This window comes from Heliconius melpomene, chromosome 2, assembly GCF_056956725.1.
Source record: "Heliconius melpomene rosina isolate 202511_hmr_F chromosome 2, ASM5695672v1, whole genome shotgun sequence".
NCBI classification, from domain to species: domain Eukaryota; kingdom Metazoa; phylum Arthropoda; class Insecta; order Lepidoptera; family Nymphalidae; genus Heliconius; species Heliconius melpomene.
The window spans coordinates 6,597,040-6,741,218 of NC_140390.1; the positions used below are offsets into that span (position 1 = coordinate 6,597,040).

Below are 144,179 nucleotides of genomic sequence, written 5' to 3' on the forward strand. Positions count from 1 at the left end.
CTGCGCTCGGTCACTTTTAAAAACTTGTGACAGTTTGAAGGAAAATATTTAAAAAAAAATACTTTTCTAACAATATAAAAGAAATATTTACAAGCACAATAAACCATAATAAAATGATAATAAAACATCAATTTACAACAGTTAGTACAAACGCCCGTACCGTTGCGCCCGCTGTCTCACCTGATTGCGCGCGCGCAGCCGTGACATGACGCCGCGCCGATCGACACCACGCCCGCCACATGTCATGGGAATCGATTACGTTAGTTAATGTATCCACATACGAATTACCATATCGATATTTATTTTATTGTTATGATTATTTATTCGATTAAGAATAGGCTTATAGACCAAAGTGTATATTCGCGTGTTAATACTTGTCTTATGTTATATACGGAAAACGGAAGCAGTTAAAAGGCTATATGTTTCCAACGTACTCGCACAGAGGTTCCACGTAATTACAATAAGTGACGTATCACTCAATAACAACACTACACACTAGATACCTTCCAATCAGGGCTTCCGCCTATAAGCAACTGTTCCCGTTTGACACAATTCCACTGCTTTTATTGTCTTTTTCACTTAAATCTACCCACATTTACACTTGTACGCAAATAATAGTATTGAGACCCCCCCCCCTCTCTCTTTCTGCCGAATATTGAGGGTATTGCGCGTTGGGTGGCGGAATTTAACCCCGCGCTTTGCTTTGACACCAGAGCGAAGAAATGAAAATAAATATGTAACTAAATATTTCATTTCCTCGAGTGGAGATCGAACCCACTACCAGTCGGTATTACATTCACACTTTGTGCCTCTAAGCCACGACTGGCCTCATATACATATTGTTGCTTAATAAAAAAAACAGTCGAATTGATAACATCCTTTTCTTACAGAAGTCGGTTAAATATAACTGGAAATAGAAGGTTGTCAAGCAAATGAACAGCACCGTCCCATCAGAGTGTGACGGAGTCAGGTGTTACAATGGCGGTAGTGTGATTTTATGTAATTATGTTATTATGTTATGCAAATTATGTTAGATACTTTGTGTAGGTCATTCATTCTGCTTGGTGCGTAACGGCAAAAAATATTTCTCTATTTAAGTAGATTTTGATAAGGAATAATTTAGATTTTGACGCAGTGTCTAAACAATAGGTTCCTTCTGCCTATCCTCCTGTATGGACGTTGAAGTTAAAAAAGGTGACTGGAGAATATCTCTCCACTTAACAGGTTGTGGTATCTGTTTTTAAGATTCTATTAATAATTTTCTAATAAACGTAAAAACTAGAAGGAAATCCAAATCATTAAAATTTTAAATAGCTATTGGCACACTATTTAATAACATATATATTTTGAAGATTCTATCTATCTATTTGACACGTTAACCTTTCTGTAGAATATCTATCTAAATATACCTATCTTGGTTTTAACAAGCCAATAAAATAAAAAAAAAAAGAAAAATTAAATATTATAGAAAATTGTTAACAAATCCACAAGAAGTTCACATTTATAATGTCTACAATTCCTCTCAACACCCGTAACAATAAATCTTCTCATGGCTAACAATTAATAACAATTAACAAACAAACTGTAAAACAGCTATTTATGTAGAAGTGTAGAGATTCACTTTTTTACTATAGCTAATACATTTCCTGTTAAACGTATTGTTGTTCTAATATGGCAAATTGCAAGGTACATCGATCTATTTCACACAAACAGACATATTAGGTGTTATTTCATTATTATTGTTGGTGCTGCCACCTTTTCATTGAAGTGTCTCTCTATTTTTTTCTATTTTATATATTCATGTGAACGATTCTTGATGTTTTTTTCATTATTTTGTCTGTCTGTCCACACTTAGGAAGGTATAATCTTAGAAGACGTATAAAAATTTTAAGTAGACCATTGTTAAAAGAGACACCAGCAAATTTGGATACGTATAAAAAAAATTAAAACTTTTTACTAGCAAAGTCCAACCTGGTCTCAATTACCGTCCGCGTTCCGTAGAAATGGTCTGTAATCCCTTAAGAGATAAACTCACACACTATTAATTAAAAAAAAAGTATTTCAATGGATGGATACGGCCGTTAATTGTTTTTGGGAGAGGTGCATTTCATTCACACATTAAAACAATTTTTAGGGTTCCGTACATCGAAAGAAAAAAACGGAACCCTTATAGATTTATTATAGAAATAAGAGAAAATGCGAGAAGTGAAAATTTATACGTAGGTATTTCATAGAGAAAAAAAACACTACAAACTTATATTTATAGTTCATATCATCCAAAAAGAGTGCATATGCCTGCAAACTTAAGTTTGTCAACTTTTAAAAGGTCCTTCCCGTATACTTCCCGTTGACTTATAGGTCAGGATAGGTCAACGGTTCTGTAGTGTCCTATCCTAAATTAGTAGGGAACCGTCGGTGGGCGAGTCAGACTCGCACTTAACCAGTTTTTTATACATATTATTTACAACGATGGTTTAAGAAGTTAGTATAATTGCGAAACTTTACTTTGTAGCCGAGTGGTGAGAAGTATTTGAAATTACGTGGAATTGCCTGGAATATGGCTGTGGAATTGGAAGGCTTTAATTGAGAAAAACTTTTTATGGGTGATTTCGTATTTCGTAAGTCTTTTCCAAATCGCCGGAGACATTATAATGGCTTCTGATCTAAATATATACATATATTTACAAAAAAAAAGTTTTAATAGTGTTTTGTTTTACGATTGCATCAAAAAGTTTTTGTTCTCTTTTTCTCTATTTATTTTTACTTTTTAGCGGCTGTCGTGGTGCAGAGGCACAAGCGTTTAACTGTAAAGATTGTGGGTTCGTTACCCACTTGGGGAAAACAATTATTATTTGTTCGCTCTGCTAATAAGGCAAAGGGTGGCATAAAGTTCTGCCACTCAACACCCAGTGCCTCGAAAATTAGTCATTCGTATTTCGATAAAAGGCGTAAGTATAATTGACAATAGAAGAATTGACATTATGTGCTTAAAAATTACATCATTATTACTCAAAAAGTTTATTTTATTATATAATTACAGCGAGCGAGAAGGGTCACTTCTGTTTTCCAAATACAATATTCCCACATATTCTACAGTACGATTAGAACTCATAAATGTCGAGTGCAATCAACCAGGTATAAACTGTGCTGTAATGGCGTCAGAATTATATTAAAAACTAGAGGCAACCGTGCGGCTTCGCCCGCTTTTACGACACAATTATTGATTTCCTCATATAAATTGATAGCTAAAGTTTTAGCCAATTTAATAAAATACTTATTTTTAGTAATATTTTCGTATGCAATTCTTTATACTGACATTTTATTTGTGAAACGATTGAAATAAAACAAATACTAAATGTTAAAGGTTGCCAAAAACAGATAAAAAATAAAAATAAATGTTTTTTTTGGTTTTTTTTTAAATTACTTTTATATTTTCCATATACAGACAACGATCCATTACTATTTTATTATAAGTACAAATATAGATGTAGTCTTTGTATAGAGACAGAGAGCCGCTGTAATTACTTATGTCAATTATACTTTTATCAATTACAACACAATTAAAGGGTAATTTGGGTTCCGCCGCTCGGACTCACAAAAAACTGCGGATGGGCAGCAAGTGTGAGGTAATGTCAGTGTATTTATTTTTATTATTATTTGTTTACTAATACGGTATTATTGCTTATTGCTTCACCTGTATTAAGTAGAAATATATATTGTTAGAAAACGGAAGAGGTTAACGTTTTAAAAATAAACACGTTAAAAACACATACCGTCTATATGTTTTTAATGTACTCGGACAGAGGTTCCACGTAATTACAATAAGTGAGATGTATCACTCAATAACAACACTACACACTACATACCTTCCAATCAGGGCTTCCGCCTACAAGCAACTGTTCCCGTTTGACACAATTCTATTGCTTTTATTGTATTTTTCACCTAAATCTACCCACATTCACACTTGTACGCTAACAATATATATAGATTTTACAAAATATGTCTTAAAATATTATGAACGTAAAGACAAGTAATGAAGATAAAATGACGTTTGGCGTGAACTATGTTATTATTAATTTCTGTCTCCATGGCTACGTCCTAGTGATGTCTATGCAAAATTTGAGACTCCTAGCACTTGAAGTAACGAAGTTTCATACAAACTGTCGACCCCAGAAACTACCCCTTAGAAGTCGAATATTGCAAATTACCGACTTAGCGAGCACCTATGTCCTATAAATAACTCATATGCAACATTTGAGATTCCTAGCACTTGTAGTTTCTGAGATTTCGTGATGTATATGAGTCATAATCAGAAAAGTGGACATTTTCGAATTCGTAACGTAACTGATAAGTAACAACACTGATAATGTTTGTTACGAAACTGATGATATAAGGCATTATACACAACAAAGTAAGGATATTATACGAATAAAACTACTGTTGTTCTTATTTAATGAGACATAAATTAAAATTTTAAAGATTCAATCGTTGAATTAACAGATTATAAATGTAAGAAAACATAACAAAGTGACAATATTAACAATATAATAATGCTAGTTCGTAACGTAATAAACTTCTATTTCTAGTTAGAGATCACAAAGTTAATGATAAAATTAAATCCACTTTAAAATATATCAAAATTTGAGTCGTTATCACGGGAATTAAGTTTAATTCTTTGTAAGTGTTTATTCCGCATATCTTCATATTTAATAGGATTGGTCTTTTTAAGACGTTCTCTATATCTTTTATGTGTTTCAGCATTTGACATAGGAGCCATGACGCTTACTGAAAATAAAAAAATATTTATCAATAGATATTTAATAATATTTTATGTTTATTGTTTAGATCTTTAACAACGCTAGTACAGAACGTATTTGTTTTTAAATAAAAGCTTCACCCACTTGAACTACATATTTATTAATTCACTATCTCCAGAGAAAAAAATAGTAATTACAAAATCACAACTAATTTCAGGAAGAATAAAAAAATGTTTTTAACTAAATCGGTTAAGCCGTTTCTGAGATAAGCGTGCACAAACACATTAGACAAACAAGCAAACAGGCAAAAAACTTAAAAATCATTATTTTTGGTTACTTTACGTTATCAAAAGTCACCAATTATTTTTTTCATATGCCAGCAATTTTTTTTTATATACATATCTTCCGATGGTAACGTAATTATGAACTAGGCTTCATATTTTCTCAGTTTCGTTACGTAACGAAATATAACGCAATTGAGAATAAAGTCTGAGAAATTCTAACCTTTTTAAATATTTGCTCATAAGCCACGTGTTGCATGTGTAAGCACTGAAGTTCTTTTTTGAGATTTTGTAAAAAGAAGCAAATAACATAAACAAGAAAACGAAATTATAGAATACTTACCAAAATAAAAGCCGTTTATAACCCTGAGATGTAATTTTACATATTCCCTCTAAAACATTTGAACCCCTCTACTGCTGCGAGAACACTACTTGTTGTAGCTACGACAGCATTGACTTTTACAATAATGGTGCCACAATAAAAACTAATATTAAATACCATCCAAAATAATTGCATTCATAATTTAATTGTACGTTACTAGCCCTGAGTAACAAAAAAGACAATATTTTGGGACAAATTTACTTAATTCATATATATTATGTATTAAATAATATATCAATAAAAGTACTTTTGTTTAATATTTTGCATAAAGTAAAGTAATATAAACATATCTGAAATCAAATAAAACCATAAACATTCGTAACAAATCAATTTTTAAAAAGTAAAGTGGTGAATGGGACACGAAAAATTGTATGGAAGCATTTTGAAAAGTTTTTTGCAACTAACAAAAAATACTATTAATAGCCATAATACATTTAAAATATTACAAAAATCTTTAAGTTAATAAGTAAATTTATCGTAAATGGCAAAATATTTAAATTATTTTTAAAATTGTATTTTTAAAACGCATTCAAAGTAGCGGGACAAGAAAAGACACAAAATGTACACTTTTTCTGATTATGACCCATATATATAGATAGATGTACATGTATTATAAATAATACCAGACAATTTACTTTTTTTTAATTTAATTTTTCTTATAATTAACTATTAGAGGCCAGTCATAGCGTAGGGGCGCAAAGTGTGACTGTAAACCCAACTGGTTGTAGGTTCGAACACCACTCGATGATCTGAAATATTTGTCTAAATTTATATTTCCATTTTTTCGCTCTAGTATCGCGACAAAACGCGGCGTTAAGTACCGCCACCCAGAAGGCTACTGTTGTGTGGAATTTAATTAACTATTAAGCATACCTATAATATAAAAACGATAACTACAGGTATCATTACCAAGAGACACCAAAAACCTTTATACAAACGTACTAGCGTGACCAAACACTTTAGTCCACAATCAAATTGTATTAAAATACAATAAGATATTGTGACGGCAATTATAGTCCATTTTAAATTTCGGTCTTGCTTTGTTCACAAAATAAATGATAGCGGCGCGTCCACACTCGTCCGTGGAGCGGCGACAGATCGCACCAATTTGAATATTAATAGCTGCAGCGGTGCGTGAAAACTGGCTCTGTGGGCACTCTAGGTGCAAATCTAGAAGTGGTATTGTGAAATTAAATGAAAAATATAGGTAATTAATAAGTAAATATATGTAATAATGAATTTATCCAATTTTGTATTGTCTTATTTAAGTATTTTAATAGGTAAATGTTTCAATTTATAAGTCAATCTTTATATTTCAATTATAAATAATAAAAAAAATATCAGCTTCGTTACTCTATAGCAAAGTATACACATAATCGTTAGGTTCTTGTTGTTATTGTTGTTGAATACTCCACTCTCATCTTTCTGCTCAATTTTTGAGGCATTGTGTGTGTGTTTCTTTTTCTTGTTTCTTTTCGTTTCACGCTGTATCTCGCACCTAGCTTTTAGTTTAACGCTAGAAGGCCTAGGCCAACTGGGAACCTAGTACTAAGATACTCAATTTCCATTAAGACACTTCCATTCCTCATGTTTCGCATAATTAAGGAGGCATTACGTGTAGAGTGGCACAACTTAACGCCGCTCTTTCATTTCCCCATGTGCCCCTGCGCCATGGTACACAATTTTTAAAGTCACTTCCAGTGACGCTGTACACCGGGTCGCAATCGCCGAAGCGCGACACGGCATGACCGCACCCTTAGCAATTGACAGCCGATGCATAAATCAGGCCAATAAATAAATATCGCTTCGAATCGCTTCCTGTCGCTAATGCTGTGTAATTTAAACGACCCCCGGCTTCACCCTAAACCTGTCATGGTATTTTGTTCGGATGTTCGTAATGCATGTAATGCATCTACTAGCTCGAATACTTCCCATGCGAAGAAATTTGGATTTATAAATAAAGTTTGGGAAACTAAAAGTTAATTTTATACACCGCTCTCAAGTCTGGGATCGATCTTGATATACCATTTTCATTCATTAATTATATGTCTATCAATATCTATGGGAGTCTTATAATTTTAGCAACTTTCGTTCCTTCGTTTTCGTTAAACTTCTCTAAATTAGATTAGGGAGTACCTATATCAGATTTTAGGACAGGATGTCTATTTAATCTATGTCTAATAAGACATATAGCTTCGGCAGTATTTGGACTCATCAACATTTTTGTGCACAATAAAATTAAAAAAATCAGCTTCACGCTGTATCCCGCACATAGCAGAGTAGGCTGAGGGAACCCAATATTAAGTGGCTGAGGGAACCTGGAGGAGGAGAACCTGAATTCTGGAGGTAGGTAAATGAATTTTAGTAGGTATGACAAGCACCAATGAGCAAGTACATACATCATGCATCATAAAACGTCGATTTGATCATTGCAGGGCGGGAAGTCACTCATTTACTATGCATCTACTTACCACAGAAGTTGGTACGACTATAAAACTAAAGTTTTTGATATAAAAAAAATATATCCTATACTTGCAATATATCCTATCAAATATCCTAAAAAACTTTGAAACTAATTGATGCAACATAATAAACTGACATATTTTGGATTACATATATAGTAAATTTCAAGATTTTTACAAGGCCAGTAGACGTAACGAAGTTCTAAAACTAGAAGGGTAACAAACGTTGTTATGCCAATACTTATATCTCTTTCTATCATTCTCTTCTCTCATTTCATTATCTTCTCTCCAGTAAATATTAGAAAATATAAAAAAATGATTTAGTACGTAGTTTTACTGTAACAATCATACATACATACGTAATCCATTGTAAAGAGATGAATGAAGCTGACCAAAAGGTCACAGTCACACAGTGAAGTGACAATACGTGAGTCACCTAGCAAGCTTGCTAACTCGATATGTAGAGTCTCATTATAAAATGTAGGTAGATAGAGAAGATCGAGGGGTAAGATATATTTCCAATTTTTTTAAAGTAAAATGTAGTCTTCTGTAAAAGTAGTAGAAAAATAAAAACACCAGTTCAAACACGTTAGGAGCATCTCTCTCTATCTAAAACATTGTTTATTGATGTCATCACAAAACTGTTTATATACTGTCGACAGAATGTTGTGTTTCTAGGAATTTCCATCAAAAATATTGGCGTTAAAGTGAGACATTGCAAGAAAAATGGTGAACAGATATATCAAAATGTAAAAAAAATATTTCAATATCCTATGCTTTTAAATATTTGGTGGAAAGTGGGGAATGGAGTGTGGTAGGTAACATTAGGTTCCCTCTGCCTATCCTGTTGTGTACGGGATACAGAGTGAAGCTAAAAAAAATACATCCCCAGGTGAAGTCAATTTAAATTTCAAAATAACTTTCAAATTCCATTCCAAATACAAAATCCCATATCCCAATCGTGCCAACACTACGAGTATAAAGAGTTAGATAAATCTCATTGCGTTTAGTTGAAAGCAAACAGATAAAACATAGCTAGTTTGTTGTTTGCACGAATTCTCTCCCTCCCACAGATATTTAATTTTGATATGAAAACCGTGACAGAGCCGCAGCTCGCCAACCCAATATATTATACTGTATCTGCTAGACAATATTACCGCAAAATATTAGCCATGGCGAATGTAGCAATAGGTTTTGTCCACTTTACCAACTATTCACCATAGAACTGATAAAAGAACTCTATTCCTGTCGAAAAGAAGTCCAAAATCCTGTGTTGATTGATGGAGAATCAGAGAAATATGATAACGTGAATTATATCATAAGACCACAGGCTTTGAGTACCAAATACGATCACAAATATCTGACGTCTTAAGTAGGAAGTGCTTATTGCTATACAAATCAAATAGGACTTGCTCACCAATAAAATAAGGTTGAAAATGGATTGGAGACGAGCCCAGCACTTGACCAGTCACTAGGGACGCTAGGGCCTTTAGTCACGGTTTTATTTGAATCCACCGAAATGCATTGCAACAAATATTTGGACATTTATTGCGATTGGGACCGGTGTCGAATATTAAATGTTGATTTTGTACGCTTGACGTTGATTCGTCATGGCTGATCTAGGGTTAGGGCTCCAAACGACTTGGGCGACTGTCTTGGAGATAAGCATCTATTACCATTCTATATTAGCGTGCAGATAGGAATCTTTGTTATTGGTTGGGAATTTGTGTAATGGCCACGTAACTGCCTTATTATTTTAGCCTTTGTCACAGCTAGCATTTTATGCTTATATCTTGGTAGCAAACAATCTACATGAACTATTGATGTTATTTGGGATATATCGTAAATATCCTGTAAGAGAAGTAGCCGATTCAGCAATAGTAAATCAATATTAATTTGAATTTATAGCTTAAAAATTTGCAATTGTTTTAAGTAAATTCAGCCTTTTCAAATTTTTCAGTTTACTTAAATAAATCCTTGCAAATTTTTAAGTTATAAATCCAATGTAATTTTGATTTATTATTCATACAAAACCTCACTATTTTTTATTTGGTTCCATTATCCGTATCTTCACAAAAATAAAATTAAAGGCTATTAATAAATAAAAAAGTTTATATGTTTAGATATAGGTATTTATAGTTAATTTTGACTAAAAGACATACTATTAAGTATTTACAATATTCACTAAACTACAATATTCACTAAATTCATAATGTAAAGTTTTAGGCAATTATTATTTTTTGGTTCACCCTGTTCATAATATAAAATATATCATTTCTTCAAGTGAAAATCGATCGCGTTTACTCGATACTCGCATTCGCTTCGCTTCTGCCTCTGCAACACGTCTGGCCTGACAACACTCATCAATTAGTTAAATAAAAATATTCTCGACTAAGACGAATAAGTTATACTAATCTGATGTAGGCAATAGCGCCTGGTGACAGTAACATTTAGACAAGAACTTCGAATCTTTGATGGTGACAATTTTATAGTCCTGGCTCGAGCTCGCGCCAAATCGTCCACGTCGCCGAACGCCACTTAAAAATCGAGCAAAACAGTGACAATTGGTGCATATCCCCAACGAATTATCCTTCTTCGGCGCCTTTGTCCAATTGAAGCTTCCTTTATTTCAGCAGTTTTTGCCGTTTTTCCATTCTCATTTGGTTATTTATCTTTTCTTTTTGGATTGGACAATGAGCGCGCCGCTCATTATATCGTCTCTGGTTTAGCACGCGACCAGCTACTAAATCTCAACTGGAATTCTAGCGAATTATCCGACGAACGAGGCCCGTTTTTTCTGGTGATTGATCGGAGCAAAAATTACTTTCTGCTTTTTCTCGACACCGACGATTCGCTATCGTGGGGTGGGATCTGTTGGACTGTTTTAGCTAGCAAAGATAAATCTGGATTGGTATTAACATACGAGTATACTGAAAGACGTACGAGTATATCGGGGTCGCGAGAGTCATTAATTTGGAGTATCGTGGCAGGTAATCTCAGTGCAGCTCGCTCCTGTAGCTGTCGGAAATAGATCAGCCCACCCGACAAGTGCTTTCGAGACGGGTGCATACTAAAAACTGAAGCTGACGTGATTGCATTTGCGTGAACCATTCGCAGGGAGTGCAGGTTCATTTAAAATAAACCCTATCTTGGGTATAATAGAATTTATTATTCCAGTTTCGATAGTAGTACTCGTTGAGATATCTTGCAGTTTTAAGAGTTTCAAGGTGCACAATTTTAGATGGTCTTCGCATATTCATATTCCCGAAAACGGCAGTGGGATGCATAATGCATGCCGGTCGCCCGCTGCTATTGTCTCCGGCAGGATGTATGTCTGTCTGTCTAAATTACCCGTCGATTAGTTTCTGAGTAAAGTCGTTTTGTATTCGTCGACGTGCATATTTTGGAAATTGTGTAAAAAATAGGATGTAATCAGTCGATAAAATATTTATTATTCAATTGCTTTGATGGATTCTAGTTGAATATTTATTGTAAAAACAATTATTTTCGATCTAAAGGTATTGTAAAAATTTTGTTACATTAAACCATTTACCAGGCTATGCAGAGGGAACCTAGTGTTAAGTCACTCCGTACCCCACTTTCGGCCAAATTATTATATAATTAAAGAATAATAATTCATTGCCCAAGAATTTGAACCGTCGCGTTTAGAGTCACGCACTTGTGCCACTGCACTACGACGATCTAAATTTGGGCTATTAATATTCTTCACTTGTTTTTATTACTAAAAGTCTTTAAAAGTTCATTCTTTATTAAGTCAAAAGTGATCATGGAAACATGTTATGTGAAAATCTTTGTCAATCTCTCATGTTAAGGCGGTTGAAATAAAAGGAATATTAACTTTAATAGCATGTAATTGTCCACATCGTGGGTACAGAAAGGTTCCCCGTGTGTCTGTCGTGACAATATCTTTCTATTAGGTATGCCGTCCCCAAATAAAACAGATCTTAGACGATCTTTCTTTTTATATAAGGAATATATGAATTCGTGAAGTAAATTCATCACGAAAACCGACCTGAACGTGATCTGGATGATATAAACTAAACATTTTGGTTGCTAAAACAATTTCGACCAATCTCTAATTTTACGAGTCATTACCTCGTTCCACCGCACAAGAACTCGCAACCCCGGGGTGACAACGACGTCGAAGCGAGGGTCCCATCTCATAAATATCCCGAAAATAATAAAAAACCCGACACCGACACTAAAAGATGTTGTCAAATGAACATTCGTTAAAATTCTGCGGCGCCTAACCGCGCCACCGGCGGTGGAAATGTCGAAAAATTCATAATTTTTTTGTCCGGCCGCAATTCGTCGTCGTGAAAATGGCCGAATAAATGTCGCTTTTTGTTTCCGAACAATTGCCGGTTGAGGGAAAAAATTGTGACGTACGAGAGAGTTCTCGATATATACCGACGGGAAACTTTTGTCACTTTACCATTTCGCATTCCGTTATTTTTTTCCCCGTTCCCGTTTACGTTTTCGGCAAATTGGTTCCGTTCGGTGAAATAATCTTTTTTATTTGTGAACCGTTGGAACTACTCTCATGCTGTACAGCGGGGCCATATGGTATATCATTTTAAGGCATATTATACTTATTATGTAGATTTATACAGAAGATATCCGTCCATGTATTTTCAAATTTCGTAAAAGTGAAATCATATCTTTGATAGGCCTTCGTGGCTCAGCGGCACAAGGGTGTGACTGTAACGCGACGGTTGTGTGTTCGATCCCCACTCGAGGAAGTGAAATATTTATTTACGTTTATATTTCCATTTCGTTCTGGTGTCGAGGCAAAGCGCGGCGTTGAGTTCTTCTACTTAACACGCAATGCTTTCAGAATTCGGCAGAAAGTGGGGAACGGAGTGTCTTAACACTAGGTTCCCTCTGCATGCCCTTTTGTGCGCCGGATACAGCGTGACACGAGTGTGTGAAATATTTAAGATTATCATTTCTTCGCTTTGGCACCAAGGCAAAAGCCCGGCGTTCAGTTCCGCCACTCAACACGCAATGCTTGAAACATTCGACGGAAAGTGAGGTACGAAATGTGTTAACATTAGGTTCCCTTTGCCTTCCCTGTTACATGCGAGAAACAGCGTGAAGCTGAAAAAATACTATAACAATAACCGTCTAAAATTATTATAAGAGAATATTATTCTTCTCAAAATTTTTTTGGCCAATGCTTTTTTTACTTTGCGGTGAAGAATTCTGGCACTAGATGGTCTAGATTTTAAAATTGGTTTATTTGATATTTTCAATTTGTTACCAAATGACTATTGTTTCTCAACTGTAGTAGAATTTCTTACTAAATCAGTTTTATTACGTCTTAAATAAACTTAGAATATATTTTTGTCACGTGCTGTCAAAGTTAAGGTCGCGTCGGATGCTATTATTTAAATATGTAAAAAATATAAATATAATATAAAAATATTTTTTTCAGTTAGCAGATTTTACTGCCGATATAACTACGTTCTACTTTTGTAATTGTCAATTAATAAAAAAATATATAGGAAAATTTTACATTACCAATTCTTAATTCAAATCAAAATAACTACGAATTGGTAAGTGAGACAGAAGGTTAGCCTTCTGTAAACAAGGTAAAGTTGGTACATTTATCAAATTCTACATAATAAGCTATTATGTTTTTAATTTTAGTTGAAATTTTAAGCCTCTTCGTGTTTTTACATAGTCCAGTAAGTAAATCTAAATCTTTAAGTGCTAACACACCCCGATCCCCACTTTCCACCGAATTCTGGAACAGATCGTGTTGAGTGGTGGAACTCAACACCGCGCTTTGCCGCGATACCAGAGCGAAGAAATGACAATATAAACATAAATAAATATTTCACTTCCTCGAGTGGGGATCGAACCCACAACCGCCACGTTAACAGTCACACTCTAGCGCCCCTACGCCACTACTCGCCTGAAATTGATATAAAAACTAAAATAACTCCGTCTACATCTACATGAGACATATTACAACTAACATAAATTATACACAATCCATTAAAAAAAACTCTCAATATGCATTCTCTCTAGTTATAGATCTTTAAATAACCATAGCACTTCCAGTACATATACGGGCCCCAGTTTCAACACCCCTGGAGTAGATTGCCACCGCATCTTCTCCATTGTCTCGAGTGATTTGTGACGTTGTGCGCTTCAACGAGAGAGATAAAAATATAAGATCAGTCTTAAGAGAAAAGAGAAGAAATAGAGTTCAACCATTAATTATAATGGTCATTCGCCTATAGGGCTATAGGTGCGTTGTTAGCTGGTTCTTTCAATTTTCATTCTCACGGATCGCAAATTCTTGAAATAACTCTTCACGCCGCCAGCTTCGGTATTTGTTTTGTCGTTTTTTGCAATAAAACGTTAAATATTTTAATGAATGTGTGGATTAATTGTGTTTTTAAGTACTATTTCTAAGCAATCTTAAAGATTATTAACATTTAATGTATGTGATGAAAGCGGTATCTTATACGTAGATTAGGGATAGAATAAAAACATGAAAAGTAACGAACGTATAAGTAAGAAGTAAACGGAGTCTAAAACTAATTAGGTTCCTTAATTATACGGCAGTGGATTTTTTATATTTTAATTTTTTTTATTGTACGTTGTAGATAAAAAATGTAATATTATGAGACCAGCCGTGAAAACAGCGATAGTATGTAATAACTATCTTTCGAATTTTGTTTGACATCATCATAGGCGAGATCTTATTTCTTTATTTATGTAGGTAAACTACAAGATGAGACAATCTCATGGCGAATCTGGTGATCTCAGTATGCCATTCATCACTGCGAAACGTGTGTTGAGATGTAACTATATAAATACAATTATACTTGGCAATCTCTTTCAACATGTTCAAATTAGACTCCCTATCAAAATTATGAGGCCCGAGGTCGTCATGGCGCAACAGAAGCGAGAGACTGTAAACTTGATGGGTTGTGGGTTCGATTCCCATTTGAAGAAATGAAATGTTTAATATTTTCATTTCTTTCGCTCTGGTGTCGAGGCCAATGCCACCAGTAATCGGCGGAGAGTGGATAGCAAAGTGCCTTATTACTAGGCTCTCTGTGACTACTCTACTATTGTGCCGTTACTCAACACACAATGGCTTCAAAAACAGCGGAAAGTGAGAAGCGGAGTGCTTTAACACTAAGCTCCCTCTATATGGAATACAGTATGAAGCTTAAAATCAAAAACATACAATTTACTTAGCATTTAAAGACAACCTTTCATTTCTCATTAAACACCCAAATCTCGTTGTACATGAATGAAAATAAACCAACACCACAATCTCAGTACTTCATCACCACCACGATAGCTGGCGGTGCTTACTTACCCATATCTGCCATCTTCGCGTTGCACCTTCAAGTTATAGCTTAAAGAAAAACTAGTTTAGCATACAAACACTGTGGGCGAACGAAGATCTGATAGTATACGCAATTACCTTCGTACGTGACACCTCGAGGGATTTTTATCGTCAGGTCCTCTTGCTTGGGAGTGCCCACAATTATATGGGTTTTTTTTACTAAAAAAAACGTTTTATGACGACTGTCACGTTAGATTAGAAATCTTTGTTTTGTTTCCTTCAAATTGTAGTGGAACTGTTGCTGTGCTTATTTTGATTAAATTCTAGTGTTTATCATTGTTAGTAAGTCATTGTAAGTCTTTATCGTGATAGTCTTTTTTCTTGTTTACGTCAAGTGTTAAGACACTTTGTAATCATAAAGTCACTTCCGTTCCTCACTTTCCGTCGAATTCTGGCATTTTGAGTAACGGAACTCAACGCCGCATTTTACCTTATTATCAGACGAGGAAATGAAAATATGAAATATTTCATTTGTTTGAGTGGGAATCGAACCCACAACCTGTCTCGTTTACGTCGCACGCTCGTGCTTTAGCGATATATGTATTCCACATAGTTTTTAATATAGGACTGTTAAAAAAAACAATATTATTGATTTTATCAATAGATTTATCTATATATTTTAATGAATAGTTCTCAATACAGCTGTCAAATAGTCACAGTCTCATTCGATTTTACAAAGCAATATTTTTTTAATTATTTCTGTAGAAAAAACTGCAAATCGACTCTTACCACGGTATTTACTCAAATCACTGGTTTATTAATTAATAATGATATAATAATAATAATTATAAAGACAGAAAAAAAAACAATTTTCATGTACTTTAGCTATATAATAAATGTGTGTATGTATTTTCAATGAAAGTTTCGTAATGCTTAAATTTAATGAATTCCATGGAAAATTATATTCATTTATAATTATATATTTTGTATTTTAACTAAATATTTATCAACTATATATTACAAAATTTAACTTACAGTTAAGATTTTTTTTTATCAATCGTTTCACGTGCATTTAGAGGTTGCTTGCGGAAATAATATACAAATAGTAAGAATATTAAAATTATCATAATTATTATATATTTTTACATACAAAATTCCAATGAAATGTATAATAAATATAAATACTCTTTTGAATATTATAACTTTTTTTTATATTATTATTATTATTCCTTTTTTTTAATTTTTGAAAGCAACGACCAAATGCACTATTCTCACAGCACAATTGACAAAACATATTTTCAAAATATGTTAATATAGTAAACACGTAAACATACCTTACAAATTGTATTTACAAAATAAAGCGATATTATTTCATTACTCTATTCTATTTGGGAAATTAAAAAAAAAAATGAAAAAAAAAAATTACGATGAAAGGGGCCGGTGACGTTTCACTTAAATTAGATACGTGTTAAGAAAAAGTAATAATCGACATTAATATGAGTGAACGTAAACTAATTAAACATTTATTTTTAAAAATTATTTATTAATAATTATAATTTGTATAAAATAAGTAATTTTATTTTTAAAACAATTGCCCGTTTCATCGAATTATCTATCCCTATTGCTATTGCAGTGGAGAATCTAATGTGAAAACTATTGTGTTTGAATTCTACGTGTTCTGTGACGTCATGCGTGTTACCCTTGCAGCCTTTGTAAGAAGATATTGGAAAAATCGCATCTAAAATTATTTAAAAATGATTTTTTAAGATAATTTTATATTAAAATAATAAAAAAAATATTATCTTTGATTTCTCCTAGTGTGGTATATCAATATTTTTAAGTATAATAACTACAATATTCAAGAAAAATTAAAATAATGAAATATTTTTTAAATTGTAAATTTTTGTATTTTTAGATGCGACATTTTTCTAAAGAAATGATAACATTCATCAAGTCCTGGCATTGACCTTTTGATTAATTAAATATAACTGCAATGTACGGTTCGTTTGGAAGGCTTCCGCAATAATTGTAGAGCAAATTTACAAAATAAATAGACTTGCGTTTCACTATTGTAGGCTGTTGAGAAAATTGAAGAAATTGTATCAAAAATATATCATTTGTACGCGAGAATAGAAAACAAACAATATCCGACTGTCGTTCACCACGGCTCTACTACTTCGGAAGCCTCCCAACCACCACCAGCACCACCACGCCGCGCACGCGCACGACCGTCCACCGAACATTAATGACTAAACAACCATCTAGTGTAAGCTTAACTATTTACAAACACCACGTCCGACCCGAATAGAACTCGACAGAAAAACAAAATAGGAACAATACAAAACGACGGCCGAGCCGGTATAAATACACTCTATGTACACTCTGGTCAGTCCTGCGTTTCCACGTCCAGCCCGTTCACCATACGCTCGATGCTCTTGAGGTCGGAGGCGGGCGGCGTGCCCGCGGGCGGCTCGGCGGACGCGGCGCGTGCTGCCGGGGACGCCCCGCGCGCGGCCGGTGATGCCCCGCGCGCAGTTGGAGACGCCCCGCGCGGGCCCGTGCCGCCTCGCGCCGGCGACGAGCTAAGGCTGCGCGCGCGCGGCGCCACCTGCTCGAAGGCGGAGCCCAGGCCAGGCAGCGCGTAGGGCGCGTAACGGTGTGCCTTGCCGAGCGCGGGAGCGGCAGGCGCGGGCGCCAGCGCGGGCGGCGGCGGCAGCGAATACTGCTGCAGCAGCGGGTGCAGGTTGAACAGCAGGCCGGGCGGCATCTGGTGCGGCGGGAAGAAGTGCGGCGGGTACAACGAGGGCGGGTACAGGTAGGGCAGCAGCGGGGGCTGCACGGGGGGGCCCAGCGACACGTCGGGCGCGGGCGAGGGCCTCGAGGGACCCGCGGGGGGTGAGGGGGCCCGGGCGCCACCCGAGCACGACGAGTCCGAGCCAGCCTCCTCTGCGCCCGAATCTCCTCCGCCACCACTTGAACTGAACCAGGCTGCAACAAATTTGATATGTTACCTCAAATTGAACATGCTGTCGTTTTAATATACCAACCAGCCTATATAAAATAATATAAATATAATGTAATTTGGGTTCATTGATTATAAAATAACATTAGATTTTAATATACTTACAGCTACTGGTGTGCTGCGGCGGAGGCGGCGGGGGGCTGGAGGGCCCGCCGACATCGAGGGGCCTCTCGTCGTCGTCCTCCCGCGTGTCGGACCGCGCCGTCAGCAGCGCCTGCCTGCGGTACACGGACAGACTACTCGTGTTATCATTGTGAATTAATTTCTTTGATTTATGATAATAAAAAAAAAACAAGTGATATGTTTAAATTACATTTCATTTCTTACAGTTGTAACTAGTGGTAAAAACTTCATTTCTTTCGTTCCAGACAATTTCTATTATAATAAATCCTACTTTTAACACGTGTTAGACATATTAGCGAAAAGATATAGGAAATCCATTTTTAGATTTTTTTATATTCCAATCTCCTTACTTATTCAAACCATCAATAACCCGAGTAAATCAATTAAAACTCAACTTGCATTATCTTAATATATTGACAAAAGGTGTAGATTAAAAGGCAAATTAATATTTACATACTTAAAAGACCAAAAATTTAATCCATTCTGAATACCAACCCCGAGCAGGGGGTGTCAAGTGGTTGACATTTCGGCTAATAGCTCCCGACCCTCGACCGCTAAAGGTTAATCATATCCTAATGATAGTGCCGAAACTTCGCCCTTTCAATGTCGAACGTGTCACCAAAAGGTACCTATTGGAAGTTTTTTAGGAACCCAATGATCCGTTTATTACGTAGTACGGCTGGGAAGTAAATTGTTGCTCGTTTACGATCTATTCTTATCCGGATCGAGACGATTCCTTGCGTTTTTTTAATAATTATATGACATTGATCTTTTTGTGTGAATAAAAAACGAATTCTTCTTCTTTTTGTCTCATATATATTGGATATTTCAAAGATAGATGACTTGCGGTTTTTAGGTATTATCAGAATATTTCATATAAGCTCTTCTCAAGAGGTGGTATAGAAGCCTAATCCTACATATGTTTACACGAGGAACGAGGACCAGTATGCAATCTAATCGGATCGAAGCATAAATCTAGGTATCCTAACACAGTAAATACCTAAACTGGTTTAAATGGAAAAAATCTTTTTGAATAACTAAGAATTCCATTTCTGGAAGATATTAAGAATTCCATTTCTACAGGCTTTAATACATGTTAAGCGTTTCCATACGATTCTTAAAATGTTTCATAACTCCTGGTTACTTTCACTTGACCACAAAGACCAGGCCACAGGTATTTGTTTTCAGCGTACGGGATACATCACATACATACACATACATACATGTAGAAGGATAGCCAGAGGGAATCTAGTGTTAAGACACTCCGTTCCCTACGTTTCGCCGAATTTTCAAACCGCATAAAAATTGCTTACAAATACCAATTCCTCAAACGGAAAAACCGCACATTAATTCGGACATTCACCAATCGAACCACAATACCTTAATCGTCGTTTACGAAATAAAAGACCAAAATCGTCCTAACCCCATCGCCCAATTACGTTGTCTGCAAAACAAACGTTTTGTCCATTGTCTCGTTGATCCCTAAATTCGTCCCTACTTCCCTAGTCGGTTGGTATCCGCGACCGCTCGCCCCTGATTACCGGGGTTCCGTACTAAATTCATTTTATTAACTCATCTCATCGCCAACTGATAGAATTTAATTTGTGCCACCCTATAGATGTTAGGGTTGACATAACGTTATCTGTTACACAGTAATTTATTGCTATTGTTGGAATGTTTTTATTTATACTTTTGGCTTTTAATTCACAAACATATGTCTTATTGTAATTTGTAATTTTTTTCTAAGGTGTTATAATATCTTTATAATAATTAAATTTCAAATAATTGTCATGGAAAAGTAATATTCCCGTTAGAACAGTTAATAGCTGTTGAGTTTTTTTAGAAGCAAAACGAAAAATAGAGTTCTCTTATTTACTTATCTAGTTATTTTTAATCAAATATATTTAAAATTACAAACCTTTTAATAAGAAACATATGTCAAATAAAAAACATAAAACCCCCATTTTGCAGTGAATTCTTACGATTTATATTTATTTTAATTCTTTCTATACAATTTTTTTTTAGAAAACTAACTTATATCTACTCCAAATCAGCATTAACTCAGTTTATTTTTATTAGACATAATTAAGTTAAAAAATTACACAAAATAATCGAGTTTTCTACAACCCTAACTTAAACCGCGCATTAGGGTGTTCACGTTACAATGTAAACTGTACGGGGGTGGCTCGCTCTGTAATTTTACCAAAATTTTTTATCCCCAAAAAAAAACGATGCATTTTGTAACCCCTCTTTTATTGAATATTCTAAGACACGGGTTTACTCGGGCATTATGATTGAGTGAATTGTCACTCAGTTAATATCCTATAAATGTAATACTTTTTCTTATAGGTGTTATCCTTTTAATTGAGTTAAGATTTTAGGACCTATTTTCTAGCTTCACGCTGTATCCCGCATACAGCGGGGTAGACAAGGCAGGAAGTGTTAAGTCCGTTTCTCATTTTCCACCGATTTCTGGAGGCATTGTGTGTTGAGTGGACTCCATTCTTTGCTTCGACACGAAAAGAAAATGGAAATATTAAATATTACATTTCCTCGAGCGGAAATCGAACTCACAGCCTGTCGTGTTTACAATTACACTTTGTACCCACCACGTTTGGCCTCATAAATAACTATTTAATTCATAAATAAATTTAAAAAATATATAACCTTCAATTACATTTACAAAAAAAAGCGATTTAAAAAGTTTAAACACAGACAATAAACATACAAGACACTGTTCACGTCATGCGTGACATTTGACGTGTTAGAACATGAGTAAAACGAGCTAAGTTGCCAGCACTAATTAGTCCAGTCGATTAATGGACATCAAAGCTGACCTTTTCCACAAGAATGCAGATAACATAAAGAATAATTATACTCTACGCTGTAGTTTGAATGGTGAGAATAGTTTTAACTTTTAAATATATGACTATTAATGTTGTCTAAATAGTAGAATCATCCTTATTCTTATTGCATTGCAATACATTGTAGGAGGAAATTAATGTTAAGAGACTCCGTTTCCTTGATTTTTTTCTTAATCAATTCTAGAGGCTTTGCGTCATGAATAGCGGAATTCAACGCCGCGCTTTACCTCGACAGAGCGAAGAAATCGAAATATCAAAAACCTCATTTCCTCGAGTGGCAATCGAAGCCATAATCTGTCACGTTTATAATTATACGCCCGCGTTTAACTGGCCTCAGATACATTTAGGTACATTACCTATCTATATATATAAAATCGAAAGGTCACTCACTCATCACGAAATCTAAAACTACAAGTGCTAGGAGTCTCAAATTTTGCATGGACGTCACTTATAGGACGTAGGTACTCATGGAGACAGAAATAATAATTAACAATAAAGTAGTCCACGCAGGCGAAGCCGTGAGCGGGCCGCTAGTATATTATATATTTAGAAATTAACTAAAAAATTACAATAAAAATAGTACAATTTGGACAGAACGACCGCCTCAATTCATATTTCTTCATGCAAGAACATCTCTATAGCTGTAACATTCTCGTTCTCGGGCCTTTCACGAAATGTTTGTCAAAACGTCCACGTTTCTAGCCATTTCCGCTCGGCGGCCATTTTGAAAAGATGAGTTTCCGGCATACGCCCTGTAATTCGGACGCTGCGACTGTTCCGGTGCAAAATGTTGGTTAAGCGAATTAAAGATGCCTTCCTGCCTCCCTTTAAAACACTGATGTTACTTCCGGAATGGACAAAAGTTGGCCTTTCACGCTTTTCCACACCGTTTTGTTTATGTTAAACTGACCAAATGTATACGAAACAATGTTTCTTGAATTAATTATCCGATAACAAAAGATACGCATAAGGTCTTAGATGTGCCTTGAAGCTTACTTAGTCCAAGTAGATTAAAATAAATATTATAATTTTAAATAGAATTATTTACTTGCCTACACAAGCAGCGACTATTTGGCATTCTGTCAATATAAAAGGTGGGAGCGAGTTGGCGTTGTCTAATAGAATTTTATATATGGCATAATAAACTAAGCCAGTCGTGACGCAGGGGCACAAGCATGCGACTATGTTTGGATTCGATTCCCACTCGAGGAAACGAAATATTTAATACTTTCATTTCCTCTTTTTCGATTACTTCTAGAATTAGGAAGTCGAAAAGCGCTTCATTGAGTTCCGCCACTTAATGCCTCCAGAATACAGCGGAGAGCGGGGAAAAGCCAACTCTAGGTTCCTCAGTTCCCTCTGCCTACTATGAAGCTAAAAAAACGAGATCCAAATCGTATACAAGCGTAAAGAAACACGTAGGCGTTGGTTTTCCTTTATTCAAATACCTAGTGCTTTATACACGCTCGCTTAGCAAATAGGCACCTTTAACTTTCCAAGTTCTTTGCGTGTTATTCTTATCTCATGCTATCATAAACCCAGTTCAATTAAAGCAAACACAAATGTTTAAAACTAACATTGTTTAAGAAGCTCAAATAAAAACATATTTAAATTTAAAACTTCGTAATAAAATCTTTAAATAATCTTAAATTTTGTTTTGTATAATAACAGTAATAATATAAGGAAACAATACTGCATATCGAAATACGAAGCTGACGATCCAGACGGCACTTACTGGTACAGACAGACATAATGCCCCGCATTCGCTGTCCACTAATTGAGTTCTCTTTGAATTTCAAATAAGTTAGCGGAATCACAAGCCATCCCCGCTATCAAATTATACGGCGAAAGAAAAAAAACTAAAGCTGATTTTATCGCGGAAACCCAATTTTCTCCCTTGCACGCTAAAGACGTTGGAAAAAGCGCCAAGTCGTATGACTCCACCATTTTGAGCCGTTACCCGCCATGTTTGAGCGCGTAACACGAATAAGGAGGCGCCAGATTGGTTTAATTTAAATTTGGAACGGCGTCGGGTGCGTTCCGAAACTCGTACTAATTAATTTGGAGATCCACAGATAGCTAATTTCATTTGATGTTAAGTTTATTTAAACTGTGAAGTGTTTTTTTGGTGTGATTTATTTCGCTCTTTTTTTGTGTTTACTTTTGCCACCTACGTTGTATTTTCTTGTTTCAAAATTTACACTCTATGTAGAGTTAAATTTGCCTAATTTGAATCGTTTACATAAAAATTACAACTTTTATTTTAAATACGTATATCTATACTCATAATAAAATCGTAAGAGGGTCGGTGTCTGTACTTGGAAGATATAAAAACCCAAAACTGTCTGTTTGTCTGTTTGTCCGTTAGTTTGTGCGTTTGTTGTCGCTAATCACAGAAGCGGCTTAACCGATTTAGATGAGTTTGCACTATTGATTTCTGGAAAGCTTCCGAAAACGTATAGGTTTTATTTTATTACAATCGGTTCAGAAATAAAAAAGTTATGTCAGTTTAAAGTAACTTAGTTCGACAAATTGCCGTAACAATTATTTTATACAACTGTTTTACTGAATTGACTGAATTTTTAGTTTTCAATACCTTTATTAATATTTCTATTTCAAGCGGGCGTAGCCGCGCACGGGCCCACTAGTATAATAATAAAAATAGAGAAAAAACATGAATGTACGCCGCATATAAGCATTAAAAATCATATAATTCAATATGATCGATAGACACTTATGTTTACTAGATAAAAAGTGATAAATTTAGTGTTAATATTTCATAAGTTACCTTAGATACCTTAGAAGGGAAAATTGTACTTAACGAGTGCGAATCAACTTGTAATTACCCACTACGTAAGATTACTTGTTAATTCTAAAATGGATCTACGTCGAAAAAAGGTAAAAGTAGGCAATATCGGATAAATTCATTAGATTTTCTTTCATAAATTTATTTTTAATCGATAGTTAATGCGGCATCATTGCAGGTTTAACGCAACGGTTGTGTGTTCGATTCCTTTTCGGGGAAATGCAATATTTAATATTTTCATTTTCCTCGCCCTGATATTAGAGTCAATCCACCTAACACGCAATGCCAGTAGAATTCGATGGAAAGTGGGGAGCGTAAGTGTCTTAGAAACACAGTGTTTTAGAAACACCCTGTTATCTGCGGAATAAAACATATAGCATGAATCGTGAATTTGTGTGTTGTGCGTGATAAAGCGTGAAGCAAAAACTAGAAAAACAAGATTCCATGGGAAAAAAGTACCATACTAAGGAAGTATGTAGGTACCTCACATATACCTATATATAAACAAACATTGTGCCCACAATGTATTATATTATAATACGAGGCAACCAACTAGAACAAACTAATAGTGTGAAGATAGTAATTAAACGCAATTACCATACTAATTAGGCAATAACAGAAACTAATATCAATTATATATATGTAAATACATAGAGTCGATGTTATGGATATAATTTCATATTGCAGAACAAATTAATTACTTCCTTAAATGAATAACTGATTTCTATTTATGAAGACTGAATGTGTTTATTACAGTTCATTTTTATTTTAGTTTCACACTGTAGCCTGCATATAGCAGGGTGGGCAGAGGGAACCTGGGAACCTATTGTTAAGATACTCCGTTCAAATTAAGACAGTTCCGTTCCCCACTTTCCGCCTAACTCTGGAGGCATTGCGCGTTGAGTGGCAGCAGGCATTCGACATCGCACTGTGCCTCTATATTCGCTCTGGCGAGGAAATGAAAATACTTGTTAAACATTTAATTTCCTCAAGCGGAAATCGAATCTACAACCAGTAGCGTTTATAGTCGCACGCTTGTGCCCCTGCACCACAACTGGCCTCACCTAAGAATCAAATCATTAATTTTCAACGATTTTTACATTTAATATAGGAAATAATTTTCAATAGGTATATACTTTATTTTATCTAGAACGAAGAAGTGAAATTACGAATTAATAACTTAACTTATTAATAACTTAGTCTAGGTGTAAATACTTACTTCTTCTCCCGTTTCCCCGCTCCCGTATCCCGGAAGCCTTTCGCAAACGGGTTGTTGTCAATCTTGAGTTGGGTTATCTGAAAATAATTATTTTTTAATATATGGTGTCTTTGACAATCTGTACGTTTCAAATTATTATTTATTTTTAATTTTAAAAATACTGTTTTTATCATTGTTCTACTGTACTAGTAATAGTGAAGTGTAAGTAGTGTGTTAAATGTATCGATAATTGTTTTTTTTAATTACATTTCTGTCAGTTAAATAGAAATTAATTGGTACCCAAATATTAGAATAATATTTTAACATAAAGTATGACAGCTTACCCAGTAAGTAAGATATATGACAAACAATTGTACTAATATCAATAAGTATTTTTGTTCAATATTAGATTGTATATGATGGCATTTAAAATTTGGAGGATATATACCTACAGTATATATTTTACATTTATAATATATTAGCCACATACAAGTGGCTTCGCCCGCTTAAATTTATTCATATATAATAGCTAAATTCTACAAAATCTTTACATAAATTGTAGTCTTAGTGTTATTCTGGTGTATAAGTGATATAACTGTACAGTTTCATCGAAATGCGTTCTGTAGTTTTTGCAAGTGGACCAAACATCTATCCTTACAATTTTTACAATTTATAATATTAGTAAGATAATAAAACTAGTAAGATTCTTCAAAAGATAAGACATTATAAAATTTTTACCTTTTCATTCTGATATGCAGTGACTGCTATGAACTCCGTCTCTTTGAAGACGTAAGTCCTGAAGGTGGAGTAGGGCAGCTTCAGTATATCGTTGGCACGCACCAGGTGAAACCTTGGCTGGTACTTGTGCATCGAGTTCAGGATCGTCTGCGTAACACACTTCAAACAGCTTAGGAACTTGATCGAAATACTCTTTATTTCGTGTTAATCTATATGAATTTTCATTATGTAACGCCATTGAGTTTAAAAAAGAAATATTTTTAATTATTAATTTGCCTAAAGTAGAGAGAGATTAGAGAATTAAGGTCGGTTAAGAAGAATTCCATAAAATTTAAAGATTTATTTTGTATAATTTATAACAGAAGTTTATTTCTTAACATTTTAAAGTAAGTTAGAAAAGTTTAAAATGTTAACAAGTTTTTCATTGTAAAATGTAACGACCTTACTTTAGATATCTGTTACGAATTAGGGTCAAGTGCAACCCTCTTGAATATCCAATAATGGGCAGCTTTAAGCCTAAAGCTATTTCATATTTAATCTACTTAATATCAAATATAATATCTGTATTTTTATTCTTCTGTACTTTTTACTCGCTTTAGGGCTAAAAAGCTATATTTCATCGAACACCATAGACCATTCACCATGGATGTATCTACATATATAATAAATATTCCCTGTATATTATTTAAACTAACAACCACATTGAATACTAAATATTTCTACTGAACCATAGAAGCTTTTATAAAGCGTGTGATTATCTAATAAGGCAGTTCAGTATTTGCGTCATCAATAATAACTTAGTTCTATAAAAGTTGGTTGGTTCAAAGTTTTGCGCCATTAGACCTTATTATTTCTTTGTCCACTGCATGAGTCATGAGGTGATCGCGATCTGGCAAAGGTGGTGCTTAGGTACACCTAATCGGTCGTTATTTCTCTAATTGTTATATAATTTTTATTTCCAACGAGGCTTTTGAATTGCTATTAATTTATGGGTGCGGCTTTTTTTCTTGTTAACTAAGCATAAGTTATCGATTTATTGGTTTTTTAAGTAAGTAACTAGGCTAGATAAAAATATAGGTATTTTAGTTCAAAATAATTTGAACAATAGGTATATATGAATTTTACTTTTCTTGTTTTTAGTATAAAGATATGTAATACATGAATTGTATTAAATCAGGTTGGTAAAATAACCTAGTCCTACAATATTGAATCTAATGTTTTAAAAATAAGCTTAGAAAGCTATCGTTTAGTTAAAAAGAAATTTGATCGCATTTTTTTATGACTTCCCAAGAAGTTTTTGAAGCGAGTTAAATATTAGTGAATTGGGGTTGTATCCGATTTGGGTATTTTCATTGCGTAATGACAGTACTGACCCCTCGCAGTTACTAAATTAAGGGGTATTACGTGCCCCTTAAACTTGGATGATAATAAGCGGTGTCGCGGAGCGTCATTGTTCAAAAATTGTTTGAGAACTTCTATATAAAAAAATACTGTTAAATTCTAAGTTATTACCTATTAGTAAGACTGTTAAATAATAATTGTAGGAACATCTATATTTTGATAAAGTTTAGAAACCACCCAATGCCGTCGAAATATTAAATATTTTCATTTCTTCGCTCTGGTAGCGAGAAAAATCACGGCGTTGAGTCTGGCACACAACACGCAATGACTCAAGAATTCCATGAAAAATAGCAAACGGAAGTTTCTTAATGGAGAACGGAATGTCTTAACACTAGGTTTCCAGGTTCCCTCTGCGTACTATGTGCGGGATACGGCGTGAATTAAAACACGTTTAGTTTAATAGTTTAACACGTTAGAAACGATCTTAATATATTTATTTTTAATGCTTAAAACAATTTTGTATCATGTTCAGAACAGCTGATAGTACAGACATCGTATGTAGATGACAACAAATGTTTACAATAGGTAGACATAGTGTGTATGTCGGTATTTTTTCTCACATCCTCTCCCATAAATAATACAATAGAAGTAGCCATTATAAAAAAAAACTTGAACCAGTTAACGTTCAAAGGACAGATAACAAAGTGTATGAGACATCAATACAACCAATAAATAATGTATAAACTAAGTATTTACTAAAGGAATGCACCGACTCGTTCGCACCAAGGAGGCGGTAAATCACTATGATATTTAGTATTTAAAAGATTCCACGCAGCCATAATCTAGATATCTACATCTATTGTTGTGCCGTCATAGAATCTTTGTATTGCAATCATATTGTATTTGTATGCTAAACATATATTAAAATTCTAGAGAGACGCGCGCTGTGTTCCCCTTATACATCAATATTCAAGGTTTTTGTTCTACTATAGCTACTATTTTATTTCTAGTACTAGTTTTACTGGTAATTCCATCCTTTAGGAGTTCATTAAAGCCGACTACGAATGCTGCTGTGACTATTGTTTGGTTTTCTGTATAATGAAGGCGGTCAGCCATCGCAGAAACATAAATTAGTGGTTATTGTATATTAAAACTAACTAGTATGACTTTGGAAGTCATACTGGTTAGTATGGTCAGTATGTTTATATATAGGTATTTGAAAACTACTTGAGCTACTTAAACTTTTAATTAAATAATAAAAACATTTTACATTTCTCTCTTAAATTACATTTAATTAATAATAGTAACCCAAGTAAGATTTATTACATCAAAAGAAATTTTAAAATACATATATGTATTATACAATCGTAAATTGTCGACAATTATGGGTCCAATTTTCAATCGAGGAAATATTTAATATTATGTTATAATGGAAAAATAACTGTATTAACACTAGGTTCCAAGATTCCCTCTGCCTACCCTACAAAAATCTACACTCTACCGTGGGAGACCGTTATGAAACAAATGTTATTGACTTATTGCTTCCCCCGACTCGTATTAGTTGAAATTGCTTTTAATTCGATTAAATCATTTGATGAGGCGGGCTTCCGTTCAGATTTAATGTGGAAGATTGAGTTTCGGCGGCGACTTTTTTCATAAAACAATTAAGTACCTATTCGCTTAGTTGTCGTTCATTTAAACAACTTAAATTACACGATTTTTTTGTTTAGTTTCACACTGTATCCCGCACACAGCAAGGTAGGGAGAGGAAACCTAGAGTTAAGGCACTCCGTTCCTATTAATACCACTTGTCGTTCCCAATTTCCGTCTATTTCTGGAGGCTTATTAATAAATAATTGCTTTAAGAACTTTTTTAAATTGTTTTTGTCTCTAACACGTGATCTACATCCACACTTTGCAGTGAAAAATAATTTATTTCTTTAAAAAAATATCTGTTAAAGCATGTCTAGATAAAATAAAACTAAAAAAAACAAATCACACACCATTGTCGTAAATTAGACGAAAGCAAAAGAGGCATTATATTTTAAGCTAACGAAGCGGTACTACTAAGACGTGTTCATTTCGAAACCGATAACATTAAAATAAAATTATAGTTGTACCGTGAGCCTGCCTTAATTACGGATCTTTTATTCATCCGTCCAATTTCTTTATTTTACGGCTGGACAACAAATTAATATGTAAATAAGGATGCACGGTGGTCTGTCGATGATTTTGCTTGTCGATTAAATGTAATCGACAAGAGTTTGATAACAATGTATATTAAAAGCGGTGGTTTTTTTTATAGCTATACTCTAAAATTATAGATCTCAATTATGCTTAAAATTGTTTTGTAACAGTACTTTAAAATGTGAAAACAATTGCGCAATTTAAATTTTTGGATAAAACATTTAATTTGAAGTGAATATTTTTAATTGATACAAATAATTATAACTAATCAATTTTAGTATCGACATTCGGCAATTTCGTTAATGGGTCGTCCCTAATGGCGAAGGTTCGCCTAACAAGCCAGAGATGGCGCCAGAGGTCGGCGCGCTTTTGTTTCGACACGGAAACAGTTAATAAAATAATTGCTAAACGCTACACAGATTAAAATATAATTGTTGTCTATAATAGAGACGTTACGTTAAACGGAATCTAGAAACAATTTACGATTCGTGACGTATCCACGAGATCGACTATCACGTGTTAAACGACCAATTAAAAGTTTGTAATATTTTTTTATAATTGTTGTTAACAATTGCTCGAGCGCCATTCAATGTAACGGTTTGGAGAACGTGAATTTTTTTGGAAATATTTTGTTTGTGTTTTGATTGTCTTTATTTTATTATATTTAATAATATATACGAAACAGAAATACTAAACATTAATTTAAGACCTAATAAATTATTGAAGTTTAAGCTATTCGGCTCTAGATGGCGCTACCAGTTAACCGTTTGTAGACAGACTATAAGAGACACCAGAGACTGCATTCTTCTTCAAATTTAGAACTCATCTATGACAATAATTTTCGTTCTACAATGATTATATTATTTACATATTAATTTAAAATATATTTAAATTAAATATATAAAATTCAAATTAAATCTAATTAAGTTTATATCGTTTATTCGAATGCACTCTCGCGTCTGACGGGCGTCGCCCTTCGTTCGCGCCAAACGGCTAATTCGCGCGGCAAACACACACCATAAGTCATATTAACCGCGGGCGGGGCCGACGTACCGCACTCATCTCACTCTAACAAACTAGAGAAACGCGCGCGGCAGTTTGTTTTTCCTTTTACTTACTTCCTTTTGAAATCTTATTTTGAATTTTATACCTATAGGGGCGTGGATGCTATTGCATGGTACGCCAGCTCTCACCGTCAAGACCTGGGCCGTCTCTCTCTAGCTTTTTGTGATTTTAATTCGCGGAACGGCATCGGGACGTGATTCGAGTCTATAGAAGTTTTTTATTGCGAATGTTCGGAATTCGATGGAAGGAAATGGATTTTATTTCGGCTGTCGCTTATGCAGGTATCGATTGATTCGAATATCGGTTTTAGTCGGATGTTCCCCTCCCTTTATGGTGCATAGATGTTTCAATGGAACGGATATAAAATGGTGGGTATCTCTTAGATCTTTCTGCTTTATGAAATGTTATATGTGTATATAGCGGGGTAGGCAGACCGAGCCTAATGTTAAGACACTCCGCTCGTAATTTTCCGCCGAATTCTGGAGGCATTGCGTATTGAATGGCAGATCTCAACACCGCGCTTTGCCTCGAGACCAGAAGGAAGAAATGAAAATATTCAATTTTTCAATTCCCGTGAGTAGGAATCGAACACACAACCTGTAAGTATTTACAGTCATACGCTTGTGCCTCCAGTTTCGCCACGACTGGCCGACAAGGGTATATTTTTTGAAATATTCTGTTTATTGATGGTAATTATAAAAAAAAACTTATTCTAAACGGGTCTTTCTTATTACGAGATCTTCGAAGATGTTAACAAAATTCAAAACAAGCAATCCTTAGAAGAAATGGATCATATAGCCCCCATAAAAATTTAAAATGCATCATTAAACCTTCCCATGGAAGTCATACGCCATAGCCTACTTCATTTAGAGGAACACAAAAAAAGTAAGTATACGTATATTTTTTATTTTTTAAACCAGATTACCGCCATAGGAGCCGCCGATGTATCAATATTTGCCTTCTCTGTTGACACGCGAACCGTCTTAGCATCGCAAACAAAAGGGTTCACTAATGCCCTTTTTTCCACAAAAAGCTTGGACAAACATTGGGGCCAATACGACAGTGAGCGACAGCGAGAAATAATAGTTATAAATGATAAACTCATATTTGTATACGTAAAATTGAGAATTAAATAATAATTTTGAAGAAAAAACGATAATTCGATTATAATTTCCTTTTTAGCTTCCCGTTGTATTCCGAACACAACAGAGAAGGCACGGAACCTAGTGTTAAGACACTCCATTCCTTAACACTAGGTTCCCAGGCATTGAAAAGCGATTTTTTTATATAAAATAAATATTTCCTCAATATTAAACATTTCCTCGTTTTAATCGAACCTACAACCTTGTGTCCACCGCCACGACTGGCTCAATAATATTAAAATTAACATTCTTTACAAAGACAGTTTCATCTTTATGTTAATTAAAAATTATTGTTAATGAATCATACCCAGAATAATCCAATAAAATTCTATAACCTATATCTAAGTAGGTACATAAAATTCTAAATCATCTTAAAATTAAGCTAATTGATATAAAAAAGGGGAACCTTTTATAAGGTATTTAAAGTTCAAACAATCGATTCGCGTCCGAGTTGCGCGGGCGCAGGAGCAAATCCATTAGCGATTAACGACCGATCGGGCGGGTACTAAATTAAAATAAATATTTGCCGGCAGCGCCTGTACAAAGCGAGTTCTCTTTTATGTAAGCCGACACAGGTGCCGCGGTACTGTCGTGCACTTGAATGGAGATATAGTAGGACGGACGAGTCGTGGCCTCCCCGAAGTAAATGCCTGGAGATATATTTCTGAAGTTTGCAAATTGGCACAAAATTAATTTTAAGTGAGAGAAATCCTTTAACAACATCTGCGCTGTATTGTATAGCTAAGGGGCCACGACTGTTACACTGTACTATAGCTGTCCTATATCAGTTCGAGTTCTTACTATTTAGATATTTATACTATCTTAGTAGACTTCTGAGATGCTGGAGCAATTTGCTCTCAGATTTCTATATCGATTTATTTACATTTTAAATATTTCAAGTCTTACGATAACTTAGTGTTATCTTCATTTGTTGGATAGTGTAATCGTGTGGATAATGTTTAATATGGCTTTTCTATAGGAGTTGGTATGTTCTTTTTATTATAGAAAACTAGCATTTTGTAAAGATTTAGTATGTGGTCGACAGCTAGTATAATTACTTATAGGTATATACAATTTTTCCAAAAAAATAAATATAATATTAGTTAAAATAGATTTGCCAGCTTCACCGTATTCCGCACAGAGCAGAATTGGCAGAGGGAACCTAGTAAAACACTTCGTTCCCCACTAAAATAGATTTAGATACTTATACATTCTATTGGTCTATTAAGAAAATACTAAATTCACATAGACGACAGCGTTAATTCATATAAATAAATAAATATATATTTACCTTATTTGTTTTTTTTTAAATATATTATTAAATCGCTAACACTTTTCTTTACACCTGTACATTTTCGTCCAGTTATCGAATGTGATATTGACGATACAAGCAATGCCATAAATCATATTTCGTTTTACATCTGTCACTTTATTTTATGATGGCGCCGTTATATTTTTTAATTAAACAGGATTAACTGTTTAAGTTATAATGGAGGTGCAAAAGTACTTAATATCGATTCGATTCGTATAAATTTTGTATCTTTATCGATAATAATCTCAAAAATAAGGATGTTAATATTTTTGGAAGAATATAATTAAATATTGAATTGAAAATGTTATAACCAGAATTCATTAATTATTATAATTCAATGTATTAAGTTATTTTTTTAGCATTTTGATTTGAGTGGCGGAATTTAACGCCGCGAAGAAATGATAATATTAATAAATAGATAATAATCCATTACCTAAAATGGGAATCGAACTCACACCCTGACGCGTTTACAGTCCACACTCAGCACCTACTCCTTCATCGATCTTCAATATTGATAGATTGATAATCTGAGATCACAAACAGCAGGAAGCTTAAAGTAGTCACCGATACTAAACACGCGGGGCAAATAGACCGCCATTAAAACCTTTTTTTGTTTTTTTTTTCTGAAACACGATATCTTTAGGCTGTATAATATAGAATCTTCGTCTCCATTTGAATAATAGACAAGTAGATGATTAATGATTGGAGGGAAAATGAATGTAACAAATGTCTTAATGATATCATTATTAGCAATTGAATAGTGTATGTAAATATTAAATTAATATAATAAATAAATGTTGTTAAATATTGCTGTTATTGTCAACAATTTAAAGTTTGTATTTAATGTTTTCATTTCTTCGCTCTGGTGTCGAGCTGCATTGAGTTACGCCACCCAACACGAATTCCAGAATTCGGCGGAAAATAGAGAGAAGAGTGGTTTAACATCAGGTTCCCTATCCTATCCTTTTGTGTGTGGATTTACTTAAGTCCCTTTTACTTAAGAGCAATTCGTTTTTTTTATTTTGTAGATAGTGAAAGCAGTTCCACAGATAGCTTTTTAATTTATTTCCTTTTAATCCCACTATAGCGTGCAGTTTAAGTTTAAAAATGAAAAATTACAGTAATTATAGAATAAATGATAACGAGAAACTTCAATAACTGGAATTTGTTATTTACTTATATAACTTAATGATCATTTTGTCCAATTAATGTAATACAGTTTTAATGGATTTTAAATAAAAATTAAACGAATATAGAGATATTATTCATATATTTTAATTTTATTGAAGAAATATAAAATGAATTTATACTTATTTTAAATATAAAATTTAAAATAGATACCGTTGTTCTAATAATTCTATCCCTAGTGACAAAACATAATTTAAAACTTAAAAAAACTACTTTTAACTATTTTTAAAGACCCAAAAATACTATGTTTTGGAAAAATGCTTATTATAGCTCTTAAGACGCTAATCCAATTTCCATAAACATGACCACCGAGATGTACAAGACTTTCAATAAAAAAAAAACTCCTACGTTGAGATACCGTTTTCATTTATAGACATATCATTAATTAATGACAAAAAAGACCTTAAGATCGATCTCAGACTTGAAAGTGGCATTTAAATACAGGTCCACGTGTCTCAACACTAGAAACTCAACACACAGATGTGCTAGAAGTTATAAAATAACAGCCATAGAACTAATATTATTTAAATCTGTTTTTTACTATAATATAAGTTAAATGTAAATATCTGTAAATAAATATTCATAAAAGGCGCTATGCGTATATTAATTTGATTGAAGGTGTAATGGAATATTGCAGTGCTATCTAGTGGGTAGTGTTTTTTTAAATTATAGTGTATATATATGGCCAGTCCTGGCGGAGGGGTACGTGTGTGTAGTAGTGGGTTCGATCTCCACTCGAGGTAATTAAATATTTAGTATTTTCATTTCTTCGCTCTGGTATCAAGGCAAAGAGCGTAGAGTTCAGCCACTGAATGCGCAATGCCTATGTATATGTGCGGAATAAATAAAGGCAACTTTTCATGGTTTTTGTATGCTTTTCGACAAATTACTAGATAAAATCTATCTTATAGGTATTTGACGTAAATAAAGTATTAAACGAGATTGTGAAATAATATTTGTTTTTACAATACTGGCATGTCTTTGCTTTAGTTGATAAATAAATAAATTAACTGTGAGCGAAAAATGGCGAGAGAGCTAAATCAATTCTTGTAATTAAAAAATCTTTTTTCGTATAACATACGTATGTAGAATAATACATTTATTATTATATCGTTTAATTTAAACAACCAAAATCATTTAAATCTTAATGAAAGTAATCTATTATAATTTTTTTCTACAGAAATAAAATCGATTTTATTGTCTTTTTAGTACTGTTTTTTATCTTTAAGGAAGAATATAAATAAAAAAATGCTTAAAAATAATTTAATTTAGTATAAAAAACCTATTTCCTCAGTATTTTTAGCGTAATGTCAACGTATACACAAATACAGAATAAAGTGCGGGGCAAAGTTTTCAATTCGAGTGAAGCCTTTTAGCCGTACACAAGTGTTAAATGTTTATTCGCGAGTCAAACACCGGATTGGCCGTTGCGGAAAATGGACGAAGCAATTTGGCTTTTTAAAACTCAAATTTTGGTTAAACTAGTATTTGTATGTGTTTTTTAATTATCTGGATATTTTATGGAGAAATATTATGGAGAAAACTGTTGTATAATAATGTATGGGACATAAGTTATTTGAGATATTAAGGAACTGTTTGGCGCTATTAAATTGACTTGTTTTTATTAATGGAATGTCTTTTTTTAATTGCGTTGAAATTATTTAAACCACAAACTTTATATATGTCTTTTAAATTTACTGTTATTTGGAAATTTCTATCTCTATTAATGTTTACTACACGGTGTAACCCGCATAACCAGGCTAGGCAGAGGAATCTCAATGTCAAGACATTCCGTTCTCCACTTTCCGCCCGATTTTCGAGACATTGTATTAAGTATTGGAGCTAAACGCGCTTCACCTGCGTGGTAACCGAACTCACAACCATCACACTGCTGTACAAAAGCCTCTCCATTACTTAAGATATTCTTATTATAAGATTTTCCTTACATTTTCATTATTTCCACTATATAAATAAGCAAAACCAGAATTCAAATCTAGTATAGCACCGTCCGTACCACGAACCAGTATTTATTTAGTGAAGTTTTGGCCAACGGTATCTGTTGTATGGAGAAAGATGAATTCGGAATACAGCTTTTCATCTGAACTCAAGTGTTAATGTTTGCTCGCTGCAAACAAGTTGAGTACATTCACTCGCCACGTACTGGAGAGCGGAGAAAATAATATTAAATTATTATTTTATTTGTGATGAATAAAAAATTTTAAGTATGTATTACTGAATTTCGTCAGTTATATAAATTGACTAATAATAAATGTATAGATTATTTGGGTTAGCGATGAGGTAATTGCACATTTTAAAATAATCTAGTTAAATATTTCGACGTTTGATAAAGACTATATAAAAAAGAGAAATCACTATGTTCTTTACTTTAGGTCTATTTAGAGATAATAAACGCTCAGTGATAGAACCTAACATCGTCATATAAAATATCTAGAACTAATTTTAATACTTTATTAAAATTAGTTCTAGATATTTGATCAGTGCTCGCAAATAGCAGGGAGGCAGAGGGAAATTTAATAAAAACGAAGCGAATTAATCCTGGTGTTACATCACTCTGTTTTCATTAACACATTCCCGTTTCCCACTTTTCGTCTTTCCGCTACTTTCTAGTAAGAAGAGGCTGCTTTACGTATTATAGATTTAGTAAATCTAACCTCAAAATGAAAATAAACATAATAATTAAACACTACAAATCTAAATATAACTAAAACAATACGAGCAAAACCACGAGCTCGGACCAGTATTCAATAAAGAGGTCAAAATGATGAACCAGCACGGTGTGCCTTTTAGCTGAACAGAAGTGTTAATGTTTGCCCGCGGAGCAAACACGCCGAGCACACAGCCTTTGCGGCGTGAAACTGATATGCCGACAAAAGTGGATTATTTTTATATTTTTATATATTCTATTTACTCGGTTTTCACTTTTGTTTGCGTGCTACGATTTGTGGTGGTAATTGGGTGTGTGTTTTTTGAATATTAAAATTAAATCAGAATCACGCTGTGTCCCGTACACAGCAGAATAGACAGAGGGAATATAGAGTTAAGACACTTCTTTCCCCACTTTCTGATGAATTCTGGAGGCATTGCGTGCTGAGTGCACTTTCTGATGAATTCTGGAGGCATTGCGTGCTGAGTGCACTTTCTGATGAATTCTGGAGGCATTGCCTCGATGCCAGAGCGAAGAAATGAAAATATAAATTTCGATAATTAATTCATTTCCTCGAGTGGGGATCGAACCCACCACCACGCGCGTTTACAGTGGCACTTTGTGGCCCTGCGCCACGACTGGCCTCGACTTTTTGAGTATTGCGAAGCATAATTGTATTTTAGATATTATATTTTATTATAATATCTATATTGATATCAATATAATTTTATTTTTCGAATAATTACATAACAAGCATCGTATTTAGTCTAGTTGTTCCCGTTCACCGCTAGATGGCAGTAGTTACTTAATATATGCTAATTCAATTGGCTAATTAAACCATTGTTTAATACATAAATAAGTATATATATAAAATTACTGAGAAGGCATTTTAATTAGTTAAAATTATAACTTAGTACTAATTATTATATAGAACTGAAGTCAATGAGTGGACTATAATAAAAACAATAAAAAAAATTGTAATAAAATTGTAATTTATTACATTATTAATTTCACAACTCCAAGCTTAGAATACAGGGTGTTTAGCTATTTTTATAGGGAGAACGTTAGCACTGAGAAATAAAAGATAAATTATCACCTCAAACGATTCTAAGAGCTTTTCCCCGTTAAGTTTACTTGAAGAACCTAAGATGTAGCATTACTTCTCTGCACCTATAAGTGTCGGCAGCATCCCTCTCACAAATCGGTTAAAAACAAATGTTCGCGTCACATTTCAACCTTACAAAGCGATGTACTTAAATACCCTTACAGTTTCTATTAATACCGGCAAAAAGAAAAGGGGACAAAAGCCTTCAAAACTATTAAAACAAACTTACACTCGAGTACAATTACGAAATATAGACAAACCGACAGAGACTTTGCTTGAGCTCTCCGTTTTAATCTACCAATTTTCAATGCATTAAAAGACATTAAAATGTGGCACAGCTCTCTCATAAAGACAGTGGCGCCGCTCAGCAATTATAACTAACATCGTGCTATGGTGGACCAATTATACTGATCCCTCTTGAAGAACAAAGAGTTCCGTCCTCCAGGTCCTCTTTAGATCTGTTATAATAATGCAGCGGTGATTTTATACTTGAACGATGATGCTTTAAGCGGCTCCGGTAAAAGGATTTTTTATAGTTTTATACCTTCGTTCTCTATAAAACTGTATTGCAGCTAGGAGCTGTCTCTATTAATATATCTGGTTGGAGCTGTCGTTTGTCCGTTTGAAATGGATGAACTGGTTTGTTCTGAACGTAACCAGAATTAGGACAAGGTATTTAAGTTTTTATATTCCAATTAAGATATCTTTTAATATGAAGAAAGGTGTTTTAAGTAATAGTAATTGCTGCTTTTAAGAAATGTGACTAGGCGGTCCTAGGTTCCTTGGCAAAAGCGATCTTAGGTTTGTTGACATATACCTATAGCAATTCTTTAGTGTTTTTTTTATATCTAAGTAAGCAAGTATAGTGATTGACACTACACTCTCTTTTGTTCTGTAAAAGCGTTTGGTAGAAAATATTGACAGGTCTTTTATTATATATAACAAATGTAAATAAAGATATATATCGATATTAAATATTCCCAACTCATTATTCAGTACCGATTTTGCAAATGGATATTACTAAAAAAAAATAGATATTTTTCTTCTAATATCCAATTTCTAAAAAAATAACAGTTACTTACAGTAAATAGTTAATTAATACGAATTAAAAACCAAAATAATGAAAATGAGGCCAGTCGTGACGCAGGGACAGAAGCGTGTGACGAAAGTACCTTAAGGGTAACGAAGTGTCTCAACACTAGGTTCCCAGGTTCCATCTGCCTGCCTTGCTAAGTGCGGAATGCAACGTGAAGCTGAATGAATATAGAAAAAAAAACTTAAATAGATTACTTAAATATACCTACAAAGTTTTTTTCTACGGATATCTTACTATACAAACAAAGTAATAATCTAGTTGTAAAAAAAAAATCAATTGTAGAAGTACGTAGAAGTCACGCCAACATTAACGTTAATTGTTGAACAGGTAATTATAGTATCAGAGATTTCATAACAGATGAAATTATAGGCTAAGGTTTGTTCTTTAGCTGATAGGGTAAAATCTGTTTAAGTATGAATTAAATAGGTATATTTCATTGGTTTATAGCAGGGAGGACTTGGGAACTTAGTGTTAAAACTCTCCGTTTCAATTAAGACACTTCCGTTGCCTACTTTCCGCTGAATTCTTGAGGCATTGAGCTTTAAGCCCAGCCTCGTGCTTTACTTAAATAAATAGTGCCTTTAAGCTGCGCTAAAACGGCCTTGACAAATGACGGCAGTTATATTTCATAAGGTTAAACTATAGAGAAAATAGAATCGAAAAATTTCATTAAATAGATTTTAAATATTTAAAACTTAAAATAATTATAAACTTAACAGAATTGATTTGATATGGGCCAGAGTCCCGGCAGAATATCGGTTAAATATTTCTGTTTATGTTTCTCTCAAACGTAAAATATAGATTAACAAAAAATGAATCAAAAACTAATTTTAAATTTATATTTTTCATTTCTTTGCTCTGGTGTCGAGGCAAAGGGCAGAGTTAATTTCCGCCACCCAACACGCAATGTCTCCAGAATTCGGCGAAAAGTGGGGAACAGAGTGTTCTAACACTAGGCTCCTTTAGCCTACCCCACTATACAGCGTGAAGTTGATTTGATTTATACTATTAAAATCTAAAAGAAAGCCTTCAATGATCGCGCCATCTCAACACCAATTACTATTCTACAGACGATGTCTATTTAACGTCCTAGGCATAAACAGCCATTTCCATGAAATAAAAAAGTAACTCGTCAGTTCATATCTCAGCAATGGCGTCCAGTTTTTACCAATATCTTCAACAATTCCTAAGATATTTTTGCTGTCGTCTATACTATTGTAATACAATTTAACGAACTCTATTAAGTAAATGTGTATAATTAATTGTTGAGGCGAGAACTTTGGTTTTTTAGTAAGAAATGTGTGTTGAATATTGTATGGGTTTTCACGTGCTTGGTATATTTTTCTAGTAACCTAATATATGTATTTTTGCTCTTTTATATTATTATTTTATATATAAAAGATATCGTAATAAAAAATCTTTCTTTAAAAAGTTCACTAGAAAAAGATATAGTAAATTTTTAAATGTGAAAAAATATAGGTACATATAATGATATTATGAATAGAAAAATATTTTTAGAAAACATATAAAAATCACGGACCTCAAACCTGCGACTCTTAAAAACGACCGAAAGGCGCAAGTACCGTCAAAATATATCGTTATAAAATATTTTTATAATATAGAGAATCATCATCATCATCATCATCATCAACAACCATCCTTTGTCCACTGCTGGACCCAATTCTCGCCACCACACCCGATCAGCTCTTCGGACCCACCCGAATATAGAGAATACAAATTATTATTCATACATTAGGCTTAACTGAATTATGCAGGTAAAATGGTATTACGACGACATCCTATTAAATTAATTTTTAATGGGACCACCGCCGAGATCCCATGCGATTTATATTTATGTCATAGACTCAACGCCATAGAAAATGAAATAAATAATGTTTTTTATCTATAAAAATATACATATATAGACAGACTTTTTTATAGGAATCTCGATTAATTATTGTATGAAAGATTTTTCATTAAATACAAATATGTATTTTATCTTCACTATAACTCATAACATTTTTAGTTTTTTACAATCTAGTTATACAATGTATCGCCTTTATAAATAACTAGAGACTCTAACGCGGCTTCGCTCGTTTAAATTTATTTTTATATTATAGCCAAATGATAATTATAATTCTTTTTAATAGATATATCAAAATCAAAAATGTGATCGAGGAAATAGTTTTTTTTTAATTTCATTTTTTCGCTTCGATTTATTAGATTTTTTTTAAATCAATTAAAAATACTTTCCTAGTTTATTACTAATCACACCTACAAAACTCTTTTCTTTTATATAGAACTGCGTTATTTACGCAACTTACAAAAAATATGTACAAAACTAGATTTTCTATAGTAAACAACGTAAGCTACTTGTTCTACGGGTGTAGCGGCCATGCTCGAGATGCCTCGCCATTTGAGACACATTCACGGAATAGGCTCGAGTTTCCGTGAAAACATAACTTTCGATTGTAGCTATGCGGTGACATTTTTGAGGGATTGAGAGAGGAGTTTTTAGCTTCACGCTGTATCCCGCATATAGCAGGAAAGACAGAAGTCATTATTTACCATTAAGCCTCTACCACTTTCCGCGGAATTCTGGAGGCAATGCGTGTTGAGTGGTGAGATACGCCACGTGTTGCCTCCTAAAGTGAGGAAATGAAAACATTACATATTTTAATTCCTCGAGTGGGAATGAACCCATAACCTATCAGCTTTACAGTCGCAATCGTCGTCGTCGTCGTCGTCTGTTTTAATAATAAGATTCCCAAGAAATATAGATCTCAGGTATTATATTTTATACTAGCATATATATAAATATTTAGTTTATATATTTAAATAACATATTTTTCTATTCACAGCTTCAATTTACCCTTTCTAGAATTTACAAAATATTTAAGCAGTAGCCTTAGTTCCTTTTGACCTATCAATATCTGTTATTCTTTTGATCAACTTAAAAAAATGGAAACGCATCCCCTAAAGGATATAAGACACTATACATCAAACGCAAGTCCCATGGGGTGGGGTGGGATGGGGGTAGTAATTGATTGGCCTCGATATCGATGCGCTTATGATATGGGGGTTATGGAGATCACGTCAAGTTCGATTAGGTATATGACCTTCTCATGGGGTCTTATACTTTTTTATTGTAAAAATATACTAGAAATATATTTCATTATTTTTTTGTGTACTTTTAGCTCTAGATTCTATTTTTATGTATTAAACAAAAATGTATAAAAAATTAATTGAATTTAATGAAATTTAATACTAAATTATCAACATAAATAACATAAATGCACATAGGTATATCTAAAAAACAAACTACTATATAAATATTTCTTTTTTGTAACAATAAACAATTTATTATTCAATGGCTGGCTAGATATAAAAGTCGAGTCAATAAAATATTATAGGCATCCACTTTTTATTTCTTTTACTTTTTATTTTAGATATCTCCAGGACCTACAGCAGTTAACGTCATATCTCATCATATACTATAGAACGACGTCTCTGTAGTCTGTACACTCGTTTGTCGCAGTTTTTACTTTCTGGTATGCGTTTACGTGTGACGCTTAGTATAAGTAATACGGCATCAGGTATATCTTCATACAAGCGGCCCGCTCGCGGTTGCACCCGCGTGAACTATGTTATTATTTATTTCTGTCTCCATGAGTACCTACATCCTATAAGTGACGTCCATGCAAAATTTGAGACTCCTAGCATTTGTAGTAACGAAGTTTCATACAAACTTTCGACCCCAAAAACAACCCCTTAGAAATTGAATATTGCAAATTCCCGTCTTAGCGAGCACCTACGTCCTATAAGTAACTCCTATGCAAAATTTGAGATTCCTAGCACATGTAGTTTCTGAGATTTCGTGATGAGTGAGTGACCTTTCGATTTTATATATAAAAATAAGTATAGATATAGATATATATTGAGAAATATCTTAGTAATTTGTCATTCGAGGCTGTTAAGGCGCAGGGATACAAGGGTGTGTTTGTAACGCGGTTGTGTGTTCGATCCTCACTTGTGGGAATGAATTTTTTAATTAATATTTTCTTCGTTCTGGTACCAAGGCAAAAACCTGGCGTTGAGTTACGCCACTCAAGACGCAATGCCTCGAATTTGCGGGAAGTGGGGAACGAAGTGTCTTAACACTAGATTCCCTCTGCCTGCTGTGTGCGGGATACAGCGTGAAGCTGATGTATAATAATTTATACATCAGCTTCAATTAATTTATGGATTCAATTTTGAAATAAATTAGAACTACGCCTCTCATTAGACACCATAAACAACTCACAATTATAAAGAAGTAGTTAACTATAATAACCATATGCTTATCCATTAATATATAGAGAATTTAAAAAAAAAACCCCAAATTATAAATTAAAAAGTCAAAAAACTATACTTCAAAATAGTGGCAATAAACAAACAGACGGAAACATCGACAGCTGCCTAACGACATGTGATTATTTATTAGTAGATAATAATTATGCTGCTTGTTAGTTTTGTCAAGAAACCCCCAATCATATAGTAATTACTTTTTACGCCAATTTTGAGAGATTTTATTATAGTGTGTTGTTAGATAATATTATACTTTAAGGTGAAGGTAATTAGGTATATTTTTGTTTGATTTTAAGTTAAGATATCTAAGTTCTGTAGTATATAATTAGCTTACGAACACCTCTAAATGATGAGCGATGGCGCCTACGGCTGTCTAAGGTTGGAGTTGATGTGGTCTAAGACAATTTTTATGTAAATTGGGATTTTTTTGAAGATTTTTGTTTGTTTTTATTCTTCTATTTGTTAATACAAATGTTTAAAATAGAGTATTTTTTTATATATTTATCTAAATATATATTGTGTAGATCTGTGTTTAAAAAATAGAAGCAATAATATTGGATTTAAACATTCTAAAAACACCTGTGTTTCGTTAGTTTATTAGTTAGCTAGTTTGCCTTATGTAAGTAAGTCATAAAAATATATTTTATCTATACTTTAATAAAATTATTATTTCTCCTTTGTTCCGGATATACCTACTTCACTTGTCTATTGTTATAATTTAAATAAAAAAACGTGGTTACGCCAGTTTTACAAGATGATTATTTAAAATGTTTGTTAAAATTAATTTGTGAATAATTTAGAATTTACATACGAAATTTAAAATTGTTAATCGGTGTGTCTGTACTTGTATATGTATGTATTTTATTGTACCTCCGTAACGTCTAAGCCATAATAATTTAAATATTGTAATATTTTTCATCAACAAAATTATGTTGAAATATTAAAAAAAAATAGTCTTCTAATAAAAATAGTCTAAATCTTATATAAAAAAACAATTAAAGACTAAATACCCCACGAGAGTGTAATCTTTAAATGGATTGTTTGTATAAAACACTTTGACATTTGCAATACAGATTAAATATCAACAGATAGCCACAGATAACATCTCGTCGGTGATTTATAACTTATTTATTTATCTGTGATATAATTATGAGATCGTTTACACCATATACGGTCGAGATAAGTTGGTGCATTCAGTGAGTGCTGATATTATCTTATTCATAAATAAATATATTAAAGATTTAATTGTACTTTATTAGTTCTAGGAAATACTTGCAATATTTTTTTTATGGAAAAAGGACAAGGCAAACGAGCGTTCGGATCACCTTATGGTGATCACCGCCGCCCACGACCCCGTGCAGCACCAGAGGAGCTACAGGTGCCTTGCCGGCCTTATGTATTTCGTATGAGACCCAAAGTTTTGTTTTTTGTTTTCTAGTTAATTATTCTATTATATATAATGTTTTTAATTTAAAAGATGATTTTCTTCGTGTTTAGAATTTAAAAATATATATATTCTACGATAAAAGACAAACGTACTAACAGATTAGGCCTAATAATAGGTTTCGTTTGGCTTTGAGTGTAGTTTATTGGTTAAAGAAGCCTGTGAACGGGTTGGGTTGCTCCACTTAAAGTATTAAATGTTTCAAAATAGACCGGATAAGGACGTCAGCACTTTATTGTAACTGTATTCCAGTCACTTACGACTTGTAATTTATTTGAAACAAAAAATATTTATTTACGTTTCCATTTTCATTTCTTCGTTCTGGTGTCGAGGTCAAGCGCGGCGTTGAGTTCTGCCACTCAACACGCAATGCCTCCAAAATTCGACAGAAAGTGGGGAACGGAGTTTCTTAACACTAGGTTCCCTCTGCCTACCCTGCTGTGTGCGGGTTACAGCGTGAAGCTGATTTTTAATAATATTGAAAAGTTAAGTAACTGTCGAATAAATATAGTCGTTGCTAAGCGGCACATCCTCTGACTGTAAGCGCCACGGTTGTGAGTTCGATTCCCAGTCAGAGGAATTAATTATTTTCATTTCCTCGTTCTGGTGACAAAAAGACAAAGTGCATCTTTAAGTTTCGCTACTCAATATGCAATGTCTAACAAATTCTCTATTTCTAAGTCAAAAGTATAAAAAAACTCATAGTAATCGACAAGATCCTATTAATTAATGTATGCAAGTTTTTAATATAATTACTTATGACAGGTTTAAGATTAGGCTTTTTACACATGTTAGATTCAAATATGATATTAATTAATAATTAAAAGCTTATTACAAGCCTTTATTACGGAACCAGGTACCAGTGATAAGACACTCTGTCCCACCATAGCGAAGAAATGAAAATATTAATAAATAATAATTAATTATCTCGACTAATAATAGAACCTATAATCGTCGTCCATTAATCTTTCAACGAAATATATCAATTTACATGTTTACATACAGAAATTCTCAACAAAAATTACACGGACGACTAAGCCCAGGCCACTTACCTAGCGGTAGGTAAAATTGGACAAAAAAAGGTAATAGAAGGCTCGATCATAAATAATAGAATCATTAACATCTGCCGCTATGATTTCGACCATAAAGTTTTTTTCTGGTTAAAAAAAACTCCTCGTTTTAGGATCCTCGACCAATTCTATTCTGTTTGTGAAGATATAAAATGTAAATTATTGTATGAAATGTTATTTAATGCTAATTTTAATTGTATTTAAACTTATATTTTCTTGGTAAAATCTTAAAGGGATTCACAAAAGGTCATTTGTATTTGTAATTTAAATTTCTACAAAATCTATAGGTGATATTTTTTGAAATTACTTTAAAATATATATAAACTAGCCACCCAAACGCGGCTTCGCCTGCGTATAATTATTGTTATTTTATAGCCAAATTAAATAAAATATTTACATAAATTTTAGCCTATATGTTATTCTAATGAATAAACTATATTACTGTAAAGTAGTAGTAGTAGTTTTTGCGTGAAAGTGGAACAAACATTCATCCTCACATAATATATTATTTATTATTAGCTTATTCAATTCAGTGGACGGTGACCATTACTTGCCTTATTAGGGGCGTCATCAGTAAAGGATGTTTTGACGGTTATTTTGTTACGTTATTTTTTAATTTTACTGTGTTTGATTAGGCTGTATGCGATAACTGCCTTAGTTTAGAGGAACTGAAGGATTCTCTTTTTTTCTCTCTCTTTTTTTAATAATTAGCTAGCTGGACTCCTCGAATTCTTAACAAAAAATATATTATTGTTTGCCTTTTTGATTTTGTTGTTTAAATTACATTTATTGAGTTACACCTGATTTTTTTCAGTATGCTAATTTATATGAAAAAAAAAGTTTTATTTATATTTATAGCTGTGTTTAGGCTGCATAAATAACAATCAATGCTTTTATTGATTTCTGTTATGAAGATTTAAAAAAAAAATGAAATGTCTACTAACCAAATGGTCTGAGTGGGGGTCTCTGGGCGCACAAGGCGACGTATTGGGCCACAGCAACTTTGACAACATCCGTTGGCTTTGGCTATAGATGAGCTCCTACGAAGGAGAAAAATGAACTTTAGTACGACAGAATAAAGGCCAATTACGCCTGACATGGACATGTGGGCTAGAACCTATTAATAATAAAATGGACTTACGCCCGGTATGAAAATTTAATTTTCCTGTCAAACAGAGATCTGTGATAATTATCACTTGGATTTCCTAAAATATAAATCAGCATTTTCATTTAGCATTTCTATAATATAAATCGTCATTTTCAATTAGTATACAAATTATTTAATAAATTAAAAAACAAAAACGGGTTAAGCTTCACGCTGTTTCCACGCAAACATAGTTTGAGGTGCGTGTAAAAAAAATTTTGATTAAGTATTTCATTCTTAAGGGAGTATATGAAAATATAATTTTCCTTTAAAAAAGAGATCTGTGAAAATAATGACTGTATAGGTGTAATTTTACTTTGTAATCTTTGTAAACATGCAAATACCAGAGAGGCAGAGGGAACCTGGGAACCTAGTGCTCACGCATTTTTCCCACAAAATCTAGCATTATTTAAGAAGCGTAAAAACATAGTTAATTATTGAATCCTTAAGTAGGTATATAAAAATATAATTTTCCTTTAAAACAGACATCTGTGAAAATTTTCACTGTATAATTGTAATTTTACTTTGTAATCTTTGTAAACATGCAAATACCAGAGACCTGTATGCAGTGGGAACCTGGGAACCTAGTGCTCACGCATTATTTAAGTAGCGTAAAAACATAGTAAATTATTTAATTCTTAAGCGTATTTAATTATAAGATAAATGCGTCAAGAAATGATACGTGAGCAATTAATGAGGTATGCAGAGAGCGGGTCTCGCGATTCCTAGATACGGCGTTTCTGCGTAATAACGTGTTAGAGGCAATTTGTAGAGTTAAGAAATTTAATTATTACTTTTTCCTTACTTAGTATATGGTATTTGATAGACCTAAACATTTTTTTATTTCAACTTCACGCTGTATCCCGCAGTGAGTCCAGTGATAAGACACTCCGCCCCCCATTTTTCGCCGAATTCTGAAGACACTGCGTGTTGAATGGCGGAAAACTCAACGTATTGTTTTGTCTCTATATCAGAGCAAAGAAATGAAAATATAAATAAAGTATTTGATTTCCTCGAATGGGGATGGAACCCATAACCTGTCACGCCACCCTCACATGCTTATATCCCTGAACCTCGACTGGCCTCAAGCTCTATTATAATATTTACTTGCAGCTTTGAAATGACAACTATCTATCTTATGAGCTACCTACGCTATAATGGTGTTAGGATAGTCAACTAATTTTGCATTATATTAATCTTTAATTTGTATTAGAATAAAACTTACTTACATAGAAAAACAATAAAATATACATTAAAAATTAATAAAAACTTATATTTTTGTCGTTTTTATACTCTTCTTTTTCTTCTTAATGTGTAATTGTGCACAATAAAGTGTAAATAAATAAATAAATAAAAACAACAGAGAAAACCAATAAAATAATAAGTAGAATTGATGATAAGTTAGCAAAATTGACGCATAGCCCATCGATGAATGAAAAGTGAGATTATTAGCGATAATAATACGTTTTACGAGAGCTGCGCCTGCGCCGCTGGCGGTTGATATGGAGGAAGGTGCTGGCAACTGTTGGTGCTCGATAGTAAGTATAATAAATATTTTTATTTCATATACCTAGCAGATATTTTAGATATTATATTGGAAGACCTGGGTCTCCTAATACAGGCATTACTTGCTTAGAAGGAGATCTCTGTAACAATTATTTTTGTGTAAAATCTGTTGAACAAATAAAGTATTTTTATTTATTTATTTATTTTTTTATATATAAAATTATAATTATGAATTTAGATGTTATGTTGTATAGGTAATAGCTTCACGCTATATCCCGCATGGAACAGGGTGGATAGAGGGATTTATTGTCTTAACCGTTTAAGACATCGTGCGCCGTTTTTTTGAGATATTGTGTGTTGAATGGTGGAATTGAACGATGTGCTTTGTTTTCTTACTAGAGCGAAGAAATGAAAATGAAAATTCAATTACTATTTCTATATATTTAGTTCTAATGCTTGTCTTCGCGCGTATCTTCTATGAAGTGAAATATGAGAAAAAACAGTGATAGACAGAGTCTATAAGTATCTTTTTTAAAATATAATTACATTTTATTTTTAATATAACTATGGAGATAACAAACATTTTCTTTGTTATATCATAATAATCTCCATATAAATATTTAAACATTACACTTTTAAAATCAACACAACACTATCAAAATCCAAAACAATAAACTAAATTACATAAAAAAAATAGCAAAGAACAAAAAAAAAGAAGCCTTATTTGCAAAGATGTCCATTAAGCACTTTCACTACACGAACAACTGGCCGTAAACAAAAGAAATGTGAATCAAGCGCCAAGAGCCAAGTGCTGGCCACTCCTGGCTTCAAAAATGAAGAGACGTAATAATAGGTTGGGTAAAGTTCTCGCCTGGAAAACAAACACAGACGAACGGACGGACTGCTAAATTACTTTAATAATTGTTCATATATTTTTTAGCGATGATTTATTATCTATCTTTTTGAATGGAAAAAAGTGGGGGGTTTTTTTGTGTGTGTTTTTCTTTGTTTTTGGGTGTTGGTTTTAAATGTTTTTTTTTTAATTTTTGATTAAATACAATACTAGTTTATGCGATATACTTAGTATATAAAATAAATATAATAATCGTTAAGAATTTTGTTGAGAAATTTATTGGTTACCAAAAAAGTTGCATTCTAGTCTTAGAATTTGATATGATGAGTGGCGGAATTTAACGCCGCAGTCTACTCACCATCGCAATCGCTTTAACCTCAAATTATAAAAGAATAAAATTCTTATTTTAACCATAAAAATAAAGAAGTAAGCAGGTCAATTTTGAAAGTAAATATAAATCATAAAAAGGAAAGATAATGACCGGTTAAGCTAAGTTCTCGCCTGTTAAACAAACAAGGATAGAGTAGATGCTAACAGAGGGTTATTTTATTTTATTTTTTTAAAATGTTTAAGTAATATTTTACATTTACATAGTAAAATTGGCTTTTTTTTATGTGTTTATTAATTTGAAAATAATGGCTGGTATTTTAATTAAAAATTGTTAGATAAATCTACGGTTTTTCATATTTAGTACTTTAGTTGAAAGATTATTGGCTAGCTTTTTAATTTTATTTATATAAATATAAATATTTTTATAAATTTCCTTTATTCTATAATATTTTTTATTATTTTTTTTACGTTATACTAAGTTCTACCTGTAAGCATTTTTTTAACTTTATAACTATATTCTTCTATGAAATTCCTTTAAAAAAAAAACAAATGTGGCGCGAGTTCGAGTCCCGCTATTTTCAAATATTAATACGTTTTCTAAATAAGTATACATTGACATATTTAATTTGTATTTTTAAGTACAATTATCGTTAACCTTACTTTACTTATCGCAAGTTCAAAAAGATATATTTCATTATTACTATCTACCACTAAATAGTGTTTATTTCATTAAATTTTTATAAAACATACTTGAGAAATATTGATACTTTATTTTTATAGTGTGGCACAACAGGCAGAGGGAATCTAATGTTAACACACTCCGTTTCCATGCACCATCGATTGCGTGTTAAATGGCGGAACTTAACTCCGCTATATGTCTTGTAGGTATATGAAGTGTAAATAATATTTAGAGGATATTTTATTATATTTATGTTATATTTTTTGATATTTTTATCCGTATATAGTAATTTTCACACTGTATAGATGTTTATCTTTATGTACCTTGTATGTAGCAGGTGCTTCAACGGTTATAATATCTTAACTTTATTGATTTCAGATTAAATGCAAATTTTTATATCTACACCATATTTATTTATTTATTAATTTATTATTGTCTAAAGTCTCTTAAAATAACTTTTTAATACAAACTATGATAGAGAAACACCTAAGAATACCTCATCTAAATGTTATATTTTAAATTGAAGATTTCTCTCTTCTACCTTGGTTAGATTAGAAAGTAAGATTTTTTTCAATATAAATAACTATAGTACAGAAGCTTGGTCCGTAAGCTTTTTACATTATTATTTGTATTCTAATTTTAGTTTTGCACTGTATCCCGCACACAGCAGGGAAGGCGGGGGAACCTAGTGCGACATTTCCGTTTCCCACTTTCAGTGATTTTGTATGTATTGCGAGTTGAGTGGCGGAACTCAACGCCGCGCTTCGCCTCGACAAAAGGCCATCAAATACAGTTTCTTACAATTTTTTTTTACTTAAATAAGCAAAAGAAGTTAACAGAGAAGTAATGGTAAGATAGTCTACATAAGTACTATCTGTAGAGATAATTTTATAAATAAATTAACATCGATTGAAATGTAAAACACGATTTTATATATACCAAAGCCAGTCTCGATCCATTTAGCTCTTAATATTTTACATCTTAATACTGAAAACATAAATTTAATATTCTCTAAGAGGTATTCACAGAAAATTGCTAGCTATACTTCTATAATGCTAGTTCTTGCTTATCATAGCTGACAGAATCGACTCCAGCGCAACCATAAATTGTGAAATCCCCTACAAATTCGATGACGAATTTCCAAGCTCGAAAACATCGTAAACAAGCAATGAACTTGTTATTACAAAGACAAAATAATATAATGTCAAGAACTTAATCAGCCTCAATCGCCGAGCCAAGTCGAGGGTGTAATTAACGGGCACACGGGTTGTACAAAATATGAATGAGACCGGCGCCCGCGCAGCCGCACCTCCACGCCGGGGGGCGGACCGGAGTACTCCCATAAAACGTTAACTACAGCACTGGTTTCTACATGGAAATTTGAATGTGAATGTTTTTTGGGATTAACAATGAGCGAGGCTGTGGTGGCGTAAGACCTCAAGTAAGTTAATGTAGGTTCGATTCCCACTCGGGAGAATGAATTATTATTTATTAATGTTTTCATTTCTTCGTTCTAGCATCAAAACAAAAGCTCGGCGTTTAGTTTCGCCACTCAACACTCTAAAATTCAGCGAAAGATGGAGAACGGCATCTCAACACTAGGTTCCCTCTACGTACCTTGCTATGTGCAGTATACAGCGTGAAGCTGATAAAAAAATCTATGATCAACATTCATGATTCTTGTCTTTGTCCAGATGTTATTTACGATATCGCCCAATAAAAGATATAAGGACATCCCTTGATCCAACGCGGACCGACAGGTCACCTAATTAAGCACCATAAAACTGAATCCAGTTCCCCCGCGGGAGTCCGGTTCCCCCGCGTCAGCTTTCACCGCGGCCGGTGGTACAACCGAAAAAACGAGAAATCATCTCGTATATGAACCCTGGTCCTTACGTTAATAGATTAATGATATAGCCTGCAAGCTGTTTAAACGAGAGCCCCGAAGACCCTGAGAGGTCGCGGTGATGACGCGGCGGGCGCCACCCGTGCGCGTGCGAGCGGGACAGCGCGCTACGAGAGAGAGAGACAGCCCTATAATCGATAGAGGCGCCACCGACTCGCCGCGGGGCGGCGCCCGCGTCGGCCCCACAGCTTATTGAGAAATTCTTAAGATGATGCATAATTCTTCTTTTGGTTTTCTCTGTAGTTATTTTACTCCCTGTTTACAATATAAGCGTTTCGGTGACCGGTGTCTGTTCGTCCGACGCATATTTTATCGGGAACATCGTCTCTGTAGTGGGCTGGCTTGTATTTGTATGGGCTTCTTTCAGTATAGCTGATTTATGGCACCGGGTTGAGTCTACACGGGCTACGGGTTAAGTGGTAGAAATTTTGCAATAGATTTTATAGAGTTGATGATTTTTTTTCTCATTAAATATCAAGGATTTTAGTACTGTAGAGCATGAATATAGTTTTAATTTAAATTAAATTTTAATAAAAATTCAACAAATATCAAATACAGTTAAATAGATTGCACAATCAACTCAGAATTACTCACTTATTTGAATAATTGGAAAAAAAAACGACCAGAAAGATTCGCCAAAGGTAATTTCGTACAAATTCGGTCTCAAAATTAAATTCGGAGCCCCGGTCAGCTGTTAAAACAGCAATCACGTCTTATCAGACAGCTATGCTAATAAGACATAAGGTAATTCCAAAAACCAACAAGCGAACAAAAGGGACCAAAAAGGAACCAAAAAGACCATACAAAAAGGTATAAAAGTGATGAGCAGACGGGCGCCATGGACAATTATGGGGTCCCCTAACGTCGGTCCGCGAAAGCAGGAATTCAATGGTCTTCTACTACAGAGTTTTTTAGGAGGTCTACATTTTTCGCATTGTATTTTTGGTTTCTGAGAAAAATAAATGATTTATTTAAGGGAAATGTATAAATAGATTAGTTTATTAGTTGACCTAATAATATTATAAATGTGAATGTAAGTTTGTTTGTTATACTAAATCTAGTTAACTAATTATCATGAAGCTTTGTGCTTTTAGAAAATAGGTTACTTTTTATAAAACATAAATTTATTTATTATCTATATAGGTATAATGTTTAATATAAGTTAAAGCAAGCGAAGCCGAGTTTGAGATTCTAGTAAGAATATAACATTTAATTTTCTAACATGTCTTCCTGTTATATTAAGAAAAAAGAGTAGTGATTTTTTCTGTTTTCTATTTTCTCCGTAATGGTGTTGTTGGATTATATGGTGAATATCAATGAGGGTTATGGATTAAAAAACTCATTCGCATGACTTATAATAGAGTTAGACTAGAACTTCTTAGAGAAAAAAATAACTTAATAGGTAGTATTATATGACAAAATAATAAAAAAATAATATTCTCTATATATTTCAAGCTACTACCGTTGCATAGAGATTCTTATAGTGCGATCGTCAAGTTGTGGCCGCTCTTAAGTCAAGCTTTCTGAACTTTTGCGCATTGGGAAAAAAATAATCAAAAATTAGAAAAAAATTTAAAACGAAATCTGCGTAGCTATCTATCTATCTATCTATACGTCTAGCTTTAAGTCAGCCACAACTCATCGTCCACACTACACTTAGTGGTTAGTACCTATCCGGCATCGGTCATTCTAATCCGTTAAACTTAGGGCGTGACTGGCTTGTGACGTCACGCCGGCCGCCCAATCACGGCGCACTATTTACTGTCACCCCCTACGATAGAGTGACAAATAGTAAGTATAGTTAAGTCTAAGTAAGAGTCTTAGAGGAATTTGCTTGGGAAGTCATTTTTGTTGTAATTTAATGTTTATTGTAAGTAAAAAATTGTAAAAAAAATATTTAAAATGTAAAATGAATTTCTTTTTAATAATATTTAATCTAGATATTGAAAATAATATTTGAAATATTTAAATAATTGTCTTATAACATGATTTAGGTATACGAGTATGTATAAGATAGGAAGTAGTAAGTATTTTTAATTATTATTCTATGAAAGAATATAGAATGTAGAAGAGCAAAGATAAATTTGGTAGAGTTCTAAGTAAATAATTTAAGTTTTGTTTTATCTGCAGGTAAGTAAATTTGCTAAAGGTACCTGTAGGTATTCCACACCTAGCTAGGAATATGAGGGAACCTGACGACGCAGTGTAAAAACACTACTTTCCCATTAAATTACTTACGTTCCTCACTTTACGACGAATTCTGGAAGCATTGCGTGTTGCGTGTTAAGTGGCGGAACTGAACGCCGCGTTTGTCCTTCTGAGCCACGATTGGACTCAATGTTAAAATTACATTTAAAATAGACACTATTTTTAATATAATATCGTGTAAATATCAATGATAAAATAAAAATATTATTAAAATATCAAAAGAGAAGCCAGAATTAATCTATTCAAGACAGTATTTAACGACTCTACATACCAATATTTAAGTCAGCATTGTTTTTAATAGATATTAGGCCTTTGCCATTTGTAATATATAGTTTTATTAGATACTATTATATTTATTTTTATAAAGAAAATATAAAATAACAATAAAATATAAGTATTACTAGATATTTAGCATAAATTGTTTTTTTATGTGTATGTATGTAAGAAGTGCAGTTTTAAACTGCACCAAGCGTCACCTGGACATCAATTTTTAATGGAATTAGTTATAGTTATTTTTCAAATAAAAATAACTATAGATAATACTTATTTTTACTCGTAGAATGCATATAAAAGACATCAGATGTCATTTTTTTCAAAATAATCGAGTTTAAATCTTCACCTACACTTTATATACCACATATCCTTAACAAAGGGACATAGAGCACCCAGTGTTAAAACACTCCGTTTCACGCTTTCCTAACCCATAGATAATACGATTTTCTTCTCGTAGAATGCATATAAAAGACATCACATGTAATTTTTTTCGAAATAATCGAGTTAAAATCAAAACATTACAACCGCTCGTTAGCACCGAGGATACCCAGAGGAGCACCGGAAAAATATCCACCAACTAACTAGTACTTATAATTTCCTAGATAAACGAAACGTACGTATTATTACATTTCTCTATCGCCCTCGTATCTGATACTCATTTGTTATGTTCTCCATGCGGATTTGAACCTTAGTGCTTCAAGAGAGAGGTGTTTCACTGAGCCTAGGGTGACAGGGTTAGGGTGAGAACACAATGGGGTTAGGATTATTCGCCAGTGTGCAAGGGGCTTAAGTTATTACGTCACGCGGAGCAATGGCGTCAGCGGCGTTATTATTATCGAATAAAATTATATTAATATTCATTTTAGATATTGAAATAGATATGTCCCTTCATTGTTGTACATATGTGTTGTTTTCTTTGGTTTCTTATATGGTTAGTATTTACATTTCTATCTGTGATATCTTTTATAATATTATTTTTTATGTTAATACGTTTTTATAACTATGTTATATCTCTATTATACAATGGAAATCCTAAACATGTCTTATTTTATTATATTAATGTGTAAATTCGCTTAGAACATTCGCTCTGGTGTTGAAGTGAAAGCGCGACGTAGAGTCCTGCCACCCCCACGCAATGCCCCCAAAATTCAGCAGAAAGGCAGTAAGTGAACGGAGAGTCTAAACACTAAGTTACTGCATACCCTGCTGCATGCGGGATAAAGCGTGAAGCTGAGCTGATTTTTAAATATATATCTATTAAATATACTTATTTTCCATACTAACATAAAAATATTCTAATAAATATTTCAAGGATTGCAAATGTAAAGAAATTTAAGTAACAAAACAAATACTTTTTATTTCTGACAAATAAAATGAATATTCTTGTCACTCCGCCAAAATAGTTCTGTAGGACTGCGCTTGTCACGTTTATGGTTGTCGCATTCTGAGAGCCAAACCTACTGCAGAATGTTAAATATATACTGAGATATAATATTTTTCTATATTTTAAATATAGATATATAAAGTACTAGCGGCCCGCTCGCGGCTTCGCCTGCGTGAACTACGTTATTATTAATTTCTGTCTCCATGAGTACCTACGTCCTATAAGTGACGTCCATGCAAAATTTGAGACTCCTAGCATTTGTAGTAACAAAGTTTCATACAAACTTTCAACCCCAAAAACAACTTCTTAGGAGTCGAATATATTTGTAGTAACGAAGTTTCATACAAACTTTCAACCCCAAAAACAACTCCTTAGGAGTCGAATATTGCCAATTCCCGTCTTAGCGAGCACCTACGTCCTATAAGTAACTCCTATGCAAAATTTGAGATTCCTAGCACTTGTAGTTTCTGAGATTTCGTGATGAGTGAGTCACCTTTCGATTTTATATATATAGAAGATTGAAAATCAGGTTCACGCTGTATCCCGCACATAGCAGGGTAGGCAAAGGGAACTTAGTGTTAGGACACTTCGTTCCCCAGTTTCCGTCGTAGTTTTCAAGGCTTTGTGAATTGGGTGGTGGAAATCGAACGCCCAGCTTTGGCATTGGTGCCAGAGCGAATATATAATATTTAAGGAGTCAGCGAGTACCTAGTGTTAAGACACTACGTTTTTCGTTTTTCGCCCGAATTCGACACTGCATGAGAAGTGGCGAATTTCTACATTCCACTGCCATACCAGAATACGAAATAGATATCTCCTGATAGGGGACAAGTCCTTACAGTCAAATTATGTAAGATAAGAATCTTAACTAAGACTAAAATATTGTTAGAATTCTATCTAGCTTCTAAATAAATAACTGAGGTATCATATACCCCATACAGTAGGGTAGAATGTAGCGTTAAGTTACGTAGTACTAAAACAAAAAATAATAAATATAAGACGACAGTTCTGTAGATCAATATTTTCGATCAGAAATACCATTCTTTTTATAAAGCTGCATAATTATAGCGATGCGCCAACCGCTGTAGAAACATTCCGTGCCGGATTTTGGCACGATGTCGCAGTTGTTTATGTTGTTTTTGTTAAATTACTACTAGCAGTCGAAGCCGTTTTGACTGTAAACTCGACTGGTTGTTGGTTCGATTCCCACTCGAGGAAATTAATCATTATTTATTGACATTTCGCTCTAGCACCTAGACAAAAGGCTGATGTGCTCAATAGCTTCCAGCTCCGGTCGCTGGTCGCCTAAGCTGGGCCTCCTCTGGGTTACCAGGGGTCTCACTCGGCTGAGCTGACCGGGCAGCGTATAGCTCCTCCTCTCCCGCTCCACTTTCCCCCAGTCCCTATGGACACAACTACAGCGCCTTGGCCCACCCCAACGACGGGCCCATAGCCATGGGCGGAGAAAGACCACTACGGTCTGAGGGCTCAGCCCTGGAACCGTCTCCCCTCTCCCTCCGCGGGGGGCTGAGAGAAGAATTTCACAGCAGTCAATAGCTTCGAAATTCTTAACACTATAATCCTAGCTTACACAGCTATGTGCGTGATACAGTGTGAAGCTGGTTTATTTAAAAAATATATAATAAAATCTCAGAACCTTTGAGAACGACAAATTGACAAGATGTTTCTCAGGAGAGCACGTTATCGCCCGCTCGTAAATCCTATGTCGATAATCTCGGGACCGGCCTCAATTAACTTTAAACGTGTTCAGGTTCCGACAATTATGGTGATAAGGGCCTCTACTGGTGGTCTCCGTGGTTGGTTTTAATGTATTACTTTAGAATGGTGGTGGTGGTGGTAGGAAATTATTTTGATTGACGTCATTTAAAGCAGATAGAGCGGGTAGGCAGAGGAAACCTAGTGTTAAGGCAGAGGAAACCTAGGAATTCATCGTCTGGCTTTTTGCTTTGGTACCAGAGCGAAGAAATGAAAATATCAATAAATAATAATACATTTACTCGAGTGGGGATAAAATGCAAGAAATGAAGGAAGAAATGAAAACATAAAATATTTAATTTCCTCAAATGGAAATCGAACCCAAAACGTATCGCGTTTATAACAAGAAATAAGTTAACTCTAAAACAAATTGCTCTTGTAAATTAACCTAATTACAATGTAACTAACGTTTAACTATCATTAAGTCTAAAAAAAAAAGTTCAATACTTTTTTTACACGCTAGTACAAAAAGAGAAGTGAAGGATGCGGGTTCAAATACGATGCGGGCGTTGCAATTTGTATAGGCATTTTAATTTGCCGATCAATCCTTGTTAAAAAAGGCTAGGTTAAAATATATTTCAAAATAAGTATGGTTCAATTTTATATGAAATCATTGAGATAACTTTAAAGTTATTGAAATGAAACAATTCTTTCACCTTTTCATATTTTTGAATATTTCGTTAAAATTGTGAAATTTTAATTATTAAGTGTACAATTAAAAGGCAATTTTTTTTATGACTTTTTTTGTATATATTTCTAGGTTCTCCAGTCCCTCTCATAGAGGTCCAATAACATTTAATTGGTGTTAAGTTATCATCAGTTAGACGGTAATGACATCTTTGAATCTTTTATGCTTTTTTAATTTCTATGTTCAATTTACTTAGGAATGAGGAAATAAAATATCTAATTAAACTTATATTTCTATTTCTTGGTTCTGGTGTCGAGGTTAAGGGCGGCGTTGTGTTCCGCCACTCAACACGCAATTCCTCCAGAATTCGGCGGAACCTCCAGAACACTTGGTTCCCTCTGCTTACTCTGCTGTGTGCGGGATAAAGCGTGAAGCTGATGTACTTATTTTTTTTTACCATAATCTCAATAATTTTAACCAAAGACGAAAAATCAAAACTTAATTTAGATAACGTTTCCTTAATTTCTTTGCCATCTTTAGTGCATTTTACTATTTATATCATTTTTTTATTATTATGTTTTTATTTAGACGTTTGACAAATGGAATTATAATTTATTTTATTAATGTTTATAGAAATGCGTAAAGGACATAGACAGGAAGCCGATAATATGATTATACTTATTACATTGTATTCCTTTTTATATTACATTTAATACTTTCCGGTATGAAAAAAAAGGAATTTCTCTATTTAATGGAGAATTATTTAAAAAAAAAGTGAGGCTTAAGGAGAAATATTTAGTTAAATTTATATTTTCGTTTCTTCGCTCTGGTATCGTCGAAAACAAGCGAGACATTAAGTTCCCCCACTTAACACGCTATACCTCCAAAATACAGAAAGTAAGGGATGCAGTGTCCTATTTTTAGTTTCACAGGTATGACATGGAAAACCTACAGCCAAAAATTGGTATACCACTTTTGTTGAATAGCGGAACTGAACGCCGCAATTCAATTGTCATTGTATATTACTATTTATAGAAATCTATTTATTATTGTCTTTTTACACAAGCATAACTTAACTTTAAAATTAGCAAATGGAATTAGATCCCACTTTATTGCTTTTTATAGAAATGCGTGTAGACGGCTAATACGATTATACTTTTTACATAATTTTCTTACGTCTTCGCCCATTTGCCAATAAAAACTATTATAGAAAATAATTCCAGAAGTTTATGTTAATTTCCATAAATAAAATGATAAAGTAGAATTGTTATTATATTAATCAATTATTGTATGGCAGCAGAGTGATAGTAAAAGTGAGAATTGTGGGTTCAATTCCCATTTGGGGAAATAAATTATTTCTACGTTTTGAAACCAAGTCAAAGGACGGCTTGGAAGGGAGTGTATTCCCTTTGTCTGCTATGTGTAAATACTGTACAGTAGAGGTCGAATACTGAGGCCAGTCGTGGCGCAGGGGGGACAAAGGGTGACTGGATGCGGGTTCGATCTCCTCTCGGAGAAATGAAATATTTATTTACGTTTATTCCATTTCTTCGCTCTGGTATCGGGGCAAAGCGCGGCGTCGAGTTACGCCACTCAACATGGAATGCCTCTAGAATTCATCAGAAAAGGGGGAACAGAGTGTCTTAGAACTAGGTTCCCTCTGCCTACCCTGCTATTTGCCCTGCTGTTTGCGCCACGACGGTCTCGTTTCTTTAAAGTTTACAAATAACATTACCGTTGCAAGGTGTAAAATACCACAAATACATTCCGTTCACAAGAACGGAATAAACAGCTAAGATTTAAATATTTAAAAACAAAACTAAAGCAACACGATATTTTAATTAATTTGCCAGCTTAATAAGCTTTACGTACAATAAAATTTAGAATTTATATTGCAATTATATTATTTTTTTATGTAATCTGTTACTATTGAACATTAAGTTGGGAATAATACAACGCGAGTTGCCGCGGCCCGTTTGTACTTATCAAAAAATGCCGAATTGTTTGGAATAAAGACTGCTTTATACCTCAATAGGTCTATATACGTATGTATGTAAATGTAAAATGGAATTTATTTGTGCAATTATTATTGCAATTCAATTAATGAACAATGTTCGGTCAGGTTACCCTTTAGTGGAACTGACGGGCTGGTGAGGTTCGTTTGTGGTGGTAATTAAGTACCCACCTTTTTAGGTTCGAATTTTAAAAACGTAGCGGCGATGTAAAATGGCGGGTTTGTGTTTGGGTTTGGTGATGTCAGTTTTGACGTTGACAATATATAAGTAGGAAAGTTGACAGTAACGTTTTATTATTTTAAGATATCTTTTAAAATCCAGAAATTATTTTTCATTAACTTTGTTAAGCTTTGTGTATCCCACATTTAGTATAGTAGGCAGAGGGAACCTAATGTTAATATTCAGCGATCTCCACTTTCCGGGTGAAAGAACTCAATGCCGCACTTTACCATGGTACCAGAAAAAAGAAATGAATATAATGTGAGAATTATTGTGATTACGTCACTGTACATGAGAGAATCGAATCGACAATCATCGTACAGTCACACGTGTGTATTTTTCCGCTACGACGACCTCTTTTATGAATTTAATGTTAATAAAAAAAATATATAATTTCTTCCAATCTCAATTTTATAATATTGCATTATCTGTGATCGTTTACGAAATTATTCTTTTTTTAAATTCAATATGTTCGAATCCGAACGACTACCGGTGTTCAGCCATCAATAAACACCGTTAATAATATCTCCTTTACATATAAAAATACTCAGGCGGCACTTCGGTTTTTATCTCTTCATTCATTGCCCATAGCGAGATCGTATTACGCCGCTTATTTTAAAATAATTAGATATCCAAATAGGTTGTGGGTTCGATTCCAATTCGAGGGAATGAAATATATAAGCTATTCACTCTAGTGAGTGGCGGAACGCAATGCCTCTAAAATTGAAAAAGGAGTGTTTTAACACTAGGTTTCGTCTACTCTCCTGTGTGCGGGATACAGCGTGCCGTAAAAAATAAAAATATCCAATGTAACGTATAGAGCCGGTATTCTAATGGATATTTTTATTATTTTTCTGTTAATTATATATATATTTTTTCATTTCTCCATAGATTTTATTACTATAATATTTTAGTAGTGTTACGGCTTGTTTCTGTTAAATTACTAGGGATTAGTTTAGCTTATTAGATCCAAATTTAACATGCTTTTTAGCGTAAAAGACCAATCAAATTGAGAAAAATGCTCATGTAAAAGATGGTATTTTGTCATCCCATCAGTGTCATCACACGTTTCTGTTTTTGTTGTATGGGAATGGGATGTTAAAATTCTCTTGGTATTCTTTACAAGCTAGAGAATACATCTAAGTATATTATGAAAATAAGTAATAAATAGGATCTTTTACAACTAAGCCACAACCCACAAAAAACAATTAACTTCCTCAAATAATTCTACTTATTTTCATTTTTAGTACATTCAAGCTCACAATTCAACCAGTATATTACGTTAAGTACTACAGGCCACAGGTGGCGTGTTCGTTCATGAACGACGCCTTCACAATATTTGTTATAATTATTTATTATTTATTCACACTTCCTACATTTTTTTTCCTAAATGCTAATATTATTATGAAAGGTCACGTTTTTATAGTAATCGTTAATTGTAATCAACTACGGAGGGTTTTTTTAATTAACTTTTATTTAATTTTAAGACCGAGTTTTGGGCCTAATAAAATACTCGCTCTTTTTTTAGTGTATAAATCAACATTTTAAGGAGAATAACGAAAGTTATATGAATATAATAATTTCAAAAAATCTAAAATTAGTAGTAGTCTGAGTTTGATTAGGGTAGGCAGAGGGAACCTTGTGTTAAGAAATTCCGTTCCCCACTTTCCACCGAATTTACAAGGCATCGCGTGTTGAGTAACGGAACTTAACGCCACGCTTCTGCCTTAGTACCAGAGCGAAAAAAAATCAAATATTGATGAATTCTTCAATTCTTTCATTCCCCCGAATAGGAATCGAACCCACAATCGTCGCGTACAGGCACAATTAATTAATCACGATTAATCATAGATAATGATTTTAATTGGAATTTAAGAATGTCGTGTTTAACGAGATAAATATTTATATAATTTAAAAACGACGTTATATCACAGTTTGCTAATTATACTTAATATTAATTATAGGTTCCCATTAAGATTTTATCGGGTGACTATTTAAGGTTATTGGTGAGCTTTTACTTTCAACAACCAATATGTAAATTAAATGAGTTTTCTTAAAATATGTGTTAAAATTGTATAATTTTTTAATTGCTTTTTTTAGCGTAATCTGTATTCCGCAAACAGCAAGGTAGGCAGAGGGAACCTAGTGTTAATATATCCTGTTCCCCATTTTCCACTGAATTCTAGCTTTGTGGGTTAAGTAGCGGAACTAAACGCCATGCATTGCTCCGACATCAAAGAAATTTTAATGGAGTGGAAATTGAACCCATAACCTGTTGTTCAGTTATTTATTTATATTAAAAGAAATACCCACACTTACTCTAAAGTGGCGGTGCTCATAAAACAGTTTATTTACAATCACCATTACCAATAAATGATTGAGAATAAATTGAAAAACAGAGAAATAAAAAAAAAGATAAGAAAAAAAAACAAAAATTTAAGTGCGAGATTTCAAAGTATTAAAATCCTTAGAATGCCACAATTTTTCCAAGAAGTTAAGAAGCCGCATCAACGTGGAAGCTGTAAGTTGATACTTGCTGTGATAAAACGATTTCTTTTAGACAACTAACTAAATTTAGGCTAAAAATAATTTGGTATAAATTTAGAAATTATTATTTATTGAGCATTTTCTGTTATTATTTATTTATTTATTAGCTTCACGCTGTATCCCGCATACAGCAGAGTAAGCCAGAGGGAATCTAGTGTTAAGATAATCTGTTCCCCATTTGTTTTGAGCGGCGAAACTCAACGTCGAGTCTCGACACCACAATGAAAAAATCAAAATATTAAATATTTCCTCTAGCGGAAATCGAACCGACAACCTATGACACTTCACGCTCCTTACTTTTGTTATTATAATATACCTATTCAAAATCATTACTAAAATTTACTTTTAACTCTATTGTATAAAAAAATCAATAGAGATAAATTATATAAATTCAATATTAAATACTAAAAAGAATTAATTCCATATTGAAAATATTAAAAACACCGCATCCATACCACGTACACCAGCCGGTGGTCGGCTGGGTGACAAAACAAATGAGTGTTTTAACGGTATCTCTCACCCTTTCATCCGCCGCCGGTAGCTTCTCAGATACGCTCTCTATATAATCTAAGGCATTCGTAGGGTATTATTCTGTTGAGATAACGTTATGGCCGGATAAAACGGTTCGGATGCTCTTTTTAAAGGTTTATTTTATAATTTCACGCATGGCTGGGTGGGCAGAGGGAACCTAGTGTTACGACACTCTGTTACTTTTCGGTGGAAAGTTGGGAAACGGAGGATAAAAATATTTAGATCATTGAAAAGTGCTGGAGGTACTAAATAAGAAAGTTGGTGTTAGACAACTTTGATAACATTAGGCCCATGAAATGTTTTATAATAACGTCTACTTAGTAAAGAAAATTATATTTAATTTTAATTAAAAAAAAATTATAAAATTAAAAATAATAATATTTATTATTACGACTCCATAGTGATCTTTGTTCTGATGACCACCGAGCTCTGATTGCGCGTTTAAATTTGACTTTTTATAAGTGGCTTATCATCCCGTCGAAAATTTACTCACACATTAAATTTTTATAATTTTATTTTAAAACCTTTTTTAACTTTAAGAAATAATTACTTTTAAATATGCCTTTTGTTTTTTAATATTCTTTTTTTTGGCTACTGTATTTGTGCTTGACTATGGTTATATAATTTTTTATTTAAGGCTTTCTTATTGCATTTCAACCTGTTATTAGGAGACTTAGGTGTCTCAATTCTGAAGTCGGTCTTGAGACCGATCTTAAGATGACATTTTCGAATTGAATAAAAATCTCATCTCAAGATCGATCTGTTTATAAATACGGGTCTTAAGTGCTAGTAATTTTTATGTGAAACTGAGCTGTCACAAAAACATGATTGAAACATTATACGCACTAAAATAAGACCTAACCTGTCAAGTTACGTATTAACCACGCAACATGACCTGGTGGCCTTGTCTTTTTGACGTTAGGCCTAAATTATTAAAAAAAAATCAACTTCACGCTGTATCCCGCACACAGCAGGGTAGGCAGAGGGAACATAGTGTTAAAACACATCGTTCTCCACTTTCTGCCGAATTCTGAAGGCAATGCCTATTGAGTTGCTCTCTCTATTTCTTTGCCTCGACATCAGAGCGAAGAAATGGAAATATAAACGTAAATAAATATTTCACTTTCTTGAGTGGGGATTGAACCCACAACCGTCGCGTTACAGTCACACCCTTGTGCCGCTGTGCCACCACGACCTCAATTATCAACCATAAATTTATCTAAAAAAATAGATATTTCCACAAAAACAATTAAAAAATACACTCATACGTTCAATTTATCTACATAACACTACCAAATATAGCAATCGAAGGTATTTCTAAACGTTTTAGTATGCTTCTTTATAAAAACAATGACAGTAAAAGACCACCATCAGACGAGGCCTATCTGACCCGAGTACGTCTGGTGAAACATGGAATGTCACTTGGAACTGGGGCCGTTAAAATTATTCGGGTTTTATCTTAGCGGGATTAAACAGCTACCTGTCTTTGGTTTCTTGCTGTAAGGTAATTGGTGGGGGCGATTGCGTATATTCGACACATGATAAAAATCAATTAGGTTGAAGCAATAAAGAGACCAGAGGAGAGACCAGTTTGTTTAGAATATTTGTATGGATTAAATGTAAAAATCGTTGTATAAAATTTTTATTTTTTCTTATGTTTTTTTATATGGAATTGCGTTTTTGTCGTTATACTATAATTTGGTCTAAGAAATGTAAAGATTCTTTTATAATAATTATATCATTAAAATTATTAATTGTATAAACAAAGAATCGGAAATATATGATGTAATAGATAGGACTAGTAAAATTTTAATTATATTGAAATCGAAAAAACTTAAGAATTTGAAGCAAGTATCCCAAACTATCTTCACGCTGTATCCCTACTATGAGAGCAGGGATAAGCAAAGGGAACCTGGGAACCTAGCGTTAAGCCAATACTCGAAACTGGATATTTTACGCTTTAATAACTGACCCAAAGTTTACCACATCCCAAAATGACATCACCATAAACAAGGCCAAGATCTATATTTAGAACAGATACTTTGTATTCCTTTGAATAGATATCTAAAACCAATCGGCCGTGGCCGCCCGCCCATGGGTGTTTATAATTCGTCAAAGGGTCACGCCTGTTCCGTTCTTGGATGATGAGCAGGAAGTTAGTCATCTGATGCTGTGTGATTGTTATTTACTTTCTCATGGTATATGATGGGAGGACGTTTGTATGTAGGTATATATATTTTTCTTATACTACAGCTTTATGTTGTATCCTGCATATAATGGGGTTAGCAGAGGAAACTTAGTGTTAAAACACTCCGCTCCTCACATTGTGATATAGCAAATGATTGTACAATATGGACTTGATTACATTTGTTTAAAAATTCGATAATTTTTTTGCTTATCGTCCATTAATAATTTCTTCATATATGCTCTACAGAGATTCTTCCCGATGTTACTTCACATCTATTATTTCATAGATATTATAAAAATTATAATACATTATTGAGCCTTCGTCTCTATGTATTCTTGGTTTTAATTTTAAAATAATCTAGTGAAGTATTATAAGTTACATAAATTTTTGCAAGAAATATACCTACAGTTTACTTTGGACTTAATAGAAAAAAACGGCAAATTATTAATTATAATAATTCTACATAATATTTTATTACAAAATATTTCTGTTACCTCTATATTATAAACAATTCTGTTCAAAACAACGATTGTTCTCAAAAAAATGCGAAATCTCAAACAAAATGAATGTTTCAAATAAAAAAATATTCTTTTCCTTTCCCATCTAAAACTCTCCCAGTATACGTGTAAAAGGCGAAAGACATTTTTAATATCACTTCATAAGGTATCTTTGTCGCCCCTCGTATCTAAAATATGTATCTACCCTGGAGCCTAACTGAAGACAACTGAGCATATCAAACACTTGTATGCGGAAAATTCAAAATTGTCGTTTTCACGACTGAAGGAGCAGGTGTGAGAGATAACTGGCAATATAATAAAAATATTGAAGAAACGAGGCATTCCTGTCGTGTTTTGATATAATATAGAAAAATAGCTTTGAAAAATCGTATAAACAAACGTACGGTGGGTGTTGTTTTATTTTTGTTTCATGGTTATTGATATGGTTTGGAAATTGTTTAGGCAGCTGTTTATTTATTTAGAACATTGCATATAAAAGTGAGGGAACCTTGGAACCTAGCGTTAAGATATTCCGTTCTCACTAAGACACTTCCTATTCCATTTTCCTTAGTATTCTGGAGGCATTGCCTGAATTGCATGTTCTCGTTATCAGAGCAAGAAATTGAAAATATTAATTTCTTCGAATGAGAATCGAACTCACAATCAGTCGTTTATATTATGCCCCTGTGCTAGGAGTGACCTCAAATAATAAATATTATCTTTATTATCATCCATCCATTAAACCGAGACTTTAGGTCCAATTTTTATAAAATCTTTAATTTTTTCTATTTTTTTAATATTGAATGAAAAGATTTTATAAATGATTTAACAACGTTAACTTTTCTTTATTATAACTCGAATATAATGTGAATGACTAAAGTTGACTGACGGCAAATGGAAAAACTTTAATTTACGACGTGGTGGTTTACGATACGAATTTAATTGAAATTCTTGGCAAGTCGTTTCGTGTGGCACTACTTTTGACTGTTTGTTTTAATATTTTTATAAATATTTTTTTCAGCTTTCGCTTATTTCCCTTATTATGTTCCCAATGCATATCCTGGAACCTAGTGTCCTCTATTCTCTCTATTCATTACTTTCCGCCGAATGCTTTTAACTTCAAAATTATGTTGAAATGCAGTAGAGTTATCAGTAAACTAATAAAAAATAAGTAATATTATACGGAAAGCCTCAAATATGACTGTGTGTCAACTGGCAACGTAAATTTTATGTATTTTATATGTAAATAACACAACCATATTGATGAGAACCTCATGTTGTGCTAGAGCATCAACTTGACGTATTGTGTTTTACTAAAATGCTTTGGAAGACCATAAAACCAATACGATTATTAGAAAAAACCGGTTAAGTGCGAGTGTGAGTCATCCGCTGAGGGTTCCGTATAAATTTCAAGTTTGTAGGTTAACGGGAAGAACTTTGACAAGCTTAAGGTATTATTATGCACTCATTTTGTATGTACTAAAGTACAAATATAAGTTTGTAATAAGTTTGTATGTAACTGTAAGTCCACGGAAAATAACCTATAGATTTCGATTGCGCGATGAGTTTCATACAAAATGCAGCAAAATCGATGCATAAATGCTCGTATTTTTTAATGGATTAGACTTAAAAGCTTGATCATTTCTATGCTTTAAGACACCATAGACCTGCATATTTAATATTTAATTCAGCTTGATATCTCCACGCGATCATCGATATAGCTGGTCCTGACAGACTGACAACAAAGGGATCCTATAAAGGTTCCATTTTTACCTATTGAGGCACGGAACCCTAAAAACGAAGTAAGTATACTATATACATATATCAAATATTCACTAATAAATAATATAATGTCGTTAACGGAAGCATTAAGGGTATTTTATAGATCGATTTGTGTTCCTGTCAAATTAGTACGCGCTAATATATCATGTATTGGGGATGCGTGAAGTTTTAGTCGCGTGTTCGTCTTTGACTAATGGTTCTGTTACTTCCGGTACGTTGTTTAACTTTAAAAACAGTTTGTTATATATGTTTATATGTATATATATATACTAGCGGGCCGCCCGCGGCTTCGCCTGCGTGAACGTTACTATTAATTTCTGTCCATGAGTACCTACGTCTTTTAAGTGACGTCCATGCAAAATGCACTTGTAACAAAGTTTCATACAAACTCTCAACCCCAAAAACAACCCCTTAGGAGTCGAATATTGCAAATTCCCATCTTAGCGAGCACCTACATCCTATAAACAACTCGTATGCAAAATTTGAGATTCCTAGCACATGTAGTTTTTGAAATTTCGTGATGAGTGAGTGAGTGACCTTTCGATTATATATATATAGACTACCGTCCCGCCCGCGGCTTCGCCTGCGTGATCTACGTTATTATTCATTTCTGTCTCCATGAGTACCTACGTCCTAGTGACGTCTGTGCAAAATTTGAGACTCCTAGCATTTGTAGTAACGAAGTTTCATACATACTTTCAACCCCAAAAATAACCCCTTAGAAGTCGAATATTACAAATTCCCGTCTTAGCAAGTACCTACGTCCTATAAATTACTCCTATGTAAAATTCCAGATTCCTAGCGCATGTAGTTTCTGAGATTTCGTGATGAATGAATGACCTTTCGATTTTATATATATAGACTAGCGGCCCGCTCGCGGTTTCACCCGCGTGAACTATGTTATTATTAATTTCTGTCTCCATGACTACGTCCTAGTGACGTCTATGCAAAATTTGAAACTTCTAGCATTTGTAGTAACGAAGTTTCATACAAACTTTCGACCCCAAAAACAACCCCTTAGAAGTCGAATATTGCAAATTCCCGTCTTAGCGAGCACCTACGTCCTATAAGTAACTCCTATGAAAAAATTGATATTCCTAGCACTTGTAGTTTCTGAGATTTCGTGATGAGTGAGTGACCTTTCGATTTTATATATATAGATTTATTGACAAAGAAATGAAAATTAAAACATAATTTTAAACTCTTTAAGTAATATTTCTTTTTTTATTCAGATTTGTTAAAGATATAAAGAAAAGGAACAACTTCGAAATACGCTTCTTTCCTAATATTACAAAATAGAGTGAAGAGTTTATTTGGTTGGACGCTACGTTTAATCGAGGAACGTCTTATAAAAGGCTATACCTATTACATAATTTTAGTTACTTCAGCCACTTAAAATTGTCATACAAAACCCTTAATTATTTACATTTGAACACTAGCTAGTTGTTAATAATATTACCTACAATATTATCTCTACTAATCTCTTCTATCAATACCTATATATCGTTTTGGGCAGCAGGGTAGGTGGGAACCTGGGAACCTAGTGTTAAGACTCATCCGTTCCCCATTTTAAGCCGAATTCTGTAATCATTGGGTGTTGGCGGAATTCAACGCCGCATTCTCGTTACCAGAGCTTTATATTTAAAAAAAAACAGCTATATAACGCACGTAGGTACATACGTACAAAATAAATTGATATTTCTCTCAATATATGTACATATTCAAGTCAATGGCGTGAAGCCAGCTCTATAGAAACATGCTTGTCACAAATACCCATGACAATTTGTCAGGGTATCACACGCCATAGCCGCCTTTTTATGGCGAACGGAAGAGAAACATGGTGGTGCCTGATGGAACACCATGTAGCTTTTGAACTTGATTTTACGTTTCGTGTGTTACAGTTTTTGCTTTTTTATGGTTCATAATTTGATCGAATTTGGTTCGATAGTAAACTATAATTTGGTTTTGTTTTGTTTTAAGAGACATTTTACATTTTGACATTTTATTATTTTAGCTTCAAGCAGAAGAGCAGGGAGAATCTGGGAAGTTAATGTTAAGACACTCCGTTCCCATTAAAACACTTCGGTTCCTCACTCTTCACCAAATACCGGAGACATTGTGTTTGAGTGGCAAAACTCATAGCCCCATCGTCGGGAATGGAACCTATAACCGTTCACAATGCCCCTACACTAAAACTAGCCTCAATCTATTTTAAATACCAACATTAATTTCCAAGCTACATTAACAACAAAATTAATCAAGATATCCACCACTCCTAGTAATTTAAAACCCAATTACGTAAACAATATATGGTTCACACCTAAATTACACCGTCAGATATTCAACTAGTGCACATAAAAAGGAACAACACGAATCGTTAGTTTAGCCCCCCCAGCCCCCCTTCCTCCTAATAATAGGTGATTCCCCCTAATTCACATATAGAGCAAGACCAGTGTAAAGTGAGCCCAGGGTAATGATTGTGGAAATAGCTTTTGTTTGTATTTTGAGGATTTTGTATAGGGAATGGGGTTCAAATGGGTTTTGCTGGTGAATGCGTGTCTTCAGATCATCCTGGTTTTACGCAGTTATGCCACTTGTATCACATGCTCCTTTCTTGGTGAGTTGCGAACGTAGAATTTTAGAAAGTATGCCTTCGGTGACGGTTTTATAGGCCCTAAAGGTAAAATAAAAGAAGTTAGAGTGTCTCTGAGTTTGCGGTACCATCTGGTATTTCGTTATGTTCCAAGTTTTATTGTGGAAGTTGTGGCTATAGAATAATTTAGTTCAAGGAATGTCGAGAGGCTTTCAGTTGGCTCGAATTAGCTTATCAAATATCTAATGGAAAGAAGTTTTTGTTTTATTTTTATTTAGTACTATATTTCGGTATAGCTTATACCAATAATTAAAGTTAAAGTTATAAAAATATTTTTGTTATGAAATAAATGAATTAAATCTGAATATTTTTCTTACTTTTGCATTTGTTACAGTTGGCTAGTTCTAAGGCTGACAACCTAGACCTCAACAGAGCTTTAAGTTGTCTATTTCAAATAAAAAATTAACTGATATAAAAAAGAAAAATAATACTGACTATTTTCTATTCAAATAATTCTTAAACCGTAAAAATATATAACTTGGCTTTATATCCTTCATGACAAAGATCGCGCTCTATTCAGTCGTTTGCATTAATTTATTTGTTTTCAACTGTGGCAGAGTTCACACAAGTGTCGTTCTCTCAATTTTACCGCCAATTTTCGGTCGACAAAATGGCCGCCGCTCAGGTACGGTGTGACACGCACGTCCCTTAGCACGCAATCCACGTAATTTAGAGAACATTCTTATCTAGAAACTGTGTTAATTATTAATGTCTTCTGATAAAAAAATAAAATATAACACGCTTTTGTTTAATATAATTTAATAAGGAACTTTTCGCGGAATTTATAAAATGGTGGCGTACACATGGGTTTATTTTTCACAAGGAATTATATTAACTTTTAATAAAAAAAAAATCAGTTATTAGTACGACATTGGGTTCCCTTACTTCAGAAGTTACCTATCATATCGACTAGATCGACCTATTCCTCAAAGAAATACAGATAAAAAAGAAACAATATTAAATAAAGCTTCGTTATATTTCCAAATATGTCAAGTGCGAAATGTAAATATTGACTCAACCAGTGTAAATCGAAACGTGTAAGTAGATACTGGGGATCGCAAACGACGCGACTCGCCACTCACACTACAGAAGTAGTTTTAATAAATATTAGGTACTATTGTTTATCGATAATAGTTTAGTGATTGGTCACTATTTATTTAATTTTTGTATAATAAGATTTAGTGGCTTAGATTTAATGTTGATTTTTTGAGGTTGTTGTGGCGTAATGATCACATTAGCACATCGTTTGATCGTAAGCGTGTTTGTTGTGAGTTCGATTCCCAGTAATTAATCATTATCTCGTTATAGTAACACTAGGTTTCGTTTGTCTATCCTGCTATATGGGGAATACAGCGTGTAGTTAAAAAAAAAGATAGATTCAGAGTCAATTATCGGAACTTAAGTCATTTATAAAATAAATAGGTACCAACCAATAGTCATAGAAGATATATATATATATATATATATATATATATATATATATATATATATATATATATATATATATATATATATATATATGAAGAAAGTTTTGCTTAACTAAAAGCAAGATATACAAGTTATATGCTTAAAAGTAAAAAATAAATAAATTATAATATTAAATAATAACAAAAATAATTGAATATCCAACTCGAATTTTCTTACATCCGTAGTAACCGTATACAGAAAGTGGCAACAAAAGTGCATTTGATATCGGCCCGCAAATATTTACATGTCCTCCCGTGGGAAACTGTGCATCGGCTTTGCTTAAATATCTAATAGGATAGGGGCTATACCTACTTATTTATATATAGACTAGTGGACTCGAGCGGGTTCGCCCGCTTGAACTATACGAATATTTATCTATATATCTATGTATAAAAAGACTTGTCCTCACTGACTGAGGTAAGACGCACGCACAGCCGTAACCGTTGTGCGTAGAAACGTGAAATTTGGACAGATGTTTACTTTCGTAATCTGGACATCCACTAAGAAGGGATTTTGAAAAATTTTAACCCTAAAGAGGTGAAATAGGAGTTGAAAGTTTGTATGGAAAAAAATTTTAATCGGCACCGATTTTTATAATATTTGAAATTTAGATTTTTAAAAGTATTTAATTGAACACGTTTATCACGGTTTTTTAGAATTTACCCCCTAAGGGTGCCAATAAGGGGTGAAAGTTTGTATGGAAAAATCTTTAAATCGCCACCGATTTTTATAAAATTTGAAATTTAGACTCTTAAAAATATTTCATTGAACACATGTTTCGTTGTTTATTTTAATTTACCCCTATGGGCGTAAATAAGCGGGCGAAGCTGCGCGCGTCCGCTCGTTAAATATATTTATGAAATTATTTTCAGTTTTCAATAGAGAGATGCGTTAAGCAACCTCATTTTGGGTGACGTTTTCTAACAACAATTATTGTAATTCATTCAAGGATTTCCAATTATTTCGCAATAAATTTTAATTATTAAAACAACGTACAATTGCGTAAATATATGATTAAATAACTGGCCTTGATATAGATTAATTCCTAATAGGAATATGTTTACTTTTTGTGTCTTTTCAGTTACAGAGTACAAGTTATTAGATGCACGCAAAGTATATTTCTCCTTGTATTCTTTTATTCCCTTTATTTAAATAAAAGCTTTACGCTGTATTCCGCACACAGCAAGCAAAGGGAACCTATTAGACAATCCGTTCCACATTTTCTGCCGAATTCTGGATGCGTTGCGTGTTGAGTGGCGGAACTCAACGACGCGCTCTGCCTCGACACTAGAGCGGAGAAATAAAAATATAAATTTAAATAAATATTCCAATTCTCCTTTCTTCCGTGCTCCACAACTGGCTATTATTATGTCTATCTATTAAAGAGCGCTCTTCTCCTCCCGATCCCGAAGAAAAGTTCTTCCTATCAAACTAACTACAGGCCTATCACTGTTGCTGCTCTCCAAAGTAATTTATATATTTTTTTTTCTATAGACCACAACTTTCAGTATGTATAATTAAGAAGAAGACAACACTATAAAAGATAAATAATAAAAAAATACCCACATATATGTTACACCTATCAATTTCAAGATGCTCTCTATAACAGCTAAAGAAAGTTATATTCCCCCCCCCATAATCTTCAATCTAGTAAATTATAAAATTGATATCGAACCTGCTACGGCCGTTATGAGATAATGTCTTTAATCAATATCAGGTGTTAGTAACGACATATATATTATAATTAAAAGACTAAATACACATTCATATCTCGAGGCGTCGTTATAAAAATTACGTGTAAATGTGCTTTAATTATAGCTTATCATTTATCTTTTACTTCTTTTTTTTAATAACTTCACACTGTATCCAATACATTGTAGGGTAGGCATAGGGAACTTAGGAACCTAGTGTTAGGGCACTCCTTTTCCATTGAAACACTTCCGTTACCCAGATTGCCCTCGTTAACCACAGCGAGGAAATGAAAATTAATTATATGAAATATTTCATGTGCTCGATTAGGAATCGAACGCAAAACCTCAAGACGCAATGCCTCCAGAATCCAGCGGAAAGGGGGGAGCGGAATATCTTAACACTCGCTTACCCTTCTAGTGGTATTATTATTACATAGGTTCTGGCAACAAAAGTAGAAAAAAAAGGAGTCTCTAAGCATCCGTAACAACATGATTACTGGCGCCTACGCTTAATCAATTTTTTTTTACAAAAAACAGCTTAACTCATCTTGTAACAGTGAATCCAAACAGGATTAAAATTTACACTTCAACTACCCACAGAGAAGATAAAAAAAAAGATAAAAAAAGATATTTAAAGCCTTATGTCATTCGTTGTTTAAAAAAGAACCGAAAACGCAGAAGCTCCAGATACCTAAATAAATAATATTTTTTCCAATACAATATGTCCATTATAAAACAAAGATTTACTAAAAAACTTATCGTTTAGCTTTCAATTTAAACGTTTTTCCTTAAACCGTATATCACCGTGTTTCACAGCAGGTGCCTGAACAGTTAACAAAAAACAAAGCCGACCGCCGCCACTACCTCAACCTCAACGTGTAAGACGTCGAATTCTCGAACAATACTTCAATTTGGGACCCTATTCTGGAAACCGCGGAACCATTCGATAATTAATCCATTAGAACCCTTTTACCAATCGAGCTGGAGAGACGTCGATATCTCGCCTATTTACAACCAAGATTTTATCACCCCTACTTAATAGAGAACAATTTGTGAGGGCTCACCGATCTGGTGGATGCCTCGATGCCTTCCAAAGGACATCACCTTTTGATCAATAACTGTATATAAATTACGGAGCATATGCCCTTTCTTGCTCGAGCAAGCGCACCGGTTTGCCGGCCTTTGTGTCTCAGTAGGTATTTATTTATCGGGACGGCGCAAAGTTGGTGCCGTTACGTAAGAAAGTTTAGGAAGAATTTCGTAAGAGCCACTCGGAAATATCGGTGGAGGAAGACTGTCAAGTTGCTTTTTACAAGGTCAAAGTTTGTTTCGAAATTAATTGTAAACAAGCGGTTGGCGGCTTGTCGGTTTAACAAACTTTTTTTTAAAATTTTGAAAAGAGGAAGAGGGAATTTGCAAACCACAATAAATTGTTAAGTCGCTCCGTTACCATTAAGACACTACCATTCACCATTTTCCACCTAATTCTGAAGATATTATCTGTTTGGCGTCGTGTGGCGGAACTCAAGTGGAAATCGAACCCAAACCACGCTTGTCACGACACATCTCAACTATTCAACACGTAAACCTTCCAGTTGCAACAGCTGTATCCTCGGACCGAAAGGTACCTCATACACAATGCGCTACTTGAAACGAATTAGACGCTCGAAAAACGCCGGGTGCGGATTAGGCCTAAACAATTAAAACGAGCAGACGGCGCTTTTCGTGATCTTAAAACTCGGCGTAAACTCCCAGAATACACCCCCGGCGGCGACCGACGTCATTGTGAATACCCAAGATGTTTTGATTTGTAAAAACTGGCACAGAAGGCAGCGATTAGCTGAGATTGGAACGCTAAAGTCTTCTGTTCCTCTTCTTTTTATAATACTGGTTGTTCATTCGTGTAGTTATGGTGTAATTTGGCATAGGTTTTTTATGTAAGGGCAAATTGTGAGGCAGCGTACTTTATGCTGTTGCTTTAATATGATAATTGATGGTTAGTAAATGCTGTTCTCGTTTGTTTACTTACAATGAAGGTGAAGTATGGACGACTAAATATATACAATTTGAGTTATAATGAGAAATATGTTGAAGATTTTTATATTGAATGCTTGGTACATTATTGGTTTACGCGTTAACTCTGTTATTTATAAAGAAATAATGAAAAAACTATGTTTCAAGTAGTCAATGGAACATAAGTTATTATTGCATGTTCAAATTGAAGTTTAAGAAATATATATAAAACTATATATACGAAAAAAAAACTTTAATTTTCGTTTACACAAAGCACAATTTGGGTTTCGTCACGACTTGCACACTGTGTATAAATGATATAATAAGATTAAGAGGATGAGGGCACGGAGAGTTTTGTCACTAAGTTTTAAAAGCCAACTAAATGTATTTATATTTGCATTCAAATAAATAAAGAAATATATTAACAACAAATCAAATCATCCAACATATCAACACATACTTGTAAAACCAATAAACATTATGGCAACCCTAGTCCAAGAGTATAGGGTCTAAACCCAATAAAAAGCGGTTAGGCGCCATCCTTTAACCCATAATTATAAACGCTTTTGGCGGCCATTAAAGAGTTAAAATGTCATTATAATTGACGACACGCCAATTTATATCTTAGCGTGGTAATAAAAAGCAGTTCCAACTGACGGCATTGTAAATAATCCTGATTGCTGACAATATATCTACTTAGACTGGGATTTGATGGTGCCGCGTCTTTGGGTGATGAGTGTTTACTTTGGAAATGGCTGTTGTCGAGAGGGGGCAGACCTTGGTTGACCGAGAGCTGTATAAAAGATACTGGAGGAAGGTCATGTAGAAACCGCGAGGAGTAGGAGTGCATTGAAGAGGTTGATGACAGTGGATGAGGCGAAAAGGATATGTAGAAAGCATAGCGTAGCCTTTCAAAAGTATTATTTACTTTTTAATAATATTGATAAAACTATTATACTTATTACCTTCTATATAATTAATTAGCCTCTTCCATGTTATGTAAACTGTCAAAGGAAGTCATATATTTTTTGACTGACAAGTCACGGTCAAGGTTGTTTTAAATATTTTCGACTAATGATTTTTTTTACTCAATATTTACATATTTTTTTTTATCTCGCGCATTTAGAACCGGTTATGTTAATTTCATATTAATTATTTTTGACGATTTTATATTTAAATATAATTTAACCTGAATTTGAAAAAAATCTATTGATTCACCAGCTAGCTAGCCAGTTAAATATTTTTTGGTAGATGTTACCTAACTATTAAAAAATTACAAAAAAATCCGAAACCAATCGAAATACGACTACAGTGATGTACATAACTGTTCAAATCACACATTTCGATATCGATAAAAAAGAAATACGTTTTTCTACACATTTCTATTGTTACAGACACAATATGGATGAATATTAAAAAATCGATGCTATCTATATATATGAAAAATTGACGGCCTTACAAAAATCGGCATGTCGGCAGATTGGACAGAAACAAAAATAAACCTATGCACCCCACCTATCTCGAACATCTACCTGTTACTGCGTCAAACATACTAAATGTCGAATTAATCGTATAGAAATATTTGTTTTTATTTTGTTATTGAAAATGTTTATTTGTAAGGTAAAAAAATAAATAAATCAGCTTCAGGCAGAGGGAACCCAGTGTTAAGACACTCCGTTCCCCACTTTCTGTTTCAGTTTAAAAAGAAAAAAAATTATCATAAACAAGTTACAATATAAGTTTCATATAATTTAAAATTGTATTTTTTTATAGATAAAAATAAATGATTGATGTATGTCAATTGTCATATAATGTCACCTATTAAATTGAAGTGAAAATTAAAGTGACAACTGCTAATTGGAATACACTGAAGTTATTTATATTTGGTCGAAAACAGTTTAATCGAGGAAAAAGAGTGACAGGATACTAAATATATATTTGAGAGTGACAGGATACTAAATATATATTTTTAGCTTCATCTGTACTTTGCACACAGTTAAGTAGGTAGGGTAGACAGAGGGAACCTAATGTTATTTTTATCTGCCGAATTCTGGAACTCAATGCCAAGCTTAAATATTTCATTTCCACGAGTGGGAATCGAACCTACAGGCCTTTAAATACCTATACCATTTTTATTTATAGAAAGCAAGTTATTTACAGATCAACAAAATTACTAGAATATACATTTTTATGACACAATATTTCGCCAAGCGTAAACAGTTAACACTAGCTTAAAAACCAAAAAAAAAATACAATTCAAATGAAAGATAAAATGTAGATATTTGATTAAAAATACCTTAGAATACAACAGTCAGCTGTTCAAATTCTATGCATACCGCGCTGAGGCCGTCGTTATTTCAATTACCCCTTGTCAAAGACAAAAGACCTGACACGGGGAAGAACCGAACAAAAAACTAAACAAACGTTCATCAGTCGAATTAGAAAAAAAAACGTCTTATCTATGATAGGATCGCGGTCGTGTAAACGCATTGGTGTGTATTATGTTCGCCGGCTTTTCGGTAGCGTTTGTTTTTTTTTTTTAAGAAATTGAAACTGGACTTTTTCTAGCGGGTTCCGACGGGATATCCGATTGGGTTAGACAATAAATCTATATTAATGACGCAATAAATTTAGCTAATTTTGCTGACGTTTAGAGTAAAAAAAATATTTTTGCACAGAATAAAAATAAAATTTTCAAAGCCTCCATGCCAACCTAGACATGTTTCATAGCGTAAATCAAATTAAAAACCAATCACCCCTCATAAAATATGTCCGATAAGTGGAAATCGAGTTACCCCAGGTAATCGAGAAATTATTCAGCTATGAACAATCGCGGCGCGGCACTTAGGCTGAATGGCGAAAATCCAAGCCTCAGTAGCCCTGCTTAATCTGTTGAAATAGTGTTGTAACTGGCAATCGATAAATGTCAAAAGAAAGTGAGGTTATAAAATTTTTGAAGGTAGAAAAAAATGAAGCTTTCAATTTGGTTTTAAAACTATTTTAATGTATTGAGTTTTTGACTGTTCGTAATTTACGGGTGTCATATCTAATACAACACACAATTTAATGTATCTACTTATTTAAAAAAATGCAAATAAAATATCAAATAAATATTTTTTAAATTCTTACACACACCCAAAAAAACTAATTTGAATCGACTATCGATCTTCCTTTCCGTAGGTAGTAAAAAGTGACAAAAATAAAAAAAATAAAAAAAATCAACTTCACGCTGTATCCCGCAAACAGTAGGTTAGGCAGAGGGAACCTAATATTTAGAGACTCCGTTCCCCTTTTTCGCCGAATTCTAGAGGCATTGACTGGCGGCACTTAACGCCTCGCTATGTCACGAAATAAGCGCGAAGAAATGAAAATATACATTTAAATAAATATTTCACTTCCTCGAGTGGGGATCGAACCCACAACTAGTCGCGTTTTACTTGTGGCCCTGCGCCACGACTGGCCTCTATATCGATAGGTATATTTATTTTAATTTAGCATACCTATCTAATATTATTACCAAAAAAATGCTACTATCGCTTGAATGAGTTTCGCGTGATAAATTGACATACGAGGTGCTATCATTTTACACGTAATAACAGGAAACGTTGTAAAAATATCCAATAACAATAAGAAACCTAGTTTTTTTTGGTTATTAGAACTAGATCTAAAATATTGCTGACTATTTAAGATATTATCATTATTATAGCAGAATTAACTTATTTTTGAGGTCATCATGGCTCAATGGAACAGCATATGTCTATTAACATGAGGGTTGTAGGTTCAATTCTACTCACACTTGAAGAAATGATTATTTTAATTTTTCGCTCTGCTACACCATCCAACATTCTATGTCTCGAAACTTGGTAAAGTGGGAAACGGAGTGCCTTAACACTATTCTTTTTGCCTATTTTGCAATACGGGAATAACCCTAGAGCTATTCCTATCTTATATTATATTTTTTAATTGATGCGTACAATTGATGCTGGTGATTAAAACTCTTGTTATTCCCTTTTCGCCCTTATTAAAATGTATATTGAATACAATTTGCTACGTGAAGAATTCAAATGCGAGAGCTTCGTGTGCGGTGATGTTAAAATCTGTTTTCTTTTGTAGGTACTACTTATTTACTGTTTTTTCAGATCTCGCTATATGTAAGCAGAGGGAACCTCCGTTTCCCATTTTATACTTGATTTTGGTGATTCTATACGATGCTAACTTTGTCTTGTTACCAAAGCGGGAAAATAAAAATTATTTATTTCTCCGAATGCCAATCGTACCGTCGTGTTTACAGTTAGACTAGGATCTCATGTCATTAATGTTAAAATTACTAATATTTTAATATATTAATAATAATTAATATTTTAATAATTTAAAGTCCTATACAATAAATATCTATTTAAAAAAAATACACCTTCTTGAATAAGCTAAGGATTTAAATTAAGCTATACGTACACTGAAATATATCTAAATAAATTAAAAAATATTTCTTATTTTCATTTTTAACCCAGTGTGCGTCGCCAACAAGTTCAATAGCACAGCTGACTCTTATTGGCACTTGATAATCGATAAACATTAATGTCGAGGGAATGTACTTAGAATACGAGGCTATAATGAAATATATTTGTAATGTCTGTAATTTTACTTGTTATTCTTATGTATGTAGGTGGTTTTTAAATTGGCAGTATAATATTTTTGGTCTGGTTTTAGTTTAATATATAAATTAAAATATAACTAAGAAAAAGTAATGAAAATTAGATTAGATAATAGAAAATTAGTTTCGATATCTACTATGAAAGATATAATCATTAGTAGAATGCTAAAATAAAAAGTATTATTATCAGCTTAAAAGAAGCAGATTCGATTCCAGCTACGTTCAAAAGTGTTCACATTTAAAATATAATACCTTTGAATTTTCTTTCTTGCTAAGACCGTTTGTTCTTGTATTTAGACACTTTTTCCTCTAAATATATTTTTGGTATTCCAAAAAAAAGAACAGAAATTATTGCAGCAGGTGCAAAAATAAAAATCAAACTAATCTTAGATTATGATATTTCAAGCTTCAAAATAATCTATATATATAAAAGGACTTGTCCTCACTGACTGAGGTAAGACGCACGCACAGCCTTAACTGCTGATGGTAGAAACATGAAATTTGGACAGATATTTACTTTCGTAATCTGGACATCCACTAAGAAGGGATTTTGAAAAATTTTAACCCTAAAGGAGTGAAATAGGGGTTGGAAGTTTGTATGGAAAAAAAATTAAATCTTCACCGATTTTTATAAAATTTGAAATTCAGATTCTTAAAAATATTTAATTGAACACGTGTTTACCGGTTTCTTAGAATTTACCCCCGAAGTGTGCCAATAAGGGGTTGAAAGTTTGTATGGAAAAATCTTTAAATCGCCACCGATTTTTATAAAAATCGAAACTTAGACTCTTAAAAATATTTCATTGAACACATGTTTCATGGTTTATTTTAATTCATCCCCTAGGGGTGTAAAACAGGGGTTGGAAGTTTATATGGAATAATCTTTAAATCGCCACAGATTTTTATAAAATTTGAAATTGAGACTTAAAAATATTGCATTGGACACGTGTTTCATGGTTTATTAGAATTCACCCCTAAGCAATAAGCAGGCGAAGCTGCGCGCGTCCGCTAGTTATTTATAATATTGTTAGTCAATTCAATTCTCGGTTGAGGCAGGTGTGCATCCAAATTAAGACCTTATAAGGTCATTCATAATTTTCTTTGGAAATTTTATAATTACCTACTTTAGCTAATTAACGCCAACACATTTTTATAACGGGTTTAGAAAATAAACACTTCATTATCGATGCTAATGTTTACTTGATTTATAGTCTTTAAAACGACTTTTAAAAAATCTACAAATGAAAAAATCGGCTTCACGCTGTATCCCGCACAAGGCAGGCAGAGGGAACCTAGTAAGTGTTAAGATACGCCATAACTGGTCTCTATACAAAAATATCAAAACATAAATTGTTAAAACTAACTAAGAACTTGCAAAAGATATAATATAGTGGATTGCGCTATTGACATATTGCAAAGAATCTAACTCCTTTTTAGTAAATAATTAATTAGCTATATTCGTAAATAAGTTCATAAGTGAACCAAATATATTATAATGCGTTTAGTTCCGCAAACTTAACAATAAACACCCTATATACAAATTGTAAATACAATAACAAGAGAGAGAGAGAGAGAGATAAGAGGAGAAGATGCACACAAAAAGACCGGTGTACATTTTCTATTGTAATATACTAAACGTATAACCAAAGTAAATACCCTAATAGCCGTAACCGACATAATGGTACCCCGCTGGCCGACGACAGATCACCCAAACCTTTTTTATTATAATATCACTAGCATTATAAACTTTTTGCTTCAAAAAAAGGTTACTTTTTAGGGTCCCGAGTGGTAATCGTTTATAATGTTAAACTGACGCACCCTATTTTAGCAACAAAATATATATTTATATGTAGATTTCTATATACTTAAGCATTACAATGACGTTACATAGAAAAGACATATTAAAAATGGATGAATTTTGAAATATTAATAATTTAATGATCGGAAAGTATTAAATAATTAATCGATTTTATAATCTTAATATAATTACTATAAAAATTGAATATTTTAAAATTCATCGATTCTATAAAAGCAGGTACTCACGAATCCGTGTTTGTCGCTAATGTTGTTAGTCAGCTTCAGCTTGTGGAAGGAGACGACTTTCTGCATCCACTGCTCGCCTGTTGATGGCGAATCTGGATGTATGTACATCCTCTTGGGCATCTCAGGGTCTGCTTTGCCGGCTACCATCCACCGACTCCGGGAACAAAATAGAATATGTAGCCACGGTAACTAGGACACTAAAATGGTCTACTACCATGTTTAATAGAACATTTTGAACCATAACCAAGGTGAATGCCATTCGTGACGCATGGACATTAAGTGTGATTGTAAATGCGATAGGCTATGGGTTCGATTCCTACTTGTTCTGCCACTCAATAAAGAAATACCTTCAGAAGTCAGCGAAAAATGGAGAACGGAGTGTCTTAACATTAGTTTCTTTTTGCTTATCCTGCTGGGTGCAGGGGACAGCGTGACAAAAAAAAAAAAATACCAAGGTGATCAAACCCCATCAATGGCCAGAAGCTAATTATGTAGATACTAATGAAAGTGAAATTAATTTTTAATTAAAAAGAACACACGGCACCAAAGACAGGTGGTCGCATAAATTATGAATGTTATGACGTTATAAACAATGTTCTTTTAACACAAGACAGAACTTGTTAGACGTGTATATTTTTTTGCTTTACGTTGAATCCCTCACACAACAGGGAAGGTAGAGGGAACCTAGTAGTAAGACAGTCTATTCCCCATTTTCCATCGAATTCTGAAGGGATTGCATATTGGCGAAACTCAATGCCTCATTTTGCCTCGCCACCAGAGCGAAGAAATAAAAATATTAAATATTTTCACACACACTTTATGCCCCTGCAGCACAACTGGCCTCAAATATTAATTGTAAAAATTTACCTTTCTAAAAACTGTAAGACATGCATTGCCTAGGACCATGCTCGGTTAAAGTAAAAAGTGAACGTCAGTTTTCACGCGCAAGACATATGAAAAGCGTTAAATGACTTAGTAGTTAGTAGAATTGCAAGCTTGTGAATAAAAGAGGTCTGCGTAGAGCTGAACAAAAATTAACAAGACAAAGATATATTTGCCTCAACCAAACGGGTAAAACACGCAAATGGACGGAGACTACGTGATAAGCGTGAAAAGTAGATCAGATGGCGAGCTTCGATATATTTTGCTTCGTTACATATCCGGTTCGTAAAAACAATAAATTTAGTACTTTAATTGAATTGAAATTTCCCACGCAGATCCCTAATAGTTCACAATTTTACGCATGCTTCTTGCCTTACTGTTCTTTTAAACACCCGAATTATATTAAAATAAGATAGACGACTCTTATTTTAATTTAATTCTTCCATCACTTATTTTGTACCTGTTGTGGAATTTGTATCTGCAATCGTCGGCAGCTACGATGTCCATTAGCAAAATGTATTTTGCTTTTTTATCAAGACCAGAAACGCGAACTTTGTAGGCAGGAAACATACGTCTGCAAGCAATACGAGAGAAAAACATGGATTGGGACTCGTTCTTAGCGACAACTATTTGACATCACGTCGATTGTGGGACGCGCCGCTGGACTAGTTTCACTTTTTGTGCCCATTAGATATCAAGAGATTGACGTTTTCGCTTGTGATCTCATACCGCACTCATTAGGTACATTTACATAAATCGATATGTCCAAACTAAATTGGAAATGACTATTATTTACTAATAATTTATGTCGCCGTTCTAAAGCTAGTTTGGGAGTAGTTTTACGCTTTTAAGATATTGCAAAGTGTTTGTTGATATAAAAAACGTATACGCCAAAACAAAACCAAAAACGGTAAATCGCACCCAAAATCGTTCTATGGACACCGAAATCGAATTGAGGACCTGGAGCCTCATCAATAAAGTCATATACAGAAATTTCTGATAGCGTAATTAGTAAATAATGATATATTATAATTAATTATCATATTAACAGCGCTATGTTCCGTTCCTTTGTCGGCGACGCTATCGGCTTACGGCTGACTCACAGTCAAATTTTCGGCCGGAATGCTCGGGTCGTATTAATTAACGGATATTAAATCGATGTTTATCGGTCACATCTCGATGTTGCTAAACCTGCACGTCGGCGGTTTTGATACTTGCCTTCAATCGGTCGAACATAAAATGGAGAGGACCTTATCGCACCATGTCATCAAGAATCAAACAATGTAAGTAATCAAATACGATGATTATCGATTTCGAATACACCAACCGATACAACGTTCGATATCTCGATACAAAAATCGCTTTACTGTCATCCGTGACAGCACTAAATGGATAGCTGCTCATAGATTTATTTAATCAGGTCACACCGCGCTTCTCACCTCGTATGTGGGTTATTTTAGTTTTTTTTTACGTTTTAAATTATCACCGCGGCGTTAGAGACAAAGATATTTTAATTATATTACCAAACGGATGCTCTTTGAATTCGTAATGGCTAGATGATTCCAGGCGATGTTCGTTTTCCTTAATGTCGTTGGCCTTAAATCGAGCGTTGTTACGAATTGTTTACAGACAATTAACAGCGTATCGGAATCGAATTGGTGGGAACTGGTGCAATGTGTGGGTAGAATCACAAGCCTAATGAAGAAGCGTGTAACGGTACTCGGTACAGCAGCATCCTCAATCAACGATCAGTCAGTGATACTATTTCTATAGTAGAAAATATCTGCGTAGTGTTTTGACACTGGCAACCAGCAATTTAGTGTTTGGTAACACTATATTCTTGGTTGGGGGTAGGGGGGAAAATGATGCGCATGATGATGAGTCCCAGCGTGCGAGGTCTACCTGTTATGGAACTTATATCGGTAGTCGTCAGCTGCTACGATGTCCAGCAGGAGGATGTATTTTGCTTTCGCGTCCAATCCGGACACGCGGAACTTCATTTGTGGGAACATTTGTCTGGAATTGTAATGTTAGTTTAACTCAACCGATCTGGAATGTCGGTTCAATCGGTTGTTATCTCGAAAACTATGTAAGAATTTATTAATTTAAAATAATTTGAATTATAAGAAAAGTGTTCTTAACAGCTAATAATTTTAATAATTTCTTTGTTTGTAAATGAAATTATTTTCGACTATTTAATCACTTTTAGTTCCTGAGATTTGATAACATTCATGTAATTCAATTAACCTGTATAAAATCAATTTATGAAACATATAATTCATTATCAAAAAAAAAATAATTATCCTTGGATGTAGATTATCAATAACATTAACATGCTTAGAGCAAAAGTGGCGTAACTTAGAAACCAGTTTTTTTAATAAAATACTGTTATTATTATTATTTTATATTACAAATTTCAAATTATTATGAATATTTAAAAGCAATTCCTCAATCCAAGTTAAACCACCTTTGGATACAATATTTATAAAAACACCATCGATGTTTCCATACAGCAATACCACCAAACATGTGCATGTTTCCTAACATACAAAATAACATATATTTTCCAGTGGTCAGGTCAGTGTGAACGCAGTTTACCGCTCATTAAGCTAAGATTTATTTCCTTTACGTGATGACCACGGAGTGATTGCCGACAGCCTGATTGATGTTCTACCGTGTGGGACAACACTCGGAATATAAAGTGCTAAATTTAACAATATGCTTAGAAAACCTCAAATCCGTGTTGTAAATTATGTTTTAGATATAAAATGGGTTAGTTTGTTGATGATTCGTTGGATATATCTCTATGTGTATTGTAGAGTTCTATCACTATTTGAGATTGTGTGACCAGGTAGGTGATAGACCTAACCTAGTAATTTAAGTATATAGGGTGTAAGTATGGACGCGAATAATATGTAAAAAAATAACTATAAACCCATTTTTTATCAGATTCACGCTGTATCCCGCACTTGGCTGGGTTAGCAGAGGGAACCTAGTGTTAAAACACTCTGTTCCTCACTTTTCCAATTTTGATAAAACAATTTTTTTGCTTAGTTATTCCTAGAAAATAAAGAAGACCAAGCAGTATTAACTAAATCCTACTAAAAATACATGTATCTATCTAATAACAAAATAAAAAAAAAACAATATAAATTTAAATCACCCTTATAATACCCGATGTAAGCCAGACAGATTTAACTCAGAACTGTTAACGTTACAGGTATTAAGTAACCAACATTGCGTAATACCGTGGCTAAAAACAAACACCCTGAAACCGCATAGTGTCGTCGCAAAGTAATCCAATACATTAAATGTTTACACGACCAGTCACCCTGATCTCTGGAACTACGCAATTTCAATACAAATTAGGTTTGAACGTGCGAGAGTGGTGTACGCTCGCAGGTCTTGTCATTGGTTTGACATGTGTCAACTTTTGCAAGATATCTGATGTCCGTATATTGCAATGGTAGGTGGGGTTCTAAATACGTTGGGGGGTTTGTGTTGCTCTTTAATGTAGAGGTAGTATAGTGATATAGTGTAGAATAATACAATGGGTACATTTTCGAAATCAATGAATAAAAATAATTGAAATTAACTATTAGTTCTAATCTAAAAATAAAGAAATGTCTTAGGTAGTTTTGGTAAGTATCTAAAAAAAAGTTCAATGCCAATATATGAAGCAAAGACGAAACTCTACAGACGGTATACTAGTTTCAAATCGGGTGAAATGGAAATAAACAATTTTATAACTAAACGGTAAACGATTAATTATTATTTAAATTTATGCTTATTCACTAAATAATATCTTGGAAAATGATGCGAGGTAAAGCGCGGCGTTAAGTTCCGTGTGTGTCTTTACACTAGGTTACTTTTATCTTCTCTGCTGTGGGTAGAATAAAGCGTGAAATAAAAAAAAAATACAGGTGATTATAACTGTTCGAACTAATTTCAATTATTCGATAATAAAAATATTTATAAGTGATATCAAGTGATGACTTAACGTTTTGTTTTTACATATTAAATAAAGAACTAGAAAAACCGGAATAATAACTACATATATTTATTGACCTAGGTCTTAATTCTCTACATTTCAAAGCTTAAAAATTGCCAATCTAATATGAACTTTATTATATTTGTGTGAAAGTTCAAAATATATTTTTTCTCGTATAGCTGAGTTTGCTTCGTGAAATGGGCTCGCTGAGTATGGACTATGACTCTTATAAGGTGCCGCTACTCAGATACTGTCATGCTTCAAAGATTGACGAATATGGATTTACAATAGTTTCTGGAAATATTTTTTTTTATAATATTTTCTAGAAATAGCTTTTACATATTTACAGTGACACTAATTAATATTAGAAATTTATAAAAGTATGTGTATTTAATTTAATGTTTTAGAAATTATATTTGAATAAAAAAAATATAACTTTAAAAAAATACGATTTTTCAAATATATTTTCTAACTCGGTTAAAATAAAAAGATAAGCTTAAAAAATATTTTTTCACAAAAACTTATTAAAATTGTAATTTTCCCGCCGTTTTCATGTCGACGCCATGAAAAATTATTTCATATAAGCATTTTTGCGTGTAAAAAGTGTGTTTTCTATGCAATGTTTATTTATAAAACGCTTATATATTTATGAAGTATTGTTTCTTACCTTTTATAATTTATGGGTTTTGTATTAAGTACTTTGTGTACATTTTATAAATTCATAATTTATAACCCCAAGATGGCTACGATACGATGAATTTGATAGGTTTTTTACAATTATGAAATTAATATTACATAATTATTATTGAATGTGTGAAGGTATAGATAATAAATATTCTATTATTAAATATTTTAAAAATAGGCTTGGAATTTCGGTAATATAGATTAAAATATAAAAAGGTATATTATAGTGATTACAACACTTAAAAAAACCGTAAAACCGGATTTTATCAAGAATTGTTGTATAATAACTTTTTAAAATATAAAATTCTAATGATTTTCTTAATTTAATATTCATGAATTCTTCATTCTATTAAAAGTATTTATTTTCTATTTGGGCTAAAACTAAAAACGCTGTATCGTATCGTAACATATAGGCTAAGAATTTCCCACTGCTTTTTTGAGACATTTTGTGTTGAGTAGCAAAACTAAACGCCGCGTTTTGCCTCGTGTGAGCATCGAACCTACAAATCACGTTCACAGATACACTTTGTTCCTTCACTATAAACCTCAATTTTACAATTATAAAAATTAGCATTAAACCAATCTTTTTTCACTAATATACCTATTTATAGTAAAAATTAATATTTAGAATCTAGTTTTTTTTTCGATCATCGACATACGGGAGGCTAATTATAGGCAACGGTTATTAGATCGACAAGAGTTGGGGCTCGCTGCTTCAATGCTTCCTATCAATGCAATTTTCTATAAAAATATACCAATAACTATATATTTTATTGAATATTTTTGTTTAAAAGCTTTTTTTTTTTTGAAAATTAATTTGTTTATATCATAATTTTGTGTTGAATGAATTATAAGCTGTTTTTAGGTAAATTATGTGATAAGTTTTAATGTTATGTTCCTATGAAATAAATATAGGTATGGATAAATTCATAAAGTGTTAGATCAAAAGTAAGTAAATATTATTTTTGCAGCTTCAACTGTATATAGAAAAGTAGGGCACAAACAATCTTTTTGCAAAATTCTCCGTTTTTTACTTTCCGCCCGAATTCGAAACATAGTGTATCGAGTGGCGGCACTTAACACAACACTTTCTCTTAAGGGAATGATGAAATGAAAACAATTAATTGCCTTAAGTGGGAATCAAACACACAACCATTCCGCTATACTCGTAGCTACAAAAAAAGGTCAATCTGTTGGTTTAAAAAATTAAAACTTACAAGTTTAACTTTAACCAATGGTTAAAAACTAAATTAATTGAAAATTAGGCGTTTTTGAAAGAAATTATTTCTTCAATGAATATTTGATAATATTTTCAATATGATATTTCATTATTTTTAATATTTAATTTAATATTTAATTTTTAATATTTAATTTTTAAAGAATTCGGCGGAAAATGGGGAACGGAGTGTCTCAACACTAAGTTCTCAGATATATGCGGGATACAGCGTGAAGCTGATGTAATAATACATATTACTTAACCACACATCAGGTTTATATTAAAAAAAAAAAGAATCCTAATTAGGTTCGGAGAAGGGTTGTCGCTTCAACGCATCCCGATGAATGCTCTGTTCACGTCCTCACGGCATCACTAGCGATGTACTACGATTTTATTATTTTTGTATTAGCTGTTTATTTTTTTTTCTTTATTAATAATATGTTTTTTTTTCGGTTAAATTTTTGTTTATTTTTTTGTTTATTAATTATAGGTTTAAATATGTATTATTTATAGTAATTTATTAAATTAATACTATTTGAGTAAAAATCGATTTTTAAATCGATATTTCTTTATGTAATATTAAAGATATGACAGTTCGTACACATCAGCTCGAATATCTACTAACTTCAGTCAAATTACAAACAAACAACATGAGATACGACCCTCCATTGTCAAATCTACCTAAAACGAACCGTCTGAGGTTAAATAGAATTTCTCGTCTAAAATCCTTGCGTGCAAAATAATGAACGAAAAAAAAGACAGTGTTAGCGAAAATGCGTGGCACAGTATGTCCTAGTAGCGAGAACATTATCCTAATTAACGCACCCCCTTATTCTCTAATGGGTATAAGTGTGTGAGTTTTGATTTAAGATTTTATACTCTATTTTGATAGACTTAAAAACTATTTTGCTTCGTGGGGAAAATCAGATTTTTTTCTATAAAAAAAATATTTTTAGTATTTTTTTATTAGTTATATTTGTATATAATAATGTAATATATGTAAAATTATATATAAATTGGTGTTTATTGGTTATTTGTGTTGAAAAGGAAGGGGGTTGGAGAGGTATGGAGGGAGGCGCATCTGCTCGCGCGTTGACGCATTCTTGTGGCTTCGAGCGTGGCCCGGTTTTACTGACTCGAGTTTTATATATTTTTTTTGTTTTTTTAGCTATTTTTTTTAATAATTTACTTTAGTTAATAAGTTAAAAATTATCATAGATAAGTAAATATTAAGTTTAATATCCGTATGTTTTTTTATTAAAATCGCTTTGATTATACAAAATAACATATAAAATTACACTATAATCAATTATGGTTATTTATTTAAATATTTATAATAAAAAATACATAATAGAAACTAAAACCTTAGTTTAAAAATATCCAAAGCGATGTCACTCGGCGTTTTCGACTCGCCTTTCACGAGAATCAGCCGACATAGCGCTATACCTAGCAAGTTAACCCTAGCACTATACTAAGGTATTGAATAACCGATTATAACATTTTTTTTTTAATTTCACGCTGTTTCCCGCAAATAAGAAGAGAAAGGGATCCTAGTGTTAAGACACTCCGTTCCCCACTTTCCGCCAAATGCTAGAGATATTGCTTGTTGAGTGGCGGAATTCAACGCCGCACGTCACTACAGCGAAGTAAAAATATTTTCCTATTAAATATTTCATTTTCTCAAGTGGGAATCGAACTCATAACCTGTGGCTGTTACAGTCTCCCACGACTTTCCTCTATAAGGGTATCGAATATGTTAAATAGAAAAGGTGTTTAATGAAATATGTATGACGTAACGGATCGTAAATTTTTATTTTATTAATTGTTGCAAGATGTCAATTGCTTTTGTGCTTATTTTTTTCGAATAGCAGATGCAGTTTACAGCATTTTAGCATTTGTTTTTTTTTATTAAACGTCAATTCTTATAGTATCGATTAATATTCAGTAGACTGAATAATATCGATTTAATATCGATTTTTTTGCTGTCAATGGATTGTTAATTTTTATGATGGACTTGTAATGTCAAATTGAACACTGTTCAAATGTATTGAGTCGTTTTAAAATGTCAGACATTTGTAAATATTAATGCCTATTTTAATAAAAAACTAAATATTTGCTTATTTGCACCTATGTTTTACAAATTGTATCTATAATAAAGGGATAAATTATAATGAGTGGAAAAGTGAGTGGTAAGAGAAGTAGGGTGAGACCTTGGTTGACCTTCGAAAACACATTAAAGATATTAGAGGAAGGTCACGTAAAAATCATGATCATCCCTCGGAGGGCATGTATGAAGAGGTTGATGACAGTGCACGAGGCGAAAGAAGTATGTGGAGTTTGGCGCCCCGTTCTCTCTGACTACCCCGACACCGCGCCTTACCTCGACACTACAGCGAAGAAATGAAAATATTAATTAAGTAATTTCCTCAAGTCGGCATCGAATCGACAACCTGTCACGTCAGTCAGTCACATGCTAGTGCCTCATATACATACATAATAATATATTTTACGTCATAATAAAGACAAAGTATTAGCAAATTAAAATGTCAAGACAACCAATGATAAGTAAACGTGTTCCGTCGCTACGTCACATCGACATCGACATCAACATAAATATCTTAGAGATGTGGGAGTATCAATTTTGTTTGTCGGTTAAATGAATAAATGGTAAAATTTTAAAAAAATAACTAAATTAATTAATTAATAAAAGTTGCTTGTCCCTTCTATATAATAAACAATAATAAAATTGTCAGATTTTGGTCATGAGAGGTTAATTGTTATTAAGAAAAATTCGTTTCGATGATTTCCTTTAGAAGATTATAATTTAAGATTTAGTTTTTTTTTGATAAAAATATTTGTGTGACTGTATCGCGACGGTTTTCGATTCGATTCCTAATCGGGGAATTAAATACTAGGTAGCTATACTTTACGCGTAAAAATAAGTACCAACTGAATTGAGAACCTCCTTTTTGAGGTCGGTTAAAAATCCATTCGACACTTTACATTTAAAACTATTAAATAGAAATATATCAAATAATTGAAGTCTATAAAGCAATTATATTTTACACTCCACAGATAATGTATTAATTTCAAAGCGTTCATATAAAATCAATTAGCAATATGCGAATCGACGCCGTGAAGTTTCGAATGACACGAAACGTAAATTATACTTATTATATATATTTAAATAGTTTCACACTGTATCTGTATGTAATCAAGACAGAGAGAGAGAGAGAGAGAGAGAGAGAGAGCCTAATGTTAAGACGCTCCCTTCCCCAATTTCCACCTAATTTGCGACACTTGCGTTTTGAGTTGCTGAACTTAACGCCGCGTCGTAATACAAGAATGAGATAAAAATAATTTATTTCACCAAGTGGAAATCAAACCTACAGCCAGGCACGTGTACTGCTGCATCACAACGGCCTCAAATTATAAAAAAAATTATACAGGTTTTGAGTTATTTGTATCGTCAAGTTCGGACGATCTCAATGGAGTTTTTATGAATTGTTAATGGCTTAGAACATCGTAAACGTATAACATATTTTTGTATGACAGTATTTTTTTTTATTGTTTTTTTTTTGGGATGAGAGAATGAGGCGTTAAACTGCGGGGTGCGGTCGAATATAAATATTAGGTATTTATATAATCTGTATTCATTTTGCATCTGTTTATATATATTTGGCTTATTTTTGACATATTTGGCACTATCTGTGGATATAAATCCTTCTTAATATTTCTTATTTAAAGGATTTACTATATAATTAAAATAAGCAGTTAAATGTTGAAATTAAAATTATTTAATAGACCAAAATTGTATGCATTTTATTTAAATACCAATAAATGATACTATGCTAACCACTAATAAATATAAATATAATTTTGTGCAGTTTAATTTAGTAATGTGTGTTTTTATATATTTTATCTATAATTTAAATTATATTAAGTATAAAAGTAGATGTTTCAAGTTTCAAATTTAAATACTGCAATGAGGTTCTTTCTCAGTATAGCAACCTCAATAGTCTACTGAGTAAATAAAGGATACATCTTAAGAAATGTTTTAATCAACCTAATTTAGTAGCTAGTGAGGTGTGTGGTTTCTGAGTTTCTTTTCTTTAAACTTAAGACCTAATTACAACTAATGTTAGTAAAATTTAAGGATTAGTTAAATGCATTTTGTATGAGTTAGATGAAGATTTTTCTTTTCACTATCTTGGATTAAAGTAAGAAGTAAGGAAATCTTTACTCTATCATGGCTTAGTTCAAATGGTTCTGGATTGAAATAATAGAGTTTAGTTGCGCGAAACCAGAATTCTAAGCAGAGGGAACCTGGAAAAAGTTAGTTTTCAAACTCTACGTTCCTCACTATTCGCCGAATTCTAGAGGAATTGCGTATTGTGTAGCGGAGCTTAATTCCGCGGTTTGCCTTTCGATAGTTACCTAGAATGAAAGATGTGAAAATATTAAATATCCCTTGCCTTCTCTTGACTTCAAGACAAATTTTGTTATAGAAAATTAAATTTAAAATAAAAATCTCCTAATATTTCCAAACTAAACTGCAATTTAAAATATAAAAGTGTTCAAAGTTTAAATGTTTTTAAAGCACGACTCTATAAACTGCGGCATGCAATGGTACAATCAAAGTATTATGTGATAAGTAACAAGTTGTAACTTGCTACTTGATATCGTTTTATTGGTGCTACTAGTACTATCTAACTTAGTTTAACTTCAACATTGAAGGCATTGCTCATAGGAAGCCTGTCTATCTATTTATTTATCTATCTTTCTATCTATCTCTAATAAAACAGTAAAAAAAACTGTAAGGTACTGTAAGGTAAACTGTAGGGTAGTTTAAAATAACTAATAGAACATGAATCTGTTATTTTTGAAATTTTTCTTTGTTTGTGCAATCACTCATTTCTTCTGAATTACTGGGCCGATTTGAATGAAACTTTTTTGTTATGTAGCTAATAAGTCAGTATATTTGATTTGGAAGAACACACAAGGATGCAGCTAAAGTATAAGTAATAATTAAATGCCCATTACAAAAGTTGTTAAATGTGATGAGCATATCAGACCGGACCATCGGAAAATGGGGAACGGAATGTCTTAACTCTAGGTTCCCTCTGCCTACCCCGCTGTGTGCAGGATACAGCGTGAAGCTGATTACTTAACTGTTGAAGCACCGCACGCAGGGAAACCCTACTAACCCTGAGTTCAGTAGAACTTTAACAATGTTGCAAAACGGGAGTTTAGCAACATTGTTATTTTAATTCTAATAACGAGATGTCATATGGTCTTTATTCCATAAGTGGACTATCGAACACAAAATGGATTTCGTCAAAATCCAACCAGTAGTTCCTGAGATTAGCGCGTTCAACTAAATAAACATTTCCTCTTTGTAACATTGTAATTATATAGCAAAAAATATCTATGCATCTATATTAATATATTAAAGAGTTTTTATGTTTGTTTATACGCTACTATCTCTGGAAGTATTGGTTGAATTGGTTTAATTGTATGAAAATGACGTTCCTATAAACTATAATATGAGTGTAACATTACGTTATATTCCTTACAGTAAAATATATGTAAGGATATTTTACCTACTTCAAAAATATTAAATTTCATTACTTATAAAAAAAAGTTCGCGACACCTATTAGACATTTTCCAAAAAAAAAAACAGTATATTATTTCAAAATAACAATAATTATTGACTACAGTTAGTCAAATCTACAGCTTAAACACAATTAAAACAAACTCTCCAAACAAAACTCTATAAGAGAGTTAAAAAAACTTAATAACGAATGCCTTCCCACCTTTTACAACCTGTTACAAGGACGATCACCTACAATCTTTTTGGGGCCGAAAATTAAAATCTTTAGGGTGATGTTATTTAGGAGAAAAGTCGGCACTTTGGAGATGAAACAAATAAAAAGCTATAAATAACGATTAACAAAAAGCAGTGTCATCTCGTTTCTGTTATCGAAGGACCCGCCATCGGTTGGCGGTAGCTACTCTAATTGATAGAGAAAACTGTAGAATCGTTCTAGTAAGAATAGTTTATTTATTTTCATTAGTATATTAAAAAAATAATTTGTAGTATACTCTTATATTTATGTATTTTATATTGTATTTTCGATATAAAATCAAAATATTCTTAATTCATTTAGGCCATCACAAGGACTTTTGAATTTTGTATTAGTCCTACAGAAAGCTACCACCACTTCGGTAGGCAGTTCTGCTAAATTATCATCGTTATTCTATATATAAATATTATATTACGATTTATTAATAAATAATCAACGCCTCAGCTAAGCAAAATATTGTAAACACTTATTTCTTCTTCAATAGAAACGTTAAAAACAAAACAAATCGAATATATATTTGAATTCTAATTACAACGGCGACTCCTTTCATTTCTATAGTAGGTAGATATAGATAAGCGAGACGATGTAACCTCGCGGCGCCTTGGGGTGGGCTGTTCGTTAGTCCCGGTTTTGCCGTTCGTACTTCGTACTATTTACATTTGCGCCTAATAGGCACTGATTGACGGGTGAAATCTTAGTTTTTAGTTCTACTATTATAAATCACTGTCAAGTCTATGTTGATTTTTATATAGTTTTTTAGTTTTGCTAAATAAAACCATAGAGACGCAAAAAGCTGTATGAAACTAAGATGTTATTTATGTTTAGAGGGTCAAATCTAGGTGATATAGTAGAGCTATTTATAATACATCTAGGTACTATCGATTTAATTATAAAAGAAGAGAATTGTGTGCCTTATCACTCTTTTCAACCTCCTATCTTATCATTTCCTATCAGATTTAATTTGTATATTTTTTTACCCTTTATAAAAATGTACAAATCGTTTGAGACAAATAAACAAATAAAAAATAAAAAAATTGGTATTTCATCCCAACTCAATCCATAACAAAACTTTTGTCATCGGTCATCCAAAAAAAATCGATGCTAAGGGACGTGGACGTGTGTCGGTGGCATCGACATGTCTACGAGTGTCGATTAGTCGAGTCGAGAAAAAATCGACAGAAACACGTTGTCGCTGTCATGTCGCATGTCTTGACCGACGTATTCAGAAATAGATATAACGATAACAAATGAATAATTATTCAAATGGTGCAACTTAACGTATGCAAGGATAAAGGTAAAAATATCGTTAAAACGTAAAGAATTCAACAAAGAATAACAAATTAAATCGATTCTCAGCCAATTTTATCGATTTGTACGATTAATTAGAGAGAAAGTAAACAATTAAGTGAAATACGGTAATATACATTCTATTGGCGTCGTGTAAACGTGCGCGGTCCTACAAAACTATGTGAACGTAGAGACGTGACTTCTTCATCTATTAATCGATATTATGTTAATTTACGATTGGAGCTACCGCACTACGTACTGAGTGATGGTCTGATTTCTTAACCGGACTCAAATGGCGAAACTAGATGTTAATAAGCATATAAATCTTATTTAATTTGATTATTTTTAAGTTTATACTGCCTTTAGTTGAATATATTTAAAATTCATCAAGTGAGAAAAGGAATCTAATTTATATTTATTGAGTATTTCAGTAATATTTTTAATAAAATGTTTTAATAGCTCAGAAAAAAATATTTTGTAATCATTATCCTAAAACGTTAATTACTTCTTGGTAAATAAAGTGAATAGCTAATATCAGTCATACAATTAATAATAAAATAGATAATTTTATTAAAAAAAAAACAATGGATAAAATCGATATTCTTAACACAGAAAGCGAAATCAAAATTTCAATCTAGCTAAAAAACCTCGTATCCACGCCGAGATGTCATCCACGTGGTATCCCCAAACCCTAACCCAAGGTGAGCCTTTTATTTTGGATGTCACCCATTTGTTATACATATATAGATACTATTATATATAAATATATATATATACCCACATATAGGCTGCCTATCGCCGCATCGGGGAATTTACAGACGGCGCCACCGACCAAACTGTTTATACAGGGCGGTCGTTCCAATGAAATTAAATTTTCTGTTGTACGATTTTAAATTTTTAACTGTTTGTGAAACCTTGTTTTGTGGATTTTAGTGAAGTTTTGTTTGTATTGATGCGTATTCTCTGTAGAGGCGAGAGAAGTGATATATATATGAATTACTCAGTCGACGTTCTGTTTTTAGCATATAAAACCATCCGTTGATTTGGAATTGAATATATTATATTTTTTTACCCTTGATTTGCGGCGTTGAATTCCGCCACAATATCAATCATCAACATCAACACGCAATGCAGCCGGTATTTGGCGGCAAGTGGGGACTGAAAGTACCTATTTTAATGGAACGGAGTATCTTAACTCTACCCTGATTCTCTCTGTCTACTCGACTATATGTGGGCATACAGCGTACAGCTAAAAAAATATTTGGTATGTATTAAGATAACAGATCTTTTATTACAACTTATTAAATAGATAATTTTTACAGTGTAAAAAGTAACAGCTATTACGAAGATTAAAAAGTTAACTTTGCACAAATATTCGATTTATATTTATAATACAAACATGCTGTATATATCAAAATTGGGATTCGAACCGAACACAGAGGAATGCGTCGCGACATGAACTTATGAGTTACAGTTTAAACTTTTTTGTTGCGGAGAAATGGCGGCGCGGAAAATTGTCTCTTGCTTACTTTGTATCACCATTTATAATTATATATGTCATTAAAATTAAAACAAGTTAAAAAACTATAATATGAGCAATTGTCATGTTAAATGATAACTTCAAGTAATTATTATTTTTTAATTCATGCTAGTCGTGGCGCATGGGCACCAAGTGTGACTGAAAACGTGTAGTGGGTTCGATTCCCATTCGAGAAAATGAAATATTTAATATTTTCATATCCTTAGCTCTGGTATCGAGGCGAAGCACGGCGTTGAGTTCCGCTACTCAACACGCCTCCAAAATTCGGCGGAAAATGGAGAACGGAGTGTCTTAACACTAAGTTCACTAGGCAGAATACAGCGTGACATTAAAAAGAAATCAGTACTTATAGCTTCTTAATTGAAACATACTGTTAATGAGGTACCTACTTCAAATTTAAGTTGCGTACTTCTCGTTCCCATCGTAATGATGTTTTTTTTTCTTTTGAATTAAATTTTCATCTAGGCTAAGACAGAAATGACAGATTTTCATTATTTTCATCACTTTATTCTTCACTTCAAGCTTTTTTTTTTTTTAATTGTGGTAGTAACGCCTATTTTTTTTAATAAAGTACTTAAATATCCTAATAACGTCATTTGCATATAAATTTCCAATATAATAATTATATTTATTATATCAAAACATAGTTTTTAAAATAAAATAAAAAATAATAAAATAAATATCGAAGCTAACATAATGAAGTAATAAAAAAAATCTAGATATATTTTTTTATTGTATTATTTTAAAATAGGATAGAGTAGGGCAAGCTTTGAATCCGCTTTCACTAAGAACTAGGATCAATTATATTACACATTACGTTACAATGTATAGGAACTGGTCATACATTGTAATACAAATTTATAAAATTAAGAATTGTTTTATTTGATTTATTCCTTTGATCTAATGTCGAGGCAAAAACGCGGCGTTGAATACCGCCAGTCAACACACAATTCTGCCAGAATTTGTCGGAAAGTATTAGGCTTCCATGCCCGGATTACAGCAATAAGAAGGAATATAAGATCCCTTCGTGGCTCACTGGTATCTGAGTGTAAGCCCGACGGTTGTGAGTTCAATTTTCACTCGACAGTTTGAACTATTTACGTCCCCTCGCTTAACACTAGGTTCCTTTTGCCTCCCTGCAATTACCAGGATATAGTGCAAAGCTATTAAAACCAAGAATAAAAAAATACTTTAAAATATTACAAAATAGTATTAAAAAATTCTGTAAAGCACACGGAAGCAGGTGACCCATAAATAACGACCAAAACATCTATTTGCGTATAACGAGAATCGGTCCTTGAGACGTTTCAACTAATTTGACCAGTTTAGGTACCATTTCTAGTAAATCCCACTAATCATTCCACGTAGTTCGAGATGTGGTTGTCCTTTGAATGTCAAATAGTGTGAGAAAAACCAGGTTATAATAGTGCTAGTCACGCATACGGCGATTTGGATAGTGAAAATTAATTATTTTTTATTAGTGTATCACACAGAAGGGTAGGCAAGGGGAACCTAGTGTTAACACACTCCGTTCTCAATTTTACACCGAACTCTGGAGGTGTGTTGAGTGGTGGAACTCAACGCCGTGCTATGCCTCAACACCAGAGCCGAAAAAGGAAATATTAAATATTTCATCTCCTTCGCAGAAACTGAGAGAAAAAGCGTGATTTACCTTAGAAAATGATTCGAACCCGCTACTAACACGTTTTACATATACCTACCGAATAATTGCAACCTAACTGCGTAATAATCAACAATTAATTATATTTACACCGTTTGTATAGACAGACTACTATTATTATTTTTTCATTAATTGCTTAAACAATTGCCACAATTACATATTACAAATGAGCAACGGTCGGTTCATTTTGTGTTTTTTGTAGCAATTGTAAAACAAATTATTGTTATTGCGTGCATATTAAATGTAGCAAAATATATTATTTTTTTAGCTTCACGCTCTATCCCGCACACAGCAGGATAACCGAGGGAACCTAGTGTTAGGACACAATTACTCAGCAGCCGAACTCTAGAATAGGCATTGTGTGTTGAGAGTTGTCGTCCATTTTTAACCGACTTCAGTAAAGAGGGGGTTATTAATTCGAGTTTATTTCTACTTCGCATGTCCGGGTCGGCGTGATTGTTGTCCATATTATTCTCTTCACGCGCACCGACCTCGTCAATCGACGCCTCTCGTCCGCGAGATTTTGGACGAATAAACTGTATCGGGCGACTTGTACGCTTTTTGCATGAATATTACTTTTTTAAATATTTACTATTTGTTTTTTTAAAGAAAACGTGATTTTAAGAATTAAATTTGTATATTCAATAAATAGTATGGTTTTGGTGGTTTTTTAACTTTTATAGATTTCGCATTTTCTAATTTTTGTTTAGTTTCTCTTAGTGATAAATCACTCTGCTCAATTTCTTAAAATAATCCTTTAATTTTAAACTGGGTCACACAATGATTGCGTGCAATGCGATCTAGTTAACCTGATTAATAGCTTTGCGTGGGAATTGAACCCACAATCACATGTAGAGACTCCATACTCTCCTACGATATCTAGTAATATGGTTTTATGAAGCCAGTAGTAGAGTAAGTGAAACTGTAAACGCGAAAGGTGGTGGATTCGATTCCCAATCCAGGAAATAAAATATATAATATTCTCAATTCGCAGCTCTATATCTAGAATACGATGGAAAGGGACACTATGTGTCTGTTCCCAGGTTCCCTCTGCTTACCCTAATATTTACGGGATAGAGCGTGAAGCGAAAATAAAAAAAATAAGCAGCAATAGCCACAAAACAAGCTAGTTCAATTATTCGCGTTGGCGGTCATTTGGTCCCAATTCTTCACATTGACATTAGCATATTGACGTTGCTTCCTTTTAAATTTGCAATTGTTATTAGTTCTAGGAGTCACCTCGTCTGGTCTCTTTGGAGCGATGACGGTGGATGGGTTTTTTTTTTTTGGAAGATTTATTATAGAAATAATAATGTTTTTAATGTTATTTTACATGTAAATTTTGTATTTGTGTATTTATTTTGTAAGGTAAAACATTTGTTGTGCTTGAGTTTTGGTTAGTTATATGGATTTTTTTTTTTCATTTTATTTTTATTAAGATATCTTTAACCAGTGGACCTGGACCATTATAGGCCTGAGTGGTGCTCAATAGCGCGAAATAGACCGAAATGGAAGAAGTGGAGAGAGGCCTTTGCCCAACAATGGGATGGTGTAGGCTAGAGAAAAATATCTTTAAAACTAATTTTTGCTATACTAATTTTTGTGTTCATGATAAATTTACAAAATAAAAATATTTTTATGTGGATATTCTTTTATACGAAGATTATAGGTTAAGTCACTTTTTGAGTCCTGTTACTATATATAAGTACAGATAAAAATCTATAGATCCTTTGAAATATTATAACAAAAAAAAATTTAATAAAATCAAAAATATTACTGCCTTAATAACGTTTATGATACACCAAGACCTATTACTTAAAATATTATTTGAACAAAAAAAACAGCAAAAAATATATTATAATAACAGATAAAAAATTAAACGAACCACAGACAAAAAATCCATATCAAAGCCAGATCGTCATCACCAAGCAGATCACGTAAGGTCACACACCGTTGCACTAAATAGACCTGTGCATTGTACTAGCGTGCTCGACGTGATCTCGGTGCCATACTATGAAGCAGTAAATGTGAAACGATATTATGGGACTTCCAAAAAATATTCGAAATATCTTAGATATAAACTCAAATTTGGTGTATATTTACAGTTTATTATGGAAGTTAAAAAATACCAAAAAAAAATTAAGCCAATTTCATGAACCAGAAATTAATTATGCATTAATAGAATAAACATGTTTCAAACAATGTTAAAACGATTTTGATGAAACTTGAACTATTTCCTACTTTGAAATATATCTAAATATAATATAACAGTTATATTGATTCGTTTCGAAAAAAAGTTGCGTATGTTTATAAGAAGCACATGGCTTCCAAAAATATTCGCAATGCCCTTGTTAGAATAGTACAGTAGTTAGTATAAATATAAAAAAAAAACAAACCAACTTCAAGATCCAGAAATGCATGGACCGATTTTGATGAAATTATACTATCCCTATATAAAATATTGATGAAAATTTAATCTAAAATATAACATAAATAATTTTGAAATTATCTATACATCTCTAAAATACCATCATTTCAAATATTAAATTTCAAATTTCAAATATTTACTGACACATCTACCGTACACCCAACATCAATACTACCGAATACATAAAAGATAAAACATATCTATATGAATTTTAACGGCAAAATATTAAAAATAAATTTATTATTATAAAAGAAAACCGCCGTTCATTAATCTCAAACTTAAATTGATATTACTCTGGAGAAGATCAAGTTATCAATGTAATAAATCATAAAATTTAAACGTTTTTTAAGTGGTTCCCGTCAACTGATTAGGCATAAAGATTCTTAGTGGTTTCCACAAAAGGGGTACTTGTTTTCGACCCCAGGGGTCAACAGATAGCTTAATAGATACTGATAATTTTAATATATAGTTCCAACAAACAAAGACCTTTTGATTGTTATCTCCGTTAAACATTTTCTACCAATATAATGTAAGGATTTCTTGATAGAATTATTGTAAAAGACCATATCTTACGTTTATTTGCGTATTATGTCGAGTTTATTATTAGTATTTATTATATTGATTTTTTCTGTATGCTGAATATAGCAGATTAAGTAGAAGGAACCTGGGAACCTAGTTAAAATACTCTGTTCCCATTCAGATACTTCCGTTCTGTACTTTCTGCCTAATTCTGGAAGTATTGCTTGTTGAGTAGTGGCTCATATTGATATTAATAAAAACAATCTATAGAGCATTTATTATTCACTATTTGAGAATAAAATATTTAATATGACGCAATAGAAAATCTAAATCAAAAGCTTTTTAGGCGGCGGACACACATAAAAAAAAAGTGAAATATAGATTGAAGAAGTGGAATATTTCTTTACGTTTCCATTTACGTTACCATTTCTTCGCTCTGGTGTCGAGGCAAAGCGCAGCGTTAAGCTCTGCCACTCAACAGGCAACGCTTCCAGAATTCGGCAGAAAGTGGGGAACGGAATGTCTTAATACTAGGCTCCTTCTGCCTACCCTTCTGTGTGCGGGATACAGCGTGAAGCTGATTGTTTTTTTCAAAACAAAACAAAAAACAAAAAAATAAATATATTTATGGGCTACGAGTCAGTGTCGCTAATTAGAGCCCTCGTAAAACTGAGGGTCTGTCGTCAATCAATGTTTAAGGGCACGAGTTATCGGCAGTTCGACTGATGTGCGTGGGTGCGGTAATTATGTACATCATTGTATCTAAGATATTTATTTTAGTCGAAAATGTTTAATATCTATATATGTAGGTATACTTTACGTTTGTTTGTCTGTATCTCATATGTAGTAATAGGCATAGGGAATCAAGTGTTAAGGACACTCCTTTTCCCATTTGGTGTCGAATTCTGGGGGCATCGTGTGCTAAGTGGAGGCACTCACACAGCACTTTGCCTCCAGAGCGAAGAAATGAAAACAATAAATATTTCATTTCCTCGAGTGGGAATCGAACCTACAACCTATCGCGTTTACACGCCTTTGCCCAGGCACTTTTTTTTTATCGTTTTTGTTTTGTTTTTTATTAGGACTAATTTTATACATTTTATATGCCTTATCCATTTTAAACGTAAAACACAATTCTAAGTTGGACATTTATGAAACCTTATCTCAGTGTGTCCAAGTCCTTTAGTGATGTCACCGACCACGTGAAGGTTAAAAGAATTAACAGGATGCAAATACAAAAATCGTTGGCGGTTACGACTGTCTGTACATTTAAGGGAAATGATGAGACTATTTGTAAGGCAAAAGCCCGGCGTTGGGTTCCGCTACTCAACACCCAATGCCTCGAAAAATACGGCGGAAAGTGAGGAATTGAGTCTCTTATCACAAAGTTCCCTCGACTTTGCAGTATCCCCCATATAGAGGTGGCCTAGTGTTAAAACACTCCGCTACCCACTTTCCGCCGAATTCTGCAGGCATTCCAGTATTTTCGTGGTTAAACGTAGGTACATAATGAATGAATATGTTTAAGTCTTATGACTGGACGTGCTTCTGTCGTACCATGGAATTTCCGAGGTTGTGGCAATTTACAAATTAATAACATAATATTAGTTTAAATATACGTCATATTTTTGTATAAACAAAAGTGAGTGAATGCGTTGGGTTCCGCCAGAATATCGACGGAAGGTTTCTTAATGGAAACGGAGGGTTTTTACACTAAAACAGTGAAGCTGAAACAAAATTAGTATAGCCACAGATAATAAATACTTATATTTAAGCTCCACCCTAGAGTCTTGCTCTGGAATGAGCATCGAACTTGCAACATTCTATTTAACTTATCATAATAAGATAATACGATTAGTTAAATCTAATCTCTAAGCCAAATAACGTAAATTTTTTTATAATGGTAATTACTTTGTATATCATACAAGCGTGGCCAAGCCCGGCGTTAAGTTCCGCCACTCAACACGCAACGCCTCCAGAATTTGGCGGAAAGTGGGGAACGGAGTGTCTTAACACTAGGTTCCATCTACCTAACCTGCTGTGTGCGGGATAGAGCGTGAAGCTGATTTTTTATTTACCTAGGTCATCACAATTAAGACACTGATAGTACTATAAGACACTGATAGTAGACACTAACAAACATGTCAGACAGATTGAAGCGTCATATACCGACTGGCATATTGGCATATTATATTATATTATGACCGCAAATTCCATATTATTTTCAAGTAATTTGTAATATTTGTACTGCGGTCACGTTGTTCTAGAGATATAATTAGCTATGTCATACTTTAGTGATGTATGTTTAACGGAGCCAGAAATTAGTTGTTGAGATGACGAGATTAGTGTAATAGCGGGTTTTAGTTAGTGGTTTGTTTGTTCTTCTTTTGTATTTTTATTTTACTCTAGTGTGTAATTAGAGCTGAGAGTGCAGAGAGCAGAGAGATATGTTTTACTGGATTCGGTGATTGTAGGTTCTAATTCCACTTGGGTAAATATTTGTCTTTAATAATATGATAACATATTCTGACATGCTGAATAAAAGAGACGGAAAATTGAGGAGAGTGATATGATATTATTATCTCAATATCTAACATATCTAAACAAAAAATATAAAAGAAATATATTTCTCAAATAAATTTTCAAATACTTTGAGGCCAACACAATACTTTACTACAAGTGAAAATACGCAAATTTCACACTTATTACTATTAAAATAAAGCGGAATATCGCTTTATATTTTACAAATATCGCCGACATATTTATTGACAATAAAATTCAATGTGACACAGATTAATTTTCTCTGTCATTGATACCTAATATTATATTAATATGAACAATAACCATTTCATTGGGATTTTATAGCAAAAAATGACCTTATAGTTATAAAAACGTTACAGTGTTAAAAGGCAAAAAAGTATAATTTATAACCAACTGCAGAAAATGCGGGATCTTCTATTTAAGTATTTCAAAAAAATATTTTGGTTTACTTTTACAGGTTATACCTTAAGTGGCGGAACCCAACGCCGTTGTAATATATAATAGAAATATGTAGCTTTGTATCTATTGTCTTATAAATCTAGATCTAGCCTTTCCACTCCAGTTTTTTTTTCTAAAATGTACACACAAATAGAAAGAAGTAAATAAAAATCATACAAAATATTCATAGAGACGCAAAATTAGATAAAAATCGGTAATTACGTGGATTACTAAAATTTAACCTATAAATAGAATATATTAATATATTTTATACATATTTTCTGTTCTCAATCATTTAATATTTGTAAAATAAATTGAAATTAAAAAAAAAAACAGCGTCACTCCTAACCAGTTACTTCCAGCGATTTTATAAAGGCTTTATCTGTCAATTTGTTCCTTGCGGTCGTTCCCGCCCTAATTTAGGGTTCCGTAATTCGCTAAAGGGCGGTGTAAATGTAACTGAAATTGATAATGGTTCAAAATATACGTTGTCAAAACCGATGTGTTTAACATTAGTTATTATTATTATAATATAGATAACAAGTTACTAATAAGACCAGTCGTCGATTTCTCTCGATATATGAATCGATGAAATATATTTTATGGTTTTTTTACATTTTTTCGCTCTGGTGTCGAGGCGAAGCGCGGCGTTAAGTTCTGGCACGCTACGTACCTACTACGTTCTTCAAAAACCATATTTATTTAATATTTTTTGGTTTAACTTTACTAAAAGAAAATTATTATATGTGAAGTAGGTGTTATTATACGTGAAGTTCCAGTAGTCATATTAATTTTATATTGACGAACAAACGGCAGAGCAAATATTTAAAAAAAAAAATAGAGGTCAACGCCCCCAAGAGCACAGAGAATGGGTATCTATTAAATATTGTAAATTAAAAATGGACGCAAGACAAATACTCGTAGATCGACAAGTAGGTACTAAATTGAGAATATTGGCAATTGTAATAAAACTATAGGAAACAATTGTAGTAAAATATATGGCTGAAAAGATAGAGAAAGAGAGACAGAGAGAGTATATTTAAAAATTATCTTAGAACTTAGTGCATGTGTTATAATGAATCTTTTAAAGTTATATTGTAAATAGAAATATTTAAACCTATTAATTTGTTACATAATTTGTTGCATAAAAATATTAAATACGTCTATTAAAACTGAAATAGCGTTGTGAAAGGTTGTTTTTGGTCACAGTCAACGGGAATAGCTAAGCAGCTGCAAAAGTCTTCGTGGAATTTCCAAGTATATGTAAGTAGGTACATCTGATGCCTTTCTGGGAAGAACTTATATGAAGAACACACAATTGTACATTGGTTATATAGTCCTAATATTTCTTAGTATTATTTAAATAGGAGAAACGAGGCCGTCGTAGCGCAGGGCACAAGCGTGCGACATTTAACGCAAAGGTTTTAGTTTCGATTGCGATTCGGGGGAATGAAATCCATACCTATATTATAAATTCGAAAGTAACTCTGTCTGTCTGTCTGTCTGTCTGTCTTTTACGCAATCAGGGCCAAACCGCTAATTTAATTGTGATAAAATACTCATATAGAGATACTTGAGGGTCTCCGGATGAACATAGGATACTTTTTGTTCTCATATTTGTAATATTTTCGATATATACCAATATATTAAAATACTTATTAATTTGACATGCAATTTATTCCGCCATGTTAATAACAACCGTCGCGTTGCTAAGCAACGATTTGCAAAGTTTGTTGTTAGAAAACGTCACCCAAAATGAGCTTGCTTAACGCATCTCTCTATTGAAAACTGAAAATAATTTCATAAATATATTTAATAAATATTCGTATAGTTCAAGCGGGCGTAGCCGCGTTCGGGTCCACTAGTATTTAATAATTTCATTTTCTCGCTCTGGTATAGGGGCGAAGCGTGGTGTTGAGATACACCATTCAACACGCAATATCCCATAAATTCGGCAGAAATTAGGGAACGGAAGTATATTAATGGAAAACAGAGTCTTACCAGATTCCCAGGTTCGCTTCCCCGTTCGCTCTGGTGGTGAAGCTAAAATAAATATTTAAATCAAAATAGCTGCAATTGGATTATTTTAATATCATAATTGTATGTCAGGATTGATTATATACAATCGTCTCTACTTTTAATTTTTTTTCTTTCTCCAAATCGAATTAGTTGAAATAATTCGAATAACAGTTTTCGTATAAATCGTTGAATCATCAATTGTCAATTTCTTTATTTTTCCAGCTTCTTGTTTTATCATCGAGAACAGAATTAAAACACTACTTTCTCCTCTTTTCGCTGAAAGCAATACAATCCATATCTAGTTTTTTTTTCTACTTTTTTTTATAATAATCTATTTATCATCATTGTCATACTCATTTCAACTCTATTTTCCCTTCCTCCATCACATTAAACTAATTTAAATTCTAGTACGAATCAATGTAAGTATTAATGCTAGGATTGCGTGTGATTTTTTTCTATTAAAAAATGCATATTATTTCTTGAAACAGCATAAAAACTGAAACAACCACGGCCGAGCGGGCGAAGTAACACATCATAAACCATACAACACGGTTAAATATTACTTTACACCTTAGAATTTCATTGAAATTAATTATAACGAGAAAATTATTCTAAACTGAGGCAGATAATGATAGTAGTGCCTAGTATAGATGTGCGCTTCATTTTTTTTTAATTAGCCTACTACAATGTGCCTGTAATAGAATGAGGTTTCAACAATGTTTATTATTTGTATATACTTACTGTATATTTCTTTTTTATTCGCTCGCGGCTTCGCCCGCTTGAACTGTATTATTATTAATTTACTGATCTGTATTACTTTCGTTTTCTAATAATAATATCATTTAAAAACAATATCTGTAGGTATATATACTTATAATTTAAAATGCTATAACTTTTTTATTTATGAACCGATTGAAATAAAACAACTTAATGTTAAAGGATTATTGTCAAAAGACATTAGTGAAAACTGCAATTAAATCGGTTAAGCCACTTCTAAGCAGATTAGGCAATATCTAATACAGATAGGCAATATATACCTAATGCAGATTAGGCAAAGGGAATCCAGTATTAAGACGCTCCGCTCTCCACTCTCCGCACAATTTTCCAAGACATTGCATCTTGAGTAGCAGAACTCAATATCACGTTTTGTCCTGTTACCAATACAAGAAAATGAAAATAAGCCATTCCCCCGACAGACATTTCAACAGACAGACGACAAATTGATAAAAACATGAAATACTACACAATTTTTCATAGTTAAAAAATAAAAATATCAATAAATATATGGATAACGGCAGTTAATAGCAATTTGTAAGATTAGCATGCTGAGAAGTAATTAATTAAGCGGGTTGAACGGTTGGACGTTGCAGACACGTTACGCATTCTGCTTCGCGCTTTACATGCTCTTAGACTATGTAAGTATGGGACGTTAATTGTGTTGTGGGAATGAAAGTCTTGCAATTGTTCATTCTAATCGTGTGTTTTTGTTTTTGTGGAGAATATGTTGTTTTTCGGCGGAAATTTTGTGTTAAAATGATCGAAATGACGATTTATACTTTACAGGCTCTTAGACTATGTAAGCATGGGCATCTTGCAATTGTTCATTCTAATCGTGTTTGTGTTTTTGTTTTTGTTGAGAATATGTTGTTTTTCGGCGTAAATTTTGTGTTAAAATGATCGAAATGAAGATTTATACTTTACAGGCTCTTAGACTATGTAACCATGGGCATCTTGCAATTGTAAATTCTAATCGTGTTTGTGTTTTTGTTGAGAATATGTTGTTTTTCGGCGTAAATTTTGTGTTAAAATGATCGAAATGAAGATTTATACTTTACAGGCTCTTAGACTATGTAACCATGGGCATCTTGCAATTGTAAATTCTAATCGTGTTTGTGTTTTTGTTGAGAATATGTTGTTTTTCGGTGGAAATTTTGTGTTAAAATGATCGAAATGAAGATTTATACTTTACAGGCTCTTAGACTATGTAAGCATGCAGCATCTTGCTATTGTAAATTCTAATCGTGTTTGTCTTTTTGTTTTTGTTGAGAATGTGTTGTTTTAGCTGATTTTTTGGCGTAAATTTTGTGTTAAAATGATCGAAGTTAAAAGTTCTGCTGTTGTAAATTCTAATCGTGTTTGTATCTGTGTTTTTGTTGATAATAATTACCTATGTTGTATTAAATGCCGCACGCTTGTGCGCCTGCGCAACGAATAGCCTCAAATATATTTGTTATCATAAAAATAAGCCTAGGTTTCGACAATGGTTTTAAATTATCCTCACAGAACTGATGCACATAGAATATAATAGAGAATTAATGAAATAATACTCTATTCTTTATTTTGACTAATGAAGAAGATATTGTGTCTGAAGTGACGCAATTAATGTTATGAAATAAATAGACATTTTGTATGAACAGTTCATGGAAATAAAAGCATTTAAAAAACCCAATTGTTTTTAAATTAGACTGACTGGTTATGACCTGTTATTGTCAGTAGAATTTTTTTTAGTCCTAAATATAAAATATTTCGTCTGCTATTTTTAGTATTTTTGTCTTTCATTTTAAAAATGATAAGCGATTTCTAACACCTATTTACTTAAAACTTACCAATGTTTGTTCTAGAATAATCAATCACCATCGCGTCAGTAATCGACAAATTAAAAATACACTATCAAATGAACATTATGTGTTATAGTTTGTTAACAGATCGCCTTACAGGCCGCGCCCACAAGATGGCCGTTGGCTCTGCTTTGGCGCTTCATATTTTTTTTTAATATATTGACAGTTTGATTTTTTAATCCCAAAAAGGCAAAGACATTATATTATTTGGTCAAAATCAATTTCATGAATATTTTTCTTATCGCAAAGTTTATAATTTTATTTTCTACGCCATTATTTAAGTCAAGTTGCATTTGTCGACGAGTAAGTACATACCTAGAGATAGAATGTTTAAAATATTAAAATTATTCATACTCATAAAGACGTATAGATGAATTTCTTACATAACTGCTACCTCTCTAAGTAAAAAGAAACAGTATTAAAAAATATGATGTTCTTTTAATTTCTTTAAATTAAACGTCAACAAAAAGCTTCGAAATGTAACATCACTAGCATAATTAATCTATCAAATTAGCGACTATAATGAATTTAATATAAGAATCGATAAAATAACCGACATCGCTCGATACACGATTCTAGCAATAAACGATTGCCTTAATCGTGTAATTTTATTGGCATATTGCATGAAATAATTCAACCCTGTAATTTTGTGCAAGCCCTATCCTATAGGTTTCAAAGTAGCCTTTAATTTGAAGTATCTAGTAGATAAATATGGTGAGTTTGTTTAGAACGGTGTGTCAATATTTCTATGTTTTTACAGCAAATTGTATCGCAATTATAAAGGCCGTAACTATCGATCAAATGGATTATAATTAGATGGTTTAAACTCTGTTTAATGTTGAATTTAATTATGTAAATTGTAAAATAAGACATGGAGCAAGTTAAGATATCGCTTAAGATATGCAGCTGGGTTATTAATATTTATGCATATTTTTGACGCTGTTTCCTAGACGAAAAAGGGTAGGCATTCCCCATTTTCCGCTGAATTCTTAAGGTATTGCGTGTTGATTGGCGTAACTCAACGCCGCGTTTTGCCTGGAATGGAGCGAAGAAATTAAAATATTGAATATTTCATATCCTCGATTGAGAATCGAACCCATAACCTAACGCATTTAGAGTCAAACGTTTGTGTCCATGCGCCACGAATACACGAATACACGAGTATAGTTAACTTATAAGGTTTAATATAAGTGCAAAGGCGTAAAGCTCAATTTATTTAATACAATTATAAGTGACGTTCAAATTAGTCTCTGTTTTGTTTTAAAGTTATATACGGCAAAAAGTATATATTTTATTCAAATTTTAATTTTTATTCGCCAACTTATGAATTAACAAGGAATATGTAAAGTAAATTTTAATTAAGGGATTACGATAATATAATTTTTGAGCTTAAAATTATTAAATTTAAACATAAATATGAATGCGCTTTTTTTAAATCGAAATATATAACAATCATAAATATTGTAATTGAAAAATGAAAAACTAAATTATAAATAAGTATTTCAAATTGTATGATTTATTTGCATCGTTTTCTATAATATTAATAAAACATTAGGCACTAAAATGTAAATTTAAAAAGTAAATAAAAAAAATAATTCTCCATTGAAACAAACGTCAATGTCATTCTGACGCGCCATCGTACTGTCAATTAGACACGTTATTAAATATTTGCAGTTTACTATTATAAAGCGTGATACGAGATCGTAAATGGATGGTTTATTGCTTTTATCTCTTTAGCAGGCTATTTATACGAGGGACTTATTTACCATTTATAAAGTATCTGTTTACTTAAGTCCATATTGGTTGTTCTTTCAAATTTGGAATAAAAAAAATATATTTTTAATCTGTAGAGTTGGTTATAGGTGGGAAAGCTTCATATAAGCCATCGTTCTTATACGATTTATTTTCTAATTCCAATATATAACTAAATAGAGAATTATTTGTTTTTATTATTTACAATTTCTGATACATTTTTTTCGGCAGTAAGAACTTAGAATTAATATTAATATGTTAGTACAAAGTTGTAATTTCATCTATCTACATTTAACCTTAGGACAAGTTCATCTATAATTACCTTATTGAGAATAAAACCTTAGACTAAAATAGAATTCAAGACAAATATAGCGTATAATAAATTGAACTATTGATTCGAATTTATTATTATAAATTTATTTGTAAATCAAATTAAATGTTTATAGTAAAGTATGTGCATTGTACCTACTTACCTATCTACTAATAAATTTATTTGTCTTGGTAATTGAGTAGTTTTTTTTTATAGAAATAAGCCTTTGATACTGACAGTTTGAGCCTAGTAAATTAGGTTTTTTAAACACAGTGCCTCCAGAATTTAATAGAAAGTGGGGAACGAACTGTCTTAGCACTAGGTTCCCCCTGCCTATCCTGGTGTGTGCGGGATAAAGCGTGAAGCTGATTTTTATACTTTTTTGTTGATAATTTTGATCTTTGATTTAACTATGTAGCACCTCAATTTTTCCCAAGCTCAGTTACTTTTTTGCCACTAGTCTAAAGAAATATAAGAAGTGTATACTTATATAAAATTACAAAGTTTTATATTACTTTAGAAAATATTTTTGAATTTACATGACCTTGCAAACTTATTTAAAATTATTGTTACTTTTGTATGAGAAGTTTTTCGTCTATCTTTCGCCTTTAATGCATTTAGTAATATCCTGCTATCTTATATTATTTTTTTAATTCTCCACCTCTATGGTAGTTTTATAGAAAATTCTCCTTATTTTTACAGATCTTCTTCTCCTTATTTTCGTCTTTAACATATCAAAGTACATAAGAATCAGTAAAAAATATTTCTTTATTGTCAAATAGTTTTTTAGTAATACAACTATGGTAAGAAAAGATCTACCTATCTCAACTAGTTACAGAAAATAAGGCTTTATATGAATTCTGTAACGCGTATTTCATTATAATACAAGAAAAAGGTTAATAAAACGGTAGAAACAATACAATGAGCACAATCGCTACAATTAGACAAAAAAGAATCAATTCAATTATTTTTTTTAATAAAAAAAAGTGCTTAATGACGCTAATTAAACGACAAGGTCTAAAGCGGAGGCAGAATACAAGATACATTCGAGGAGGTGAGTTTAAAAAGTTTAAAAGGGTTTGGCGGGAAAACCTGACGTCACAAAGGCGTTCGGATTTTGAACAGTGTGTTTTTTTTTCGAAATTTCCCGCGCTTTGATGTCACCCTCGAAATTTGTGCCCTTCTCGCGAATACTTAAATAATAAAATATTGTTTTAATGCCATAGTATTAAATAGTTTAATTAAAATCACGTTTAAAACATTAATTATAATTTACTAATCTGGTTTTGCTATCTAAAAATAATATAAAATTATCATGGGTGCTCTTGAATGGTCTTTTTTTGCGTTTATGGCGTAACTCAGTTATTTTTTTTCTATTAGGTGTTGTGTAATTTTTTTCCTAATTAAACATATTTAAATAGGTAATTATTTATTCATAATGATTATAGCCTCATCCATAAATTAGATAAGAAACATTATTTTTTGTTAACTTAAAAATAGAGCACAATTTACGATTTAAACTTACCTATATGGTTTTTTTTGCGGAAAGAAAAATTATAATAGATAATAAAGATTGAGAATAATATTTTTATAATATTATTACAAATTGTTGAAATAATTTTATGCGTCTATATATAGATATCATTGTATTCGTATTAAAATGAATGAATGAAATGGAGAATTAAATAAAAACTTGAAACTTTCAATGCTAGTATGGGCTCTAGTATAGGCTGTATATTTTTAAGCTATAGATATGTACCTATTACATTGTATATGTAGTGTATTCTATAGTATTATATATAACTTATTTTTGACATAACCTCAAATTTAAGTTTAAAAGGTTTAACTAAAAATATACATAAGTATATAAAAAAACGCTAAACTATATTTTTATCTATATTTTTGCAATAATTATTTAACAATATAATATAAAGAAAAGATAAATAAAAATCTAATTACGACCAAAACGAAGAAAACTAAAGGTTCATTGACTCTATATTGATTGTTTTAGGCATAAATTAAAAAATCGTGAAGCATAAATGGAAAATTATGAAATTTTTATTCGTATTTCAAGACCATTTTTCAAAGTGAATGTTTTTTTTAAATACATGTGATCTAGTTCTATTTTTTATGAATTTAACATATATTATTATTAACCAAATAGTTTTAGAATTATTATTAAGATTATTCTAAAATAATATATAAGAAATACAAATTTTAGCTATAATTTATAGGCCTGTGGCAACGATTTATGGTGGAATCCCAGCACTTAACTGTACCACTATAAACCTTGGTGACATATCGTAAAAAATAATAGCTTGTGATGGGAATGTCTAACTTTTTCTAGTTTATATTTATACTGGTGGACCCGAACGCGGCTACGCCCGCTTGAACTATACGAATATTTATGAAATTATTTTCAGTTTTCAATAGAGAGATGCGTTAAGCAAGCTCATTTTGGGTGACGTTTTCTAACAACAAACTTTGCAAATCGTTGCTTAGCAACGGTCGCATAGCGACGGTTGTTCTTAACATGGCAGAATAAATTGCTTGTCAAATTAATAAGTATTTTAATATATTGGTATATATCGAAAATATTACAAATATGAGAAAAAAAAGTATCCTATGTTCATCCCGAGACCCTCAAGTATCTCTATATGAGTATTTTATCACAATTAAATTAGCGGTTTGGCCCTGATTGCGTAAAAGACAGACAGACAGACAGTTACGTTCGAATTTATAATATAGGTATGGATCATTAAATTTAAATAAAAAATAATCTTAGCATTATATTAACAATAATTTTAAGATCACGTCGTTTTCTATTAAATTATTTCATGTAAAATTGTGCATTTTTAAATCTTATATAAATTCAAATTCATATATTATAACTTTATTATTTGTTATAATTAGTCTATTATATATTATTATTGATAATATAAAAAAAAAGAGTTTTTATAAAAAACTATTCTATAAAAAAGTCTCACAATCTATAATTAATGTCGAAGAACATCCCGTCGGATGTTACGGTTGGCGAAAAATGCGCCTATGACTCATACGGCTCCCTAAATATACTGCAAGTAACATCTAAACCTAGAATTAATGATTAAATTTAATTGTTATTAAATAAATAACTTAGTATGGGAAAGATTTTATAAAGTAGAATTTGTATGCGAGTTATTATTTACGGAATCTAAGTCTAACAAAATGAAAACGTATATTTATTTGTTGTAGAGTTCGACTAAGTTTTTATGTAATGTGTTAAAAGTTAGAGAATATTTAAACTTTTTGAGTCTAATATATATATATTTTCAAATTTAATTCGCTTTGAATAAGGGAATTATAGTAGATATTTGTTGGTCATAAATCATTATTAAGAAAAAAATATCATTCAACTATAATTTTATCTAGCCGGCATACCGGTTTTCGAATTATATTAATAAACCGGAATTTAGCAATCATATACTATGTTAATATTTTGCAATGAATGATAGAGCTACTATAGTTTTTGAGCTGACTTGTTTTTGTAAACAAATCTACTTCATCACGTTATGAGTTATGTTTACAAATATAAAGACCTAGTTCTTAGCACTTACCGAGTCCTACAGATATCTAAATAACGCGAATTATCAGTAAACGACGTTCACACACAACACTGACACAATCACAGCGGCGCGGGCCCGTACTGACCTGCCACTCTTTGTGATGACCATCTCGGTGCCGAGCTTGTGGAACTTCTCCCACAGGTCCTTGCCCTCGAGGGTGACCTTGGGGTCGTCCTGCACGCCGTCGTCGTCGGGCGGCAGCGGCGCGTAGGGCGGCGGCGGCGGCTTGAGCAGCGGGCAGGGCGCGGACAGCGCGGCGGCGGCGGCCAGCGCGGCCGGCAGGTAGGGCGGTGGCGGCAGCGCGCCCGCCGTCAGCAGCGCCGACACCGAGAAGTCGCTCGGCCGCGGCGCCAGCAGCGGGTGGAAGGCCACGGCGTCGCGCCGCTCCGCGCCCTCGAAGCGCATGCCCGCGCCGCCCGGGGCCCACGGCGCGCGCTCCACCGTCGGCTGCAGTCGCGCGAGCGCCCGCTCATGCACGGGCCATCCGCCTCGCGTCGGTACTAGCGCTCACTCGCTGCTCTCTCCGTGACACCCGCTCGCGCGGCAGGCGTCAAACGACTGGCCGGCGGCGGCGCCTCCGACACCCTCCCGCCGCGGCCAATGGCGCGGCGCGGCCCGCCCCCTGCGCGCGGGTTGCGGGGCGGGCGTACGGGAGGGGGGCGGGGCGCGGCGCCGTCAGCCTTGTTTTTTCGTCGCGCGAGGTGTCCGCTCCGCCACACCTCGCGCGGCGCGGCGGGCGGCGTGGCGGGCGCGGACCCGCGGTCGCTAATCTGGTTAATGCGGGCGAGGCCGCCTCCTTCTAATTGGACACGTTTCCGTTCGTTCGTCAATTGAGCTCGTTCGGACGATGTCTCCTGGCGACTCTACCGACTCTACCACTTCTGAGTGCGCCGTCTCGCTGCGGTTGCAGTTTTACTATTATCATCGTCTGGCACTTTCCTATTACGACTAGACTTGGAGGTGCTGCTCGTGCACGAACCTTGATATCAAATTAAGCTTATTTTCGAATAAACTGAAAACTTAGGTCGTCTTACGAGTTATTGTAAAGCATAAATATAGAGAATTTTATAATAAAAATTAAACACACTTGTAACGTATAAATAAATTTACTTTTTAACTTTAACCTTAGATGATTTAATCAAAATAATATTTATTATGACAGCTCTACCTATTAATAGGCTCTACTTTAACATTATTTAATTAAGTGAAAATGACGACATATTATTTCGAAGTGTGTAATAAGTGAACATTTAATTGTTCAAATTAATTGCAACTACAGCATTTTGTTCTATAATTATTACCTTATTTAGCAATTAATATTTTAATAATACTATACTAGTCTCCAGAATTCAGTAGAAAGTGGGGAACGTAGTTTCACACTAGGTTCCCTCTGCCTACCCTGCTGTGTGCGGGATAAAGCGTGAAGCTGATTTATTTTTTTAATATATTAATGTATATTATTTTTAAATCTTAGGCAGTAGGAAGTAATTTGTAAAAACATTAATTATATCGATGTTTGACGCACTGTCTGCTTTGGTTAATGAAATGGACTAAAATATATATTTTTTTGATAATTTCGACATTAGTTAATAATTTTAGTATCTATCTATATTGTCATATAGAAAAATATCAAATAAAATTTATAAATTTAAGTAATTTAAATTGTAAACTCTACAATGGTAGAATATAAAATAAATTATAAATGTAAATTCTTTCTAGTAGTCGCCTGTAACTTTGTAGGTGAAGACTTTAAAAGGTAAAATGGGAAATTCCATTTTATTCCTGTTTGTCGAAAATTTTCTCGAAATTCAAGCGGGAACGGGAAAAACGGTGTTTTCCATTCGGGATTACCAAAAACCGGGAACCTTCCGTTCCCTCACTCACCTACACTTCTTTTAAGAACTTCCCTTATGGTTCAGGTTTTAAAATGAAAAGATTGTTATTATAAAAAAATAAATTATAAATAACTTTATATTACTATAGGAATTCATTAAAATAAAATAAAATTTCATTGATTAATATAAAAATAATATGTCCATATAAAATATAATTAAAACTAACAATTTGACGTTCTGTATTTATAATAACTAACTATGAATAAACGTAAAGGGCTTATTGGTGTATTAAATATAATTACCAACGTCGTCGTAGATATTTAAATTAAAGTTATATACTTACTTATTTATATATTTATAATTAACATTAAAAAAGTTAATTTCAATTAAATGTTTATTTAATGAGTCTTCATTTTTTTTAATCGTATTATTATATAAGTTATAAAGTAGAATTATAAAATAAATTCACTCATTTAATTATGTAAATCGTAATATACTTATGTTTAATATTATATTATTAATGCCTCTAGAATTCGGTAGAAAGTGGGGAACGGAGTGTCTTAACAATAGGTTCCCTCTGCCTACCCTGCTAGGTGCGGGATACAGCGTGAAGCTGATTATAAATATTATAACTAAATTTAATTTCTTTTGTTGGCATATTTTAATACTTAACTATAGATTGTTTTAATTTGCCGTCAAACTATAGTTAGGGCCCTCGTGGCGTGTGACTGTAAGGCGACGGTTCTGGGCTCGATTCTTACTCGCTCAAATATTTAATTTAATATTTTCATAATCCTCACTGGTAACGAGGCTCTCCAATCTTGCCTCAGAAAACGCAATGTCTTAAGAATTCGGCGGAGTGGGGAAAGAAACTGTCTTAAAACTAGTTTCCCAGGTTTCCTCTGCTTGCCTGTGAAGCTAAGAAAAAGTATTCCTAAAAAAATCGTGCACTAATATGTTAATGTCAATTTAATTTTTTTATAAGAAAAAAAATATAGTGTTGTTTGTACAAAAAGTTAATTTTTATTTTTCAAGTAAATTTTCGTATCAGAATTTCAAATAAAGGAACTAACTTAACTCTACCCAGGAAAATGATAATTATATAGGTAGGTATAAAAAAGTACTAAGAAATAGTGTTTTAATTACCTATGTTATTGTTATTAAAGTTATTTGCAAATCAAATTACTTAATTTTATTGTTGATTATAGATACAAAGAAAACATTTACTTATAACATATTTACTTTATATTAAGTGGGTATACTAAAAATTTATAAATAAATTTCGGAAGCTAAGAAAGAATTAATAAAGTATATAATTGATTTAAATGTAAGTATTATAAATAAATCGATAGTTTAATAAATAATTTACTGAGGTATAATTTTTTTCTTCTTTTCATATTTATTTAATAAATGAATAAATTTATTAAGAAGAAATCTAGTCCTCAATCCTTCTGCACCTTTTAAAAAACTTAAAGAACGCTACGTTAGACACCTAGTGTCGCCTGGTATTTTCAATACAAATCCTAGTACAATTTGAACTCACTGCTATCTTTTAGATATAAATAGGTGTTTGAACTGTACCGGTGCGGTGCATTTCTAATTTGAATTATTAAATTATATAATATAAAAAAAGTATAAGAACATATTTTTATATATTTCACTTATGAAAATTCTATCTACAGAGTTTTGAGCTCTACAACAATTTGAACGAAGCAGAATTCGAACCTACATCTATGAATAAGTTTTTACTTATAAGTCGTAAGCACATGAAAATCAAAGATCTTATTCGATTTTCAAATTTTATTAAGAAGTTAGTTTTAAAATAAAAATAATGAATGGCTTTTACAAAAATTATTAGAAAATATTAAATCGACGATTTTTGTAAAAAAGTTTTATTCATTGTTTGTAACTTGTTTTCTTATTATGGAAAGAATTTTACTGAGAAATGTATATATTTTTTAAATAATTTACAGACTCCTTTAAAATTCTTCATTGCCGCATAGCCTTAGATTTGTATCTAAAAAATTAAAAATATAAACTCAAAAGTATCAACTGTATACTTTCGGAATTAATAACCGAAAAATACCAATGTTTAATCAATAAAAACGTTTTTTGTATTTAATATCTATCTAACTATAAAATAATTGAACTTTTACTTAAATCTCTTAACTTACCACATGTTTTATATAAAATATAATTTGAAAAAACATAATTAAATCAATTTGGAAATTAAAAGAACAAATTATAAATGCCAAATAATTTTTACTTTCATATTATATTAAAAACATCAAATATATGTAGCAGTTCGTTCCTCACATACCTATAGAAGACATTACTAAATATTATTAGTCCTTTCGTCCATTTTTTTCATCGAAACCCCGCGATATTCAGAGTTGAGTGTTGCCATAATCGAATTTGTCGTAAATATTTCTTGCAAGTCCAACAGATGATAGGCGTCCAAGAATTTTCAAACAAAAACGAGACATTAATGGAAGTAAAATATTTATGTTATTAGTACCAACGCATGTAGGTACCAGCTTTTTGAACGATGTCACCGACAGGTATAGAAATTGTTTTTTTTTTTTTTACTTTTTGTATTGGAATACAATTAATTGTAATTTATGTCATTGTTAACTTTAGTGCAAATTGTTTTCGAAACTTGTTGAATGTATTTGTTTTATTTGTTCTGTTTAATTACTAGAAGTAAATACTTGGTAGGTGTGTTGATGTTCTTACTTACATATCTTATAGGTATAAATAAAGTTTTTTTTTACTGGCCGACTAAAAATTACTGAAATTATAGGAAATTACTGGAAATTACTGAACTCAGAAAGTAGATTTTTTGTCTCATTAGTGTTCTTTTATTTTCTTTCAGCTTCACGCTGTATCCCGCAAATAGCAAGGTAGGCAGAGGGAACCTAGTGTTAACACACTCCGTTCCCCATATTCCGCGGAATTCTGGAAAAATTGGGTATTGAGTTACAGCTTAGCATCGCTACCAGAGCGAGGAAAGAGAAAACAGTAAATATTTTATTTCCTCGAGTGGGAATCGAACCTACAGCCTGTTGCGTCGTTATACCTAGGAATAATTATAATAATCACCAACACTACATAATTACTAAATAGAAATGGAATGGAAATGGTGTTTGTAGTGCATGAAACTTAATTATTTATATTCTTTTTTTTCTAAATATATTAATCTATATATATAAAATCGAAAGGTCACTCACTCATCACGAAATCTCAGAAACTACAAGTGCTAGGAATCTCAAATTTTGCATAGGAGTTACTTATAGGATGTAGGTGCTCGCTAAGACGGGAATTTGCAATATTCGACTTCTAAGGGGTTGTTTTTGGGGTCGAAAGTTTGTATGAAATTTCGTTACTACAAATGCTAGGAGTCTCAAATTTTGCATGGACGTCACTAGGATGTAGTCATGGAGACAGAAATTAATAATAACATAGTTCACGCGGGTGAAACCGCGAGCGGGCCGCTAGTGTATAATATCTATAAACTAATTTTATTCCAAAAGCATATTCTGTATTGTATTGTCTTTAAAGAAATATTTATTCATCGATGACCAAAAACGATGCTATTATATCCATGTAAGTAATTATACTCCAATTAACTTTTTTCTCAGTTTTCTGTCAAATGTACTAAAGAAATATAAAAAAAATGATTTGTGTCTATATTTATAGCCAACTTATGAATATTTTAGTAGCATGTGTCTTCTATAGGGCAAATATTTAAACATATTGATGTTTCCCCTATAAGGTGAAATACATTTCGATCTTCGATCACCACTAGGGGGAATAAGAAGTCGTCGTAGCAGGGTCACGAGCATGCGAACGTCACCGCGATGGCTATGGATTCGATTCCCATTTGTGGCATTGAAATAAAAATATTTTTTTACATTTCTAAAATGTTATTCCACATCTAATTTTCATATGTTTTCTAAAAAAAATATTGGAATATTTATTATTTTTCAATTCGACAAGGAAAATTGGGAAAGGAAGTATATCAATCGTTACAAATTTACATATAATTTTACTAAAGCTATATAAAATAACATACTCAAGTAGATATCATCAGATTCCTCGAATTCGGCCATCTCTATCGCAGTCTGTGGTAATACGTCAACGTGTTCCCTAATATAGATTTCTAATAAGAAAACATCATTAATAATGATGTTGGCGTTGAATTTGCGTAGTCTTTAAATATCTCTTTATGTTAGCTTTACGAAGTATCCCGCAGATCTGAGGTACGTACAGGGAACCTTGGAATGTAGTGTTAAAACGTATAATTAAAATTTTGAAATGAATTATTGAATATTTGCATTTCTTTGCTCTGGTGACGAGGTAATCGGCGGCGTTGAGTTTTGCTACTTAACACGCAATACCTAGAGAATTCGGCTGATAGTAGGGAACGGAAGTATTTAAGCAATAGGTTCCCAGGTTCCCTCTGTCTACCTTCCTACGTGCATAACGCATCGTGAAACTAATAATATAACGTCTACTGTATTACTATGTACTATATTGTATACTGATGTTTATTTAACAAATCAATTTGATTACAGTTCGATTTATTTTTAAATGATTCTTTTTTTTTCATATATAGTTTATTTATTATGACTAACTTATACTAAAAGTCTAAATTTATGAGCTACTTACAGATTATTTCTCTTTATTATTTATTTATTATATTACTTTAATTTAAAAATATAACAATAATTTCAATTTTAAAAATATAACAATAATTTCAAATCAAATTAGACACCTTCGTTTTAGTCTAAGAAAATTATTTTTGTAATTATAATCTACTAATTCCCCATATAACATTGACCACAGAAAGTTGCATAGAAAACAGCGCCATCTCTCGGCGAGTAGGCGTAAACTAATGTACGGAACGGGTTATAGTAACGATATGAGTTAATGATCATCCAGCTTAGTGGTCTTAGAGATTATCATTATATCTTATTATACTGGTTTCATTATTTTATTATAGCTTTATTCATTTTATATTGGGTGTCTTGTTATGAATATGTAAGAAGCAAAAAATTCGAACTTCACGCTTTTTCCTCTTTTTTCCCGTATAGTAGAATAGGCAGATGGAACCTAATTTTATACTCTCCTATCAATTTTCGAGGCATTACGTGTTAAATGGCGAATATTAATGAAAATAAATATAAAATAATATATAAGTATTTATTTTTGGTTCTTACTTGCCGTTTTATTATCTATAATATAAAAAGTTTAAAAAATTGAGGCCGTCGACCCGTTCAACCCGCAATGCCTCCAGAATTCGGCAGGAATTGGGAACGGAGTGTCTAGCTTCACTCTGACTACCTTGCTGTGTGCGGGATACAGCGTGAAGCGTGAAGTAAAGTGATTTAATTTAATTTTAAGTTTAAAAAATATATAATTATACGTACATACAGCGAACTTAAACATGTTAGGTATTCCTAGCTGCTATAAATAAATGAAGAACATTTAACAATTTATTCAAATTATAAATTTAGATAGACGCCATTACTGCACAGTGGAACTGTTGAGTGATCGTTAAAGTTTCCTCACGCTGGCAAGACAAAGCGTGGCGTTAAGTTCCGCACAACACACAATTTCTAAAATCCAGATAGGAAGCGAGAAAATATCTTAACACTAGTTTCTTTCTACTTACCCTACCCTACTTACCCTACTTATCCTAAATTCGAGATACAGCATATTTTATAAACGTTCATAAAATGGAAGCAGGAGATTTTTCATTTTGTATTTTCCACTAAATATATCTATCTATTAAACGATAGTATATACTATAGACGACCCACTAATCATTTTTTAAAATATTATGATCATATATTTTTAAAGCTTTCCAGAGAGAATCTAGTGAATTGAAAGAAAGAAAAGAAATGAAAGTAGAATATATACTCCGTTCCATATTTTATATCGAATTTTCTAGGCATTGCTTGTTGAGTGGCGAAATTTTATTTATGTATTCTTTGTATTTACGTATAGTGTATTAATTATATTTACTTTTGTAGGTATCATTAAAAGAGAGTATAGAAATCTCTCACAGAAATCTTAGATAGACAGACTTCTTTTGACAAATAAATGAGAAATATTAACAAATTTTCCAAACAATACACAAAAACTTCCTCTACCCCTGAAACGAACGACAATATAAAGCTCAATCAATAGATACTTAATAAGAAAAAGAAAAATTCGCAGCCAGGAAAAAGAAAATGTCGACAATTGCGTCTCAAAAGCGTCGGGATATCGTTCGATAAGTAACAAATCTCCTAAACACGGATTACGAGGAACCTTGTCGAATTAACCGACATCGACACAAACGGAGTTTCTCAAGGTAAGTGATTCGGATGTTATACCGGCAGGGGTGTAAAGGGTCCCCAAGATGGGATAATAAGTGCTCAGAAGAATGATCGGGAAAATTCGGTTATGAGACCGGGGGAAGGTGTCTAGGTGGCTTTGGTGTTTCGAATTTAAATTGTGGGCTCTTGGTTTGAGGGTCATTGTTGGAAGAAATATTTTCGTTTCTACCCACTTTTGTTCTATTCGATGATAAGAGTTTAAGGATAAAAATGTAAATGTGATTTCGAAATTGATTATTTATTAGTCGCTTGTGATATCGATTTGTTTGCAGTATTTGTTTTCTATGAAGTAAATTAGATATATTATAGATATTATACAAATATAAAAGTTATTTTAATTTTGAAATGAAAAAAAAATAAATAAATACCACAATCGTAGAAGTGTCTTGAAGTCATGGTCTTGAATATAAGAGATTAAGGGTGAAACACAAATAATAAAATTAATTAAACAGAAATAAATATTGATATTGAGGCCAGCTGTGGCGCAGAGGCACAAGCGTCTGACCGTAAACTCGATATTTCGTGGGTTCGATTCCCACTCGAGCAAATGCAATATTTAATATTTTAATTTCTTCGCCCTTTGACTCAACACTAGGTTACCAGGTTCCCTTTACCTGATCTGATATCGAACTATCATAGCATAATATTTATTGTAAAAACTGTTCGATGTAAATTGGACTATTCGTTTTTGCGTCACACTGTATCCACTTTTACATTGAAATCTGGAGACGTTGTGTGCCGGGTGGTGGAACTCAACGGTTTGTTTTGACATCAGTAAAATATTAAATTTTCATTTAATCTAGAGGGAATCGAACCCATAGCCTATCATGTTTACAGACACACGCTGATACGAAAAATGGAAACAAAATAATTTCACTAATCGTCTTAGTTAACTAAAAATACAGGCAAACTATAGGACTAGTGTTAGAACGAAAAAAAAAAACCAGTAAATCTATAAACTCTTAGACTAATTAGGTTAGCGATGGCGTCTCCTTTAAAATTTAGAACAACAAGTAATTTTTACGGCGCATTTTCGAAGAAAACCACCGTGGGTGGGCTTACTACGACATGGCTTAGAAAACTTAATATCTCACTTAACCAGAAGGTCCAAGGTTCATTTTGCTTCGACCAAACCCAGTTAGATGTAAAATTAGAAGTTAGTTGAGACTTATAAGCGTTTTATTGATAAAATAAAAGTTTTTTTTTCTAACAGTACTTTGTGAAATTTTTATTCGGTTTTACTCGTATGGGAACATCTTGAGTTAGATAACAGTGATAAGAGCCAATATGTCGGCATAGATGTGACATTTTATGTCTTTTTTTTTAAATTTTATTTTATGATAAATTAAAATACAAACGTTGTATGTTGTAAAAATATATGGTAGATCATAATTTTAAGTATTTGTTTTAGTGGAGCTTCTGTTTTTTTAAGTGCTATGTTTTTATCAGCTTAATTTGAGGCCATTCGTGGCGCAGGAGCACAAGCGATAGTAAACGCGATAGGTTGTGGGATCTATTCCCATTTGAGGAAATTAAATATTATTAATGAATATTTTCTTTTCTTAGCTCTTAGCTCTGGTATCAAGGAAGCATGGTGTTGAGTTTCGCAACGGTTCGAATTCGACGGAAAATGTAGAACGGAGTTCCTCAACACTAGGTTTTCTCTCTCAATCCAGCTAAATGCGGGATAGAGCGTGAAACTGAAAAAAGAAACTGTAAAAGTATATGATAGAGTATAAATTAAAGTTGTAGTTTTAGTGATTCTTCTGGTTTAAGGTAATGGATATGTTTATATCAAACTGAGGGACAGCTAGTATATTAAATTCTTTGTATAATGTTGTGTTTTAATAAATTAATTTTGAGTTGCTGGAGATGTACTATATCCCGCACATAGCAGGGTAGGCAGAGGGAACCTGGGAACGTTTAGGCACATCCGTTTCTCATTTTCAGCCTTAGCCTGGAGGCATTTTGGGTTGCGAAATTCCGCCTTGACATCAGAGCGAAGAAATGAAAATATTTCCATGACGCGAGTGTTGACGCCAGGGTTGTTGGTTCAATCCCTAACTATGGTAATAAATTATTTTCAGTTTGTCGCTCGAGTAAGCGCTCTTGAGCTCGGCTACTCAACACAGATCTCGAATACGGACGGAAAGTGATACACGGAATGTATTGACACTTATTTTTTTTCAATTATTTTTACAATTATTTTTTCAGCTTAGACAGAAATAGTCTATACTTCTGTCTAAGCTGAAAAAATAATTATGATGTATAGCTTTGGACAGATATGTTCGTGTAAATGTAGTTTTTTTTTATTTTTCGTGGCATTTTTATAAGGTACTAAATTAATTTATGGAGTGGGCACAACAATATTCTGGGCTGGGCACATTTTAAACTAAAAGATATTTAAAAATTCTTACATCATATTCAATACATTTTAATTCAAATTAAACTAGTACTATTCAAATACAATATCTAGTCTACACCATACAAAATATATCTACGAACACACAGTCATCCGCTTCGCTACCCATGCGAAGACCTCTCGAGAGCTAGGGGACCGAGGGGACCTAACTTCTAAGTGAAAAGGTACCTATACCTATATATATCTACATTCCGTTCTTATGTAAGTCCTAGAGTAGGTAGCTACGAAGTACTCAAGTTAAACCCTTATATTACAAAAAAACTGTTAATTTTCAAAGACTGAAATTAGTTTTTAGTTTTACTTTCAATAAACGACTTTAAGTTGATTATTGCTGGTAAATGCATTAGGGTATGTATTTTTAGCTATTTCTATTTTTTTTAAATTCACGCTGTATCCCGCTTATAGCGGGTTAGGGCCTCTCCCTAACCCGCTTTTATTACGTACATAGTACAATTTAGGAATTATTAAGTGCAATATTACGTGACTGAGCATAATTCTTTTCTAAGATATTATTAAGAACTCTAAAAGAAGAATTGGCAGACCAAAACGGAGATGGCGAGACGAGCTGGACTATTACAAGCCTGTCTGGTGTTCAATAGGACGAAATAGACCAGAGTGGAAAAAACGGAGAGAGAAGCCTTTGCCCAGCAATGGGAAAGTACAGGCTAGGGAAAAAAGATATTATTACCCATGTCAAATATAGAACAGAGTGATTTATCTCTATTTGAATTTAAAAAATAATTTAGTTTTTATAAGGAATAAGTAAGTACTAAAAAGAATTGTAAGATTATTTATCCTTGCGATATGATTTGTGTGGGAGCGATGGGGTCTTAAAGACCCACGCGGACTAAAGTTCAAGTACTTAGGTATTATGGCTTAAAAGAAATTGTAATAATTTGAGGCCAGTACAAGCGCGTCACTGTTAACACGATGCATTGTGGGTTCGATTCCCACTTCTCTGAAATGCCTACCCTACTACAAAAGAAATTGTAATAAATATCTGGCACGATTAATACAATTAATATGTATTAGATATATTTTTTAATAATATTAAAAAATAATTAGAAATAAGACCTAAGACCCAGGATCCAAGCTACTTTTTACTTTATATTGTAAAATTATTATATTTATTGTAATAAAGTAAATGTCACACAATTTAATTAAACTTAAAAACATTTTCATACAAAAAAAAAATGTAGAGACCTTATAATAGAAGTTAAATCTGAAATAAATTAGTAAAATAATTGGTAGGTACATATATTAAAATATATTAAGAAAACAATATGAAGTCGTCTTGGCCTGGTGGCACAAGAGTTTAACTGCAAACGCAACGTTTGTGGGTTCGACTCCCACTCGAGGGCATTAAAAATTCATTATTTTCATTTCCTCGATCTGGTAACAAGGCGAAGCGCGTTGTTGAGTTCCTCGAAAATTCGGCAGTATCTTAATGAGAACGGAGTTTCGTAACACTAAGTGGTTTTCAGGTTCCCTATGCCTACTCTTTTGCTTCACGCGGTATAGCGTGAAGCAAAAGTAATCAATATTTCTATATCTATAATTATGTTATTTTTTCTGCTCTGGTTAAACAATGTGCGACGTTGAGTTGACTCCGAATTCTAGTGGAACAGAGTGTCTCGACACTGCTTTTCTCTCTGATTAACTCACTACATGTGGGATACAGCATAATACAGAAAAAAAATTATACATGTTGAGAAAAATCAATGAAGAGAATCAACAAATAGTAAACGCCATCTATTGGAGAGCAGCTGTAGAGTTATTGTAATAAAAAATATATTTTTGATATAATTTATATTAGGGGGACATTTACAAATGTTTAATAAATATTCAGTATTATAAATACATACAATTGTAACTAATTATATTTTTAATGGGACAATACAGAAAAGAAAATTATTAAATTATAAATATCCAATTATCTTCTAACAGAAATGCGAAGAATAAAAAGAAATATAAAGAAATACATTAATAAGTACCTAATACAGTAGTATAAAAAATATAAATATTGGTAATCTGTTAAAATAATCTTTATAAAGAATTATCTCTATGAATAATTATTGTTAGGTTTTAAAATTAACACATTATTTAAACAATTATTCATTACCAAACAAAAGTTTATTATTGTAAAATAAATGGAATAGATTAGAAATTAAATTAAATATTTAAAATTACAATATCAGATTAATTTAATTTTGCCACAAAAAACTATTATCACAAAAAACATCTACTAAAAACAATTCATACTCAAAAAGTCCCGTTGGTTCCCTCCATCAAAAATATAACAAGAAAATAATATAAAAACAACTTCCAAAAAAAAAAAAAAACACCACGTTTCAAGTCCGCCGACGCGACGCCGACTTACTTTCAAATTAGACAGCTAAGAGAAAAATCCGAATAAAAAAGTTCATATTCGGTACAAATATTGCACAGAACGGTGAGGACAAGTAAAAATAAAAACCCAACTGACATTTTATTTTTCTCTGGAAGTAGCCCGAGCATTGTGGATGCGCGTGCGCACCAAAACGAAAGAGAATCGACAACGATAGATGATATTGTGCGAGCGAGAGATACTTGAAAATCCATAAGAGTGAGAGAGATGTCCGATTTCTGGGCGTTTCTGATCGATTTTTGCATCCAATTAATGCTCAGTGGGCTTCCAAGGGGGCGTGGCTTGTTCGATTCAAACTAATAGTGATCGAGTTAAAATGATCTATAGATCTGCGCCCGCGACACTGTATTGTTATCCTTAATATCGTCGACTTTATTTTATATTTACGTTGATGGCTGAATATATACGTATTTTAGACTTTTTTTTTGGGTTTTGGGTTTTGGGTTCGATTGGGTTTTGAATTTTGTTTTTATGTAAGTGTTTGGTTTTTATATTTTATTAGCTTTAGCAGTTATATTTGTGATTGAAATTATATTATTTGAAAAATATTAATATTAGGTAATCAAATTCCACATTATATATTAAATATGTCATAGAATAAATAAATTTAAAAAACTTTTAAATAGGTGTTTACTTGAGATTTGCATTAGCTTAGAATTATTTCAATTCAATTATACGTAGGTTAGCTCTTGTTTATCACACCTTTTTTCCTTTTCATAATAATCGAAAAATATATTATTAGATTCTACCGATATTGCTAAATAAACGTTAACAAAGGTTTAGTCAAAGAGAAAAAAGACACATTTAAATATTAAACGAAAATAGATAGGATACTTGAATAAATAAAATATTTTCCACTTGAATTAAAAAAAAAAGGCTTTTAAATTAAAAACATAACTTAGTCTACCTTTGATATAAAATTTAATATGACTAAATTATAACAAGATAATCGCTATAAACTGAATTATACTGCGTCTGTTCCATTATAAGAAGTGCTAGGCCCAACCCTTTGTAATTACTGTTTAAAACCTTTAACCTTTTATGTCTGTGTGTAGTTTATGGCTACCCCCCATCCCTCCTCTAGTGCCTATGGGGTTCTATATCGCTTTATATTTGACGGTTTTTAAACTATTTTAATATTTATGGTACTAAATTGGTGGTGTAAAGCAAGTTTATATGGTATTCTTTATATTTTAAATTGAGATTTTGGAGTTAAATTTAGATATAAATCTAGGAAATCAAGAAAGTGATTATTTTTTTATTTCTAAATTTGTATTTTACATTTTTAATAAGTCAATTTATCAAATTTTGAATTTAAAAATTGAGTGAAATAAATGTGCAAAAATAGACGACCGACTAATTACTAGCGGAAAGAGCCAGTTAGAGGCCAGTCGTGGCACAGTAGCCATTGTTGACTGTAAACGCGAGAGGTTCTGAGTTCGATTCCGAATCGAAAAAATGAAATATATACTTGTTTCATTTTCCTTGCTCTGGTACTGAAAACGCAGCATTGCAAAAACAATGCTACTTGAATTCGGCGAAAAATTGAGAGCGGAATTGTCTAAATGGAAAATGAAGTATCTTAACACTAGGTTCCCTCTGCTATGCGACTTAACTAATACTATTCTATATTTTCTTAATATATACCATCAGTACCTAAAACACAAACACTATTTCCATATTTTGACAAAGTGTTATTAATATTTAATGATTTTTCCAGCAATCCTTTATCTACTCAAGAAAATGGTATTTTAAAAATTTACCTAGATGTGATTATGTTTATAAAGATGTCTGTTTTTACATTTTAGTAAAATATGTACCTAGGTAATAGAAATATACACCAGAGAACCAGTGAAATATGAAAAATCTCAGTACTCTCCTTTATACTCACTCACTCTGTAAGGAACCTATATGCAGGAACCTAAATGCAACCTACATTCTTTATACTTACTCTTTAAGGAACCTATATGCAGTTGAGGCTATACGTCTGTTGCTGTCTGTTTGTCACTTAGTAATAGAAGAGCTCCCAGCCCGATCGTCGGCTACAAGTTTAGGTTGGAGTCCCACAAGGGACGCCTTTGTTACCGTTGACATCTTCAAGCAGCCACGTAGTTCTTGCAATTTCTGAGGAACAGAGTACCCATCTTCCCTACCCAACTGGGGTCACTGTAAGCACCAAAAGGACTAATACCATTAACGCTAAGCTAAAGAAAATAAAATAAAAAAATGGTTTTAGCCAAAAAAATCACCAGTGTGAATCAAACCTTAACTAACAACGAAGTAAAATATGTCGTGTAAAGTTCTCGTGTGAAAATGGAGTTAAATGCAATCTAGATTGTAGTAAATTATGTGCTTCTTTCGTGTTAATACTATTTAGGTTCCCTTTATTCCTACTTTATGTAGGTACAATTTCTTATACTTTTACAGAATAACTTATCGTCCATTGCTATATCTAATTTTTTTAATCAGCTTCACGCTGTATCATGCACACAGCAGAATAGGCAGAGGGAACCTAGTGTTAAGACACTCCGCCCTCCACTTTCCGCCGAATTCTGGAGACATCATGTTGAGTGGCGAAATTCGACGCCGCGATACCAGAGCGATAAAATGAAAATACTAAATTCAGTCTAAATCTATCATTTATTATAAGCGATAAATTTCTCTGATCCTGAAGAAAAGAGACTTGCTGGTGACATAGGTTACCCATTACCTATTATAACTCTGTACCTTAATTGAGCTTGCTGGTCAAGGTCCAGAGATTGAAAAATATATATATTTTTCTACATGAATATAGATTTATAAATAAGCATCGATAAATATATATACAGGCTGTTGTCTTTTATTAACATTCACTTTAGTTAGACATAGGCGCCTGTTCTAAATAAAATCAAAGTCTAAATATTCCTCATTCAATTAGGCCATTTACAAGCACTTTTGAATCGTTAAGTTACATAGAAATGTCAGTACTGGAAGCTACCACCCTAGTGATACACTAGTGCGTTAGTCCTGATTGTTTTTCTTTACATAATTTTGGCATCATTTGTAAAAGAACTATTTAACTAGATTAATTTAATAAAGAAAGATTTTTTAACCGATTATCATTTGAAAAATAAATTACTATGAAGGCATAATATTAAAAAAAGCTTAAATTATTCAATAAAACTCCTTCATCGCTAACTTGCAATTATCAACCATTAGGTGCATGACACTGCGTTCATTTCTCCCTTAGGCTCCACAATCTTAATTATTTTACATATTCAACTTAAACTTTTAATTACTAAAATATGAACCTGTAACCTATGAACCAGAAAATAAAACCAATCAATCACAATCCAATAAACCACTATGCCCTCTCTAATCTAGCATCGTTATTCGCGTTGCGTAAAAAACGAACTGGCACCCTAATTACGTGATATACTACAATTACACCAACAAGCTATAGCTATCTATTCTTATGGCAACACTAGACAAACAATAATCCTATAAAATATCAGTAGTGCACTCTAAAACCGAGGCTCGAAGCTGTAAGGAGTGTTGTTGAAATGAAAATACCAATGTCAACAAAATTTCAACTAGAATATGTATCCATGCATTCGCCAGTGTAATTATAACCAGTATTGGATGGCTCTCGATGAGACGCCCGTACGTCGAGGGCACTTCCTCCACTAATTGTTACTTTAGGCTTTATTATAACCCTGCTTCAAACGAGTTAGCCAAATCTCGTTAGCCATTTCTGTCATTCCAATTACTAATGTCATTGTTGTTCTTTGTTGGAATTGTTGTTTTTTTTTTTCGTTTTTTTTGAACACGCTCTATATGGATTATAGTTAGAGATGTACATGTGGGAATGATGAAATAATTGGTAGGTTCTGTAATTTGGTATCGTGACCTACTTCTATTCATTTTTGGTCGTTTTTACAATACGATTTGGTATGAAATTTAGGTTTTTTTTAGTTATTGGTATAAAAATGTAAAATATTGAGTGAAATTTGTATCTAACTCCTCACATTTGATTGGGAGAGATGATATTTATGCTGAAGAGCATAAATAGACAACTAGGTCATATTGTTTTTCACAAACATATGCACTCACATCTAAATTAGCCTTTCAAAGCAATACTTGCGAGCGATTTACACAAAAAAATAACAATTTCCAACATTTTTCGGATACAATTAGGCAATTTTTTGTTAAATTAACAAAAAAAAATTGAAAAAAATAAAAAAATTAGTCCCAACTTTGATTTTGCAGCTCTCAAACGAAACGAATAATACAAAATAACTGTATACACAGTTGTGTATTGTATTGTATGACGTCATTACCTGTATTGATGGCTCTCGATATACCCGTATGTTGAGGGTACTTCCTCTCACTAATTGTCTGTTACTTTATATTTGATGATTTATTCCACAAGGATCTGTTATACTGAAGTTGGAAATTGCCTTGTCGATATTGTAAGTGACATGAGAATTGGTTTTTCTGTTTAAAATACTATTTTTTTTATATATATTCTTTTAGATATATAATTATGCTATACTTTTTTCTATTTTCATACATTCTCATACATATCTGATGTAAATGGCAAACAAAACTTTCGTGCGATATTAAGTTTCGAATTACATCTCATTATTTTTAATATTTTTGGAAGGGAAGAGATGGATGTCGGTTTCCTCGTTCTGAATGGCATAATTATTCATAAGCAGAAATGAACCTCGCACTTTTGTGTAAGGCCATGTTTATTATTACGATAAAATTGATTAAAAATATATATTTTAGGATAACTTTTTAAATTAATGTTTATAACAGTTATATGTAAATAAAATTAGGTTTCATTTTTCATACATACATTATTTGATTATTACAATTATATAGCAATTATAATAATTTAGATAATTGATTAAATAACTGGCGTTCTTTAGAAATCCGATTTTTGCTACCAACTAAATAACTTAATAAATATTTTTTTAAATATCCCAATAACAGGAAAAAAAATAAAAAAAAAAACCAAATCCTCCAGTATGACCAAGCCCTATCTAACACAGGCTTTCGAGTATCGAAAACAAAAAGCAAACCATATCGATTACCCCTCAGAACCACCTTTTTCACTCGCAACAATGAAAAATTCGTCCACATCTGCCGTCACTCAACAGCCGAGTATTGTCACCGTGACTTTTTTTTTAAATTTTCAATCGACAATGGCATCGGAAATCGAGGGTGCTTAACTGAAAACCTTATTCCTTAATTATCTGTTTCAATTGGAACCGTTGTGTTAAACTTAACTAGCTTATGTTTGTGGTTTCATTTTTTAATTTTATATATATTTTTTGCTGTATATTTACTTATCTGTATTTTATATTGACACAGCTTATCGTTTTGGCGCTTCGAGATGATTTTCAAGATCCTTTACTTCGTCATCGTTCTATAGATTAAAAAAATATAAAGATACAATGAAGATAACATATTATTTGAAAGTAAATTAGAATACAGATTATATAGTATTTCGTTGAAGACAAATCATTTTTATCTGTGCCTATATTTTTATCAAAAAATAAAATGTAATTAGTATCAAAATCACAAAATATAATACACGTATCTTAGTTATTAGCAGCTAGCACTGTATTATACACAAGTCTACAGATTATAAAATAAAAGAATTCATTTTAGATTATATTAACATTTTAATTGAATATTTTTTAGTTTTTAGTTCTAATCTTTATTTTTGGGGCGTCCCTTGTACCCGTGTTGGGTTTCTGGCCCGAAGTGGCGAAGGCGGTTTATTCTATGGTATCAAATGTCAACCACCTTTCATTTTACTAGTTTTTTTTATCTTATTGTCTTATTACAAAGTGTGGTTCGATGAAATTGTATATGAACATTGAGTAGATTTAAGAATTATTTTCTTATTTTATTAATTTTGTATAGTTTTTTTATTGTTTTATTTTATTAGATATTAAATAATGTTAAGGTAGTATTATTACCTATTAATTGGTTTTAAGAGCGCAGAAAGAAGTCATGACCAACCGAAACCTTGTCTTCTATCTTGTTTTGTAAAGGTAATTTTTTAAAAGGTCTTTAAAGATACCTATACTTATCTGTTGTACTCACAACTCTCTTTTATTCAATCAGTCAAATTTATTTTTTGCAACAAATAGAAACGACAGGCATTACATGTTGAGTACCATAGCTAAGCTCTGCACTTTATTTTTCTGATCCCAGGGATCAGAAGTATAAATCGTAGGGATTTGATCCGGTAGTCTATAGGTATACATATAAGGCCAGTAGTGGTACAGGTAGTATTGTGAGTTCGATTCTCGAAGAAATGAAATATTTAAAATTTTCATTTCTTCGCTCTGGTGGCGAGGCAATGCGCGGCGCTGAACTCTGCCACTCTGCCGGAGTGTCTAACACTAGGCTGCCTCTGTCTACCCTGCTTCATGTGGGATACAGCGTGAAGCTGATAAAAGAAATCGATCGGAATTTCCAAAGTTCTTCTTCAAAGTTCAGTATACAAATCGAGGGTACCAGTTGTATAAATGTATGAAATATTACATCATTAATATTGAATTGAGCAATCAACGCTGGTTTCTTGGAACTTAAGCACCGAAAAGTTAATATGGCCGCGACAACCTCACTTTTGGACTTTATTCTTTTATTTTTTAACGTGAAATTTTATTTTTTATTTACAAGTTCTGTGAAATTAATTTTGAATCTTGAACTGTTTTAATAAAGTTTATTTTAAATATTAATTTTTAAGGCTAAAAGGGTACCTTAGTTCGTGCTATTTTCGTCATTTCGTATAAAATTACCATTAATTGATTCAGCTTAAACTTTATTATTTTAGTCACAACCTGTTACTTAAAATGATTTTTTATGTCATACAACTCTTTTATGAATATAAACCTTCGTGTTAATCCACTGCACAGGCCCAGGAGCACAGTAGTGCGTCCGTCGTCTGAACGCGACAGGTGGTGGGTTCGATTCCCACTCGATGAAATAGTAATAGTATTTAATATTTACATTTACTTTACGATCGTGGCGTTGTGTTCGGACAATCAATACGAAATCCAAAATTCGGCGGAAAGTGTGGAACGGATTATCTTAACACTAGGTTCTCATGTTCCCTCTGCGTAGCCTGTGTGCGGGATAGAGAGTGAAGCTAAAACAAAATATTTTTTGTTTATTAAAACATGTAAAAAATGCCTTCTGATATTAAGATATTGAAAATTAAACAACAAATCTTAACGTTTAAAAACACAAAAAACTCCATAGACAAGAAAACACAAATACATTCTCACCGTCAAAACTCCAAAATAAAAAAAAAACAACCGCAGCTGTCAAAATATTCTAATCGATTAGGTTAGTTAAAGAAAGCTCTTTAAAAAAAAATTGTTCGATATTTAAAAAATATCGAACAATAGGGAAGGAAGCGGCGACCGCAACGAGAAATTACAGGCACATCCCTAATTACAGCTGTAATTTTGCGGCTCGACTTCCGAGGTGGAATCACCACCTCCTTTGTTGAATACAAATCAAATAATATTAACAGAACTCTCTTTTGTTGGATGCTCGTTAAAAACGGTCTTGGAACTGGTTAAAAGTAATAAATTATTGGGTACTTATTTGTGGGTAGTTGCGGCGATGACCATTTGTGATGTATTTAGGTAGACGTCGTATGGCGTGTTTGTGCTTGATTTTTTTTTGTTTCACATTAACTTATCCTGCATATAGCATATAGTAGATCAGGAAGAGGGAACCTGGGAATTTTGGCATGGGATGACCGATCCCACTTTACACCGAAATTGCCAGGTTCTGGAGGCGTTGCGCGTTTACTGGCTTCACTATGCCAGAGCGAGGAAATGAAAGTATTAAATATTTAATTTCCTGGAGTGGGAATCGAACCCATAGTCCGTCGGCTTTACAGCCACACGCTTGTACACCTCTGTATCCTCTGACTTTCGATCTGATGCTGCACTCACACTATCAGATATCACTTCTAAGGATTTCTCAGTTCTCTGAACAATATATATATGAATAAATGTAGTGCTAAATCTTAGATCTTCGATAAGCATTTTCTTCATCGTATCACCTTACTCGTCCTCCAAGAATACTTCCCGACACTTCCCTCATATAAACTTCCCTTTTAAGTTTTAAAGCTCAATTTGTGGTGTAAGTAAAGATAAGAGCGAGGTGAAACCTGTATCTCGGTAGTAATTCTGATATGTATCTGAATTTCTTGCGTCTTTTACAATTTATTTAATTTTATATTTATGAGGTCGTCGGAATATAAGGGTCGGTCACCGTAACGTGACGGTTATGGGTTCGATTCACACTCGAGGGAATGAATTATTATACTAATCCGGCGTTGGGTTCTGTAGCTCAAAACGTAATGATTCTGGAAAAAATCGGCGGAAAGTGGGGTTCCGAGTGACTTAACACTAGGTTCCCTCTGCCGACCCTGCTGCGTGCGGGATACAGCGTGAAGCTGATTTTTGCAGGCATTGCGAACCAGAGCGAGGAAATGGAAATATAAATTTAGATAAATATTTCATTACCTCGAATGGGAATCGAACCCACAACAACGAGATATAATTTACTCATTTTTAAATAAGTTGAGATTGTTTAGCGTCACGCTCCATTCTGCACATAGCAGAATAGACAGAGGGAACCTAATGTTAAGTCATAGTTGACGATATTCCGCCGAATTGTGAACATTCTGGCATTGTGTGTTAAGTTTGCTTCGACATTAGAGTGAAGAAATGAGAATATTACATAGGTATATAATTTCCTCGAGTGGGAATCGAACCCTCAATCCATCGCGTTTACAGTCACATTTTGTGCTCCTGCGCCACGACTGGCCCCTAAACAAACTTAGTAAACGTAAGCTAATTTAAAAACAATCATAATAAAAAACTAAAAGATAACTAAACACAGATATACCTACTAACAGCTAACATATCGAATCATGTTTTATTAAAAGGTATTTTGTTGAAATATGCATTATGTCCAAGGGGGTTGGGGGGAGGTGTAGGGGTGCAGGGGGAGGGGGGAGCCGTGGTTAGTCGATCGTCAATTAATATTAACTTGGAATCTGTGGGATTCCGCGCCGCTGTCCGAATTTTATAGCGGCGGGCGCCACCCAAGCCGTGGAACAGAGTTGGCTGTGGAGTAGATTTTATATGGTGTCTTTTTAGGTATTGCGAAGGTATTGAAAATTAATGATTGTATTGAAATTGTTATATTTAATGAATTGGTTTTTTAGTCAGATTTGTAATTATATAATAAATAAAATATCTTTTATAAAGTATATGTATATTTTAATATACATACAAAGATAGCATTGTGATATTTAATTATACTGAATCCTCACAACAACGGAGCAAAGGAGTGCCAAACGCTATGGTGAAAGATAGGGCTACAAATAACTTACTCAACGACGACGATAAAACGACACCAAAGCGACAATATTTAAGTCGACGATATATAAAAATGTTGCTTCTTCTACTGAGTGATGAACAGACAACTAACAGTTAGAACTTCTGGACTTTATAAGAGTCTATCTTACATTAACTTGAGCAACTTAGGGATTGTAGATTGTCATAGGGAACCTAGGAACCTCATCTTAAGACATACCTAAATAATGCTGTTTGCATTAGGGGAGTGCCTAGAGCAACGACTGGTACTTAGTTATATTAATTAACTTCCATAATAATTAACCCATATGTAAGGTTCCTCTCCACCCCACCCGTGTCCAGAGCGCGGCGCCTAGGCCGCAGCGAGCGGCGCGTTGTTCCGACGTGCTCCATTATTTATACGCGACTCTCGACATAACATATAATAACGTACAAACGCACGGCCCTCCTTGTAGGCGATTGCACGATGTTTTTTATATATATGTATAAGTATAGCTATAGGTTTTGTTTTTCGGTTTCACGGTGTATCCCGCATACGGCAGGGGGAAATCAGTGTTAGAACACTCCGTTCCCCATTTTCGGTCGAATTCTGGAGGTGTTGCGTGTTGAGTGATGGTGGTTGACTTGGTGCCAGAGGGAAGAAATGATGATTATAAATATTTTCTTTTCTCGATTGGGAATTGAACCTGCAACCTTTCGCGGTTACAGTCACACGCTCGTGCCCTTCTCCTCAATATTATAACTAATAGCATAATTTAAATACTTTTTAGAACAACGTTCCTTGGAAACTCTTGGAAACTCCATACCTTCACTGAACGTATGACTTAGTTGTTCAGAGCTATTTGACGGTTTTCACGAGATGAGTTTTCTTTCCTAAGAGTGAAATAACACTATAAAAATATATTTAAAAAATCTTAACTTCTTAAATATTAAAGTATTGAAGACACAAATACTATAAATACCGTTACATCGGTCCTTGGATTGCTTAAATAAGTACCTACCTATTTTAATATACGTAACTTAACGCTAATATGCACTCGAAAGCATAGCGTAAGCTGCAAATGCAATCGTAACTAAGCTTTACTTCTATTGTATAGACCGACAAAGCTACAAAAGTTCAATGAGAATTTTACATTTAAAAACTATTTACTGTTATAATAAATGTCTATACAGAAAGGAAAGTAGAATTACTTGTTCAGACCCTTCGTAAAGGGACGCAGAGATGGAAATTAAAATTAATTGCGTTTAATTGAAATGTAGGGATTACATGTGTTGATGTCTTATTCTGATTTGGATAAAATTGTAGTTGAGATATGGAACTGGTTTGTATTTAGTGTGACTATGACGAGAGATTTAAGAGAAGTTTATTTAATCTAGAATACAAAAAAAAAACTGTTTAAAAATACTCTATATTACGGCTGAAATATATTACAAGAAATGTCTATTTAAAATCATGTTTTTTTTTGTTAAAAATCTTTTTTAATTTCTTTATAATGTTTACTCCTATCCTCAGTAGGTACTCGGTAAAGTTTATCTGAAATGATTTTTTTATAAAAGGTGCTATAAATGTTTTTTTTTATAATGGTGCTAATCGCACCAGAAAAAGCACTGGCAAAAAAAATATATTTTTAATAATAGGCATATTATTTAGTTCGTTAACTTATTAACTATACAGACCAGACTGTATGTGTACGTGTGGCCTTCGTGGAGAATGAGAACAAGCACGTGACTGTAAACATGACGGTTGTGGATTCGATTCTCACTCGGGGAAACGAATTATTATTTATTTTTTTATTGTCTTGGCTCTGGTACCAAGGTATAGATCGGCATTGAAGTTCCACACTCAATATGCAATGCCTCAAGACCAGGTTCCCTCTGACTATCCTGGTACATGCGTGATACAGCGTGGATCTCAGTAAAAAAAAACAGACTGTAAACCTACCCTTACATCAAAATAGGGAAAAATAACCAGAGATACCGTAAACATTTTTTTTACATCTCCAAAAGGGGTACCGATAAATCATAAACACAAACATCAAAACTGATTAACAATTTTTTTTTCTACCACTGATCACTTTCAATCTACTACCGACAGAAGATACTATGAAACTGATATCTAATAATTTAAAAAAAAACTTTTATTTTTATTTTGGATGTATGTTCGTAGATCCCATGTCACAATCATGTTTACTAGAAACAATGTAATGTGATATTAGAAGAAGAGTTCTTTTTTTAAATGTAATATTCATTCGCGCGTGCGACAGCCTTGGCGGTAAAAAAGAAAGGGAGCTAATTAAAAAGGTAACATTCCAAATTCAAATGTCTGTCAATAATTGAAATCGATAAGTTTTTAATGGATGTTTTTATTATTGGACGTAGGTCGTGATATGTGAAGCCGATAGTTTTAAAAAATATATATAGAATCACGAAATGAAATTGTGTTTGTTTTTGTTTTAATAAAAAAAAATATTTTGTTGTTTGGTAAGGAAATGTTGAAATAGTAAGTACGAAAATAGTTAAGCTCAACGTACGTTGGTTTTCAAAACGCCTAACCCTACCAGCCAGTTAAACTAGACCTCAATTTTCTAATAATGTTTCTATGACTATTTGTGGATGTTATTACAGTAAAATTGAATAAAGGGAAAGTTGAAGGAAAATACAAATGAAATAAAGAAAAAAATATTTAGATTCTTTACATATACAAAGCTTTCATTTAAAGTAATGTTTCGTTTTTTCACTTTAAAAATATATTATACTTAGTACTTAGATACGTTCAGGTTATTTAAGATAATTGACAGTAACAAAATTTTAAATTACTTTTTCTTTTTTAAATTCTTTCTTTAATTTTTTAAATTTATTTATTCTAGAAGTAGTAATATTCTCTAATTATATAAGAGAATTAGTATTTACTTATTTAAAATAGCCTTGTTTCTTACAACAAATCTTATCATATATAATCTATATTCTATTTAAATATGCCTGTCAAACTATCACAGTATAATCTCTGCATCCACCAATAGTATCGAGGAATATGAAGAACATAAGCTAGGTGTTAAATTTAACACCGTTTAACACAATCAAAAATGCACCTTATCCAAATAAAATAAAGTATTATTTGAAACAGCAAAATAATACAATAGAACAGAAATAGCATTCGATACTAAACTGTAACGCAAAGTCGTAGAGTCGAATGATCTTTTTCAGTGTATAGAATTAAAGGCGTCAATTTTCACACCTAAAAGCTACAAGCGAATTTAAGTTCTATAACAGTGTACTAGAGTGTATTTTTAATTATTTAATAATATTATGATAAGTTCTTTTGGTGTTCGTTCAGAAAGGTGTCGTATTTCTCGCGTTTGGTGTGAAGGGTCTTCGTGCTGGCACCTGATTGGTCGTGGTGGGACTAGGTGTTGATTAATAGAGATTGAATCTACTTGTATAGCTGGATGTAGAATCAGGAACTATCATCCTCCCACTAAACAGAATTTCTTATAAAGTTATTTCAACCATAAGGAAGATTTTTCATTAAAAAATATACTAAAATAAAAAAAATTCTAATAAGTGACCAAAAATTTGAAATAATAAATAATCACTACAAAAACAATTCTTTCCATTTGTCACCAATTAAAAAAACAACAACTTAAGTAACCTAAAAGACATTACCAAATATGGTATAAAATATCAATACTCTATTCCATTGAATTCCACTAAATCCCCTCTGTAAGTCAGATGGGGGGAGGTAATCGCCTTACTGGACCTCAGCGGCTACGTCGTTTGTGGCTACAATTAATGGGTAGTCTAGCTTCTTATTAGATATATTGTATGTGGGATCAATAAATTCTCATAGTTAAGCATTAATTTTTAACAAATATTTGCTTTAATACATATGGATAAAGTTAGTTGAGTTATGTGTTCAATTATAATCGCGGGGTTGAGTTTCGCCACTCAACACGTAATGCCTCCAGAATTCATAAAAATGGAGAACAGAGTGTCTTAACACTAGGTTTTCAGATTTCTTCTGCCTAACCTTCCAAAAGAAGTCAAATAATGGGCTAAATCTTATAATTATAGTCTATCCTAAATTTTAGCTCCAGGAAGTACCAGTATAGGCGAGGGCTGAACTATATGGGGTGTAATCGCCTTGCTGGACTTTATAGTGTGTGTGTTAAAGTTTAGTGGTTATTTGTATGCCTTTTCATATAAGCACTGTTTAAATTGTTTAGTTTTGCTATTAATATTGGAATTAATAGCCTAGTCTCGCGCAAATCAGGTTAGGTGCAGGGAACCTTGGAACCTAGTGTGTAGACTCCGTTTCCATTAAGATACTTCCGTTTCCAATTTTCAATCAAAGTAAGTTTAATTCCTACATCTAAAACCACTTGGATAATAATGGCTGAAAAACCAGCTATTTGGATAATAATGGCTGAAAAAATAAAAATTAATATTAAAAAATAAAATATTAAAAGGTAATCAAAAGAAACCAAAGAAACAGAAAGAAAATAAAGAAATCTCTACATAAAATGCATTCCCCTAAAACGCTGACGCAAAACACCAAAATCCTCAAAAAATATTATACTTCTCAGTTGCACATAAAAGTGGATATCGTAAAATCCACTGGAAGCTGTTTGGGACGGCGCTATAATAAATACAGTATACTATAGTTATAGAATAAGGCACCCGGGGGGTGATTTTGTGGAACCATTTCACGGGGCAAGATATAAATGGAAGATGTAAAGAAATTGCAGGTTATTTGGGTGAATGTTCTGGTCAAATTATACAATAATTTAGGTAAAAACATTAAAAAATATATATTTGTTATGTTTTACTAAAATTTTAGAAAGTAATTTATTTTTTGAATTTTAATGTGTGATGGAACTTAAACCTCGCTACAGGTAGTGGGTTCGATTTGGATGGGCTTATTTGAGATCCCATGATTATAATATATATTTTTATTATGTTTATTGCTTAAAACATTTAAAAAGAAAGTGAACAATGAAAGAGATAGAGCTGTTTGGTATTTTGTTGTCATTTTAATTAAAAAAAAATTAAAATGAAAAATACTTCTTCCAGTTCAAAACATTACAACTAACGACAAAAAAAACATAATATTTACCAAAAAAAAATAGACCTTTTCTCAATATTCCACATAAATTGGTATATAATTCCAAAACGTCCAAAGCAAGTTCGGTCGCTACGTGTACAGTCGTGCAAACCACAAACGTGGTGGAATGTGGGGTACCCACCCTCTGTGACGTCCTGTCACTGACAAATGGTCCGGAGGAGCCGACCCGGACACCCTCTTGAGTTTCACAGGGTAGGAAAGCCATGGAATCTATATTTATATGTAATATTTTTTTTATATTTTAAGGTAATCTATGATTAATAGTGGACGAGCAGAATCTGGTTGGTAATCGTGGTGGATGTAGGT

General features: G+C 32.8%; 1 protein-coding gene across 9 annotated transcripts; it reads right to left on the reverse strand.

Annotated features, from left to right (window-relative positions):
• Nucleotides 1–15,866: 15,866 nt before the first annotated feature.
• On the reverse strand, nt 15,867–116,866 carry LOC146540619 (T-box transcription factor TBX2-like). 9 transcript variants are annotated; one of them, XM_085203601.1, is made up of 9 exons: nt 116,380–116,865; nt 85,700–85,813; nt 84,258–84,371; nt 82,916–83,069; nt 46,876–46,971; nt 25,970–26,116; nt 25,253–25,329; nt 18,346–18,476; nt 15,867–18,206 (listed from the first exon to the last, which is right to left on the reverse strand). In XM_085203601.1, exons 1-9 carry the CDS (start codon nt 116,697–116,699, stop codon nt 17,605–17,607), a joined length of 1,755 nt encoding a protein of 584 aa, XP_085059727.1. In that variant the 5' UTR covers nt 116,700–116,865; the 3' UTR covers nt 15,867–17,604. The 9 variants fall into 9 exon arrangements, with proteins under 9 accessions (XP_085059727.1, XP_085059718.1, XP_085059670.1 ...); XM_085203592.1 differs by having other exon boundaries at nt 25,970–26,128; XM_085203544.1 differs by lacking the exon at nt 85,700–85,813 and having other exon boundaries at nt 25,970–26,128; nt 116,380–116,866.
• Nucleotides 116,867–144,179: the final 27,313 nt, after the last annotated feature.

Coding starts and splice junctions, on each gene's coding strand:
- LOC146540619 (XM_085203592.1), bottom strand. CDS start 116,699: ATGCGCTTCGAGGGCGCGGAGCGGCGCGACGCCGTGGCCTTCCACCCG. Junction 85,814..116,379: donor GTCATCACAAAGAGTGGCAG/GTCAGTACGGGC, acceptor TTACAATTCCAG/ACAAATGTTCCCACAAATGA. Junction 25,330..25,969: donor CTGCATATCAGAATGAAAAG/GTAAAAATTTTA, acceptor AATTATTTTCAG/ATAACCCAACTCAAGATTGA.